The 140,344-nt window shown below is 47.2% G+C and overlaps 3 protein-coding genes and 2 long non-coding RNA genes across 10 annotated transcripts; all 5 read left to right on the forward strand.

The window, feature by feature from the left end:
• Positions 1-1,460: 1,460 nt before the first annotated feature.
• Positions 1,461-58,834, forward strand: POC1A (POC1 centriolar protein A). 6 transcript variants are annotated; one of them, XM_032698786.1, is made up of 12 exons: positions 10,290-10,344; positions 11,153-11,267; positions 11,570-11,654; positions 12,342-12,513; positions 15,143-15,322; positions 16,391-16,498; positions 17,804-17,919; positions 22,246-22,379; positions 30,905-30,973; positions 33,933-34,028; positions 47,002-47,142; positions 58,550-58,834. In XM_032698786.1, exons 4-12 carry the CDS (start codon positions 12,353-12,355, stop codon positions 58,646-58,648), a joined length of 1,104 nt encoding a protein of 367 aa, XP_032554677.1. In that variant the 5' UTR covers positions 10,290-10,344; positions 11,153-11,267; positions 11,570-11,654; positions 12,342-12,352; the 3' UTR covers positions 58,649-58,834. The 6 variants fall into 6 exon arrangements, with proteins under 6 accessions (XP_032554680.1, XP_032554674.1, XP_032554676.1 ...); XM_032698787.1 differs by having other exon boundaries at positions 11,153-11,264; XM_032698789.1 differs by lacking the exons at positions 10,290-10,344; positions 11,153-11,267 and adding an exon at positions 1,461-1,894 and having other exon boundaries at positions 47,005-47,142.
• LOC116792120 (heat shock transcription factor, Y-linked-like) lies at positions 7,667-9,774 on the forward strand. The gene is made up of 2 exons (XM_032698790.1): positions 7,667-8,339; positions 9,351-9,774. The coding sequence occupies exons 1-2, from the start codon at positions 8,031-8,033 to the stop codon at positions 9,501-9,503; spliced, it is 462 nt and encodes a 153-aa protein (XP_032554681.1). The 5' UTR covers positions 7,667-8,030; the 3' UTR covers positions 9,504-9,774.
• A 24,676-nt stretch (positions 58,835-83,510) lies between the features above and the next one.
• On the forward strand, positions 83,511-88,933 carry LOC116792369. The gene is made up of 3 exons (XR_004359101.1): positions 83,511-83,567; positions 84,646-84,786; positions 88,712-88,933. It is a non-coding gene; the product is annotated as an uncharacterized LOC116792369 (long non-coding RNA).
• Positions 88,934-92,927: 3,994 nt separating this feature from the next.
• On the forward strand, positions 92,928-96,778 carry LOC116792298. The gene is made up of 3 exons (XR_004359061.1): positions 92,928-93,401; positions 95,108-95,201; positions 96,109-96,778. It is a non-coding gene; the product is annotated as an uncharacterized LOC116792298 (long non-coding RNA).
• A 7,877-nt stretch (positions 96,779-104,655) lies between these two features.
• On the forward strand, positions 104,656-113,030 carry DUSP7 (dual specificity phosphatase 7). The gene is made up of 3 exons (XM_032698831.1): positions 104,656-105,278; positions 107,613-108,041; positions 110,584-113,030. The coding sequence occupies exons 1-3, from the start codon at positions 104,867-104,869 to the stop codon at positions 110,889-110,891; spliced, it is 1,149 nt and encodes a 382-aa protein (XP_032554722.1). The 5' UTR covers positions 104,656-104,866; the 3' UTR covers positions 110,892-113,030.
• Positions 113,031-140,344: the final 27,314 nt, after the last annotated feature.

A 140,344-nucleotide genomic window follows, 5' to 3' on the forward strand; every position in this document is an offset into this window, starting at 1 on the left:
AGTGGCTAAACTGAAGATCTCTCCTTTCTGAAGCAGCTCTGGGAAATTTCTCACAGAGATGAGTTTCGTTCCATTTGGTGGGTTGGTGATGGATTCTTTGTTACCATCAATAAAGAAATGTTCAAGGATGAGGTGCTGGTGAGAAGAGGACTTGGCAGAGCTTTTGGAATGGAGACCATGAGCAGTTTTCCTCATCAACTTGACCTGTATGGGCTGTGCAAACTGCCATGTCCAGTTTGTCTAACTCCAGGGATGAATTCCAGCAGAAGAAGAAGTAGCTGCTTCAGCTCCTACAAAGGTACATCAGTTCCTTTACACATAAACTGCTGGGAGAGACTGACATTCATACCAAATAAGCCTCAGACATAAATGTCTTCACTTTCATTGCTTCTCAGGGCATTTCTCAGGTGAAAATCCCAGGGCTGGTTATCACTTAACAGAACCATATTGTAACACTTGGGAGAGCCTAAACTTGAGGTTTCATATGCCCCTAAAAGTCCTTTTCAATACCCAAGTTTGGCTTTTGTCTAAAACTAACAGTCTTTGTTCTCATGTACTTGTGTTTTTCAGGCTTGAACTAACTCTCCTCCTTTGCACTTTTTAGCTTCTATGAATCTGTTACAGCCCCAGCTTTAAGATGGAGCATCCCCAGGTGCTGGAAAGGTACAAGCCAAGAGTGGGCCACAAAAGGAGAGCCCCAGCTGCATTATGTCTGGATGAGGAGCTGGAGGAAAGCTGCCAAGATCTTCTGCTGCTGGTGTGGAGAAGGAGGTGTTCACACCAGTTCCAGCACAGGACATGCAGGTGTCTGCTCACAGGGAGTCCATACTCGCCAAGGTAAAGCAACTAATGGCTAATGCATGTCCCTGCATACACAGACCCTGTACACCCTGAGATGCTGCTCCCCCACTTCCCAACCCTGCTGGAGAACTTCTGGGCTGCCCCATCTCTGTCACCACCACTCAGCAGCCAGGCCCCAGCTGGCCTCCAGTGTGCTGCTCCAGCTGCACCAGGCTGCACCTCCCACACCACAGCTGCCACTTTTGGCACCAGGGTGGGCTGTCCCACCTTCCTCATGTGCAATCCAGCACAGTTCCCTGGGCTGGTTCCTCTCCCTGATATCCCCAAGGACATTTCTGCAGGTGTCAGAGGGGCCCAACTGGAAAGCTTCCCAAAGGGGCACTGGGATGCCCAAGGCTGCAGCCATCCCTGCTCCTCCCTGAGGAGCATGGGCACCACAGTGACATGTCAGAACACTCCGTGGGAACCTACAGTCAGGGGCATCAGCTGGCCTTTGCCTGCTGACTGGCAGAACGAGGTATGGCTGTGCAGGGCCATGGCCAATGAGGGAAGCTTCAGTCCACCTGTAGCAAAAGAAAAGGAGCTGATTCCCACAGAAACAACACCCCTTTCTACTCCAGATGCACTGGGGCAGCGGGCTGGCACAGCTTCCCCTGGCCTGCCAGGAGAGGGGGAAATTGTGCCCTGTGACACTGCCATACAAGTGATGGAGAAGGAACAGGACATCCAGCCTAGCAGGGACAGACACAAGACCAAACGAGGCCCTTCTGTTTCCAGTGAGAGCACAGGCAAGGACAGTCAATTCTCACCCCTCTGCTTTCCACAGAAACTTTGGGAAATGCTGGAAAGTGACCAGTTTCAGTCCATTTGGTGGAGCAATGGTGGAAAATGTGTTGCAATCAATGAAGAGCTCTTCAAAGAGGAGGTGCTGGGCAGGGCAGGACCTCAACGGGTTTTTAACACGCAGAGAATCAAGAGTATTATTCGCCAGCTGAACAGCTATGGATTCACCAAAATGCAGCAGGATGACCAGAGATCTGCCTCCCTGCCTGAATTCCTGGCAGAGGAAGCAGCAGTTTCTGCTCACAGCCAGGTACAGCAGCTGCTCTGCACATCAACTAATGCTTGTGGTAGTCTGGGGGGAGAGAGGGACCTTCACTGCAAATAGGGCCTCACCACAGAAGAGATGTAGGTGGGAACGAGAGGTCTGGTTTTCATTTTGTTCTCAGGCCGTGCTCAGGCAGGTTTCAGTTAGTCTTTCTGACTACTAGAAATGCAGATAGGACACAGTTTGGTGAGATCTGCTGAGTCTGAGCCATTAAAGGGAAAGACAGACTCAGCATAACCTGATTTCTCCAAATGTCTTTGCTCTGTGTCTTGTTGTACCAAACCTGAAACCTTCCTGCAGCACCTGCCGAATGCCGAGCAGGTACATCTAAGGAGCACAGGGTTACCTGACTGTTCAGGTTACCTGACTGTTCTACACTGAAGCTGCTGAAAAATAGTGGTATTTGGCTTTTGAAAGCAGTTGTTCTCCTTTTGAAAATCCTACACTGGCAATTAACTCTTCTCCTTTGCCTGTTTTAGATCCTCTACTACTATAACCCCTGCTTCAACAGAGCACATCCCTGGCTGGTAGAAATGTGCATGAGGAGAGCTGCCCTCAAACGGAGAGCCCCGGGTGCAGCAGAGTTGGGTGAAAGGCCCCTTCAGAAGCCCAGAGGGTCAGTCTGTGGAAATATGCAGGTGTCTCCTAAAGCCCACCCATGCCCTCTGGCAGCTGCTCCCTTTCTTCCAGAGCCTGATGGAGCACAGTACAGATATAAAGTCTAATATAATTAATTATAGATAAAGCCTAATATAGTCAGTAATAAACTGTTTGAACAATAAGCCTTTTCCAGTTGTCCTGCCCTATTTGAACAGAGGAAAACACTGCTCTTATGTAGTTCTGTGGCTTTATTGTTCCCACTTGTCCTTTAGTGGCCTTAGCAAGACAGATGTCCCAGCACAAGCATGTGGAAATGCTATGGTAGCACCAAGAGGTGCAGCAAAGGCTGAGCTCCTGTTGGCACTGGACAGAAGGGCAGCCAGATGCCTCTTCTCCCTGAGGATGAAATGCTGGAAGAGCAAATGACCTGTGCAAGGAAGCGACTGGTTTGGGTGATGGGCAGTGGGCTAAACTCACTCTCTGGTTCTGCCTGCCTCAAACTGGCTTGGAAATACTTCACTGCAGAAGCGACTGGCTTTGCTAACTACAGTCTGTTCACAGAAGGGAAAGTGCTGTGGGGGAAAAGGTCAGGGGTGTGCCACAGATTTAATGCTGGTTGGAACCACAGATGCTCTGATGTTTTGCAAACAAAGGCATCTTTCCCTTCAGCATGTAAAGGTAGCAAATGTAACAGATATTTAGGGTTGTTCTGCGGTCTGCCCTGGTCACACTGATTTACCATTCCTCTCCACAGCATGCAGGAATGGTATGTGGGAAGGAGAGCAGGCAGCCACCCTGGGTGGTGCAAGGAGGTGCAAGGCCCCTGGGATTGTAGAGCTTTAGAAGAAGGACCGGGCAGTTTTGTGCTTGCCTGTGCTGACCAAACTCAGTGCTGTCAGCAGGAGTTTCTCTAGTAAGGTTGATGTCCCCCTCCCCACTCTGCTCTCAACATGCCTGACTGTTCATCCTTTTAGCTCTTCCCATGTAACACCTTGCATGGAAATTCGATACCTTTCAGCAGGGGCAGACTGATACACTCCTCTGAGTGAGGACCCGGACTTGAGATATTTTGGAACAAAGACTTTTTCCATAAGATTATAGGCTTAAAAGTCAAGGCCAAACATGACCCAGCCCAGTGATAAACATTGATTGGAAAGCAGCCTAATGGAGAGAGATGGAAACTGAGGCAACTGGCACTGGTAATACTGATCTGGTTTGGTAGGTGGGTGGTGCTGGACTGTGCAGCATTACCTGCCCCAGAGCCAGGGTCTGTGTGGCAATGCCCCTTCTGGGTGTGGATGCCTCACACGTGGCCCACACGTGGGGAATTCCGTGTCCCAAAGGTCTCAGCTTCACTCCTGTGAACTCAGCTAGCATTTTCCTAGTACCACTCTCTTTGCACTTTGGGTTCTGGGTTGATGCAATCGTGAGTTCAGCAAAGCCTGAACTCCTCTCACCCCTGCAGGCACCAGCAGGGAAAGTTCAGGGACTGAAAGCAGCTGCCTGCCCTTGATCAGCAAGATCAGCAGAGCTGGTGCCACTGGTACCAAAGAATTTAAAGGAGGGTTTGAGCTACATTCCTGTAACAGATTTTAGGATTTTATAATGGTTTAAGACACTAGAACCAATGTAAGTGGTCAGAGAAACTTTGTAGATTCCAAGAAAGCTAATGATGGGATTCCGGCTGGATCCAGCTTGCCAGGTTTTCTCACTCCTGAATTCTTCTCCTTTAGGCTTGTTCTAGGAATTGTAGGCATGTGTGAGCTCCCTTCCCTCCTCCTCTCCTGGATGGCTGAAGAACTGTGTAGCTTCACACAGGGAGTAGCAGTGTATTCCTCTGGCACTCCAGCAATATGTCCTGGTGTCACTGTGTCTCTGTCCCCTTGTCACCCTTCCCCTCAGCACTTCAACCACATGGCTGAGCAGTGAAAGTGGTACGAATCACCTGCAAAGACAAGGCAACAAATAGAGCATGGTATTGCAATTAACAGGGTGCTTTCTGGCTCTGTGTCCAGCAGTTGCTTCAGATCCGAGACAGAAATATTTTGTCTTGATGGTCTGAGCAGCTCCAGAGCCCAGGCTTTGCAGACCCTTTGCTTTACAACAGCAGAGACCCTCAGCATGCTGAGGGCTGGGGGAGCTGCCAACCCTCCCCAGCCCTGTCAGCTGGTTCCTGTTGTTGCTGTGATCAGCTCCTGTCACTTTCCTTCCCTGTTTTCAAGGCTCTGATAACAAGCACTGGGGCACCCAGGTAACCTTTGGCTGAGCTTCCTATTTAAACTCCCGTGGCTTTTGCTTCATAGCCTGGTTGTTACGCAGCAGTAAAGATGTGTTCTGATAGCAGCAGAGGCTGCTCCCCTCCCCTTTCCCCTCTCATGCAGGATCAAAGCTCTCTGAATTTGCTTGAACAAATTTGCATTTAGGTCAGTGAGAGACTTACTTGAGGGAAAGATTTTTCTTTCTCCTGTCTCTTTCTTAACTCTGTAAGAAAGGATAATAAGCACAAAGGCAGGTGAGAGCAAAAAACTGTGGTCTATAAATAATTGGGTTTGGCACACATGGGAGGACAAAGTCATTAGTAAGAGAGAAAATAGCTGATGTGGTAGCAAGCTACATCTTCAGCTGAAGTAAAGCAGCCTCTCCCCATGGAAGCAATGGGACCATGTCACTGCCATCAGCTGAGCTGCTTGGTGGACCTGTTCCCCTCTGCAGTGCCCAACCTGTCTGCAGCTGCCTCCTTATGCAGCAGCAGCGAGGGAGGTTGAACAGCAAGTCTCTGGACTACCAATCTTCATTTTTTGGCTCCTTGTAGCTGTGTGCTTAGGCTGCCCAAGTCCCTGCTGTGCTCTCAGGATGCAAAGTGGCAATAACAGGGTGGCTGTCACACCCCAGACGGTCATTTTGACATATGCCAAAGCATTGCAGGGTTGGTTGCTCAAGGCTCCTGCCTCCATCTCTAGTGTGCATTGGGATGGGACACAAAACAGCTGTGGAAGACCCTGCTGGGATCGTGGTGGTCATGGAGATAGGATGACCTTGTTCTGGGAGTGCTGCTAGCAGCTGGGAGACCTGGGTACAGTTGCTGGTTCCATCTTAGCATGTGCACATTACCTTGACCAATTCCACATCTCTTGGGGCTTTCTCTGTAGATGTTAAAAACTTCTTCCCTCTGCTGATCGTCTTGAGCCCCTCAGCTTTTTCAAATCTCATACACTGCCCCTCAGTTGGAATAGTCTCAAAACTGCACAGGTATGTGTAGAGACTGACGTGCCCAGCAGTTTAAGTATTAACAGGACACGTGAGAACTGGGGTTTGCAATATAGAAGTGGTAAACATTCAGTTTGGTTGCTAAACTTAGACCCACTCACTCTAGCGAGAAGTTCAGAGCTTTCTGAATTGGGCTCAAAGTCAAAGGTTAATTGTAATTTCATGGAAGAATGACTCACCTGAATTCTGGGTGGGTCTGATGCTCTGCAAGAGCTTTGCTGCTTTGCAGCCTGCAGGGACCACAGCCCTGGCAGGGCTGGCAATGCAAGGTTCTGTCGATCTGACAGAGGTGGCAGATCCTGGGCTTCTGGTCTCTTCCTGATTCGCGGTGATACAAATAAGGCCAGGGAAAATACCAGATAAAACCCGCTGGGAAATACCAGATAATGTCTAGGTCGCAAGCTGTGAAGTGGCATTTTAAAGAGGCGAGCTCAGCGCTTTTTCCACCCAGAATTATGATAGTCCTCACAGAGAAGCTGACTGGTTTGGCCTGATTCATCTTTAATGAAATCATGTTGCATTTTATCCCGTTTTCCTGCTCATTTCTCCCTCTTTAGCAAGCGGACGCTGTCGGAAGCCCCCGCCTGCCCCCCGGTGGCCACCTGAGGGACGGCAGGAGTCCCTCCAGTCGGGGTGACAGCACAGGGCCCGAGGTCCTTCTCCCTGCCCAAACCCAGGGCAGATAATGCCACAAAGATGTTTAAATGGCTGAATTGGGCTATCCAAGACCCCACCGCCTCCACCACTGGACCCGATGTGTGCCCGTTGTTCCTGAGGGCCCTTTTTTCCCCCAAGACCTTGGCACAAATAGTCTTTAATTGTTTTTCTTTTGACGTGTGTTCTGGACTGCCTCAGGTGGGAATGACTTGCCAATGGGCTGTTGTCACCTTTGGCTGTTGGTATTGAGCAGTGGCACCCCAGGGCTGATGACTTGGTAAGAAAAGTGGCCATCCATGGCTACCAGTGTGTTATCTAGAAGGTGGGTTGAGGGTTTATGGGCTGGTGGAATCCTTCAATTGAAGGAAATGTTCCCACTTCATGCTTTTATCAGTGGGAGTGCAATCACATGTTTCTGGTTTTCTGTTGCTCTAAATTGGATTGTAAAAGGCTTCCTTAGTGCCTCAGGCATATTTAGAATCATTTATGTGTTCTTTTTTATTTCCTTGCAGAGAAAGAAAAGGTGATACTCAAATGCCAAAGCATTTAATGGGGAACAGCTCAGGCAATGCTGGAAACTGCTTCAAATTTCTAGATCCAAAACCCATAGCTATGTGGGCAGAAAGGCCATGTCTGAGGGAGGAATGTTTTTTTTCAGACACAGTAACTCAAAGGGCAGGGGGAATGCAGAGCTTTTCAGGCACATGAACACCCTTGAAACAGCCAACTGACTATGGTAGGAGGGTAGTGCAGCAGGGAGGAGGATGGATGGCTTCCCTGCAAAGAGCAGTTCATGGGATTGTGTTCATGGCTTTATGAACAATGCAGGAGTGATCCAGAAAAAGGGAACCAGAACAGCTCCTGACCCAAGGATGCCTTGAGTGAGGGCTTGGGCTTTGCTCCCCCAGCCCCTGATTGCTGGGCCATTCATGGCTGGAGAAGACACTGCTTTTGGGTCTCCTTCCAGAAACACAGTGTGTCCCCTGCTCCATCTCTCCCAGGTGGTTTTAAATCCACTAGTTAAAAATAGAAAAGGGCAATCCCTTTTGAGCAGTTTGCAAGGACAGTGGGTTGACATCAGGGAATACCTGCTGCTTTGGGGCAGGGGATGTCAGGAAAAGGATTGTCCCTACTGGAGCTGCTGCTTCTGCATTGCAGTGCCCGAGGGAGAAGGATTAAGGACAAACCTGCAGGTGTCAGAGAGGTCCAGCTGGAAAGCTTCCCAAAAGGGGCACTGGGATGCCCAAGGCTGCAGCCACCCCTGCTCCTCCCTGGGGACCCACTGCTGGGTGCAGCCTCTCCTTGCCCACAACTCTTCAGCACAGCTCTGTGGACTGCTGGGCTCTGCAGTCCCACCACCACCGGTGCCTCTGGGAGGGAGAAGGAACAAGTGCCCTCCAGCAGCTTCTCCTCAGGCTGCTTCCCTCTGCCAGGGCACCACTGCCAACCATCACTGAGATGTCACCTGCGATGTCCCCATTCCACAGCACGGACACCGCAGTGACATGTCAGAACATTCCATAGGAACCCGCAGTCCACTGGTGCCAGTTGGCCTTTGCCTCCTGACTGGCAGGACACGGGCGAGCTGTCCAGGGAGATGGCCATGGAGGGAGAGTTCTCCTCCCTTCGCTTTCCACAGAAACTTTGGAAAATGCTGGAAAGTAGCAGGTTTCTGTCAGTTTGGTGGAGCGAGGGTGGAAAATGCGTGGCCATCAACAAAGATCTTTTCGAAGAGGAGGTGCTGGGCAGGGCAGGGCCTCAGCGGCTTTTTGACACACAGAAAATGAAAAGTTTCATGAGACAGCTGAATGCGTACGGATTCACCAAAACAAAACGGGATGACCAGAGATCTGCCTCCCTGCCTGAATTCCTGGCAGAGGAAGCAGCAGTTTCTGCTCACAGCCAGGTACAGCAGCTGCTCTGCACATCAACTAATGCTTGGAATAGTCTTGGGGGAGAGAGGGACCCAGAGGGTCCCAGAAGGACCTTATTAGGTCTCATCATAGAGAGCTGTTTGTGGGTAGAGAAGCCACTTCTTACAAGGGGTCTGATAAAAATGAGGGCAAAGAGTGACAGGACAAGGGACAACGGTTTTATACTGAATGAGAACAGGTTTAGATTGGATGTTAGGAAGAAATGCTTTACTGGGACGGTGGTGAGGCACTGGAACTTGTTGCTGAGAGAGATTGTAGATGCCCCATTCCTGGAAGTGTTCAAGGCCTGGCTGGCTGGGTCCCTGAGCAACCCAATCTATTGAATGGCATCCCTGCCCAAGGCAGGAGAGTTGGAACAAGATGATCTTGGAGGTCCCTTCCAACACAAACCATTCTGTAATTCTGTGATGGAGGAGACGGAGGTGGTAATGAGAGGTCTGGTTTTCATTTTGTTCTCAGGCCGTGCTCAGGCAGGTTTCAGTTAGTCTTTCTGACTACTAGAAATGCAGATAAGACACAGTTTGGTGAGATCTGCTGAGTCTGAGCCCATTAAAGGGAAAGACAGACTCAGCATAACCTGATTTCTCCAAATGTCTTTGCTCTGTGTCTTGCTGTACTAAACCTGAAACCTTCCTGCAGCACCTGACGGATGCCGAGCAGATGCATTTAAGGAGTACAGGGTTACCTGACTGTTCATGTCTACACTGAAGCTGCTGAAAAATAGTGGTATTTGGCTTTTGAAAGCAGTTGTTCTCCTTTTGAAAATCCTACACTGCTCTGTCCCCAGAGGGCAAAACCCCAGGGGTGGCAATGACTGAACACAATTTTCACATGAGCCTGAGCTTTAGGTCCCATACAGCCCTCAGAGCCCTTTTCTGTGTCCATGCTCCTCCTCTTTTGCAATTCAGAGTCCTAGTTCTTGTAGCTTGGGGTTTTCCATCTTGGGATGATGGTAACTAACTCTTCCCCCTTGCCTGTTTTAGATCCTCTACTACTATAACCCCTGCTTCAACAGAGCACATCCCTGGCTGGTGGAAAGGTGCATGAGGAGAGCTGCCGTTAAACAGAGAGCCCCGGGTGCAGCAGAGATGGATGAAAGCCCCTTCAGAGGCCCAGACAGTCAGCCTGGACAGTGAGGCTAAGCAGGGCTGGGCTTCACACAGGAGTCTTTCACCCGTGAGGACTGCACTGACCAAGGGATGGGCTGAAGCACCTCCCAGCATCTGCAGCCCCAACCCTGCACGTGGGCCCCAGAGGTGGCACATCCCAGAGATCACAGAGAGCCGGCAGACAGCTGATTTCTAATTAATTTCTAATTAAAAGCGTTGTTACTAAATAGAACCAAATAGAGTTGGAATAAAAATATTTTAGTTGAGTTGGTATTAAACCGTTGGAAGAACAACCCTTCCCAGTTGTCCTCTGCTCTTTGCAGGACCCGGGGGGTGAGACCCCATTTGAACACCCACAGACCCCAGCAGAGGCAGCTCATCTGCCACCAGCTGAGCCATTTATTGGAAGAGCCCAGCCCGGAATCATAGCCTTAGAGAGCACAAATGTGTGTTACTCCACTGGCCGAGACCCAGGGTTCTCCTCCACCAGGCTCTGGACCCACCCGACCCCGAGAGCAGGAGCGGGGCAGAGGAGTCCGGCGGTTGGGCACTGCAACAACAGGCACCAAGCACCAAGCCTGCCCAGAGTAACCGATGTAACAGAGCGGGAAGGAGCTGAGCTTCCCTAACACCGCGAGCACCCTGACGGGGCCGGCCGTGCTCAGAGGGAGCGGCTTTCACGGCAAGGGCTTGTTTTACCGCCGTGAGGAGCTCAGCGACGCCCACCCGGACCCCGCCATGGCGGCCTCCGCCATGGCGACCCCTCACGGCCGGGCCCGCCCCCCGCAGGGCGGGGCCGTTGCTACGGGGCGCGCGCGGCGCGGGAAGCGAACGGCGGCCGCGGGGCGTCATGGCCGCCGTGTGCCTGGTGAGGGGCGGCCGGGCCGCCGGAGCGGGGCCTCCGGGGCGCAGCGGGGTGTTGGGGGCGCTGGCGCTGAGCGGGGGTGGTGCGAGGGGTCCCCGGGTGTGTCGGTGCGGGACGGCCCTTGGGCCGTTATGTCGCCGCTGGGGGGGTTGGAAGGCAGGGGTGGTGCCGGCCCAGGGGTGTTTGGTGCTGTGCGGGGCTGTGGGGCCGCGGTGGCGGTGGGAGGCAGTGCTGGGGCTGGGGGGGGTTAGTGCTGGGGGGGTGGGCTGTGGGGTGGCGGGTCGCAGGTGGGGCTGGGGGCAGAGGGGTTTGCTGGAGCTCAGTGCTGCCCAGGGGGCCCGGGGTGTCGGGGGGCTGTGGCAGCTGGGGCTGAGCTGTACCTGTGTGTAGGGGCACCTCTAGGCTGTTGGGGGGGCTCTGGATCGGGGGAGCGCTGGTGCTGGGTGTTGTGGGGGGAAGTCAGCCCTGTTCTGGGGCTGGGCTCTGGTTTGAGCAGGGTGGGGTTGTGGTCAAGTCCTGAAGGGCAGAAGGCTGTGGTGGGCACTGCCAGGGGGTCAGAGGTTGTGTGTGTGTGACAGCAGGGGTTCAAACCTGATCAGCCTGTCCTGATGTCTGGGCGATTTTCAGGTGTTAAAAGCTCTTGTAATGGTTCTCTCGGGTTTTTGTTTGTTTTTCTGCCTGGCCTCAGGCTTTGTTTGGCCTTTGCAGCAAGGTGCTGTGTAGGGGCATGCTGTGTTCCCCAGGTGTAGGGGATGGGTAGTGGGTCAGTCTGTTTTGCTGCAGTTCTGATCCCTCCTGCCTGTTTCAACAGGTGTGGTAAATCTTGCAAATTTGCCTCTTCTGTGCAAATAGTGGCCTCTTTGCTACACCTGAGCTGGGATGAGCAGCTATCAGAGCAAAGATGAGCTTGACTGCCTGCTCAGGTGGTATGGACATGGCTTGTCTGTCTATAGTCAGCTTTGGGGTCTCTATACCAGCATCATAAAAATGCATGAGGGATTCGTGCAAAGTCACGTAAGATCCAAGCTAATAACTGCTTGGATAATTTGCCTCTTTTAAAGTTTGTGATACATGTGAAATTTGTGTTTTGTGTTGTGCAGTGTTCTTGTCTCTGCCTGGCTTTTGTGGGGTGAATATGTGGTTTTGCTCACCTGTTGTAGAAATAAAATAGTTTTATTGTGCCAAGATGGTTCTTAATCTATGGTGTCTGAACATTGTTGTCTTCTAGGAAGATCCAACCCTGGAGAGACACTTCAAAGGCCACAGAGATGCTGTCACTAGCGTGGACTTCAGTCTCAATAAGAAACAATTGGGTAAATAGTCTGTGTTTTGGTGGCCAGATGGTAAAGAAAGAGCTTCTCTGCTCTATTTAGATGGAGAGAGAAGTGGAGGTACTGAGCTCTGCAACAACAAAAAGTCTTGCTGGCCCTTCCTGCTAACAGCAAACTGAGCACTGCTCTAGTCACCTTGCAAGCTTGTGTTTCTCATATGTTGCTAAGAACTGCTGAGCTGACTTTGATCAGTGTTTTCAGAAGGGAGAGATGCTGGAGGGAGATGTAGCCAGGTTGCCTTTACATCACCAACTCACTGCTCTCTGTAATCTGTGGTGTTACTTGATATTTAACCTGCTGTAGCTGACACCTGCCTCTGCTTCCCAATAAGAGTGATGAGATAACCTTCATTCACAGGCCTTCTGTGTATCCCATGAGTGTGTATTTACCTGGAAAAAGCTTTACAAACCTGTGTGGCTTTTGCCTCTGCAGCTGTTGCATGTCCAGGCTCTTGGAAGTGAATTGTCAGTGGGAGGCAATGCATGGCTGGCCTTGTTTTGTTGGAATTGCTAATGAAATACACCATGTGCAATACACTGGTGAAGCTTCAAGGACAGTGTACCTGAGACTGCTGGAAGCAGGGTAGTGAACTGAGTGTGAAATGTAGGTTTAGTGTAATTGGAGGAGAACTAAGGCAAGTTTGGTTTTGTTTTTCCTTTTTTATTTCAGCAAGTGGCTCGATGGATTCGTGCCTGATGATCTGGAGCATGAAACCTCAGATGAGAGCCTATCGCTTCGTGGGCCACAAAGATGCAGTGATGTGTGTCCAGTTCTCACCTTCTGGTCACCTGGTGGCTTCAGGCTCCAGAGACAAAACAGTCCGGTTATGGATCCCTAGTCTGTGAGCACCTGTTCCCTTCTGTCTCTCGTGTTTTAACCGTGGCTTGGGATTTCTCCTTGCTTCTTGGTAGCAGTTCTCCAGCTGTGGGACTGGGATCTGTTTGAGGGAAAGTAGAACCACTTAATGTGAGGCCTCTGACAGAGGAGAGGTAATTTGGTCTTGAAATTGTGTGGGAAACAAAACCAAAATCCTTTGCAAAGATTAAAATCCATTGTAACTTTTTATGCTAATGTAACAAGCCGCTGATGTAACCCATCAGTGGTGAGCTGTTGGATTTTTCTTACTTAACACCTCCTGAAATAAACATAAACAGGAGAGTGCTGAAGGACTTGTGCTTGAAGACCTAATCTTGCTGCAAGGAATGAGAAGCATTTTGTGGCCAAGATGCAGAAAAGCACCTGCCAATGTTTCCTCTGGTCTCTTGTTTCCCACAGTAACAGTGGGGTTGTTTCTCTGAATGGACAGGGATGTGAATAGGGGTTGGAGATTCTTTTGCTTGTGAGCTTGTAAATTGCAACTGTCAGAAGACTAAAGGAAAAAAGCAGACCTGATGATTGTGGTGGCAGATAAAAGGCGTTTAAAAAACAAACAAACAAAAAGCCCTCAACAAAACTCAAACCTAACAAAGCCACACAAAATATATACCCAAACTTTTGCTTCAGGAACCTGGTAAAGCATTGTTTGTTCTTGATGGGTTCTTATGTTATGATTGCACATTGGAAACTTTATTTGGTCTATTAAACCTAAGTAATCTCTGTCATGGAACTGATGTGTTCTGATAAAAATTCATGATAAAAATTAAAATTCATGATAAAAGTGCTTTTAAATATCTTAATTATAATGGAAATTACAATCTGCAAATTTTAGTTCTACTTGACTATAAATTATTTTTTAAATTTATTTATTTTAGTTCAGCTTTCTTATAGGGAATGATCACAAGGACATATTGGCATGTATGTTATTAAAAGCCACAAGGTGGATTAGGATTAAAATTTAACCTTGCTGCTCATCAATCCCCTACAAAGACGGAGACTGACACTGTCGTTTTGCTGTCTCCAGAGCTGATAACACAGAATACTTAAAATAAATTACAGCACAAACTTGTCAGAGTTCTCAGAAGCTAATGTATATACTTTTAGAAAGGACTGAGATGTGATGGGAAAACTGAATGTGTGATTCTGGGTGATTCTGTCCTGGCTGCTTCACCACGTGAACTCTGAGGTCAAAACTGTACCTTTGGCTCTCAAGTCATATCAGAAAAGGGAGTTCTTGTTATGCCAGTTGCTGATACCTTGGTGCATGGCACCTGGAATCTGTGTTTATTTAATATTATTTGTCAGTTTACCTTCTCCAAATATAACAACAGAGTGGTGATGTTGAATCAGGTTTGAGGCCTTCAAATTGACACTTCTGCACTGTCGTTAAAAGGGGAGAGAGAACCTGCCCCATGGTCTGTGGGGTAGGACTTGATTTCCAAATAATCTCAAAATTTACAGTCCCTTATTACAAGGACAGTATGTTACTGAAGGAGCTAATGCTGCTGTGGATTTCTGTCTTTGGGATCTCTTTTTTATGGGCCATGATGACAGAATTTTATAGTTTCATGTTTCTGCATGAGATTTCTTCAGAGTTGTGGATATTCTGTAGTTTTGCACAGGAAGAAAACTTTCCTGAGAAGTAACCTTTACACTTGCTTGCCTTGTGGCAGACAAAGGATTAAATAAAACTAGGCAGCTCTGACCTTTTCTGAAGAGGGAGGGAATATTGCTGGAAGGTGGGTAGTATTTTGATTTTTTGGCCTTTGTGGTTTTGGTAGTCCTCAGCCTCAGTATAAAGTTAAATCCTAACAGAGAAGGGAGTGAACCATCATGTTCTTCTCTTCAACCTGTGAATATGGAGCTCCTGATGGACTAAGAGTTCCATAAACCTGTTGGATCTCTAAATATGTTGCACTTTGTGTCTCTAAATATGCCTTGCATTTATTTGCCAGAAGAATGCCTCTTGCATTTGTTTGCATTTATGTGTAAAGAAGAATAACAGTGCCTTGACTCTGTTCTTGCCTGGCTGAGTTAATAGTGGTTTGCTCACAGCTGTACAGCATCAACTGTGCTGAATTTAGTTCTGTTATTTCTTGTATGATGCTGCATTGGAATTGTCCACGTGGAGCTTGGGCCTTTACAGGAACAGTTGTGAGGTCATTGCTTGCTTGACTATGTCCAGATGAACTGTGAAAAACCTCCTTCCTCACCTGCCTTGCAGCAAAGGGCCAGGCAACAGCACCTCAACATCTTCTTTTATATTGATATTTCCATAAATGTTGTTTAAAACGGTTGCACAAATTGGCAGTAGCATTTCTGCCCTCTTATAGGAAATGTGGGTGGTTTCCTGTTGGATTGGGCTCCAGTTTTGAACTGGAACAACTAGTTTTAGCTATCCATTCTGTATAGCTTGGGAAGCAGGAGAAAGTTTGGGGTTGATCAATGTTTTTTCCCTGGTGTAATCATGTGCAGCTCCCATAGAAACTGTGGTTAATAGCACTGCTCAGTGTACAGCAGCTGTGTGTTTTCAGGAACATAATGCCTTTGCTGCCCTGTTGTGCAGTTTTAAAGGGCTCTTTCCTTCTGTGCAGCAAAGGAGAATCGACTGTGTTCAAGGCTCACACGGCAACCGTAAGAAGTGTTAGTTTCTCCAGTGATGGCCAGTCCATAGTTACAGCTTCTGATGACAAAACAGTCAAAGTGTGGACGGTTCACAGGCAGAAGTTTCTGTTCTCACTGAGTCAGCACATCAACTGGGTTCGCTGTGCCAGGTGAGTACGGCCCTGTGACGAATGGAGATGGGGATTTATCCCTCAAAGCAGGGACTGAGTGTCATGGGCTGGTGTAACACGATTCAAGTGTGTGTGGTGACTGCAATATATTGCTGACCTGCAGAGAGATCCCTTTAGATGACAGTCTGCACCCACTGTGTGTTTCTCTGTGATCTTTGTGAAGCAGAGACTTTCCTGCTTTGTGATTTCTTCTGTGCTTTGCTTTTACCTGGTAAAGCTTTTGTTCCTGTTGCTAACAGGAACAAAAGGAGAGATTTCTACTTTTATTTCACCTTAGTTACTTTAGACTTATGCCTCTAGTTAAGATGATCACCCGTGCTCCTTCCAAAAGGCTGTAAGTGCTGCCCTAATAATAACATTACTTCCTGGTAACTGTCTCAGGTTTGGTTTTGAGGAGTTTTTTATGTATATATGTATCTAGGATAAAGCCACAGTTTCTCTGAAGGTGAAAAGTTCATTACAGTTTGGAGTGTGGTGGTGGCAGTGGCTGATAGCTCTGTAGATGCCCACAGAAGAGCAGAAAGGATGTTTTTCCAGTGTGTCTGATAATGTTCTCTAGTTAGGGACTCAAGTCTTGATCCTATAACGTGTGTGCCTTTGAAGAGAGATCTTGATTTGTCATGTATATAAGATTTTGAGATGGGAGCTTAATACGTTCCCCTAAGGCACTGGAACGGGGAAGGTTCTGCTGCAACTGTTGCCTTGTGAGTAATTGTGTTGCTCTGAACTCTTGTGGCAAAGGCAGGAATTGTTTTGGGTCAGGGTAGAGAAACAACCTGAGACACACTTAAATTGAAACAAGTAGGACAGGAGATCTTAAGTCATACTCAAGACTATCCTGAGAGTTATTTTATGTGCTTGAGGAATTAGGGATAGTTTGGGGACTTACAGCTTGTTTTCTTTTCCATTTACTTACTAATTGGGTTTTTAGTCTCACTGGTGACAGTGTGACTTCTTGAAGAACAAGGTGTGTTTACCAGCATACCTTGACAGCTGGCCAATTCTGGTTGACCCTGTACACCTTAATTTCTGTAACTCTTGGTTTAGGTTCTCTCCTGATGGGCGATTGATAGTGTCATCTAGTGATGATAAAACTGTCAAGCTGTGGGATAAGACCAGCAGAGAATGTATCCACTCCTTCTGCGAGCACGCGGGGTAAGTACCTGGGGGTGAAGTCTGAAACGGGGTGCTTGGTAACATACACCTGGTTTGTGAAGTTCAGAGGTGTCCTCCTCCTGGCAATCCTAGAACTGCTTAAAAAATCCTTAGCACTTGTTACAAAAGCAACCAGTGTGGGGTGAGATGCAAAAGAAGCTTCCAGAATTTGTTGACACCTTATGACTGCTCCAAGTTGCAGCTGGGAGGGTTGTATTTCAATAACTGTTCAACACATCAAGCCTCAGTTTCTTTGTGCTTATTTATTTTTGGAGATGCTTAACTTCTTTATTTCCTCTTCTAGCTATGTTAAGATCTTTTATTTTGCTCTGAGTTCACATAAATTAAAAGTGGAAAAGTCTACTGTCTTGGATGCTTTGTTTCACCCTCAAAATTTTAAGTTACAAGGTTATTAAAAAAACCCCCACTTTGTATTCAGAAAAACAGCTATTGAATTTGGAATGTTTAGCCACAGCAAAAAGTTCATTTGTCCAGAAACATAAAACAAGTCCTTAGAGAACTGACAAACTTCCTAATTCCTTGCTGCATTGAATTTTTAAGTACAAAGTTCATTCCAGGTAATATCTAATGATTTTAAGACAAATTCAGACAGCATTATTTTTTCCAGTGCTCTTAAGAATGTGGTTTGTCTGAACAACCTATTAAAATATCTCAACTCCTCCAACATTTATTACAAGAATACTCAAAGGATAATTAATTTTATCCAATTTGTTGTGTGTATTGAGTGAGGAGTTACAGGATGCCCTTAACCGAAGATTCTGAAGGTTTTATTGTACTTATGTGTTCAGAATAAAAATTGATTTCATTCAGGTCCAGAAAGAAATTTGGCCTCAGCCTCACTACCTTCCAAGTGGCAATATATGATTTCAGGCACAAATTCACTAAGTTCCATCTTAAAATTAGTTAATAGAAGAAAAAATATCTGTTCAGTCTTGTACACAGCGCTCTGGAAATAATGTTCATTTAATAGAGAATTATGGAAACATTAAATGAGCACTTGAAAATGTTGTTGTGACAGTTGGATCCATCAGATTTCAGGAGACTTGTGTCTACAGCTCCTACACCTGCAGTGCAGACTGTTGAGATGGTGTGTTTAGGTAGGATCCTGCATTCTGCTTGGGGTTAGGAGCAAGGCCTTAAAAGAAATTCAGCAAAATAAATTTTCAGATCATCTCCTCCTTAATCTTCAATGAGTCACAATGTAGCTTCCCTTCTGGAAAAGGCTTTTTTTTGATCTTCAGCAAGAGTTGAGTGTTAACAGTGGGATTGAATTGCCCTTTGCAGGTTTGTGAATCACGTGGATTTCCATCCCAGCGGAACGTGCATCGCCGCGGCCGGTACGGACAGCACGGTGAAGCTCTGGGACGTCAGGATGAACAGGCTGCTGCAACATTACCAAGGCAAGTTAAGACCTTACACAAGTTGAACCTTTCCATGTGTTAATATGAATTGCTCTGAAGTCCAAGGAATGTTTCTCCATCACCTGCTGCCTGTCCAGAAAGGCACTGGGTGAGGCCTGCCAGCGGAAGCCTTTTTTCACCAGACATCGTGCCTTGCTTTGTGTTAGCTCCAAGGCTGATTCTGAAGCTGTCCCATGTTGCAGGTTGGAATGGATGTTTGGCTCATGCTCACTGTTCTTGAGGAGATGGTGTGCAGTAAAAAAGATGTGGGTTTTTTTTCCTCTGAATAAGCCTATAGGAGGAGTCAGAGGTATTCCAGCGAAACAAAAGTTAGAGTTCTTTATGAGAAAATTAGGAAAAGTTAAAAAAGGAAATTCAAATCAATCAACTGCAATTTTGTACCATGTTTACAGTTCCTTCTCCAGAATCTGTTTTGTTTTCAGCTTCCAGAATTAGCTTTCACCAAGTTACAAGTCGTCCAGGTTGGCGTGTCCATGGAGTAGCTAACTTTTATATCTAGGAGTCTAAATGTTTGGGGTTTATTTTTTTTTCACCTTACCTTCCAAATGGCATTTCCTCCCATTACCTGTCCTTGTCCAACTGATTAGTGCTGCTGTATGGTAGAAATGGATAGGAGAAGGCTGCTTTCCCATCCCTGTAAGCTTCTTCGAGATTGATTGACCTGTTCTGTGCATATTAATTTCTTGAGCCTAAATGTGGCTTTTCTTTCCTTTACTAATAACAGTTGTTAAGGCTGCTCTGGTATTTTTAAACTGATACATTCTCAAGCACTGTATCCAGTGTTGAATCTAATTTTGCTAACTTTTCCTGAGGACTGTTTCTGGTGTGCTCGTAAAGATCAGAAATCAGAGACACAAGGCTGGAGCTTGGTGTGTTCTTTCTGCCATCCACATCAGCTGCAGTGGGTTCCTGCTGTGACAGCCTCACAGCTTCAGTTATTCTTATGGATCACAGTCACTCCCAGCTCTCTGATAGTTAACAAAATCTAATAGAAATCAAACTTTTTGATGACTGTTGTTCCAGTTCACCAGTATTGAGCTTACAATCACAGCAATGAATTCTGAGCTGTGATTCTTTGTGTAATAGGTATTGTTAACTTGTGACCCATATCAAAACTTGGAAATGCCTTCCTGAAGTCTTGTTGCTAAAATCAGTAGTGTGTTTAAATACTTGGGCAGTGTCAGGTTGTCCTTTTAACCTGCTTTATCAGCTTTTCAATGGTGGCAAGATCTGCAGTGCATGTTTCCAGCCACAGTATAACTTGGCTCAAAAATCATCTCTTCCTGCTTTCCACTTAACTGCTGTTAAATTGTCCAAATCTAATGTGGTTTAGGTTTGGCTGCCAGGTCTATTTTTTGTCTTGGAATTACACATTTCCCCAGTATCCCACCCTTACTGAATGACATTTTAGTGTGACACCCTTGCTACTGAAGCAATCATTTCCTCACTCATTGTGAGTGTTATTTTTACAGCTACTGTGTAAATCCTATTTGTGTAATAAACTTTGAACTAAAAATAGTCATAGAAGCTGAAGAAACCTAAAATTGCAGTGGTGGCTGTTTTGAGGCACTTCATGCACCTGTGGCCACAAACTAATGTGTTTGTAACGTGTTCTGGAGGTGTGTTTACAAATCCCCCTGTTCCGAGGGTTTACACCTGTCCTTTTGGGTAAATCTGATGTAGTTTTGTGGCTCCCACGTGAGGCTGCCAGCCCAGTCCCACTAGATGGCACCTCTGCCTTCAGAACTTGCTGGTGCTGCCTGATTTCCAGGGAATCCATTTTAAAGATGGAGCTCCACGGAGGAGTTAACAGATAAGTAGCCCTGCCACAGGCTCTTGCGTCTTAAATTTGGGCTGTTTTCCAACACTGATTAGTCTTTTAGCAGTGTTGCTCTCGTTGCCAGGACTTGTTCCAACTGTGACATTTGTAAATGAAAATTGGAAGTAGAGAGCAAGCTGCAAAACCTTTTGTATGGTGTGTTTTTCTTTTAGCCAAGTGAAGTATGCTCTGGTCACGTTTGCTGTACAGTAGAACAGACATTAAACTCTTTTGTACAGCAGATTTTGTACAGCCCTTACAAAAATGGCCAGTGTTTTTTGCCTGACATTTTTTTTCCCTGCCCAAAGTTGTGTGTGGGACACATCTGTAGCAGGTCTGTGGAAACAGCTCTAGCTTGTTTTTTTATTGCTATTTAAAAAGAATAATTGGCACTTTTATCCCATTTGGATGGGGCTGATGGTAGTTACCTGTTCAGTAGGGACTGTGGCTATGTCAGGTCCATCCTAATTTATCTTCTCACTGGTGGTTACTAAGGGTTGCATTCCCTTATTACATAAAAGTAGTATTTTGAGGCTTGGGACAGTGATGTGCAGTCACTACAGTCTGGCAGGGCTCAGTTTTAGTTGTTAACCCCAGTTTAAGTCTCCTAAAAGGCTGTTATGTTGCTCGGGCTTGGCTGCCAGAAGGGTGGCCTTGTGGCAACAAGTCACTGGGAGATCCCACCTCATGCTGCACTGGATTTATTGTTGACAACATGAAATCATCAAGTGAGGTTGCAGAATGTGTTGGCAAGTTTTTGGAGGGATGTTGTGAATGGTCTTGTGGGAGGTCTGAGCTCGTTTGGTAGAAGGGAGATGAAGTTTTCTCTGGGCTTGCAACAGCCAAGAACTCCTTGGGCACAGAAGCTCCCACAGAAGCCTCAGTCTGTGTGACTCTTTTCCATTATGGAAAGGGTTTTTCGTGAAGCTGGAAATTATTCACTGTCTGGAACTTGGAAGATATGATATATCATCAACTTCATCTATTTCTGGTGTGATTCCTTTCAGGACTTACCTTAATTGACAAGATATGTTTGCCTCTATCTGAATGTAGACACTGATGGGGTGGGGAATATTACAAATCAGAATAAAATTTTCAAGGGAGAAAGGCATTTAGCACTCTTTCATGAGAAAAAACTCCACACAGACCTTTTTCTCCTTTAATACATAGTGTAATACAGGACTGGGGCAGTAGAGGAAGATCTAGCTGTGTGATAGAGACAGTATTCACCAGGAAGTTACCTGTGTTAAGGTTTTCTTCCATGTTTTTCAATAGTTCAGGTCAAGATCAGCACTTAAGCTGAGATATTTAGTGTTCCTGAGAGTTTCAAAAGCAGAGGCATTCTGTTTTACAATTGAGATTTCAGATATCTGCTTCAAATCCCCATCTGCAAAAAATGGTTATAGTGTTTTAAAATTGAATTTTGAGGGTGTTTTTAACATGCACTATGGATTTAAAATGCACAGTAGACTCTCAACGAACTATAAATTTAGTTGGGTGTGATGTATTAGGAGCAGTAGATTTGAGATACCAGAACATTTGGAGGGCACAGAGTATAATTAAGAGTAATTGGATGGTTAAATCCTTCCTCAAGCCTCATCTTAATATCCTGTAATGTCACATACGCTCGGAAAGCTGTGCATATGTAAAGTACTGCGTGTTCTCATAAATAAATATGTTCAATAGCCTGTTTTGTGAAAGTTTGGGGAAGGAAAAAAAGCCATAAATCAGATGTTTAGTGTCAAACTTAAGTGAAGTTCGCTGTAACTTTTTTCCTAGAACATTTCCTCTAGTTCTTTTCAAAATAGCTCTGGGGCTTCATCTTCATGCAGGGAGGATTGCTTTATTGGAAGTTTACACTCTTGATAGTTTGTCTCTTCATACTTGTTTTAAATATTTGGTGAGACAAATTGGATGTCTGAAGAAATAATGCTTATACTGGACCATTTTCAAGTTGCTGATTCTTATTATTTCTCTTAAACCCAGTCTTGGCTGGAGTGGGGTAGTAAACCAAAAGAACCTGTGTAATGTCAGCTCTGAGTGTTTTTCATTGTAATTTTGGTCCTCTCAGTGCATTAGCATATAGATTTTAATCTAGAATGATTTGGGAGCGAGAACAGCAGCTTCACAGTAGTAAAATATGTCAATGTCCAGCACTCTCACAGAATCCTATTGCTGACTTGCACATAAAGTAAATTTTGGAACCACGCTGGAAACTTTCGTAGCATTAAATCTCCCAGAATAATTGGCAAAGCTTCCTTTTTCCTTTCAGTAAAGTAGTGCCTATTTTTACAAGAATTCAGTACTGTTCTTGTTCTCCAGTGCTTTGAAGAGCTTTTGTGGAATGTTTTCCCCCGTGATAATTTTCCTGTTAAACTTTATAACAGAAAATTGGAATGTGCTTGTGCTTTATTTTATTCTTTTTGCCTTGGGCTTATGTAAACTGGTTTTGGTGAATGTTATATATGGTTTTTTTCCACCCTTAGTGCACAGCTCTGTGGTCAACAGTCTTTCCTTTCACCCCTCTGGAAACTATCTGGTTACTGCTTCCAATGATTCAACTCTTAAAATTCTGGACTTGCTAGAAGGAAGACTTCTGTATACTCTGCATGGTCACCAGGTGAGGCAAAGCCTTTTATACAGTAATGTGCAAACTGGTAACAAACTGGGCAAATCTGTGCTTGAGGCTTTAGCTTTTCATGGCCAAAAATTGTTTGAAAACCTCCTTGTGTAAAATTACCATTATAACACTGCTAATAGTCTTTGAGATCATCACTGTTTTGAAGGGAAGGCCTATGGGGAGGGAAAAAGGTAAGGCAGGAATGGAGAGAATGAGAAAGCAGGAACCAAAAGTGAACTCCAATATTGAGGATTCAGGTCGAAGAGAGAAGGAGCTCAGTCAGGGCAGAGCCCCAGACTCTGACCCTGGGTCTGTCTCACACTCTAGTGCAGCTCTGTCTCTCTCCCTCTCTAGAGTCCTGCAAATAACACTTGGCCCCCTGACATAGGTGTTGAGAAGATAAAGGCTGTTCACTTGGCAGGACACTTGAGGACAGTAATGATAAAATAAAGGAAATCTATTTTGGGACGTGATTTGGAAACGTGTTTTCATTTTGTTAATGGAGTGAATTAAATAATTGAAGGTGATAAATGCTGCTGGTGGGTTAAGTTTAACTGATTGGCCTATTAGTATTATGCTTCTGGATGTGTTGCTTGTAAGGTTAATTGTATGAATGCTCGGAGCTCTCTTTCTAAATCTTAAATGAGAATAAATAGACTAATTTCATTGTCAGTTCTGAGTGGGGTGTGAAAAAGCAGGCTTGCCTTAAAGGTTCCCTTTCCAAAGGACAAAGAGAACAGAAATTCTTAACCCACTTGTGTCTCTTTTCAAGTGGGGGCTGAGTTGTAAAGCATAAAAACTCTCTGGGGAAAATCACAGCCTGAAGTTTTTGGGGTGATGGGGATGCTCCTGGACAATAGTGGTAACTGTGTAAGCTGTAAAATGGATAATTCTGGCTTCTTGTGCCTTTGTTTAGTGACTGCTTTGTCTGATGTCTAAAAAGGTCAATTTTGTTCTGTAAGTTCTCTTTTGTTATATGTAAGTAAAGTTTTCTCCATTTTTGTAATATTAATGGAAAGTAGGACAACCTCATACTTAAACCTTTCCATGAAGCAGAGCTTTGATTAAGACTGACCAGAGGGCTCAAATGCTAAAAGAATGGGGCAAGATAAAAAATGCTGGTTATCCTAACATGTAAACCTTGACTGTATAAAAACTTTTCTTGCTTTGAAAACTGGACCAGGTGGATCCTCCTGTCAGGGGCTGCATCCCTTCTGTTGTCTTAATCTTGTTTTCATATTTGTCCATTGTGTTAATCTGCTGAGTTCTTGGAAAGTAGCTTCCTGGAAAAGGGTAAGTGTAGAAGGACAGTGGATCTTTACACCTTTTGTCCTTCCCTTGGGGAGGGGATGTGCCTGGTTAGTGTTCAGCAGGAGGCTGAACCTGCTTTCCATTTTTCTCCCATCCGAGCTGTTCGCTGCTCCTCACTGACTGCAGCAGCACAAAAAATGAGTTTAGCTTTGAATGAGTGTCCAAAACTGATTATGGTGATGGAGGTCTTCAGAATCAGACACTAGGAAGTCCCTCTAGGCTAATGCTGTACTTAACTCAAGGCTTCTGCTGAACAGTTGGTTTGAGGGTCATTTGTTCAAAAGTAGAGTTAAAGCTCTGTATTTTTCCTCCCTGTTGCTTCAGATCAGTAGGACAATGTCTGCCACTCTCTCCTGGGCACCTGACTGGCATTGGAAAAGCTTTGCCCCTGGCACAGCTGAAGGGTAGCTGCCATTGTGCAATCACAGATCCTTCAGTTTGGAAACCAGTACAAGTATCAAAGAGGCTGGTAGAGCCTTCTGGTTGTCTCTAAGGGTATTGCAGTGAGATGGCTGTGGAGCCAGTCCTGGCATAGCCCTGGCTGGCATTCCCTCTCTGGTACGTGCTGTACTGTTGTGGACTGGTTCTTTTACTGCCTGATTTAACAGATACCTTTTCCACTAAAGGCATATGTCAACCTATGCTTCATTCTCAGTAAGCAATGGCAGTGACTACAGGCCCTGCTTTCACCAGAAGCTGCTGAGGTTGATTCCTGCACTGGCTGCTTCTCCAGCCTGTTCTGTTCATAGATAAATCCAGGCTACTTAATACTGAGGGAGTTTTTCCCCCACTCCCTGTTATCACTGTGATTTGTGCCAGTATCCCCAAGTGGCTAAAAATGAAGTGGGATGTGGATATTTTTGGTCATTAGGTAGATTTGCCTTTTTAAGTGAGGGCTACCACATGAACAGCCTGTTCTGAAGATGTTCTTGAGTTGTGACTTTGTGTGGTTGAACATGCTTGTTTGACACTTTGTTCCTCCTCTGACAGCTGGCTGCTGTTACATTGTTCTGGGAAGGCTGCATGCAAGTGGACACTTGAAGGAAAAAAACCCTAAGGTCCTTTAGACATACTTTGACGCAACTGCTGGAGTGCCAGGAATTTGTTAGCAGCTGATTAGCTGTAGTTTACATGGGGAGGTTGGCCAAGTTTACATTGCTGTCTTTAATTGAAATGTAGCTGGCCCCTTGTAGCAGGAGGATCATTAGAGACAGGAGTTTGCAGCTTGGAGCTGACATCTTGCAGCTGCAAAATATCATTCTGTATTGTGCTGCATATTTTGGTTCTGGAGGGCTTCAAGCTGTGAAGTGCTCTTGTCCAATTCCATACAGATGAGACACTGGGTTGGTATGTAAGTCCATCACTGGTACTGTGGTGGGATCACTGGTGAGGAACAGAACGTTTTGGGGCCCCTAAGTCACCCCCGGAGAGTTGCTAGAGGGGAGCAGGTATGTACATGGTGCTTGTCTGGCCTTTGGAGTGGTTTGATTAGAGCATTTCCAGACTGACTTCCTCGGTGGAATGGAAGTTCAGAGTAAATATTTAGAAAACATCTTGTGGTTATGTTTTTAAATAGGAAGACAGAAAATACAAAGTTACAATTCTTCAAGCAACCTTGACTTGAACTATGAAGTAGCTGCATTTTACCTACCTGGGTGACATAAGTGCTCTCTGCTTTGCTGGCTGACTAATGAGCAAGAGTTCCTGAGCAGGTGCACAGGAAACAAATGTGCTCCTTTACTGTCTACTGCTAGCTCTGCCTAGGTGGCATTAAACATCTGTGCAGGCCTGGTCCTCTTTGAAGGGTTCGAGGACATCTCAGGGCTGCACAGAAGCCAAACAACAAAGGGAGAGAAAGGTGTATCATAAACAACAGGCACTTGACTTCAGGTTAGCATTTCTGGGTCTTGAAAGGAAATATGAGTGCTCTGTTCTTGCTTTGTGTTTCTTTAAACTGAAGCTCTCAGGAGTTAAAGCTACTGAAGATTCAGTTATAAGATGCCAGTATAATTTTTCCCTATGTTAGCTGTAGCCCTTACTCCCTGGTGAAGGAGGGTGAAGGGGGCATGACAGTCTTGCTCTGTGTATTAATACAGGAACTTTCCAAAGCCCAGTGGGCTGAGAGTCCTTGTGACTGCGTGTCAGAAGTGTTCTGCAAGGAAACATCCCTTGTTGCCCTTGCTGTCTTTGTTCCCCGTGCTTTTCCCCTTGGTTCCCTTTCCCTCTCCCTTTTTCTCCTTTGTGTTATCACCCTCGTTGTGCAGTTTCTAGGAGTCTGCCCTTTTTATCTAAACATTGTTATTGTCCTTATTGTTGGAGATGTGGATTCTTTCCACAGTCTGTATAGCTTTCCATTCCATCCCTACTTGAGGACTACCTGTCCTGCACCTCTTGATTTTCCAATGTGCCAATAGAAGAAATAGGTGAAAGTCATGACAACCAGCATCCTGTCTCAGGCCCTCTCTGTTCTTTGGCACTTGGATGTGTTTATCAAGTTTTTTACTTGCTCTTGGTGTTTCCTTAATTGTCTTGATCACTTATTCTTTGCATCATTTGCTCTTCTACCCTCTGTCATCTCAATGTCCATCTGTCCAAATGTGACTTGCCTTCTCCTGTGCATGAAGCAGCTGAAAGCACTGCTAACAGTCAGCAGTGACTGCTCTGTTCAGTATTATTTCTTTTATGCCTAGAACTGATGATGCCATGCCTGGGATCCCAGTGTGTTGGTTGCTGCTGGATTTGCTTCTCAGACCTTGTTTCCTCTCGTATCTCCTTTTTCTCTTTTGTTCCAGGACAGTTTGACTGAATGCACTGGCTTATATCTTCTCACTTCTACATCTCCTTTTTTGGCAGTGAAAGAGGAAGCTCTTGTTTAAGTCAACTATTTGCATCCTCTAGATATACCTTGTTCCAGCTCTTGGCACCTCCCTTGCTCTCTTACCTGGCTCTTCTCTACTATGCTTTAGTTTCTCCCAGGATTAAAAAACAAATTAAAAATCTACTGGCATCTTTGACCCCACTTGTCTCTCCAGCTTCCTTCCTCACTGCCTGTCCTTTCATAGTGCAGACAGTACTTCGTTAAACTACTCTCCTCTGGTTTATTCCTGGACTCTCTCCAGCCTGGCTCTTGTTTCTTCTGTTATGCTGAAGCCAAAATGTTGGCTCTGTTCCTAGCTGAAGCCTGGAAGTCTGGCCTCTCTTGACTTGACTGTTGGTGTTGGCCCTGCTGTTGTTAGAGTGATGTGCCTTCTGTGCCCAGCAACTCTGTGGGGAGAAGAGGGTGTTCAGGAGGGATTTCTCCATGATTGTCCAGTCATTATTTTTGGATGGTACACATTCATCTGCTGCCTGCATGCAGGTATGACTGTGTGCTCCAGGCGTGTTTCCATTTCTCCAAACTAAACTCTTGGCCTTTCTCTTACATATTTATTTCAGAGATATCTATTTTTAGCTCTACCCTTGAAAGCTTTGTGTTCGGGGATGCTATTCCTGTTGTCTTATGTCATCCCTGTGTCAGTTGTTCCTGGTGCTCTCAGCATCCCTCCAGTCACTCACTCGGTGTTGTAATCTGTGCCCTGGCTTCGGATCCCATCTCTTGGTGATTAATGCATTCAAGTCATTCAGAATAGTTCTGAACATCTGTTTTGAAGGCCAAACTTAATGTTTTATTTAAGCTGATCAACCTGTGTGTTGCTAGGGCAATAAAGGCCTTGTCATCACTAGCTTCCTTCTGTAGGAAGTGGGAAAACAGGGAGAAGGTGTAATCTCCATCTCTGGGGGTTTCAGTCTGCACTTAAATTGTGTAACATGCTGGACCTCACCTTTCTTACCTATGGAAGTGGGCTCTCACCTGGTGTTTCAGCTGCCATGGCATACATATCTGCCATTGGGAATGCTGCAAAGGACCAGGTTTGATGCAGTTATCCCCTCTGTGTGGCTTCCTTTTTCTTTTCAACTTCTTTGCTGCATCCAGTGTTTGAGTGAATTTTCCTTTTCAAAGCTCTATGGGACTTCATTCCCAGCCTGCCTGTTGCTCTTTCACTAGAGGAGTTGAGATGAATATTAATTAGAGGCAATGTTCTTCTCACTCAACAATTCCAGTGGATGACTTCTTGCTTTCTTCTGTACTTTCCCACAAACTTTCTGCAGCCCTCTCCCAGTACCACGAAAACTGTCGTTATAATCTCAAACTCTACTCAACATACACAAAAGCTTGGTGGTACTCATGTTGCTGACCTGCTGAGGCTAAATAGAAATATTCCTTACTTCTGATTCAGTGTTTCTTGTTGTCCAACCCTTTCTTTTTGCAGCTTGCTGTTTAGTGTAAGGCAAGAACCTGTAGGAATTTGGGGGTTGGTGCTAGCAGCTCGTGTGGAGCACCTGGCACAATGGGGATGCAGACTGGAAATTCTGAACCTCCAGGAGATACTAATAGAAGGCCACTGTATCCTGCTGCAGAGAGAGGAAAGTGATCCTTTAGAGGGTTGCTTCATCCCACAAATTCTAGTTGTGTGGGAAATAAGCTTAAAATATGCAGCTGGTACTTTTTGACACTTTTGATGCAAGCCGTAAGTTAAAAGGAGGGAAAAAGAAGGAAGATTTGAATTCTTCAAATCTTGGACAACTTGCCTGTTGTCCAGGACTTCATTAGAAATCTGTTGGACCTCTGCAGTGCTTACCTGGGAGAAATGGAAGTTAGGCTGTGTCTAATAACTGGCAAGTGTAGCTTTTTATTTTTGTGTGGTGTGTTTATATTAAATTGCAAGAGTATTTGGCAAGCTATGTTGCTACAGCAAACCTGTTATATCTGGGAAGAGTTCTGTGAGTGTATGTAGCGGGAATACTTTTCACTTAATTCATGTCAACAAATCTGTGGAGGATGTTGTGTCTATGGACTTGTTTGTTCCCTTTCTTTCAATTTATAAAGGCACATTCAGTCTTTGATATAATTTTCTATTTTGGGAGGAATATGTTCTGTTGAACTTTTTTTCCCTTAAGAATGCCATGACTTTGGAGTCAGTTCATTGCCTGTTTTGATGTGATTTGTTCTGTGCCAGATTTTGTCTAAATACACTGAAATATTTAGACTGATAAAAATATTTTTGGGAAACGTTGCTCCTCTCCAGTGTTCCTCACTTGTGCTCGTTCCTGAACACTTTGTCTTGGATTTTTTTCTGCCCTCCTAACTTTGGTTTATTATAGTCAGAGTGCAGCTTCTCTTTGCTCAGCTCTGCTGCCTTGGAGCAATATTCACCACTGCAGTTTTCTGGCTATGTAGTTGTTTCTGCCCTTTCTTACTAGTTGTTTGTCTTTTGCTTTTGCAATTTTAGAGCTTCCATTCCTGACAGTGGTGTCGGGAGAGAGCTGAACTGCTGGGAAGGGTGGGTGGGAATAAAGGCAGAGGCTCAGCTGATTGATGGCAGTGTCTTTGATTTGAAATATCTAACCCAGTCACTGCTGTGTCACTTGAACAAGCTTAGTCACAGTAATGAGTTCATTTTGAAATTGCTGCTACTAGATCATTTCTGGCAAGTTCTCTTGTGTGAGGTGTTGCTATTAGAAGACCTCAAAACATTTTGAAATTTCCCTGCAGGTGAAATGATAACATGGAAATACCTTAATGTGTTTTAAGGAAACTAAAACTCTTCACACTGGGAGTTACCACATCAAGGTCTAGTTTTGCTGGCATAACCTTGTGCCAGCATGTTTGGAAACCCACAGGACTGTGGGACACAGGTTGCAGTGAGAGCTGGCTGCTTGATGCAATCTTTGGGTATTTGTTTACTTCCAGGATTTATAACAGTAAGTTCTCTGTAACGAAGGAGAGAAAGAAGGGAAACCAGAAACAAACTGGACCTGACGTTTCCATGTGATGCCCATTGGGAAGATATGGACTCCTAATTGAATAGTCTCTCCTCGCAACTTGATACAGAGTGGGGAGAAGCTTCTTACTTGTATTCTGAGATACATGATCTTACTTGAAAGAGGATACCTCTTATTCTGAGGAGGTGTATGATGGTGTGGCGGAGTTTTCTGGGGGTTGTTGTGACTTTTTTGTTTGTGTTTTGGTGTTTGGTTTTGGTGTTTCCCCCATCAGTCCCCCCGGCTTATCGATGCCATAGGAAGTTCTCATTCCTACCTCTGCCCATTTCAGCCTGGAAAAAGCTCTTGCCTTAGGATGTTGTGCAAGGGAATGTGCTGAGCAGCTGACACAGAACTCCACGATCTGGGTTCTCGGCTGTTTATTCCGAGCGGAACAATTTGTCTGTTGTGCCTGTGCTTGAACACATGTAACCATTTCCCAGCTCTGTTTAACCTGCCTCATCCTTCCCACGTGCACCTCCTGTGTGCTTGCTGGGAGGTTGAAACACATTGAACCAGGTGTGTGGTGTGACGTGTGTGCTGCTGCTCAGGCAGTGCTGTAGCACTCGGCAGCATTTGAAGCCTCTCAGAACTGACTGTTTCATGCACGAGGCTTCTTCAGAATGTGAGTGCTTGTGCTGTGGGAAGATGATCCTGGATGCATCAACTCTGGCATCTCTTCTGTAAAACTGGTAGGAGAAAAGCAGTTTAATCCAGCCTTCTATTCTTCAGTGAAAAACCTTGCAACTAACACAAACCTGCATGGATCATTAGGCTGCAGCTTAAAAATGACAAATGATGGTATTGTAAGGAGTGCCTGTCTGCTGCAGGTGCCTGCTTGGTTTGAAACCTCTGTCCTTCCTTGGACTTGACTTAAATTTCTTGACTTAAAATGCTTGTAACCTTGGCCTAATTAATTGGTGCAAGTTGATTGCTGTGGTTGATAACTGGTCAAGCATGTTTTGAAGTTAATGTGATGGTGCAGAAAGCAAGAGCTTTAAGCATTGGGTCTTCTGCAATGAGGAGTTTGTATGGAATGTTTGAGGGGAACAAGGAAAAGCCTGACTCTGTAAAAATGATTTTGTTCCTGTGTCTGTTTTAATGTCATGGATATTGAAAAGTGGCTATCTTAAATTGGGGGCAAAAGTGTGGGAAATGCTAAGTTGCCAGCAAGCTTAGCATCTTAATTGTGGCCCATTTACCCGACAGGTAAGAAAGAGCTTTCCAAATTTTGCCTTTAGTTTGCTGAATGTCAAATGAGAAATACCCTGTAAAGCTGCAATGAATGGAACTTTATAACACTTTGTTTTCTTTTATGTTTTTTTAAACCTATCTTTTAAATGTGTTTGCAGGGCCCAGCCACCTGTGTAGCATTTTCAAGATCTGGAGACTTATTTGCTTCTGGAGGGTCTGATGAACAGGTATCTGATTCATTTAGTTTGATTGTTTTGTGCCTTGTAGCTACTGTTTCTTGGCATCTTACTACTTTCAAAGAGAGAACAATTATTAAAAAGAGTGAGAGATATTAAACACAGTCTCTTCTCACTGAGGAAGCGTTTCAGCTGGATTCTGTGGGAGTGAGTATGTACAACAGAGGAAATATTGCCCTATATATGGCCCTTGTTACATGCCTTTCTGAGGCACCTGCTGCTGGGGAATAGGTCAGGTGGGTGTACAAATGGCTGTGATGAGGTACTTTGAATATAAGGCTGTGCTGATGGATTGGCTCCTGATCTGCCACTGGCTAGATCTGAGACACAGGCATAAGGACAAGGCAGGCAGGGATGCTTCCCCCTGAACACTCTTCCAGGCTCCACTGATCTACAGTGCTCTGTATTTGACATTCCTAATGCTCTCCTTCTCCCACAGGTTTGTCCTCAGTCTTATTGGAGATGCTGTGGCTGAGCCATCTCCAGTGACTGAGACCAAGTGGGTTTGAGTCTGATCAGACATGAATATCTCCTGCAGGCCTCTTTCTTAATGGGAGCCTGGTGCAGAGCTGTGCTAGTGCTGCAGTTGCACAGCTTTTTAGGTCAGAATTGGGCTTTTCTCTGCTTGATATGTGCACAGTGATGAAAGCCTGGGTGTCTTGTACTGCCAGTAAAGAGTTTTGTGGATGGAGCAGGAGGGGAGATCCCTTCCTTTTACTTCTGGTTCTGAGTTATGATCCAGACGCACATTTCTTTAAAAGCTGCTGGGGTTTGTTTTCCATTGTCAGTGGGGAAAGACAAAAATATATCCTGTGTGTCTGGACCATGTTTTCAGTTGTATGCTCTTAAGAAGGAAACCAATAATCCCAGGGTTGTTGCTCATGCCAGTTCCGTGAGTCACTGCATTTTAACTCTGTTTTCTAAATTTGCTGGGATAGGTGGCATAGGTTGTCATCCTGTCTCTTTAAGACCACTTTTTATTAAAGGCTTTAAACAGACTGTTTTGAAGAGATTCATCCTGGTTTTTGTCTTACAGAATTATATTGAGGTCACTAGATAAAGGTTTGCTCTTGAAGTGCTTATCTAACACAAGAAATAAATAATGCCTGTTTGCTGTTGTTTCTTTCTTCCTTAATAAAAGCCTTGATATAGCTGGAAGCTGCACTTCATTATTACTTATTTTCAATAGAAAACTTAAGAAATTTTATTTATCTTCGATTTCTAGGCATAGCCAAGAAGCTGACTCATTATTTGTTTCATTTTGAGCTTAAAAGGATGTATTAGCCTACATTTCTTTGTTGTGTAAAGCAGATTCTTTTGAAAGGCTTGTGTTTTGTCAGCTCCTTTGTCTCTTCTGTGGTTGGCATTTCTTTAAGCCAAAGTAATGCTCATTGCAAAGTATCACTTGGTGGTGTTAAACTGAAACTTTGACTGGCAGTGCCTCCCTGGCAGGGTGCTTTATACAGGTATGTTCATGGCAAGGGGTCCTAACAAACTTCTTTGGCAGCCCTTGCCACTGGAGCTCGAGTTTGTGGTTTTGTATGCATGTATTGGGAAGGGTGGCTCTTGGCTCTCCTATTCTAGGCTTCCATGAAGGAACTGCCTCTCTCCTTTTGGATTTGTATCTGAAAATGCAGGCAGTGCTTCCTTTTGTGCATGGAGAAAAAACTTTACCTTAAAATATATATATATATGTACTAAAAACAGAATTAGCCCTAAATTGGCAGTTGTGTACATGCAAGAAGCTTTTTCAGTGGAATGGACCTTGTTGAATGCTGGCTTTCTGAATCAAAGAGAACCACAACAAATAATTATCAGGAGCATCTCTGCAGGTCAAAAAGGATTTTTTTGTGTGGTGGTTTAGACAGGTGGCCTCTCCAAAAGAGCATACTTAATTACTGAGCTGCAAACAGGACTGTTACATGGGCCTGTGCTGCAAATATGTGCTGGTTTTAACAGTGTTTGAAGACATGGACTGACTTCAACCCAAAGTAGTGGTCTGAGCAAGGATCCATTTTTCTGTCACCAGTCTTTACTGAGCTGTGTTGCATTGGTCTTAATCCCCAGGTCAGACTAAGTGGCAGTGCCCATCTTTGTTGTAATAGCATCTTTGGTAGCTGTGAAGAGGCAATGTATACAATTAATATACATTGTATAATCTACACAATAAAAGAGCATCACTTTTTGTCCTGTTACACAATGGAATGGCCTCATTGGTTAACCATGCAACTGCAAAAGAAAAATACTTTCATGTGAAGCAGGGATGAAAATTTGCAAATGAAGAATAAACACTGATGTTTCTGATAACCAAGATGAGCTGCCTGGGTTCTTGGGTGTCTTTTAGACCTCTGAAATAGCTGATTGATTGCTCTTCAACTTCTTTAGACTGGTAGGGACACTGCTAAGGGTTTTACTCCATGAATTTGCTCATGATGTGCTGAAGTGATTTATGTGTTAGAGGCCTCTCTTCTGAAACCAGTACTGTGTTACAGAGAGCAGGGGCCTGTAAGTGGGATCTAAATTTGGTATTGAGTTGACAAACTAGCTCAAGATCTCTAATGCTAGTCTCAGTACTAACTCTTCCTCCAAATGAGTCTCATGATAAATGAGTGACTAGTTGTTTGTGGTGTGGCTGATAAGTGTTATAATGCCAAGCATGGTATTTTAAAATATTTGTGGTTTAATGCTGTATTCTGCATGTTGCTTTGAAGTTTTCTAGGTCATTCTAGTTTCATGATGTTCTTAACCCAAAGAATGTTGGAAGAGGTCACTTACCCATTGAGAACTCAGTTAAGCTAAGTCTGTATTCAGTAGCATATTTACAAACAACATCCTTAATTTAATCCATGGCAGAGCTTTCCTAGGTAAACTCTTCTCTGATGTGTTAGCAAAATTGTCCCTTAAGCAAACTTTGATAGAAAATTTTAATGGAGTCAATTTTCTTCTGCAGGTGATGGTGTGGAAGACCAACTTTGATGCAGATTATGGTGATGCACTGAAAACACAGAAGTCTTGCAGTACTGTGGATGGGTCCCATCACACTGGGGTAGGTCAGCGTGCAGTAATTGTGTAGAGTTCCTTCTCAGAACACTTTCTGCAGCTTGGAAGTGTCTGACTCAGGTGATTGAACTGTAGAACCATCTTTACTTGGTATTTGTTTGAGCTGGAGGATATCTCTTTTTAACTCACATTGTTTGCTTTGTTTAACTGTACTTCATAGGAAAGTTATCTATAATGATTTTAAAAGGGACATAAGCTTAGTGCATGGATGGATGTGTTTTTTTATTAACAGCCTCTATTTAAGAATCCGTGGTAGGCTTGAATGATAGTTCACAAAAAAGCAGATGTGAGGAACAGCTGAAGCTGGTAAAGAAAGCAAACAAAACCAGAGGTTGCTTAGTGCAAGGTGAGTGGGAGAGGATGAGAGAAAGCAGTCACAGGAGGAAGGAGGACATGAAAGTATTTATTGATCCTTGGCTGGTTTTGGCTAAATCTGACTTCTTCCTTTTCCTCCCCTCCACTGTTCTAACTCTAAAGCTATGCAGGCTATGAAACCATCAGTCCAATGACCTCTTTGTTTATTAGCCTATTGAACTGGTGTAACTTTGAACTCTATCTGCTTTAATTTAAAATATGGTGTAGTGTAATTCTGGGCTGAAATACAGCAGAGACAAAGAAAACCTTTCTGGGAAAAAACCCGCTGATTTCGGTTTGTAACATTCCAGTGAGTGGGTTAAATAATGTAGACAAGGTGTTGGCTAATGGCAGATGATAGGTTTACCCTTCTCTGTGCCAGAGCATATTATCCAGTAGTAATTTAAGGAAAGGAAGAAAATGTCTGATCTCTTCTAAAACTTAGTTCTTCATTGTAAAACCTCCTAGGATGTCCATTTAAGGGAGCTACTGAGCAGATCCCTTGAACAGTGACTAACCACCCTGAACATCTGTCCCTCTAACAAAACTGTTCCCTTGTGGAAGAGGGTTTACCTGGCAAAACATCCAATAAGTGCTGCTGGGACCAGCTGTTTGTGTGCTACTGACAGGCAAATCCATGTCATGTGGTGGTGGCTGATAAGGGTTTGCTCTGAGCTGTGGGAAAGAGGGCACAGGGTATTCTGTGGGGTGTAATATGTTGGTTTGGGCCAGGTGCTGTGTTTTTGCAGAGGGCAAAATGAATCCATTTTGAGTCATGTGGCAGAGACACACTTTGGTTTGGGGACCTAAATTACTTCAAAGGAGTATTTTGAACTGCCACCCAAATGCAATCTTTGGCTTGGGCATGCAGCATGGGAGCTGCAAAATATAACTACTACTTAATATCCTTGTATTAAGGGCAGTTACAATTGCTAAAGTTAGAAGGGGAAGAATAAACAATGCCCTCTGAGAGCTTGTTTTGAATACCCCAGGTTAAGATTAAATTTAGAATTGATCTGAAATGTTCTTTGCTGTTAAAAAGAAGCTGATATCTCTGAAAACGTCTTGGTTTGCTATTTAGATATAACCTGAGCATGAAAGTCTTGGCTCTGTAATAACTTGTCCATTCATGGCAGTCTACTCTTTTCTTCCAAGTGAATGCTATGACTTGTATCTTTTAGAAACACATCATGCTGGGCTCGTTAAGAGTACCCTCAATGCAAGACTTAAACTTCACTGTATATTAATTTCTTTCTTGTTTTGAGCCAAATGCTTGCTTTTTTTAATAATGAATTACTTATTTTGGTGGGTTTTGTGTAGTTGAGATGGTTATTTTTCCCATCAAATTCAGACTTTGACACTGCCACCTGCAGATCTTGATTTCATGCCAAGGTCACCTTTTCCTTCAATCAAAAGTGAAGTTGCTCCTTCTTTCTCTACTCCTGTGTTAGTGTGCCAGGATTCTGCCAATTGAATAATCCTGAGATTTTGCAAACATTTCAGGATGTAACTATATTTAAAATAGGCATATAGGTTATTATTTAGTTTTTACGTCCCTAAAATATATGAACACAGTATTCTCAATGCATCTTGGACCTGTGTTCACCTTTAAGTCCAAAAGAATATTTTTCCCAGGAGAGCTTATGCTTTTGTGTAGCTGTATAATTTTTGTTAGACCTTGTTAAAGAACAGATACAAATGAAAACAGTGGCTGTATAAAACCACTCAGTGCAGTAACTGGTTTCTCCTTGGGAGAGTCTGACTTAGATCCAAGAAGAAATAACTGAACACAGACATCAAAATGAGTTTGTCATCAAGATGAATAGGAAGAAAAAACAATCCTAAATAACCTGTGGGATAAGAGTCATGAAATACTGTTGGGGTTGGTGAGCTTGAAAACAAACTTGCTCAAAATCAATTTTCACTTCCATAGCAAGAAGGAGACTGGAGCCTTTAGAAGATGCTGGTTTTTGAGGCAGTTGGTTCAAGTTCAGTGTAAATCAGGGTATTGGACGTGTTTGTAACAACAGATGTAAACTTCAAAGTTGCTTTGCCCACCTGCTTCTGTTTGCTGTAAATATATGAGGCTTGGAGATGCAGCTTCCTTTGAAAGTAAAACTGATCCATGCAAGGAATAATGGAAATGAAAGAGAAGGTCACAGTGAGCAGGATTTGCAGTCATGACTGTGGTGTAAAAGCAAAGACATGAGAGTGTGATAGAACACTAAAGCTGTCAGAAGTGAATTATAAACATGTTAGCATAGATGTGAGACTGTAAATGTTAGATCAGAAGTAGTGCCTCTGCAATGAATGCTTACTCTTAAATGATAAGTTAACAATTGTTGCTATTAAGTATTGCATAATCACCTTGAAAGCCAAGGTTCAGGGCAAGCTCTCCTGATGTGTGTGGTGTGAAGCTGATGGGAAGAAATCACATCTTGCAATCCCGTGTCTTGATCCCGTGAGCGTGCTTGCTTTGATCTAGAATCTAAAGGGTAAGAGTAAATTCATACTTAATGCTGCAATATTGAGTGGTGAGGAAAGTCAGAATGAGAGGTGTGGATTTTGCATGTATTCTGAAAAATATGGGATCTTATGCCTGTCTGTGGTGAGTAAACTGTGAGCATTTGGGTCTGTCTGTGTGAGGAGTTGTGTAGGATCAGATCAAAGGACGTGTTCACTGTTCTGAAATGTTTTGAAAACATTCATCATACAATTTATTTTTTCCAGGGAGGGCAGATAATGTGTTGTATTTTGGGGGTTTGGTGGTGGATTTTTTTTTTTTTTTTTTTTTTACAAATACAAGGAAAGCTTTGTATGTGCAGTTACAGCTGATGTGAGTGTGCAAGAACACTTATTTCATTACACCACAGATTTGCTGCTATTGTTGACCAGTTCCAGGAAGGCTGTGTATGGTCAAGTGTCATGAGCAAATGCTGAAAGTTTGATGTCACATGGACAGTTAGAAAGTGCTTGTGTGTTCATCTAAACTTGTACTCTGAAACTTATGAATAAAACCAGCGTATAAGTTAAGTGGGCAAACAGTTTTTCCATGCAATATTATGGAAAATAGGAAATATTCATTGATGTAGAGATTCTTTGCTCAAGTTTAAACACAAACTTGTGTTTGTTTGTGTAGGCATGTTGTAACTCTATGCAAAATATTGTTTTGCAAAGGAGGAGGCTGATGAGGAGACTTTGGCCTCAGCCTCTGCATATAGCTTTCTAAAAAAAAAATACCTTAAAGCTTGTTTGTGTTGGAGTACCTCAGAAGCAAAGCTGTCTTGAACAGGAGCAGTAGGGGCTTCACATGTCCAAAAGGATTGAAATGTACAGGCTGCAAGGATTGTGGGTGGTCTGTTATCTCAACTAACAGTATCCTGTCGAGAGAGGTACCTGGTACAGCAGAACGTAAGCTTACAGGTGATGGGGAAGTGTTTCTCCTTCCACTGCAGTTGTACATTCTGCAACCAGAGAACTTATGTAGCTTAGTTTACAGTTCCTGATAGGACTCTGAGACCTGCTCACATGAGTGGATGTGCAGGCAGACTCAAAAACAGGCAATCCCTTGGTAGGGCTGTGTGGGAGACATGGGCAGAATTGCAGAGCTGTTCTTTGACACTCTCTTGCCAAGAAGTCTTTCTGCTCTTCTGAAATTCAGGAGCACGAATGTTTTCAATATCTGTAGCTGCTATGAAGTTCAGTGGCACTCACCTGTGGAGATACCAGGTTTGTAAGCATAGCAGACCTTCCCAAAGGGAAGCTTGGGAAGAGCAGCACTTCAGCAGAAAGGACTTTGAAACGAGTAAGTAGCCTGTGACTCTTCAAATGTGTCTTTCAGTTAAGACAGACATTTAGGCCTCTTTTTTCTCTGCTGGGTTTAGAACTTTCTCCAGGCATTGGACTGTACTTATTTCTTCAGTGATATTTTAGTCCTGTTGAATAGTGTTGGAGACTAATTCTGAAAAACGTGATCTGATTATAAAGTTGTCTGAGTCCTATAACTGAGTGTCCAGAGCTGACTCCACCTCTCTCCTCTGCTGGTTCCTTTTGTTTGGTGACCTCGGGTGCCTGCTGTGCTCAGCCCGTGGTCTCCGTGCTGACTGCAGCAGTTCACTCTGTCAGCCACTGTCCTTATGTAAACAAATTCCTCCTGAATTACTCACAGGCCAGATGTGCCTCTTTTTTTTTGACCTTTTGGCTTCCAAATTGGTAACTATGTCTAATTTTGGCATCCGTTAATACTTATGAATCCTTTTGTACTTTTTTTTTTGCTTTTTTAATTGCTGTGAAATTCCCTCCTGGGAATCAGTTTCATTCCATAGAGCTGCAGCTCTTTGCAATTGGATGTGAATGTGTGTTGTCATTTGCACCTCCTCCACCCCTTTCTATTTATTTATTTTTAAGCATTGTAAGGGAGGAATCCTGTATTCAACAGCATGGCTCCAACCTTTCAGCATACATGTGGTCTGCAAATTACTATTTTTCCTGATCTGCTGTCACCTTACTTTCCTGAGCATTCCCACTCCAGGAAGCTTTAGTCTGGTGCATGGTTGTCTTCCTCCTGGAATAGGTAGGTAGAGTATTTGCTTATCAGAACAGCAGTGTAATGAGTGCTCAAGATGTTTCCACTGCTCTTGCTATGATTGATCACAGGATGCTCAGGAGCTTTCCCCATGTCCTCTCAAGCAGGGTGGTTGTGGATGGTTACCCATCCTTTCACTGAAGGAATCCCACTTACTGTTGCAAGATGTGATCTTGTAATGGTTTTGCAAGAAGACAGAGATTAAACAGGAGCAGAGATTCTGGTTGACATGGCCTGGCATGTGCACTTGCAGCCCAGAAAGCCCAACATGTCTGGGCTGCATCAAAAGCAGAGTGAGGAGCAGGGCAAGGGAGGGGATTCTGCCCTTCTACTCTGCTCAGGTGAGACCCCACCTGTAGTGCTGCATCCAACTCTGGGGAAGAAGGACAGTGGACCTGTTGGAGCAAGTCCAGAGGAGGCCACAATGATGGATCAGAGGGCTGGAGCACCTCTCCTTTGGGATTGTTCAGCCTGGAGAACAGAAGGATCTGGGGAGATCTTGGAGCAGCCTTCCAGTACCTAAAGGGTCTATAAGAAAGCCGGAGAGGAACTTTTTACAAGGGTCTGTAGTGACAGGACAAGTGGCTTGATGAAGAACATGAGAGAGAGGAAAAGGCAGGGCATAGGCACCCTCAGCTTGGCTTTCCAAGGAGCTCTGAATGGCCTCAACAACTTGCAGCAGCTTTGCCTGGTAGTGGATGGGAGCAACTGTGCTGCTACAACTGTTTTCCCTTGTGTTCTGGTTTGACAAGATTTCTCGCAGAAATAAGAGGATCAGCTTTTAATTTCTGTCATCTTACAGTGAATAGATTTGTTCTTAGACTCTGGAACAATAAAGGCGAGTCCTGACAAGTCATTATTGGTCAGAATAAAAATTGCCTTTTAAGTTCAGCATCTCAGGCTAATTAATGTAAATTCTCCCACTTAGGTTGCTGCTGTTTGTGACTTGTTTTAATGCTTGAGTCATAATTCAAAGAGAAGAGACAGAGGCAAGATTTATATTTTTTTCTAGGCTGCTATTCTGTGTCAGCTTTGAGATGGATGAAGATAGCTCAAGCTGTACAGAAAAGTTTCTAAGATCTCAAACTTTTCTGCTAAAATCCAAACTCAAGCAAGAGTAATAACAAATGGGTGTTATAGTATATGTCTGCACATGATTACATGTGTATATGTACATAGCATGCATTTTTATACATAAGTAACAAATGTGCACATGATAGGTATGTTACACAGTATATTCATTCCTATTTCACTGGAAAGAGGCAAATTATTCTGATTAAGGGAATCAGCTGGAAGTTGTTTTCCTTGTTTCAGGAGATCACTGTGTGTGTTTTGCTTCTTGCCTTGGAAACTGATGCTTTTGGTATAAGAGAACCTGTAGCTGGATAAACACTTTATTTTGGTGTTTGGCTGCTTTTTCTTGGGAGTTTTTCCCCAAGAAAACAGGATGGGGGAGTTCAATTCTTGGTGAAATTTCTTACTAATAGTTTTCATATTTATCTTTTTGTTCCTCTAGTGCCTTGTTTCCACACAAAACTGTTCATTTGAGATTTTTGGTGCTGTTATTTTCCAGGAGCAGTGTTAGAATAGATGAGCATCACCTGTACAACAAAGCTTAATTATTCCATATTGAGTTCTGGAAAACCTCTTCTTATCTCCTAAGAAAACACTAGGACTGAGGGGAGGGGAAAATTGGTTAAGGGAGGTAAAATGCCTAAGCAGAGTGGGAAAATACAAATCTAAAATGTTGAAGGCTGTCCTTAGCTTTTTCTTCTTGAGAAATACAAACCTGCTTCATTTTTCAATTTTTTTTTTAACAGTTGGAAGTCCTCAAGTTTTACCTGTCCATGCTCTCTTTCACTGGGCTTGCCATGATTGGCATCACTGTTCCCTGTTTTCACTCATCACAGCAATGCCATTTGTGCTTTTGGAAATGTAATACATGCAAAACTTTCCTGTGTTTCCTCAATGTTTGTAGAGGACTTTTTAGCCGTTTAAAACGTAACTCAAATTGGAAAGGAGCTGACTATTGAAGATTAGTTCCTGTTATCACTTTCTTCTTTTAGTAAGACTGTTAATTACTGTAGTATTGCATTATTACTAATCATTTGGAAGCCCAAGCTTTGTTAAGAGTTACGTTCCTTACAGTTTTTGGGTTGTGGTGATCCTCTCTGCCAGAGCTTATCAGGAACTGCAGCTCCTGTTCCTTCCAGTGCTACTTCTCCTTGGAAATCCTTCTACTTTTTGTATAAAACAGAGATCACAGCACGAAAAACAATGAACCTGCTCTTGGCTGGCTCACAGCCAGTTGGTGCCATGGTACATGCAGTGACATTCAGTGTAAACTGACTGGGAAGCATGGACAGCACAGCTCAGATGTGTTTGGCAGCCTGCAGAGATGCTTGTTACCTGAAGTTACCTCCAAAACCACGGTACTAATGTCTGTCCTGATTTAAAGGTGACACTTTCAGACTGTGGAGGTAAGTTAACTGGGCTGACAGCGGACCACAGAGTGAGGTCACTGAAACGTGGGAGGGGAACAGCTTTCCCCTGCTGGCAGGCAGGAGCAGGGTGAGGGCTGGAGGCTGCCCAGCAGTATCACTTGTGGAGATGGGATGCTGGTATTTCTGCAGTGCAAGTTTCGCCTTCTCTGTATGGACACGCAGGTTTTGTGCGTGTTTGAGTACCTTAGCTTGCCATTAGCTGTTTCCCCTGATTCTTCTGGGTGTTTTGGTCAGCAGAGATCAATGCTGTGATGCTGCTTCCCTTAAAATACACAAACCTGCTTCATCCAGCTGCCTCTGCCAGTGGATCACTTAGCCGTTGGCACAAGAGTGCCTTGGAATTTAAAGAGATTTGAGATGTACCTATTACCTCTAGTTCTTCTTGAGGTTATCAGAAGCTTTGTATTTATGGGTTTATGGCAAAACATGGCTGTTATGGTAGAGGTGTCAAATTTTAGTGGCTTAACTTGGTAGCATCAATAGCGAGGAGGGTTCTGTGTAAATAATTTCTGGCCTCTGGCATATCAAACCCAACATTCCTTTTGTCTGAAGCAAAAATAAAAGGGAAGTGATGTTCTTTTCACATCCCTTCTCTTTTTTTCTCTCTCTCTCCCTCCCCAGTTCCCTTTGTTATTGCAACTTGAATCCTGAAATAAGATGTGAATGGTCCCATAAATTGTTTCACAGAGCTAATTTAACTTGTATCCTATTTCTGGTTGTTACCTTCTGCTGGTTTGGACAGTAGATGTGGAGTAATGTGCAAGTCTTGAAGAATGTGATCTCTCCAGAAATATCAGTGCTGCCTTGAGGAGGGGATGCTTTTCCAGGCTAGGGGAATGAGCTTGTGCTCAGAGAGCTGTGTTCAGTCCATGATATTCTGTAGGTAGCAGGGAGGACTGAGGCTGCCTCTCAGCTTTTCAGGAGCCCTCCAGTCTAGCACGGTGTGTGTACTCCATCTGACCTTCCTGTGGAGCTTACCTTGAAGCTAAAATGCTTCCACTGGATGTCACTGTTGCTCTTGGAGAACACATTTAAAATATCACTTTACCTGTGGTGAAAATGACTCCTTGAAATAGAAGACTCTTAATGGTATTTCTGTCTTCTTTTGGATTAGTAGGATTGGAGTCCAAATGAACAGTGTACACCACCTTTGGGATTTTTCTGCTTTTAGGAGAATTTTTTTCAGCTAAGATAGTGAATTTAATTGCACTTAGTGAGTTTTAATACACTGAATGTCCGTATTGAATTGAATACATTGGATGTATGTGTTGGTTAAAGGGAATGCTGTCTTTCTAAATACTTGAAAATTAAGTCTAGACTACATCATATTCCCTTAAAAAGCACAAAGACAAAACCCCCAAAGCAATGTGAAAATTGATTTAAAGAGACTTAAAGGTAGAGCTGAACCTACCCCCCTTGCATCACTTGGTTCTTCCCTTCCAGTGGAAAAAGGTGAGGAGAATGGAAAAGTATTTCCTCTGGATTGAATTGTAAGAATCCTACACTTTATTAGTAGGTGTAAAATTCAGGGAGGAGGTTATTGTATCAATATATCTTCTAACTATCACAATTTAAAAAGCAAAATGGCATTTTTTTAATTGTCCCAGCCAGTTCACTACAGATGCACATGTGTTGTGTAGTTAAAACTTTCCCCCTGCCCCCCCATTAGCACTGTAATTCCTGGCCAGAATGCTGTTTAGCCAGAACAATTTTTGTAAGAGGCTCAGTAAGAGACCTCTGGAATGAAGGCTGATTAATTTTCCCCTTCCCCCAAGTAGTTGCACTGTGCTGTCTTTAAGTGGTTGCTATAAATAAATCACTTCTGTTTTCCCTTTGTCACTGAGAGCTGTATTGTATTCAGAAACTGCTCATCTATTCTTCCTTTAATGTTCAGCTGCTCCTTGCTCTACTCCCAGGGCTTAATATGCAGATGTTGTAATAAGATATTTAATGGCAAATACATTTGTTTGGTTGTGCCAAATGAATTGCGCACTTGAACTCTGACTAAAATAAATTTAAACCTCTGCAGCAGTGTCATTGTTTCTGGTGCCTGTCCCCAGCATTCAGCTGGCACTTTACCTTGCAGGTGAGTCAGATGAGAGCACAGGCATCTCTCCCTGTAGTCATGATGTTCCTTGGTACTGAGACTGACACAATTCTCTATTTTTGCAATGTTTTTCTAAATCTGTTAGAATTTAAATCACCGATGGCTGGCTCAGCACATGATACAGATTGCCTTTAGGAGAAGGGTGGCAGTAGTTTGGTCTGTAAGGGTTTTCTTTTTCATTCTTAGGGACAGGAGCTGATTTAATCTGCTTTTACAAAATTTGAAAATGTTTTTATCTGGGGGCAATTTGATTCTTCCTCAGCTGGGTGCACACTTCCTTTCGAGTGCCTTTAGGTACTAGTAGGTACAGGTTGTATTCTGGCTGTTAAAGGAAAGTTTCCAAACTTTCCCCTCTTTTGTTAAACTGTGAAGTTTAACACTTCAGTTTCTCTGCCTGTTTGTGGGCAGTGACTCAAAGTACTTCTGTAGGTGTGGGTGTTGGATACTTGGCCTTTGTACCTGCTGTGGCAAGGGGGGGGGGTGGGTTAGGCAGGGTGTGCTTGTTCCTAGAGCTGAATATTCAAAGCCCTTGGTCAGTTGAAAGCCTCCCCTGTGGAAGTCACTGCAGTGACACACTGACACAGTTTATTTACTGGCTGGCTGTGTCCCTCTCTGAGACAGATGCACTAACTCAGAACCTCAGTGCTGAAGGCTGTAGCTACATTTATCTGGATGATGATGATGATGGGCAGTAAGGAACCTTTCAAGAAGTGATGTTTGAAATGGGACAGCCATATTTTCATGCCTCTGGTTTTAATTGTAGATACACTTCTGTTCTTGGGGGTGCTGCCACCAGTGAGTACCTTCAGGAGCCCACATGGCCTTGCTGGAGGTGGCTTGCTTGGCTTTTTGTGGAGGTGGCACAAAGCCTGTGAGCTGAGCAGTGTGGCATCTGACAGCTCTGCCCCTGGCTGCAACTTGACATGGAGGGACCACCTGACCCCTAAAACATCAGTGTAGGAACATCTCTGCAGCACTGCCCTTGCAAATATGCCAGACTCTTAAACTCTGTGGAGTGTAGCAAAGAGAATATCAACTCTTGAGTTCAACCCAGAAGCTTTTTATGAAAAGCTATCTGACGTGCTATAAAGATGGAGGGAGATCTGTCGGTACAGTCATTCTTCTGCTTCTGTGAGTCAGCTTGTTCTAATGGGTTTTGAAGTGGATAGCTCATCATCATTTAGGTTTTTTAAGTGCAGGTTGTATGCAGTGTTAGCTCACTCAAATTTCTGCTGTGCCGTGATTGACTGGCCTGAAGTTACATCATCAAAATAGGCTAGTCAGCCTTAAAATAGCAAGAAAATAGGTTTTTTGATGCTAGTTACCCATTGAAAAGCAGGGGTTTGTGGGGTTTGCTTGTTTTTACTTTTAAATATAAGCAGCAAGTAGCAGGTTTGTAAGGCTGGCTTTATCTCATCTCTGCAAGAACATATTTTAGTTGATTGAATCAATGCACAGGTGAGCAACATGTGGCTCTTGGGCTACCTGCAGCACAGGAGTGGTTGGAGTGTGGCTCCCATGCCGAGGCTGTTCAGCGTGACCTGGAGTGTGGGCTGTGTTGGCCAAGAGCCTGTAGATAATCCAAATTATTCAAGCAAGTGGGAGGAAGCAAATTAGCAGAGGCCGGTGTGGCTGGTACCACCTGATACCCAGCTGCATCCCAAGCCTGTGGTGGAGCAACAGGGATCCCTGAGGAGCAGTTGTTAAATGTATCCATTAAAGCTTTCCCTTCCTTTCCTGCTCCTTATGCAAAACTGGCCTTGTGATGCTTGGCTGTTTGAGGATGGTTTGGTTGCAGGGTCTGGAAGAGCAGTCAGCCCTTACCAGCAGCAAGGCATCCTCCTGGCAAAGCTACTCCTGCTGTGGCCTCTTTTCCTTTTCTCTTCCTTGCCCCCTCCAGTCTCCAGCTTCCCTAGGTAGTCACGTTTCTACTCTTTGCACTACTTTCTACATATTTTGCCTGAATGTTGGGCTGAACCTCAGCCTTGAGGTTCTGTGCCCTAAATCCGTGGCTCCCAGCAGCACAACTCTTTTATGTATATTTTTTAAAAAATATATATATATATAATTTTTAGGTCTGCACGTATATATATACGTATATAGATATTCATAATGTACTGAACAGTTTGGGGTTTAAAGTTATGTGAGCTGGTCTAAGGTCTTGTTGCAGTTTAGTTGCCCACCTGCACATACCTGTGTCAAATACAGAGGTGAGCAGGTAGATCAGTACAGCACTGATGAGAAATGCATTCCTGGTATTGCATGTGAGAGGAGAGATGGAAGCAACTCTTCATTTCTTGCTTTGGAAATGTACATGTGGGAGAACTTTTAGAGACCATCTTCCGATCTGTCAGAATTCCTTGCTGTCTTTGCTGATTTGTGAACTTCTTGTAAGTAATAAGTGCATGGGATGGAGCTGCACCAGGCATCAGGCCATGGAGAACTGCATTTCGAGTGCTGTGATCTTGGCTTTAGATTCAAATCTTGTCTGTTAGTGTAAATTGAGAAACTGAAGTCTGCAGTTGCTTAACCAGTTGGCTGCCTCCTTTAGTTAAACTTCTCTGAACTACTTCTGGTGGTAATGCAGATAAACAATGCAAATAGTGTTTGTTGTAGAAGAAAGGTACCATTCTGAAAGAAAAGGAAAGAAGAATAAGTTCTTTAGTAGCGATCTATTTGTGTTTTTCAAACTTAATTTATTCTGAATGAAATATTCAAGCTTGCATAACTAAAGCAGTTGAAATTGAAACTTCAAAGTAAACTTGTTCTTATTCTCATTGAGAAGGAAAACCAGTTCAAGATATAAACAAAATTAAAATTACTAAATCAAAACTGTTCCAATGCATATCTGATACATCTTGCTTCTACTGAACTTAACTGCTGTACAGTGTCTTTGCAAGCACCAAACATGGAGAGAGGCTTTAACTTTACTATTGGAGTGAAAATAATTGGACTTGTCTCGGGGTATCTTACTTAATTCTTGTAATTTGGATGTAGTGCTTCCATGTGCCTCCAATAAGTCTTCATTTACCTGTGGTCTGTGCCTGTGGACCACATGAGCATGCCAGAGCTCTTTGCACACATAAAGCTTGAACCTTGCAGGAGTGCTTCAGGATTGTTATCTAAGGTTTACCTTTCCTCATCAAGGTTTGAAAACAAACACAAGCACACTCAAAAAAATGCCCCGAAAACAATAAAACCTCCCTCCACCTGGGACAGGCAGACAAGTCAGCAGAAGCTTTTCCTTTTCCAGCTGTGGCAAGAACAATTCCTTTTCTCCTTTGCCTATTTTTAATAGCATAGACTGTCCTAGCATAAACTGTCCTTTACTGTTTGCCCTCCATGAAACAGAAATCCTTCTCCAGTTGTTTGCATCGCAATAGCAGATTATGTCTGTTTATTTTTCTAGCAGTCAGAAATGGATACTGGTATTCATCATAAGAAAACAAAAACTCAGGATTCTGGTAGGAGCCACGAGCAGCAAGAGGTGGAGGCCAGTCTTGCGAATACCCTGGAGCATATTATGGGACAGCTGGATGTTCTGACTCAGGTATGGTTTGCTCTATAATTTTGTAATGACAAAGGTACCTCTGACTGGAAGACTTGGGAATGTTTTGCAAGAGTTTCGTAGAATAAAAATGTGACTAGTTCAAACCCTCTGCTTTTTAGTAGTATTTTGGTAAATCTTCCATCATCTGTTTCTCAGCTTCTCTCTATCAGTTCCCTCACATTGACTTCCAGCTTAGGCTGGAACTCTTCCTTTATGTTCCTTTATGCTGCAGTGTCTTGGAGTGCTGCGTGAGCCAGCTCTGAGAGACTGTGCTATTAGCCAGGGTTTATCTAAGGTGATGCCTAAAGGAGTGCTTGGCACAACAACTCTGTTTTGGTGAATAATCTGTCTCTCTTCCCTCCCCCATTATACTGCAGTCTATAGGTAAACTCCGTTCAGATCCTGCTCCTTTTCCCCCACCCAACATTCACCTACACAGTCCAATTTCTGCAGTATTCTCCTCCCATCAACAAGTCTGGGCCCTTCTGTGCCTCGTTGCTAGAACATGCTTTTCACCCACAGTTACAAACAACTAATCCCAACATTAACAAACAGTTCTTTCTTGGAGTCACTGAGCGATGCTTGAACAGTACCAGCCGTCAATGGTGATCATCACAGCATGTGTTTACTTAGTAAGAATTTGGGGATAGAGCTGTTTTTTGATTAACTAAATAACTGCTCATTGCTCCTGTGAAGAAATACTGTTTCTGATTATTGTCTGGCCCTGAATTTCATTGTGTGTTTTTGAGGTATGTGACAAGCATGGGATAGTAAACATTGGTGATCTCCTGTGGCTGAGACCGTGGTGGTAGGATGGAAAAATCTGTGTGGGAGGGTTTGTCTGTGGGTTTAAATGTTATTTCTGAGAAAGAACAAGCAGGTCTTGAACACTTGGTATTGAACATACTGATTACTAGTTAAAGATAGCTCTTTGCTCTTGAGAGAGTTAACTTGTCAAAGTACTTGTCAAAAAGTGCAAGATGATGGGTTAGAGGGCCCATCAGGGGATTGAAGGCTGATTTAGGGATTAAAAAACATGCCAGGACTACAGGCAGTCTAAAATAGTGTAGGATGAAACCCAAAAGGTATTTAAGTTCACTTGGCAGAAATGCAAGAAAGCACTTTTCCTGTGATCTTTAAAACGCTGAACACTGGAGGAGGGGAGGGAAATCTCTGACACTGGGCCCTCATACTTGTGAGTAAAAAGCAGCCCAGTGTATACACAAAATATTTTATTACTGTTTTTACGTCTCCCTAGTAAGTTTGGAATGTGATTGTTATCTTTCATTACATAAATCAGATCCACATTTCTGATGATGGATGTGTAATGGCTCCTTTTCAACTTCATAGGTGTTTAGAGGAGGCAAATATTGCAGTAAACAGTACATGTGGGATTTAACCTAAATATAAGCAATGCAAATATCTGTCAAAGATATTGTGTAACCGTAGAAAATTCCAAATGTTGTTTAAACCCAGCAGAAAGAGAAACTGAGATCAGTGGGGGAGGAATAAATTAGTAAGTTTAGGATAAAATTGGAAATACCCCGAAATAGTAAAAAACCAAAAAGCTGCCTCGAGTAACTCTGCATTCTGCAACCTTTTACCTTTTTTGTAGCTTTTTTGCCATCTTTGAAGTCCTTAATTTCTCATTGGTTCTAATCTGTGTATGTTGTGTTTTGTGTTAATGCATTTGTACAGGTAGATGTTCGTGACACACTGTTGAAGTGGCTTCCTAATTTTTCATTTTCATGCCAAGGTTTTGATATTTAGCAGCAAAACAAACCAACACCAAACAAGCTTAAGCAAATGAGCCCGGAAGAAATCCTTGTTCCTGGACTAAGGGAGGAGGTTCCTCAAAGAGCAGGGATTGTCTTTGTTCTTGTCATAGTTTTCAACACTGTGTTACCATGATATAATGTCCCAGTGGGGGAAGGTTAAAGTTGTGAAAAACTACTTTGGGAAATTATGCAAATATAGGCCTAATTTATTTTCCTAATATTTTTTTCTGTAGTTGTCATTTCAAGGCTTAAACATGGTATCATGTAAGAGTGGGAAGGAGAGAAAATACTTTCAATTTCTGCTGAAAGGGGTGATAGTAAGACATCAGGCTGTCATCTCTTGCCAGCACACAGCTTTGTTCTCAGCTGCACACTTGAAGATGCATCATCTGCCACTCACAATTATTAGTACCTTCCCTCTGCTGATTTCCAGATGAAATGAGGTGTTAAGTACTTGGATCCAGTGGGATTTTTGTTTTTTTTTTTTATTCAATTAAAAGGTCTCTTTCAGCCAGTCACCAATAACTGAGGCTGTAGAGGAGTTGTGCCACACACAGCAGACTTGCTCCATCAGTTTGGCACCTCAGTTCTTACCAGAGGGAGATGAACCAGGAGAATCTGGTGGCTGTTGTATATCACAACTAGCAATAACCACTATAGTGAATAGATTTACAAAGCTTCATTCTTACATTGTTGATTTTGTGCTAGGATTTAATTCTTTAAGGTTTTGGCAACTTTCAACTGGTCTTTGATTCAATGAAGCCTTTTTCTCTTCCTCCTTCCCAAAACCCTGTCAGGGCATCTTACTTGTAAGAAAGTGGTTTAATGTGACCTGACAGGGTCTTTGTATTTTTTCCTAAAAGTGGTTTGTGTTTGGCCATACTTCACATGCAAATAATGTTTTACTGCCTTTTTTCAGAAGAGTAGTACGTGCTTAATGATTCTGTTGCCTTGAAAAGAGGAGTGAAGCTGAGGCCTTGACATAAGTTAGTTGTTTTTGGATTGCTTAGATACTCTGGTTCCCCTTTGTAGGGAAGCAAGCAATTCACATCTGGCAAAGGAATGAGGAAGATGACAGTAATAAATGTATGATACAGATGATTTGCTCCTCCCTTTCCTGCAGCTTAGTATCTTGTCAGTGTCTCAGTGTTTAAAAATCCTTTACTGGCATTTCAGAGACACGAAAAGTAGGAAAACGCAGGCTGTTTATCAATTAATTTTTTTAGTGAAGGATGGATCTGGGTATCTCAGTGCCTGTATGAAGAGATGTGGTGAATATTAAAGTTTAAGGGGAAAAAAAGGTTATTTTCTCTCTTGGATAACTTCCTGGAACAGAATGGTGTGTTTTGGCTGAAAAAAAATGAAGCAGATCCTAAAGGTTTACTTGGTTCCAATGCATTTTCTGCACTTAGAGCTGAACTGCCCTTCTGAAAAGATCATCTGTGAGTAACCATGTTGGCTGCAGTGGAAAACTTGCATTTGCAACGATCATCTTCAAAGAGTTTATATATTCTTGTCCTCATTTCAAACACCTCCAGCTGCTGTGTTCACTCTGTTGATCTGGTGGGCAGCAGGCACTGAGGCAAAAGCTGCTGGTTTTATGTGGGAAGGGAGATATCTTCTGCAAATGGAGAGTTCAGAACCAGGTTAGCATAAAAATTCATAAATAGCTGCGATAATCCACCCACAGGAAATGGCTTTATATGCTTCCCCTAACTAATCTTGCGTTGAAGCTGGGAGAAAACAACACAGTGAAATGGAGAAGACTTGATAAATCTGTAAAATAATCCACAGCCTGAACTGAAGGACAGTCTAGCTCATGTGAGATTAAAGGATTATTGCACTCCAGAAAAGACTGCAGGCGGAGGGGGGGGAGAAAAATTGTTTTAAATGAGGTGTTTTTAGCATAAAAAAGACTGGGACATAAGTGAGTTGCTTTTTAATTAAAACTGAAAATGTTTGTGTGTGCAGCGCTTATAATGAAAGTGAGTAAAATCAAATTTTTATTCCTTTTTTTTGAGATGTGGCCTCCAAAGCTTGTGTTGGTGAGGAATGAATGTGGCCCCTCTCTTCTGAGAGGCATTGACTGTAAATTAAGCAGCTGCTTTAGTTAAATATATGCTTTTGTGACTTCAAGTACTTACAAGTCAAGAAGAAAGATTTTGGGGGGAGCGTTTCATAAGTGCTTCTACTTTTGCTTTGCATAAATGTCTTGGTTTATGTGTTGCTCTCAAGACCTGAACACCCATGGATTATAGGTGAACCCAATGCACAGGAGAAAAACTGCAGGGAGTTTGTATTCCAAAAGAAAAGGTTTGAAACATTAATAAAAAAAGTTCCCATCTGAAAAACCTGTGAAATGTTAGATGAGCTTGCTTTTTAAATCTTAATTTAGAGGACAGAGAGGCTATTTCTTATGAGTCAGACCCACCTCTTGGATATTCAGTAGCTTTGATCTCTCACTCAAAAGAAATGAAGTGCCCTGCTTGTTGCCAGTCCTCTGTGTAATTCAGCAGAGCTCCTTTTATTTTTGTGAAATATACTTCCTAAATATACTTGTTATAAAATCTTGATGCAAATACATTTTTCTTATTCCTAAGACTGCCTAAATTAAGTGCACTCCTAGGGATATTTCTGTATTAGCAGAACAGTGTCTGAAGGCTGGCTTTTCAGGAGTGCTGATCATCTCCCTGGATGTTCACAGGACCTTCACCTTCCATTTTCCTTCAATGGGAAGGAACACTAAACACCTCCCACAATTTGTTTTCACAAGCAGACTTTGAAGATTAATATAAATTGTTATTCAGCCATTGGATACCAGCAGCTGGGTTCATTTAGGTGAGTGATTTGCATTCTTTCAGAGGCAAGGGACGGATATGGGAAGGCTTTGAAGTCTTTGTGGTTGGGGAAGACCTTTAGTCATTTGGGGTTCTAACCTCTGTATTGAGCAGTTGCTGTCATGGTATGTGCCTGGATGTTTTGATGTAGCTCATCATAACTTGCTGTGTTTTATGCTGTGGTGAAGCTGGAAGTCTCCTGACTCCTTTTGCTGTGCTGGTCTAGCCCCAGAGGTCTGGGAGCTCTGCACCAAGGAAGCTGCCCAGAAGCCATCAGCCATTCCCTTCCAGAAAGTTGCAGGCTCTGATGCAAGTGCCACTAGTTCAGCTTTGGCTGACTGTCAAGACTAAAGCAACAGCAGTGGGTGATGAAACAGTGTCAGTAAGAGGACAGTAAATTGAAAGGCTCAGGTGCAGAGGGCTTGTGTGCCTTGTGTCCCCACCCTGTGTGGGAGACACTGGCAAACCTGTGGCTCACTGTCTTCGTGGCTGGGGTTGATTTAATATAAAGGACATCCTTTTCTGTCCCCTGGGGTCCCTGAGGTCACTGTGATGCTGGTGCTGACCATGCTGCTTGGTCTGGCAAATACTTGATGGAACTAGAATTTTCGGGTTCGCTTGTATGATTTTCTTACTGTAAAAAGCAGAGTGAGCACCACAAGTGATCACTTGTTGCTGTACTGAGTCTCCCACAGGAGTAGATTTGTGCATTACACCAAAGTTACTCCTATAATTTAGTGAAAGGGTTGGTAAACTGAATTCAAGTAGCTTCAGAAAGTGTACTGGGAGGTGGAAGAAGAGACGGCAGCTGAGGTTGATAGAATGGTTTGAGTTGGAAGGGACCCTAAAAATCACGTAGTTCCAATCCTGCTGCCAGGTCGGCTTGTTCAGAGCCTCATCCTACCAGGCACTGAACACTTCCAGGGATGGGGCAGCCACAGCTTCTCTGGACAGCCTGTTCCAGTGCCTCACCAGTCTCATTGTAATAATCAGAAAAGGAAGTTAGCTGAGCAATACTGATTTTGAATTTTATGACTGTTTCCTTCTTGTAGCTTTAGGTTGCTAAATGTAAAAAATTCTTTACTTTTCAAGTATCCTGAGTAGCACGTGTCTGACTGCTGGCTCAGGAGAGCTGGTGGGACTACAGCCTTCAATAAATGTGCAAAACCTGTGTTGAGGGGTCTGTGGGACCTCCTTAGCCACAGCTATACAGCAGCACTGACTGAGATGTTCCTGTCCAGCCACACTGGAGCTACATGTGTTGTAGGAACAATCATACAAGTTTGGGGAATTTGAAGCATGTCCATAACTCAGCCCGGTGTGAAATATTCTATGCAAATAGGCTTTGTGAGAATTCACCTTAGCTTTGCATTCAAAGCTGTTGAGATGGTGAGGAGCCAGAGACCTTATTTAAAATGTCTGGGGTAGCAGTTCTTGTTTTACTCTGAGCTCATGAGGAGCTGTCATTTCTGTTAGGAATCATCCCACTTTTTTATTTTAAACCAAAACCTACTTTAAGTGTATATTTGATCTCTGAGATTAAGGCTTTGACCACTGGAGTAAGGCAGGTCCTGGTGTGTGAAGAGCCTTTTGCTACATTAGGTGTTAGTAGCTATGAAGGCCTCATACCTTGTTATACTGAGATGGGGCTTATTTCCTCTGCTGGTCTAAACTGCCAGCTCTTGCTGAGAGTGCTTCAGAATGTGTTGGACATCAGTATCTGGTTTGGGTCCCATCTGAAATCTGTTAAGATACGAATTTCCCACGAGGAGGGCAGCCCAACTCTCTTTAGGTGTATGTAGTACCAGGAGGGGTCTGCTGGGGGTCACGAGTGCAGTGGCTGAGATGGAAAGGACACTGACAGCATGTCAGGGCAAAACTTAGTAGAAAGTAGAGAAGCTGCTACTTGCCAGACAGGTTCATGCTTGAACTTTTGCTGCACAAGTTCTCCCACGAGCCTTTCATCTTGCAGCTGGAGTTTAAAACACCAAACCATGGTTAGTGGAAGGAGTTAACTTTTTTATTTTTGGTAAAAGGCGGGTTTAGGACTAACCCTTCCTGCGGTGGTTTATTTGACTCATTGCATTAGTTTAGAGAAGGGTTCCAAAGCTGGAGCTTACCTGGATATTTGCTAATTCCTGACTCTGCACAGGACTGGATATATGCTGAGGGTTGTATTTAGCAGATGTTGGGGGAACATTTTAGTGATTCACGTGCAATAATGGGGGCCTCTTCTTGTTGATATTCCTCAGTTTAACTGGTGTATTGGCAGGTTGGCATCTGTTCTCCTTTTTTGTAAGACTGTTTTTACTTTCCAGTACAGAACCAAGGGGCCTCCTCAGTGCTGTGCAGGAGCCTGGCCCCAGGTGTCAGGAGTTTGTGCCCTGCAGGTACCTCTGAACCCACTCATTAGCACTGGCCAAGGAGGCACCCTTGGATGCTAAAGCAGAATTTTCATGGTCCAGTTTACTTGTACTTCCTGGCCATGTTTGGGAATGAAGTGGGTCTGAAATGGCCATTTTTAGGGAGAACCATAAGAAGTTACAGCAGGGTGTGTAAGTCTTTGAAAACAAACCAGCGTTGGTTGTGCTGGTACAGAGGACAGAGCTCTTAAGCCTCTGACTCCAGGTCAAACTTGGCAAGTCTCACTCTGTAAATCCATGGGCCATCTGTGGTCCTCATTGTACCTCTTGCAAGGCATCCATCCCTAAGTTTTTCCTTGTACCCGTAGAGTGGAGTGGGGAAACTGTGGCCACAGAAACTTGGAAACTTCTGCATTTGTGGCGTGTTCTTCTGCAGGTGCATTTTTTTATAAACTGAAAAGAAAATGCTGTCTTCATAAATTAACATGTCAGATGGGAAAGAAAAATCCAAAGAGGCAGAAGTAATGCTTTTCTTGGGTTGTTTGATATGTTAGTGCTCTGCAAAATCTTTTTAGCATATGCTTAGAAAAACTGGTGGAGCAAACTTTTGAGGATCTTTTTATGTAAGTAAAGCTAGAAAACTACTTCTGCCTCCCTTGAGATCAATGGAGAGAGGGATTTTCTGTTATGAATAAACAGGAATAGAAGTGCAAGTGTCATATTGTGCCTGCGCAGAGCCAAGAGCACAAATACTGTTCAGCATCGTGTCCCTTGTAGGTTCAGCCAAGCTGTTGTTACCTGATCTGAGTAACTGTTGTATGGATACTTTTTGGGGGGAGGTCTCCAATTCCTGGTGATCAGTCAGAGCAGTGTTCTGTCCCTAAGCTATTAAGTGGCTAATTAGAGCCGGTGCGAGTGGCGCTTTGAAAAGCTCCTGAGCTGCTTGCGGGGCAGGAGCTGCACCTTTGAGCTTGCAGAGCTCGTCCCTTAGTGTGATGAGCTGAGCCTTCGTTATTCCACCCTTCTGTACCCTTGCCCGCCTGCCCCCAGCTTCAGGTTAAGTCCTGCTTTAGCTAATAGCAGCCATCTGTCTAGGTGGGTCTCTCCCGGCAGGGACTCCCACCGCTGCTCCAGAGGGTTGCTGTCGACCTCTGCTCCCTTAACTCTGTTTCCAAGTTTTCTTTGGCGCTGGTAGAACTGGTTTCTTTTGGCATTCAATTAGCACCTGCTTCCCCTTATCTGTCCTCCTCAAGAGCCCCTGAGGGGCCGCTGCAAAAGCTTCAACCCTGAGGCTGCTGGTTCTCAAAGTGTCTCTGCTGCTTCATCAGAGAGGGGCATGTTTAAGAGGGGCTAAGGAATAGATACTGATGAAAGCATCTTGAGACTGCATCACAGGTCACTGTTATTTGGGTTGAGGGAGTAAAAATAACATGGAGGAAGAGCATAAGGGGCTTGTCATCAGGTAGGCAAGAGTGACTGCTGGGTGCCTCAGATTAGGTGTCCTGGGGGAGGGTGGAGCTGAATATTGCTCAGAATTTAAAAAGTAAATAGAAGGCAACTTTTTTTTGTCTACATACTTTCCCATTAATGTTCCGAAGAGAAGAGCAGGTTTTTTCTATGCGAAGTCTGTGAAGATAAATGAAGACAAATGTTGCAGGAAGTGTTGGTAGAAGTGATTTAAATTTTCTTTTCTGTGAAAAATTCCATATTCTGTCCTGGTGCCTGTAGTAATGCTCAGTACATTACTGTAATGTCAGAAATACTCCTTAAAAAAAATAAATAGGTTGATCTTTTTTTCTCGTTTAAGCCTGAGCTGTTAGTCTTCTGCCAAGTTGAGGCAGGACTTCAATAAATTATCCAGCATTTACTCCCTGGTGCGTAATGGAGACACGTACTGTGCTCCTGACACAACAGGAAGCCCAGATCCTGCCACAGAGTGTGAACCTGGCTCCAGTGGCTCCTCACTGAATCTGGCTGACAGTGCTTTCCTCCGTGGCTTAATTGTTGGTTCGTTATCTTTGGAAAGCCATCGCAAAAGCGGGCAGGAGTTGAATGGGTACAGTTTCATTTGCCTCCCAAGAAGGACTTGCTTTATAAATAGCAACATGGAAATATTGTAAAACTCTCAACGTCTAATAAAGGAGCTTTTCTTTTCTGTGCAAGTTACAATGTAGCACTAATAGCAGCTGGGCAGTATATATTTGTGCTTTCCCTTACCTTCCTAGGATGTCAGATGCCCTGTCTGTTTTGGGCATCATATATCCAACTCTAAATGGACTGTAGTCATCGATTCCTACTTTGGACTTCCTGGATTTCATTTCTGACTGCTGCTTTTCCACATTTAGTTTCCAAAAAATACTTACTGCAAGTCTTCTGCTTATACTTACATGCAGTTTCCATTCTAATAAACATTTTCCTTACAGCTTTCTCACAAATCCAACACTTTCTGAGGTCTGCCTCACTTGTGCTCAGTCTCACGGTGCTGCCTGTAACAGCTCTTAACTCGTATTGACGGGATCATGGTGGCAGTAAATCATGGAACAGAGGAACCACGAGTAATCTGGGCATTGCTTCTAGCAGGGCAGTGTGGCCAGGATGTTAATTCAGGTGATTATCTTTCAAAAGGAAATTTGATGCAATGTTTCATTCCCCCTCTTTTTAACAGAGTGTTGAGTTACTAGTTCATTTTTTTAAATGGAAAAGCCAGGATCCCTACTGCTTTTCATTCTCTCTCTGGTTGCTTGAAGGATAAAATCTTTGCTGTAAGCCCCTCATAGACGTTCAGCCTGCTGTGTTCTGCCATCAGTAGCTTTGTTCCTGATCTCTAAGACAGTCACTAGGCAATGGCATGGGTGGATGCAAAAAAGGTTAAGTCCTCTCTCCTTGAATAGGTGGGAGGGCACCTGAGATGTTACCTGCTGGCTCCACAACGTTTCTTCTGGTTCTCTGTGTACTGCAGTTCTTGTGCCTCAGAGGGGTGGCAATAGAGGAAGAAAAAAACAAATGCAGCTTGTGCTGTAGCCCATGGAATATTTGGGCAATGCTGGGTTCATTCTTTCAGGTGACATTTTCTACAGCTACAGCAGTGCTCTTCTGCCTTGCCACAGGTCAGAAATGAGAAATATGTTAGAAATAAGCTTTGAACTATGCCTGGGGAGGAAAAAAAGGTGCATTATGGTAAATGCTGTGATGCACAGCCCTTCCTGACTTTGTTGATCAAGATGGCTTTGCCTTAGTGCCTGCTGTTGTTTTCATTATGTCTGTTTTCTCCCCCACTATTTGTCTCATTCCCCAAATCATTTTACAGGAGACTTTTCATAGTCTCAAGTGGCCTTAGCCAAGCTATTTCCTCTCTTTGTGCTTTCGCTTCCCCAGCTGTAAAATGGGGATAATGAGACCTGCTTGCTTTTGTCAGGCACTTAGAGATGTGCTTACGAAATGCGCTATTAAAAGGCTTTCTATGTATAACTGCTATACAAACAGCGGTTGTCCAAGTTTATTTGAATTACTTTATTAAAGCCCAAGGTTCTGAACATCCTTTGTTTTTAACAGAGGATGTTATTTATGCAGTAAAAATGCCCAAAATGTGAAGCTATTGATTGTTGCTGATAAGTTTATGGATATTAAAGCATTAAATCATCACCGCCCATTATCAGCCATTCTGGTGTCTTTGGAAGCTGAAAGCGGTTGTGCATTGCTGGGGCCCCTGATTATCTCAGAGTGATCAATAAAAGGTTTTCAGCAGAAGCTTTTATTGCCACGTGGTTAAAATGTTCTTCCTTTGCATCCTGTACACGATGACTTCAGCTCGAGGAGAGAGATAGAACAATCCTTTGTGGGGTAACTGGATTACACAAAGAAATGTGGGCATTATGTTGAAGTAGATACTGCTACTTGGAGTTTCAGTTCCCTTCCACCACCTGCTGCACTCCCTTATGCTGGGAGAGTATTCTCGCCTCTCATTGTGTTTGTCCAGCAAGTTTTGAGTGTTTTCATTACAGCAAACCCCACAGTATTCAGGGAAGGGAGGAAAGAGTTGGAAGCCGAGAGGTAAGTAAAATCAGAACTAAAACTGGGCTAGGCTGTTGAAAATCTGTGTGTCTCGTTAGCAGAGGAGTGTCTGGTGTCTCATGAATGTGGAAGGACAGAACCTGTCCATGAAAGGAAATGCAGAGCCCCATCTGAAAGCACCGAGTGCTGAAATGGGTGCTCAGTGGTGTCTGCAGGACAACTTTGTGCCCAACATCTTCTGTTGCTCCTCTCTGAAGTCCTGTGGTCCTCTGCCCTGTTAAAATGCTGACACTGGAGTTCCAGCCCTGAAGTACCTCTAAATGCTCCTGTGAATTTAGCATTTCATTGCTCACTCAGAGTACAGTGTGTAACGTGGCTTTGTGAGCAGCTCAACAGCAACTTTCTCTTTGTTTTGCAGACAGTTTCCATCCTGGAGCAGAGGCTGACGCTCACTGAAGACAAGCTGAAGGAGTGTCTTGAGAATCAGCAGAAAATCATTCAGAACAAAACGAACTGATTTCCCGAGAGAAGTCGGGAGCTGAAGGCATTGGGAGGTTTGAGGTTGGTTGTGTTCCCAACAGACTGCGTGTGACTTGCTTTAACAATTTTGAGCACAATCTATTTTTCAATTGAAATGTATAGTTATTGTATCTGTAAATAGCTTTGTTACTTTACTAAAATAAAAGGAATATTTTATTCATAAGCGTGGATAACAGTTGTGATCTCTTGTGCTTTCCAGAGGTACAGCAGCTGGAATGTGGACTGAGTACTAACCAGGAAGGTCACCCCTCTCCCACCTCTGGTGCTGCTAAGTTGGTTTTGAAGTGTTCAAGCACCTTGGAGTTGCCAAATGCCTGGCACAGGCTGTATTAGGCTTGTTGCTGAGGTTTGTGCTCACTGTAGGTGACAAGCAAAGTGCTCTCAGGATATTTTGGGCGGTGGTAGCTCACCTCTGTTCTAGGACCATAAAAAACAGATGAGGGGGACTCGACTGGCACCTGTCTCAGCCAAGTCCCAGGTGGTACCTGGCAAATCTGACAAAGAGCAGTTGAGCCCCTGGATGGTGTTTGTGCAGAGGTGATTAAACCCAGTGGTGGGGTTTAGCCTGCTCCCTTGTGCAGTGTATGAAAAACAATTGCTTGAGGCTGGAAGAGAGGCCCTGGTGTGTCAGATGCAGGGGGGGTTCCAAGTGGATTTTACTTCCTCTTTATCTGCTTCTTAAATTAAAGGCAGGGTAAGGGGAGAGGAAGGCAACCAAATAGTGGAATGTTTTCTCCATCGTGGAACTCCCCTCTTCTCATACTGGACTGCCTTTAATTTTTGGTCATTTTGCAGATGTTTTCACAGTTGAGTAGCTCATCACTGGCGCCCTCCTCCCCTCATTGCTCCTGACTTTTTTGGGGCTTTAGCAGGTGTTCAGTATGTAGCTGCACAAGAATTTGGACTTCTGGGAGATCCTGTTCTCCAACACCTCTTCTGTTAATACACACTGGAAGTCTGCTTTCTTGCAATAAACTGTGACCCACATTCCTGGAGAAATGAGCCACAGGAACCCTCCTCACACTGTCAGATCAGGCTCCTCAGCCTGGTCTGCCTCAGTCCCTGCCCTTGGTGGTCCCTCATGCCACCACTGCTCACCAGCCTCGCACAGCACCAGAACCAATCTCCAGATGTGCTGTGGGCACTCTGGACTCTTGCCTGAGGACTGGCTGCCATCCTTACTTCACATGGGGCTTAGCTGATTTTTAAGGCCAGCCTGTGTGGTTTTGCTTTTGGGTTTTTCACCTGTTTCTGTTGCGGGCTGTGTTGGCTGGTACAGTGTCTCAACAGTGTTAATGCTCCTCGTCCCACCTGGGTGAAGCTGCTCGTGTTTCCCTGCTGGCACTAAGAAGCTTCTGGTCTCCTTCCCTCACAGTATTTTGTACATCTCTAAGAACCCCTTGCTGGCTTTATCACAATATTTCACTCCTCCATTTGCAGGAGGCTGAGAGCTTTCTCATTTCCATGCTTGGTTGATGATGAGTTTCTCTCTGCTCTGCCACAGACTTTGTTTTCTGTTTCCAAGCTCTTAGTCTGATAAATCATTTTTTTCCCTTAGATTGCTCTAATGGAATCAATTCACTGGTGATATTCTGTGCTCTGGCTCTAAGCTTTCAGTGGCTTTCTGCTGAGACTGACATAATTTTCATTGAAATGAGTTTATATGGTGATAGGGATGGGTGGGGAGGGGGGGGCTCAAAGGTACATGTGGCCAATTTGTTGCTGGGAAAAGGCAGTTTCTGCCCTGATCTGCTGCTACTGAAACGATGACAGAGGTCAGATGCAAGAGCCTAAACTTTCAACTTGATCCTCAGTGTTGTGGACTGGCCTTTGGGATGGAGGTAAGAACAGGATAGGAAAGTTTAATCATTCCAGCATCAGTTTTTAAGCTTAGCTTTAAAAATAGCCTTTGCATCCTTTTAATGTATAGTTTCTAATGTCTTAGAGACCACAGAAGCAGTTTGTATCTGGTATTTTAGAGGGAATGGCAACACAAATGACACACTCGACGTGTGCCCAGAGGTGCCACTTCTGGGTGCAGTTGGTACAGATGCCTTTTTCTTTTCAGATGTTCTGAGTGAATCCATTTGAAAGACTTCATTGGCCTTCTAAAACAGATGAAATGCTTGGGTGCTTAGGGCAAGCCAGAGGGATGTAGGGTGTTGTGGCTTAACCCCAGCCAGCAACTAATCCCCACACAGCCCCTCACTCACTCCCTCATAGGATGGAGGAGAGAAGCAGAAGGGTAAAAGTGAGAACTTGTGGGTTAGGATAAAGACAGCTGAACAGGTCAAGCAAATTCCACATGCACAAGCAAAGCAGAACAAGGAATTAATTCACCACTCCCCATGGGCAGGCAGGTGTTCAGCCATCCCCAAGACAGCAGAGCTCCATCATCCATAGCGGTGACTTGGGAAGACAAATGCTGTCACTCTGAATGTCCCCCCTTTTCTCCTTCTTTCCCTAGTTTTGTTTGCTGACCCCCTTGGGTCAGTTGGGGTCAGCTGTCCTGGCTGTGTCCCCTCCCAGCTCCTTGTGCCTCATCCCTGGTGCAGTGAGAAGCACTCTGTGTAGGCACTGCTCAGCAACAACTAAAGCATCCCTGAGTCACCAGTGCTGTTTCCAGCTCAATTCCAGAACAGGCCCCTACTAGCTACTGGGAAAAAGAATTAACCTTACCCCTGCCAAAACCAGCACTTTGGGAAAGTTGCTTTTCTGGGCTCAACTTCTTGTTCAATATTGTTGTACAGGTAATTGGGATTCCCTCTCCTTCTGACTTCCCATACCCACCCTAACAACCTCTGTACAATTCAGGCAGCAAGAAAGGTAATCTGAAAGGAATTACTTCTGACTACTATCTACCTCAAGCATTTCCTTGTTCTGAATCTCAGGACTTGTACCCTCTCAACTTGCACCCTCTTCATTCCCTCCCCTTACAGCCTCTTTCTTACCTGGAGTAGGATATCAGGACTTAAAATGTACCAGCACTTCTATGGGGTGGTTATTGTTTGAGAGGCAGGCAATGTTTGGAAAATAGAGGGGTTACATTTTAATCCTTGTGCTTAAACACTGAGCAATAATCTCAAAAAAAAAAAAAAAAAAAAAAGAAAATATCTGAGGAGCCCAAATCCTATTGCCTGTCTTGTCCTGAGGCTCCATGCTTTATCCACTAAGCACCATGGTTTTTGAGCACTGGGGAGGGAATAGCCTCCGGAGTGGGTTAAATCCACTTTTATTTTTTATAATCATTATCTTTTTGTTGTTGTTGTTGACTTGGGCACATCTGCAGTGTCCAATTTGTGAAGCTCTTAGCTCAGGGAGCAGTAAAACAGCCAAGTGAGGAGGAGCACTTGTTTGTATTCGGGCTGCCATGGCCTCTGCACTGCATGAGGACATACCCTGCCTTGAAAACCACTTGTGGGGAGCTTTGTGCAGGGGGAGGCTACGAAGAGTTAAGGATTTTGTTTTGGATCTCCAAGGCACGATGGAAGCCAAGTTCTTAAAAAAGTAGTTTAATTTGTTGCCATTACATTTGCCAGACGTATGACCTCACTAAACTTTCAGCAAGGGTTCTTTGTGCCGAGATTGGCCCCTGGGGAGCCCGGTGCTGCTGCAAATGGCTTTTTGGCTGCTATGAGCGCGGAGCATGTTAAACATAACCACGATCTGTGAAAAAGTAAGAATCTTCAAGCACTGCCCACTTTCCTTCCTGTCTGGGAGCTGGAATTGGACAGATACAACAGCAGAGCTCATTACTGAATAGGCAAAACCAGCAGAGCACTGTGGTACTGACGGTCCTGGCCGGGAAGTGCGATGGCCGGAGCATCCTCTGCCCGCAGGACTGTCACTGGATGTGAGTCTGCCAGCCAACTAGAAAATAAAATCCAACTATGATCTAAGTAGCTGGGCTAAAACTAGCCAGCCTCGTGGTACAAATCACTTATTATATAACCTCTTTAAAGAGCTGCTTTTGAACGAAATGTTTTTTGAAAGTCTTGAGTAGGAGGGGAGGGAAGCGAGTCGTTTTGCAAAGGTTTGTCACTCTGACGTGAGAGCAGGGCTGTGGTTCTTCTCTTGCTTTTAGAAATGGTTGGTCTGCAAGTGCTTCTCAAGTGGCATGACCTGATCACCTGTAGTTTTGGGAAGGAACTACGATGGGAAAGAAGATTCTCTTATTGATACTCATCTGTGTATTTGACCTGGATTTCTTGTGCTGTAGGAAGTTTTATGTGTGTCTCAGGGAAAGCTGGGATCTATTTGTAGCTCTGCAACAGAACTGTCATTGCAGGCAGACATGTCTCTTCAGTCCCCTGTTCTCCTTGTCAGGGGAGACATCTATAAATTACTTTCTCTATCGAGGTACAGGTTCTGTGGAAGAAGAGCTTGTCAGAGATTCGAATGTGGTGTGTCAAGGAAGAGGGAGATGGGCTTCCAGGACACAGGTCCCTGGCATCCCTTACTTTCTCCCTGTCTCCTTGTAGCACAGCAGACAGTGCTGCTGGTGAAGGTGTACTGCACAGCACAAGTGGTGGCTGTCACCTCGGACTTCAGATGGGGTTGGAAGCTACCTGGTACCACTTCTGAGCAAAGGTGGGGGGACATCTTATAGCAGCCTGTTGGGAGAGGGTGCTGTGGGCTGGTTTCTGGTGAGGGATGAGCCTTGTGGACACCTGGGGATGTTCTGGCATAGGGTGACTCATTGTCTGCTGAGCTGCAGCTGAGACGGGCCAGGTGACCACTGCTCGGGGCCATGGATTTGCCATCTGCAAGGAAGTCTTTCCCCAGTGACCACCTTTAGATTCCTTTATACTCACTCCAGCCCTCCAGCCCTTCCTCCCTGATAATGCAGTACAGCTGGAAACGCACCATTTTGTTGTCACAAAAATGTTAGGCTTGAATCAGTGCCGTGACCCAGCGCCAAAAACCTGTCACCTCTGTTCTCCTTCGCTGTTTCTGCTCCCTGCAGGCATCTTCCATGCAGTTAATAACTCACTGCTGCCTTCCAGACACCGGGCAGGCTGAGGATATGGTGGTGCTCTGTGCAGCACAAGGATTTTTCTGTACATCTCCAGTGAGAAGTGCTGCAAAGGCTGGTCCTGCTCCCTCCAAGCGCTTGAGGCCGTGTGGAGTGTGTGCTGCTGTGTAGCTGTTCTTTCAGCTGGTGACTGAAAGGGTTAAGCTAAGTAGCTGCCTGGATGGAGCTCCTGCATGGCCTCACTTCCCTCTGGGGCCGCTGCTCTTGGCAATGATTCCCCCCCTCACGTTTTCACAGCCCTGCTGAAGTCCAGAGCTGAGCTTTGGTGTGCAGATCTCCCAGCTGGAGGGAGGGCTTCACTGCTCAGCTGAAATGGGCAGATCTTACGTGCCTTCCCAGCTTGGGAGTGTGCTGGGCACTGCTCCCAGGAGGAGAACCCCCTCACAGCATGGTCTGGGCATGGAGATGAGGGTGTCATTGCTCTTCCCCTTGTGTGAATCTACTCTGCCACGTGTAGATGCCATAACAAAAAGGCTCTGCCTGCCTGCTGCTACCCTTGGTCTGTGTGGTGTGGCAGGAGCCTTGTGCTAACCAGGGTTAACCAAGATGGTTTTCATCCTGTGAAAGCCTAGGAATATCCTTTTTGTTTTGTTCTTCCAGGTTGTGGTTGCTCCAGAAGATGTTGTTCTTTTCATCCTGGGGGCAGGAGGTGTTGATTTCTGTGTCAGAGTCCTGTGATACAGGCCTGTGGCTGAAGAAGCTTCTGATTGTGTAGGGTTCACTAGACAAGAGCTTTCTGCAGGAGCTAGGGATGAAGATTTTGGCTTTTTGCACTTGTCCCTGATGAACACCGGGCAGTAGAACCGAGACAGAAGTTCTGAGTTGTTGCAGAAGCTGCTGAGCGCTCCCAGAATGAGAAAGGCAGGCTTCAAACCTGCAGGCTTGTGGAACAAGACCCCCCAAGGTGACCTGTTTGAATATGGCCCTGTCTATGTGCTCTTAAGTTAATTAACAAATAACTCCTAATGCCACTTGATCTCCTTAAAGATGCATGCCTGCTGGGTTATTTTTTACTTTGTAGCTCCTGTTTGTTTCCTAACGGGGAGATTATTTGACCTGTGTATGATGTGTTTCTTTCCTTTGCTCTATTATTTATGAAATCAATAGGTCTTAAAAAGGAACATTTACCACAAAGTGTCTGGAGCAAGGTGTGCTGGAGGAGAAAGAGAAAACCTACCCACTAGCACAGCCTTTCACATCAACCCAGTGTCAGACAGCAGCAGAAGAGCTTAGCTGAGCACAAAGGGCTGGATTGTCCATGAAAATGCCTTAACTGCAGCCCAGGTGATGGAGCCAGAAGCAGAAATTCTTGCCTGAGTGCCTGCTGGTCACACAGTGAAGCAGGAGCGGGAATAAGGGTGGGCCATGGGATCGGTGCTCTAAATTTGGCAGCCCAGGTGGGTGAGGGGAGGTGTGGTCCAGGCTCTGTGCTGTAGAGGATGGTGAAAATTCTTCAGATACCTTTTAGATGGGTCTGTGTTGGTGATGTTGAGCAGGCTCAGATGGCTCCAGAGACATTGCAGCTGTGGTGGGGGCATGGCCACGGCCACCAGCTCTGCTGTGGCCCCAGCTTGCAGCATGCCTGGGGTGATATTGCCACCTCTGGCAATTTGCTGCCTCAGGCTACTGCCTGCTTTGCCGGTGCTGAGAGCCAGCCTTGCTGCCCACTTCCAAAGGGACATTCGAACACAGCGGAATTTGCTTGAGTGGGGTCTGGAGCTTGGGATCGGTGCTGAGCCGCTCCCTGCACCGGGAATCAGTTGCTTTGCTTCAAGAAATGAAGCTGAGCGATTCTTTCTCTCTGCTCCCTTTCCCTTTTCCCACCCTCTGGTAGCAATGGGCCTGTTGTTCTCCCTGTGGCCAGTGCATTTCCCTGCACTCCCTGCCCCGTGGCTCAGCAGTGTGTTTGGAGGTCACGTTCTTTGCTGCAATTACCCTGCTCTCCTACCTCTCCTCACTCTGGGCCACCTTTGTTGCCAGCACTTGGAGGAGAAGCAAAGATGAAAGGGAGCAGAGATGATTATATTTAATAGCAATGAAAATTGGTGTGATGATTGGGAGCTGTTTTCCTTCCTGTTCTCCCCCCTATTGAAGCTGTGGAGGCAGCTTTGAAATCACACGTGGTCATCTTGCCAGGCCTGTGCCGGGCTCTGCTGTGGCACTGGAGGGGAGGGGAAAGCCAGGTCACATCTGTGTTATCTGGGTTTTCCATCCTGGCCCCGGGTAGGCAGAAAAGTAGGTGAGTTTTTTTTTCTTCCTCCCCTCTTTTAAATGAAAAGCTCCTTTGCCCCCTTCTGCAAGTGCCTCTGCCCTGGCCCCAGCGGGTTTACTCCTCTGCCTTTTAGATGCAAATACTTTGCTAATTTGCAAGATGGGAAAGGAGCAGCAGAAAGCTAATGAAGGTCAGCTAAAGTCCTCTTTCCTTAATCCACCCCAGCAGTTCACAGGCTGGATCAAAGAGCTGCAGGGTCAGCTGCCCCTCCTCCTGTAACGAGCTACTCTGGCCCTGTCATGAGGTCCCAGGCTTTGGGAGAGGTGCTGCACCCCAGCAGTGCTGCTGCCATTGGATTACACTGGGAGAAGTACCAGAATGCCAAGTGAGTGACAAAGGGACTGTGGCCCCGTGGTTGGAGCCAGCATGTCTGTCTGTCTGTCTGCAGTGCAGCGAGTAGCAAGGCAGTGTGACCACTGAGACCAGGGGCGAGTGCATTCTGTGGCCTTGGCAGGAACCTCTGTAAAAGCATGAATGTGGTTCTTAGCCCAGTATTTATTTAATGTCCTGGGTCCCTTTCTTATCCTTCATCAGCTTCCCGCCCCCCTGGACCGAATTCTGGTCACTGCAAGTGGCTCCCCCCAGCCTCTGCAGCCAGAGCACACATTTGGCAGTGAACCAGCTTTAGTCCTGGAGTCCAGCACACTTACCTCTGCTGTGGCAACCTGTAACCTGCCTCCATCCTCCTGAAACCCTCCTGCCTGCACAGACCAGTGAGACTTTCCTTTCCTGCTGGCCAGGGAGATGCTGGATCCAGATCCAGCTCCTCCCCTGATATTTCTGCTTTCCCCAAGGCATGAATCACCCCAGGGCTTTTGGTGAGCTGTGGCTTTTGGAATGTGGAGAGCTGCAACCTGTGTTAGCCACTCCTCCCCTTAGGATCCCTTTGCCTTTTCCTGCTTTTCATCCGGTGAGAAGTTTTATGTGATTTAACTATTCAAGTAAGGCTGTTTTTTAACTTCTTGCTCGTGCTCAGGCTGCGTGGAAATTGTTCTTGAGAACATTTGCATCAGTTCATCTGAAGTCAATTCCTTGGCAAACTAAGCAAGGTAGCTATAATCCATCCACATCTATCTGCACCAGTTTAACTAGTGACACCACTGAAATCCCTGATGTTAGTTAAAACAAGCCCCCGTGTGTAAATGAAAGGGGTTTTGCAAGGGATTTAACCCTTTGCCTTCCCTTCTCAGTTGTGCAGATGGAGCAGTGAATTCCCAGCTGGCAGCCTGGGAACTTTCCCTCATCACAGGGAGATCAGGTATGTGGAGAGTGCTCAGAGCTGGGGCTGGGGCCAGATGGGTTGTGAGGCCCCTTCCAAGGTTATCAGCTCTGATGAGGTGTCCAAATGCAAAACACGTGTGTACAGAGAGAGAGCAGTGAAATAGTTCTTGACTCAACACAGCATCTTTAAAATCATTTTCAGGACTGTTGTGCTGGAGAGGCTTTAAGGCCTCTTTTCCTCTGAGTCACAACACTGATTTTCCTTTTTCCTGAGTCTTTTCTTTCCTCGAGTTTTCATCCTTGATGAATACAAAGCTGCTTTGTGGCCTCGCAGAATGCTGCATTGGCTGCATTCCTGCAGCTGGTGGTGTTCAAATGGGTCCTGTTGCATCTAAAAAACAGATGGGCTGGTGGTGGACCTGTACAAAGTGTGGGAGAGGGTGTTTCCAGGAGCTTTTGTGGGGGGCCGTGTTTAATTTTGTGGTCTTTGTTCTCATGCAGGGATGAAGTCCATCAGCTGGTATAGCCCATGATGGGACACTGTCTCAGAGTGATGGCATGGCCTTGGAAACCTCTCATCGCCCTCTAATGTGGCAGCCAGGTAGAGCCAGAAAAACAGTGTCAGGAATGCTAAGGAAGGTAAAAGACGTGAAAATTTAAGAGAAAAAGCGTGGTCACAGCCCACAGAACAGCTCAGCAGGGTCCATGGGCCAACTGTGGCTTTTGCTTGCTCCTGCTTTCCTGTGGCCTCTCAAGAAGCCTGGCCTGGCTGAGAACTCTGTGCACCGTGTTTCTCATCACAGCCATCCTTGTCTCATCTGCAGACATGGTGGGTAAATCTCTCTTCCTTTACTTTCCCATGCTAATAGATGAGGACTTCTTATCTCTTCCAGGTGGGCTTTGTCTGCTTAGAGTTCCTCAGTGGAGGAAGGGGCTATTCATGGGCTGGGAATTGAGAGAGACCTTTGGCAAGCCCCTTTCAAAAAAGGCTTTCAAGGCCAGTCCTGTGAGCTGGACCTGACAATGCAGGGCTGGTGGGAAGAACATGCAGCATTTCTGTGTGCCAGTGTTTGTGTGAGTCAAGCTACCCCAAGGGTCTCGGATAGTGCTGGAAACTTCCCCAGTGGGTAAATCCTTCACAGAGCCCCACTGCATCCCTGCTGGTAGGTTTCCCAGCTCTCCTGTCTGTCTCATAATTGCAGCATTGCACAAACATCCTTGGGATCTTTACTGGAGACCTGTGAGATAGGGGAGGTCATACTCCAGCCAGCCTTCCTGGACAGGGATCCTGACTCACTGGAAGGTGGAGTGCCTTGCTTCAGACCATGTAACTTGTCCACACGTGGTCCTGCTGTGATCTCCAGCTCGGACGTGGCGAGGCAGGTTTGGTTGAGGCTGTCTGCGTGCCGCTGGCAGTGGGAGTACAGCGTGGCTGGAGCATCCATCTGTTCTTCCACTGTCTCAGCTGACTCCTGCAGCCTGTGTGGAGCTCAGCTTCTGTAGCTGCAGCGGCTGAGCCAAGATCAGCACCTGTGTTCTTGTTTCTTTTGGCTGGGCCATCCCGTGGGACACTTGTGGCTTTGCCTCCTGGAAGGCACCCCAGTGTTTGGGCGCCGGATGGAGATGTGGTGTTTTAGGGAAAGTTTGGTTTGGCTCTGGACTCCCTGTCCTGAGTTGGAGCTGGTGAGCTGAGCCCTGGAGACCTTGGTCTTTCCCTCCCATAGATATAGGGATAATATCTGTATGATTGGGGTGGTGTGTCAAAGTGAGTCAAAGCCACGGGAGCAGAGGTACTGCCGAGAGACCTGCAGGTGTGGAAAGCTACAAGAAATCCACGCTGTGGTGATGTTCTTCTCTCTGCTGTTGTAGTCCAGGAGGCAGAAATGTCAGTCAAAACAGGTTGCTGAAGGTAAACCAGTGTCTTTGGAGACTGCAGAACAACATCCTAAAGACAGGTCATCACAGTTGCCTGCATCCCTCAGCAGTGTCCATGCTTGGCTGAGGAAATGGTTTGTGGCAGTGTTGAAATGCTTTGGGTTGGGTGACAGCCCAGGTGCAGAGCTGCAGGTGCTGTTTCATTTCCTGTACATCTTATGGCTCATCTCTCAAGCTCTTTCTCAAGAGGCTTTCTTGTCTCCCACACCAAACCTCCTCCCTTGTTGACTCTTCACAGGCTGGTTTCTACACTTGGATGTTGGGTCTTATTCCCTTTCTCTTTGTTACCTGAGGGTTTGGTGCTGCCTGGTGGGTTCACTGAAGACCTCTGAGAAGGGAGGGTATCCATCTTTCCTTTTCCTTCCCTGCTTCCCTTGGTACAAGGCCTTTCTCCCTGTTGTGTTGTGCTGAGTGACTGGGAGTATGTCCCTGCTTCAAATCCATTTTTCAAGAGGCTCAGAATTTGCTGACAGGGTTAGTAGTTCCTGACAACCACCTCTTTCCTTAAGCATCAGGTGTGGACACAAGTTTCTGCTACTGCTTTGAGACCCATTTCTTTGGTGGCAGGTTTCAGGCACAAATCCCAAACTTAAATTTCCCTTCCCAGCCTCTCACCACTCTCCCATCACTATGATCAGCCAAGGCAGTGGGGCTCTGCCATTCCAAGCAGGAGTTTGGCACAGGAGGAGGCAGCAAGGTCTTCTGCCATCAGTGCTGTGTGACTCAGTGGCCTGGCTTGTGCAGTGGAAGAGAATGCCTCTCCCATTGTCCAACAAGAGCTGTACATGGTACGTTACTGATAATGTGCAGTGGGAAATCACCTCTCCAGTCTGACCCACAGATCTGATGAGATGAGCACGTGCTGGGTGAGATTTGCCCTGGTTGGTCATGTTCCACCTGCCTTGCACAAAGTGGATTGCTCAGGTAGTGTTACATCCTTCTCTAAAGCATTTGGAGTGACACCTGCACTTTCACCATGTCTTGGGATGGCTCGGGGCACGAGGAGAAGCCGGTGCAATAGGCAGGAGAAGGAGCCAGGAGGGGAGGCTCCCACTGCTTAGGCTGGCTGCTGTGGAGCAGAAGGATTTCAGACATGCTTTTAATGGGGAGTCCTTAAAAACTGGATGTGCTCAACACTTGCTCTGAGCTTCTGAGCTTGACCTGCCCACAGGCAAACTGGGAGCTCCCTCCCGGCACAGCCGAAGGAAGCCTGGAAGGTCGGAGTGTCCTCTCCCCAGCCATGGGGAAGGATTAGCTCACTAAACCATCCCAAAACAATAAGCTGCAAATCAAAGGCAGATGATGCTGGCCAAGCCCTGTGCACGTGTATCTACCCCTCATCACCCAGAGCTCCTTTAGATCCTGCCTGGAGCACGGCCTGGGGGTCTGTAGGGTATCCAGCGGTGTGGGAACAGTGCTTTGGTGGTCTCTGTGGCCAGATCCCTGTGCAGATTGTGGGGACAGATTAGGCTGCATGGGAGACATAATCAGGTGATTATAATACCTTTTCTTATCTTTAATGCCATCTCTTATATAAATGCCCTCAGTTGTGTCTTCTGCAACAAAAGCTTACAGGTTTGAGTAGAAAGAGTTTATCAGGTGGTTGCTGTGGTGTGGCTGGGTGAGCAGCAGCTGCCTGGCTGTGAAGAGGAGCTTGCAGTAACTTGTCTTTGGTGCATGATACTTGTGGAAAGCCTCTGGGTTGGCTGACTTCAACTGTTTGCTTCCCCCGGACCCTGCACTTCAGGCCTTTGTACTGCCCTGGAGAGTGGGATTTAAAGTTGAGGAGCAGAAAATGGCAGCAAGAATATGGTGAATGAAAGGAAGGGAGCACAGATCTTCAGCTTCACCCAGTTTTCTGGAAGAGAACCTCTGCATTGTAAGGAAACACTTACTCAGCTGGTGTAAGCTCTTGTTGAAGGAGCTGGGTTTCACTGCTGCAAGGATGTCCTCAGCCCGGGGCAGATATCTGCACTTCTCAAAGCCCATCTGACATTTCTACATAAGTTCATTCTGTGTGGGATGTTTTAGAGCTCCAGCAGTTTCTGTTATTAAATATTATGACCCAGGTCAGTAACACTGTTTCTCAGCTCCCAGGTTGAGGGAGCTGGTGTCCCTGCAGGCAGTGCTGAGTGTGCCATGGCCATGTACACTCCACCAGGAACTGGGTTGGGTCTAGGGGAAATGGTGACTGACAGGTGCTTGAGAGCTGAGGTAGAGCTGACAGCTCTTGGAAATGTGTCACACCTGTTGCAGGTGTTAAGGAAGTGTTCAAAGTGCAGGTTGCACACAAAACTTTCCCCCTGCCCAGGACCCAGGTGGGTTGTGAGCAGTGCCAGGGCACACAGCCACTGGGCAAGGACGGACAAGTACCTTGGTGGAAACAGTTACACTACAGCATTCCCTGATTAGTTGTCTTTTCTAATTTCCCCCAAGTTGTGACATGTGTGGATAGAAGAGCACTGTGAATAATTTACCATAAAAAGTACCTTTGTTTTCCAGCAGACTTGAGATCTGGTTGAAATTATTTGGGGTGGGGGTTATCAGTCGCCCTTAGCACAAACTCATTTTGAAATGCAAGTGTAAGGTACAATACACACAATCAGTTGTCAGGAGCTTTGAGCCTCATTGTTCTTTTAGAGGCAATTCTGATCTCCCTTCTCTATGTTATCCAGATGCTCTAGCTACTTTCATGTACTCAGAGAGTCGTATAGTAGGGAAGACACCAAGCAGAAATTTTCTGGTTTTCATTCACTGTTTAGAGACCCCTGGGCTCTTTGAGAGAAAAAATGACAAATTTTTTTATGTCAGAGAGAAAATTTATTGTCTTTTTTTTGAAATTGTTTGTCTCTTATTGCTTAGTTGTTCTCTTGAATGATCAAGCCATTAGACATCAGAGTTAATTTCTAAAAGCTCAGGAAGCAAAAGGATCTCTAAATCATGCACTCTGGCTTGGCAAAGCTGTTGCTGTGATGTTACCTGCTTGGGTAGAACATATCTTCCCCTCTGGCCTTGAATGGCAAAACAACTCATCCCCTTCCAGGTATCCCTTTTCAGATGATGTGACCCTTCACCTCAAGCCCTGGAAGGCTGCTGTGACCCTTGGGTTGGCAAGGAAATTAAAGGGAATTCAGGGGGTTTTGTGCTCCTGGAAAATCGTTTCAAATTCTTGCCCTGAACTGAACAGAAAGGAAAATGTGACCAAAGGAATTGGAGACCCCCAGAGCAGAGATGTCTTGGGCACAGCAGCTGTTCAGAGCAACAGAGCACTTGAACTAGACTCCCTTCCCTCACACACATGCCTTCTGTTTAGACTCTCCAGGGAATAGACCTGGAGTCTCATTCCAGAGATCTGGGCTGGAGGACCTGGCACTGGGGACAAGTGCAGCGAGGATGTTTTCTCCCCTTCTGGGTGTCGAGATGTGATGATGCAGCCTTGTGTAGGTGTGAAATGTCAGCAGTGAATGTTTACCCACGGTGTCTGACGTGACATGCAAGGACCTGCCTGTCATTTTGGACCATCTGTTTCTTGCTGTGGAGGTGTCTCTTGCCTTTCCTGGTGTCTTCCTCAGCCTGGTTCTTCTCTTTCCACTCATGGTCCCTACTGCAGGTGCTGCTCTCTGCCTCTCCCTGGTTTTCCATCCTAAGCCTGCTCTGTAGCCTTCTTCCTACCAACATCCCAGTATCGGGTTTGGCTTTGGATTTTTGTGGGATTTGGTTCCATGAAGCAGTACCCCTCTTGTGAACTTGTTTTTCCTCATTTAAGTGGTTCTTAAGTCTCTTCCCCTTTGCATGGAAGAGACACACTCAGGCTATGCCTGTCTGACTTGCACTTGCTTATCCCCTGGGGACTGGAGAGCTTGTCCTGACGTGATCCTGCAGCAGTGGAGAATACCTCTAACACAGGAAGGGAAGTATTCATGGCTGAAGGAACCAGGGATATGGGAAATGCCTGCCTGATAGGTTAGAGCCCTTGTGGTGTCTCTCCCAAAGGACCCTGCTCAGGGAAGAAACTCCCCTGGTCTTTTTCCCCCTCCCTATTCAAGGCTGGACAGCACTGCAGGAGTGTGCCCTTGTGCATCTGTGGGTAATTCTTACCCTGACCCCACAGCATTGGGTCCCTGGTGCAGGGAGAAGGGACCATGTGCCCATTGAGGCCTCATGTCAAGTGAGAAGTAATTGCAGTCGGTTCTGCCTTGCTTTTGGTGCTGCAGAGGGGATCCACCTCTGAGACAGGTGTTCTGTTCTGCTTTGGGGCCACCTTCCTCTGAGGGAAAGGCTAAAGACCCAGGAAGAGCAATACCAGAAAGAGCTGATCCTGTTGCTTTGCTCCCAGCCCTGTGTGGTGCTGGGCACTGTCTGCCCCAACCACCACCACAGTGTTTGGGTGGGCACAGGGTGTCTCATGCCTTGGCACCTCTTCTCTGGCCATGCCTGGTTCTTGCTTTGTGCTTTCTCCTCCCTGACCAGATGATAAAAGAATGAGAGCATTTCCCAGGACACCTCTCCTGGATAACCCTCCACGCTGCTGTATTTATTCTGCAGGATTGATGCGCTGTGCACTTTTCTCTCTGGCTGATTCAAGCCAACACAACACAAATAACGCTGCTTTTATCTGCCCAGGTCCAGACCCTGCTCAAAGCCTCCTCTTGACGTGACTCACTCCTGGGCAAGCCCTGGAGAAAGCAGATGTGGTAATTCAGTTGCAGATCCCGTCCTTTTCTCACGGCCCTGTGGTCAGCTGGCTTTGGCAGGCGTGCTCGGGGTGGCTGGCAGAGGAGTGAGGTCTCCGAGCAGGAGCCTTGCATCAGCCGTGCCCACTCCTTCACCTCCTGCCTGCCCCAGCCCTTCCAGAGGGATACTCTTGGTTTGCAGGGCGCTCAGTCCCACAGCTGATTTGGGACATTGTTTTCTGTCAGCTGTGTCGGTTCGGGCAGAGGTGTTGGTGTAAAATGGGTTCTTGATCCATTGAGTTAATTCATGAGAAGTAATTCATAAAAAATGTGCATCATCACTTTTGTTGATGTCCTTGCCTTTGGCAGCTTCTGTGAGGGTAAATTTTGTTCACTGAATATTTTATTGTTTTTAGAGGATGCTTTTTTTAATTATCCTGCTTTCCTTTCTCCTGTTTTCCCTTTCTGTGTCCTCCTTTTTAATCCCTAAGTAAAACCTCAACATAAACTAAAATCCATATTTTAGGAAAAATAACACATGAAATTGAAGGGGGAAGCTGGAATCCAATTTGATGAATAATAAATAATCCTGGGCTCAGAAAAGCCTCAGCTATTTTTCTCAAAGCAGCTGGTGCACTACTAGCTTGATTTGCTGCTATAAATATTGGCCAGGTTCTTTCAACTCTTGGGAAGGTAAATGAGAGGCAGTTGCCAGGTTTGGTTGGTATTGCATGTCTGGGATGATGAAAGGGCCAAGGAAAGCGGCAGATCTGTAATTGTGAGCGGGGTGCTCAGTCATGCGGGCTGGGAGCCCCAGTGCCAGGGTGCAGCACAGAGGCATGTGCTTGATGTGGGATCTCCCTCTGCCTCGGCTCCTGCCTGCCAAACACCAGCCTGGTAGATAACTCACACTGGCTCCAGGATGGGAGGGTGCTGAGAGCGTTCCTGCCCAGACGAAGAGATGAACCTCGGTGACCTGGCACCGGGTGCCCCTCCGGGCGTTTCCATGGCTGCTCCAGGGTGAGGGGTTTGGAGCGCTGAGACTCCCTACCATGGTGGAACAGTTGGACATCAGTGGGCAGGTTGGTGCTGTGATGCCTTTCCTTCCTTCCATGGGCCTTAGAGGAACAGTTTTGCTTCCTCAAGTCCTACATGTGAGAGCTGAAGCTTTGTCCTCTCTCTGTTTTCATTGAATCAAATTTTTACTTTGCTTTCCTTCACAGTCTGCATCATCACAGAATCATAGAACCATAGAATGGTTTGGATTGGAAGGGACCTTAAAGATCATTGTGTTCCAACCCCCCCGCCGTGGGCAGGGACACCAGCCTGGCTTTGAATATAGAGCCTTTTCTGCTGGTAACTAACTTAACTTAAACTCACAGGACTTGTCTGCCTCTCATCTGTCCATGCTCACAAATCCCTTGCTGCTGTTCAGCTCAGGGCAGCCGTCCTCCATCCTGCCCCTTGGTGCGGGACTGTGCGTGGTCCCTTTTGGCACAGCCCGAGCCTTGGATTTGGGTTTCTCCCCAGCCCTGTCCAGCACAGGGCTTGAGCACAGAGCTGAAGGAGTAGAAAAGTACAGCCTTTGTGGGACCAACTGGAAACGTCTCCTGTTTCCAACAGCAACCATGAGGGATGCCATAAGGTTAAAAGAAAATCAGGGCCATGTGTAGATCCATCCTTCCCTGGCAGGCAGCCCTTGTCAAGCTGTGGTTAAAGCTCTGCTTCCCCAGAAAAGATGGTTTCCAATCCACCATGCTTAACAGAAGATGGCATCCTCTCCAGGAATTTATATCCTCCTTTTTTATCACAACTTAAGCTTGTCCTCCAGGCTCTGGGGAAATACCCCCAGGCCCAAGGCTGCTCTTACTTTCCCGAGGAGTAGCTCTACCCAGGCAGTGCCCACTCCACAGGGAGGAAGAGGATGGCAGTGAGACCTTCCCCTTTCTTCCTCCTCTTGCATCTTGCATGTTCTGAGTGTGAAGACTGAGTGTGTATCAGGCTGGAAGATGTCCTGCTCTTCACTGACAAGGATTTTTCTCTGTCTTCTTGTGGTGGCTGATATCACCCCCTCATGAGGCCAGCTTGACTGGCTGAACCACTGAATAAAGCAGGTCCTTGAGAATAGTTACCTGAAGAAAAAGAAACATTTGGGGATGTTTGTCCCTTAGCTTAACTGAGTGACTTTATGTCTTAATGACTTTTCACTGTAGCTAATTGAGCTGATGTGCTAATAATGACATAATGAGAGCTGCATCATTACAGGAATAACATCTGGTGGTCTCCAGTGGTCTCCAGTGTATGTGCCTTTGGTGCTACCCTGAGCTCCCTGGTCTGAGGGCATCTTACTGCTGTTGGTTGTGGAGACTTTTTAGCAACTTGGCCAAGAGGGTGCTCTCCAGCAGCGCTGCCTCAAGGATCATGGCTGTGGTCCCTGCCTGTGCCCGGCCGTGCTGTGGTTGGACCCGGTAGCATCGTGTCCGTTTCCACAGCAACAGCACGTGCGAGGCCGTAATAAAGTCAGATTACAGCTCCTTCCCTGTTTGTGCAGGCAGGAAAAGGAGTTTTCTGAGGTAAGGGCTCAAATGACTTGCAGAGGAGCATTTTGGCTGGGTATAAGCAGACTCCAGTGGCTAGGGAGGCTGTTGGTGCAGTGCTGGAAATGCTAATGAAGATTGAGTGAGTTTTCTAGGAGGTTTTTTTCCTCTGCCAAGTAAATTCCATGCAGACTTGAAGTAGGAGCTAAATTTGAGGGGTGGTTGTCCAGAAAGGGCTACAGAGCAGGTCTCTGAAGTCTCTACCTCTCCCACAGGGCAATAACATGGGCTGTGTATTTTCCCAGAAGTGGCTTTAAAGGATGCTGTGGGATCCAGTCTCAGCTTGGAGTCTGCTGCTGGGATGGCTGTTTGTCATGGGCTGAATGCCAACAGCCAGATTGTGGGGAGAGCTCTCACACAGCCCTTGAATTTGATCTCTGAAGAGCAAGAGCTGGGCAGGACTGTCTTGGCTTGGCCAGTGATGAAGATCTCCTCTGGAGATGTGGTATGGTCCAAGGGGGTCCATTTGGTATCTCTGGAAGCTTCTTCCAAATGAGGCCATGATAAGACTATTGGTTGGTTAGTGGTGGCTGGTGTTGATAGGACTGTTGCTTCATTGCTCTTCAGCACTATCAGCACAGTGGCTGAGTTTGCAAACATCCAAAATAATGACTCCTTTGACCCCAGCATGGCAGTTCCAGCACTTTGGTTAAAAAGCAGGAACCATTTTAATGTGGTCAGACCTGGCTTTCCCTGTCCAGTTCGATTACTACTAGCAAAGTGAGATTCCTGGAGGGCTTTAGGAGAGCAATTTCTGCTTAAATATCTAACCATACACAAGACCAACAGGATTTAGGCATCACACAGGTTTTGGAAGAGCAGGCATCTGAGCTGTGCTGGAGTGGGGATGCTGGTGTGGGGAGGACACTGAGGAAACTTGCTGCATTCTGAGAATGCCAGATGTATCTCAGTGAGGTTTCTGTGGTGTCTCCTTGCTCAGTCTCATGAGGAAACATCAAAGGAGGCTGCCAGGGGAAACAAATAGAGACCGAGATAATTCCTCATCATGGGAAAGCCTTGAGAGCCCTGGCCAAGGGAAACCCAGCTCCAGCCAGGCTGGCAAAGCCAGCTCTTCCCAGTGCAGAGTGCGGGGCTGTGCTGGCCCTTCCCTGGGCTGTATAACTCCTGTGGGTGGATGGGACTGTTGGACACTGCCCAGAGGGCTGCTTGTGGCAGAAATTATGGCAGTGCTGGTGGGGTATTGCAGCCCAAGGAAGCTCCCAGAAGGTTTTAGGCAAGGGTTTGGATGTGGGTTAAAAAAGGTCAGGCCCCAGATACTGTCAAATGTCACAGAGGTTCAGGATCACAGACATCCTATAGTTTTGCATTTCCCCCTCCTCGTCCCTGCCACCGCCTCTCCTGTGTCCCCTGTAGTGTGGCTGTGAGCTGCCTGTGTGTTTTTGGAGGTGGCACCCAGGTAGCACCCGCTGACTCACCTGGTGGGTGTGAAAACCAGGGGCTGGCTTTAGCACCAGCCCTGCCAGAGCCATCTCAGCAGTTTCGAAGCATCCTCGCTGCTCAGCCCAGCTTGGCTCTCTTTCAGCAGTCTTTTGCTTGAGCACCAAATTCCTTCTCGAGAAGTGCAATATTCATGAAGGAGACACGTTAATTAGCAAGCCGTCTGCTCCCTGCTTTGGCATGTGAGTAGGTGGTGTTACCTCTGGAATTAGGTTGAAATCCGTTTGGTATTTAGGTGCATTTGATTTGCAAGAGCTTGGAGGCCCCTTAAAGAGCACCTTTAAAGCACACTGACCTACATGCAACCTTCACGTTATGTGTTTTCTCTCTGTAGGTCTGGGATGTGCAAGGAGACCTCATTCCCAGGCTGGGATCCCCTGGCCATCTGAAAAAACTGTGGACAGCCAACCACCAGCAGTCAGAACAGATCCTGTCGTTCCTGAGTGCATCCTCTCTTGCTGGCAGAGCAGCCATCGACAGATCCATGATTATCTCAGCCATGGAAGTTGCTCAGGGGAAGCTTATTCTCAAATTGCATTTTGGAAGCCAAACAAGCAAACCCCAGGTTATGCAGCTTCGCAGTGGCCACGTGTGGCTTTGCTGCTATCCCCAGCCTGGAGGAACCTTACTGCCTCTGGCAGAGAGTTTTGAGCCCAAGGGCTACATTTCAGCCTGTTATTGAACCCCAGGGGCGTGGAAGTGAACACAAAAAACAGAACAAACACCATGAAACCCACTTAATTTCAAATAATTTCTTGGCTATTTCCACCACCATCACAGTTCTAGCGCTAGTACATAATCTTCAAGTAGCAGCACATTTTGGCAACTTCTCTTGGTCATGAGCAGCCAGAATCAAGCTTTTTTTTCCCCTGAATCTTTTTAAGAAGTTTCCCTGTTCTGCTGAATTCTAGGAGTAAGAAGGTAGAAAGTCAAGATGCTAAAAAAGACTATGAATCTTGCTTGTGCTGTAGTTGAGAAATGAAAGTTTCTTCCCTTTTGTAAATGATTTCCAATAGTTTCAACATTCTCTTCCTTTTTTTTTCTTTTTGTCATAGCAAAAAAATGAGGAAAAAAGGGGGAGAATTAATGGAAAGGCCAAATGGTTCATTTTCCGGTTAATCCCTTAAGAACTTTAAAGAGTAAAGAAGTGGCTCATACTGATTTCTGGAAAAAGGCAGAGAAACTCTTAATTTTTGCCTGTCTGTCATTTCTTCTCCCCCCACTTGAAATAATTCATCCTGCCTTAAATTTAAACGTTTGATTTGGAAACTGGGGCAGAAGGTGAGTGTTTGTGGGTGTGTTGGCAGGGGCATCCTGAGCGGAGAAAAGCTTTTGGGAGGGCAGGATGCAGCCCCAGCACTGCAGGGTGAGCTATACTGGGACTCTCCTTGGGCAAAACCATGGTGGGTGCTGCTGGGGTGGACGAGGAGGTGAAGATGCCAGCCCAGAAAATCTTTAAATACTTCCAACACAGGAGCTCAGCTCCCACTCCTGTTAATTTGGGAGCTTCTCCCAGCTGCTCTCCCTGGCTCTGAGGAATGCCCTGCTCCTAGGGTCAGCAGCCTGGGCATCCAGCACCCCTCAGGACAGCTCTTGCTCTCTGTGCCTGGATGTTGTGCTGGGCACCAAAGGACCAAAGAGACTGGAGGAAAATTCCCAGCTGCAGTGAGTGATGCGTGCCCTCCTTTCCCATCGGAACCCCTCTGGAAGATGTTCAGCACTAATGCCTTGTTTCTCTCATTTACATGAAGGTTTCTGCATCCACATGCATCCCTACTCTGAACCACATGGGTCTCTGCTGCAGGAGCTTGTCCTCGGGGTAGACCAAGGCTTTGCTGAGCCAGTGGACTCCTGGTTGTGTGCAGCATGAGGGTGCTCCCGAGCCAGGTTCAATGCTGGGTGAGTCATTTCCTTCTTGCTTCCTCTGAGCCTTTTCCCACCAGTGCCACCAGCTCACTGAACACGACTCCTCTGGGGCCGCTGCTCCATGGCCGTTCACTCAGGTGCCCCCAGCTGTGGTCCCAGGGGGCTGGACAACTCCCCATGAGCAGCAAGGCATCTTTTGCTGGCACCTCTGGAAGCAAATCCCGCAGCAGGGGACTGCTGTTGTGCCTGCTTTCCCCAGCTGATGATGTCAGGGAGGAGAAGGCATGTCGGGAGAGAATGACTTCACGGAGCTGCTCCGGGAATTGGTCCCCCCTCCTCGCAGAGAGGGCTGCTGGAAGGGAGCCCAGTGATGTCTTCATCCTCATGCCCCACTACAGGCAGTGTTTGCAAACACTGAGGTGGTGCCATTCAGAAAGGGGCCAGCCAGCCTGGAGGATAATGTGGCTTTTGGTGACTTTCTGCTCAAGAGAGCCTCAAGGTGTGTTGTGGCTTGTGAGTCCCAGCGGTGGGTTTGTGCGGCTCTTGGAGGAGGTGGAAGGAAGAAGGTGGCTATTTGGCTGCTTTTCTCAAAGTAAATGAGCTCTGCCTGAATGGTGAACCCATTATGGCTGTCACTGGACCCCACAGCCCTGTGACGTGAGGATTTCCCCATTTACGGGTGTAGTGATGTTTTCCAGCTTCACCTGAAGCACAAGGGGGGATCTCCTAATGCAGCACAACTTTCATGGGCTGAATCAGTCGCTGGTGGAAGAACCCAGGCCCCAGAACACTGTGAGTTATCCCTGCAACCCACCATCACCACAGGAGAGCAGTGCAGAAACACTCCACTCCTGGTGCAAAGGCTGCACGTGGCCAGAGCCCATCCACTGTTTATTGTGCAGGGAGGACCCTGGTCCTGTCCCCTCTCTCATGCAGAAGTGAGAGGCAGGTTCGTTGTAAACATCTCCACTGGAGTACCAAAAAAATACTTTAAAATTCTCTGTTTTGCATTGGGAAGGGGGAGAAATGCAGAATGGATGGTTCTTGTAAGCTGTCTCACATGAAACACCAAAGGATGGGAGCAATTAATGAATTAATTTCACTAGCCCCATTGGAAGGGTGCTGGCCACAGCCCTGGGGAGCAGTTGATGGGGCTGTGGAAGGAGGCTGCCTCCCTTGCTTTGATCCAGTGTGAGCACCCATCCAGAAATGTGGGGTCTCGCTGGCATTCTGCAGAGCCCGAGATGAGAGATGGCTGTTCTTCGAAAGTCAGGACCAATAATCTCTGAAAATAATGTTAATGAAAAAAAACCCCAAACCAAAAAGCAGGACCTCCTCCTCCCTGCTCCCCCAGTGGGAAGATGTGGCAAAGCCTTTCCTGTGTTCTTGCTCTAAGGAAGATTTCTAGCAGGCTATCTCCTAGGAAATGGACCCATTTCAATCCTGTGGTTAATTATATTAAATAATTATGGGGCTTAGCTCATTTATCCTGTGCCTTTTCACACCCTGGGTGACCAAGTGAGGGCAAGTGCAAGGCGAAGCAATGAGGGGAGGTGGAGCCCGTGTGCAGCCTCACCACTGCTCTGGGACGTGGCTGTGCCTCGGGTCTGTGCTGGCCCCTCCACCCAGGGACAGGGAGCTCAGAGGTGTCCAGGGAGCATCTGGAGCAGGAGGTGATGCAGTGGCAGCATCCAGAGTGCTCTGGAAGCTCCGGGAAGCTCTGGGAAGCTCTGGCGCGCGCGGCCGGGAGCTGTTCCTGTTCCGTCTTGCCGTGTGATGAAACACTGCCACACCTGTGCAAATTTCCCCGTAGCCCGAGGCTTGGGTGGAAGCTTGTGGGGATCATTAAATCAAGCTACTTAAGAGCTACTTGAAGATGGAAGATGTGAAATGGGGCGTATGGAATGGGTCATGTCTAGACGATCCCCCGAGCACCTGACTGCCTCCACCAGAGCTGCTGCTTGCAGCGACTCTGGCTCTTGGCTGGTGCCCCTGAGGGACAGGCAGAGCTGGCTGGTGCAGAAAGCCCAGCTGAGCTCCTGCTCCATCTTGCAGAGCAGTTGGGGCTTGCCTGGAAAGGCCAGGATGTCAACTCGCATCGAGGAGCCAGCCAGCGAGCTCGGGCTGGTGGTGCCTGTGAGGACAGGACCTAAGGGAGATCTAGGAAGGGGCGTGTGGATCTGGGATGCAGACTCCAGGTGTGCTGGGCTTGTGGCAGAGCTGGTCCTGCTCTGTGGGAACATTCATGCTGTTTTTAGAAAGGCTCTGCTTAACTCCTCTGTGCTTGTCCTTTCTCCTGGCCTCGTCCTTCACCTGGACTGAGATCCCAAGCAATTGTGAAGGAAGCTGGGTGGGAGAAAAAGGCTTTTAGTTTGAGAGGAGCCACAGGGTGAGTTACCACTTGTCTCAGCCTTGTGCATTCGGGAGCTTCCTTAGTGCATTCCTACATGCATCCCAGAAGACTGCTCCAAGCAGCTCCCTTCCTCTGTGCATCCCCAGGGGATTCTGTGTTGCTCCCTCACCTTCCCTTTCCAGGGTGTTGAGGTAACTCGTGAGAGCCAAGACGGTGCACTGGGGTCTGGTAATGCAATGTTTTTTCCTTTGGTAGTCAAGAGTGCAGGGTAGCAAGCTGGCTGTACCCCCCTCCCCAGAGCAACCTCAGGCAGCTCCCATTAGATCACTTCAAATCCAGCCCTGCTTGGCCTCTGTGTCCAATTTTAACAGCATGACCGAATAGTTGCTGATGGGGAAGCCTTGTTTGATTGTGGAGGTAATAAGATGATTCGAACACAAGAGCTGATAGTTTCAAGTAACTGCAACTTAACCTCGCCGCATAAAGCGTTATTGTCCTACCACAGAAATCCTCTGTCCGGGAGAGCACAGCTGCAGGGAAAATAAATGCTCTTCTTTTTTTCTTTTTCTTTCTCTTTTTGCTGTTTGTTTGTTTAAAGCCCAGGGACCTCGGTTTGCTCTCGTTGGCCGCAATGGAGCAGTGGTGGGATGTGGGTGTTGAGCTCTGGCTGTGGGGCAAATTCCCTTTAATCCAAAGAATTAAACCCCAAGCAAAGCCACTGATGGTCATGGGTTTAGTTAAGATCCAGGCCAAATCCTGGCTCCATTGAAGTTAAACGGGACTTTTAGCTGCTGGTTGTAGAGGGATCAGGGCTGGTCCCTACTGCCAGTTGTTGAGCACATTTGCCCTGCCGACCTCAGCAGGATGGGCTGCCCTCCCGGGGGGGTACACACCTGGGATCTGGCTCCCTGGGTACTGCAATAATCTTGGAGCACTTAGGATGGCAGTGGGTGCCCCATTTGTGCTTTGCCTCCCCTGTACAGGTCCTGACTCCAGACCAAGCCCACTTTGCTCCATTTGAACCGCCTGCAAAACCTCACCGAGCAGCAGCTGCTAATTCGTCATTTGCCTTCTTAAAACCATCTCCAGATACAGAAACAGCTCGTCGCTGCCTGTAACCAGCAGGAATACCAGATCCTGCCAGCATCTGTTTTGGACATTGAGGCAAGTGGGTCTGGGACAGCTTTATCTGGGGTAGAAAACCACTACTGGTGTCATACCAGGACCACTGGTTGCCTGCTGCCGTGCTGTCAGGCCAGGAAAAGTACTCCCAGACAGGCCAACCCTTCTGTGTTATAAATGGGGTAATAGAGATATTTGAATATATGTTTATGAGTGGTTGTTTTGGATAGAAGCTGCTGGTCTCTGGGTGCTGGGAGCTGCAGGAGCAACCATGTCCATCAGTGCTGCATGTCCAGCTCAGGGCTGGAGACACCTGCCCTGGGGCCGTGTTGCTCTTCTGACAGTTCAGACTCAGTGTGCAAAGGTAAGGGGGGGCTATTTTGTTCACTTAGTTTTATTTTTTAAAAACTTCCTATTTTTCTTAATTCCTCACCCACGCAGATCCGTGGGGTGAACAGGAAAGGTCTTAGTCCAGCTGGTTTTGGGAGCACTTAGAAATCCCTGTGGGGATTTTTTTATCTGGCAGAGCTGGGATCCTCTCTTCCCAGTCACGGCTAACATAAAAACATTTCTATTGATTAGTTGCACTTATTTGTTTGTCCAAACACACAGCAGCCCAAGCCTGTATTTGTGTGTGTACTCAAATGTCTTCCAAAAGCCACTCCTACCACCCCTGCAAAATAGTTGGAGGGTGACACAAGAGTGATAAACATCTGGCCATGGGAATGCTCTGGAGTGAATGAACGGGAGTTGTGAATGGGGACAGCTCCCTGTGAGTGGCTCTGTGGTGGCAGTGACTTCACTCCCTGTGAGACCCAAACACTGAGGCAGTGCCTCTGTGTCCCAGAGGAGAGGGCAGTGACCCTGAGCACCCAGCTCAGGAAAGTCCCTTGCTCAGGGAAGACACTTCAGTAGATGCTTCCTTCAAGCTTTTCTTCTGGCACGGGTCGAGGTCTGGATTTGCCCTTAATGGTTCTCACTGAAATCCGTGCTTAACATCGTCTGGTGAGGGGAATCAGTGATTTGTAATCCGTGTGAGGAATCAGCTGTCCTGTTCATCAGAGCTTCTAGCCTGATGATGGGATGTTTGTTGGAGATGTTTTATGAAATTCTACTGCTTGGGACTGAAATAATGTCACTTTGTAGTTAATACACCAGGAAAACCTCAGAGACTGAGTCAGTACCAACTGCTGGTTCACATACTAATAAAAGCCTGCTGGTGTAAGTATGTTTCTAGACAAGCATGATTTTTGTTCTTCACTCCTGGGAGCTAGCAAAGCTTTATTATTTTTTATTATTTTTCAAACATTGCCTCTACAAGCTTCTCAAACTTCTCTAAGGAAATATCTTTGCCATTACTACTAAGTAGGTACTTTTTAAAGAGATTAGAAAAATGAAGGCTGAAATGAAATCCGAAAGCAATCAAATCAACCTTTTTGCAGAGATTTCTGTTTGAAAGACTATGAGGGATCTGCATCAACTCTACTGACTTGAGTCCAGCCACAAATTATTTGTGACATGGGTGAGAAACACGTGTAGCTTTGGTGGGAGCTGACTTTCCATCAGCAGAGACATCCCGGCAGGTGGGAAGATTTGCCTTTTTCAGCCTAAAACTGGGGTCTGGGGCAGGGATCATCCCTGCTTGGGATTCCTGCTGCCTTTGCCACTCCACACTGGTGATGCTCTAAGCTTCCCCTTCTCTAAAAATTATTTTGCTTGGGCACCTTGGCTTTGCTGACACATCCCCAGCTCTTTCTGACAGTGAGAGGTGTTAGGTGACAGGGTGGGTGAGGTCCTGCAGTTGAAGCAGGAGGGGATGCCAAGTCCTGAGACCAGGGCTCCCTCCCCTCCTCCATGGGTGATTCCGGGGCAGAGGCTGCCACTCCTCCCTGAGCACATGACACCCGAACCCATGAGCTGCCTTGCATCCCCTAAGTTGTTTTCTCTGGTTTATGGGTGGCTTCCTCAGTCTCTTTTGGAATGCTCTGGGTTTTGCTTAAAAACACTGCAACAGTGGCAAATGGTTTTGACAGAAGATCCGTCTCTTTTTGCTCACATGTCCTCAGCACAGAGGCAGCAACTACTGGAAGAAAATCTCAAATATTTTCCAGGTGATGTGTTTCTCATCTGCCACTGTTGTGGGCACGGGGGAAATGCAGGAATGCTCTCCCAGCTGCTTGTAGTACCCTGAATCTGCCATTTGCTCTTCTTTACTAGGGCAGCAGAAACTGAGTCTCCAAGCTCAACAGAAGTCTCATGGTTCAGCATTTTAGGCCCACATGACAAAGAGCCCAGACTGGCTCTGTGCCCTGAGAGGTGCTGATGGCGAGGCTTTCATGGACCACTGAGTCCTGCACCTTACACCTCTCCTAACCCTCAGCTGCAGCACATTTGCAGCTCCCTCAGGGATTGCTGGCGTCCCAGAACCCCACCACTCCTCAGCCTGAATCTCTAGCTTTCCGTGCTTCCTTTCTTCTCTCTCATAATTAGAGGCAGGTCTTGGACAACAGGCATATGTAGGAGTGGCTCAGGTGAGTAAGGAGGACCTCAGTGATGAGCTTGGACAAAAAGGACCAGGGTGGCTGTGCTCTGGGATGGCTGAGATCTCCCCAAAGGCCTCCCTGAGTCCTTACCTTCTCAGCTCGGGGTCCTTCAGCGTGTACCACACTCAGTTCCCAAGAAGCTCCAAGTCATGTGTCACTTCTGAAAGCCTTGGCCTGCCTCTCTCAAGCCTGAGGTGCCTTGTGAAGCTTCTGTTATCTTCTACAGTGGCCCAGGACAAGGACCCTGGCTTTGCTTGCACCTCACTGGGTAGAGGTAGTTCTGACTGCCAGTGTAACATCACTCCTGTCCTCCACCACAGATGCACAGGCAGGGAAACTAGGTCACATTGTGGGGGTGTATCTGCCTTGTCCCTTGAGAAATCCTTTTTTCTTCATTTGTTTGGTGACCTGTGCCTTATCCCAGCTGGTGAAGGGCTGGTTTATGATACATGGCTGGAAAAGAGAGGTTGAAACAGAGAGTTTTGGCAGAGGCCAGGTTGAAGGTGGGGTTTGAGCATGGTACCGGCTGCAGGAGCTGTGAGGGCTCAACCAGCCCCCCAGGAGCCTCCCCAGATGCTCCCAAGCCACCTGCACCTCTCCTAGAGGCAACTTCTTGCTGGCTTTGGGATTTCTCTGCATGTGCCTTAATCCTAGTAGGGCTTTTTTTCTCGTAGTGGGGGTTGCGTGGAAATAACCTTATGTGGGAATGTGCTCTTTGCACCAAAGGGGTTAAAGTCTGCTCCCTCCTTCTGGGCTGACCATGGAAAATACTGCTCATGCCAGGGACTATGCAGGACAGAAACTAGGGCTCCTAGGATACAATTATACAAATAATACAACTTGTTCCACGAGCAGCGGAAACCAGCAAAGCCTGGTTTCCGATGGGTTTATGTTGTGGAGTAAAGGGTGCTCATGGGCTCTCACTGGCCAGTAAAAGCTAAACATGTGCCCATCACCATCTCATTAGCCACCAAACTTCACAAAATTTACATAACCAGCTTCCTTTGACCGCGTAAAGAAACCAGCAGCTTAATTCTCTATTTTTTCTGCTGGGATCAAGTCACCCTTGATTTCTGGGGTAGAATACATGTGTGATGGAGATGTTCAGCAGATGCATGCTGGAGCCTCACAGGAACCAGACCTTCATCTGTTTGTCACAAGCCCCTTCTTGGCACAGCAGCAGCCCATGTCACCCTTCAAGAGACAGAGGAACGGCAGGGATGTGGTAGGGGTTTCTATCTAAACCCAACCAAGATGTGCTTGCTGGTCTGTTGATCAGGATGTGATGAAGGCTTCTTAGTGACGCACTAGCGGGGAGGAGTGGGAGCTGCTTTGTCATCTTCATGAGGGTGGCAGTGGGGCCACTGATGTCCCCTCACTCTGAGGTGGGGAGAAGCACGGGCAGAAACTGGTGTCCGGTGAGTGAGTGGGGGCTTGGGAGAGCTCCGTTCTTGTCCATATCTGGCAGCGTGGTCCATCTTCACCCTACCCCATCTCCTGAGCCAACTGTGGGAGTCGTGGCTCTGCTGTGCTCCTTGACAGTTTGGTTTTGAGGGATGAGCATAAATGCTGTCCCCAGCCGGGCGGGATGGCAGGAGGCTGCTTTGCCTTGCTGGGAGCAGGACTGGAGCTGTGTGGTTTGCAGGAGGATGACACAGGCTGGGATGACTTGTCACTGCTAATGCACAAGATGCTACTGGGGTGCTCATTAATGGGAAGGGAGGAGAGGGTCTAGAGGTAAACAGAGCAGGGCTGGCAGATGACTGTGCCATCTCTGCGCAACCTCGTCTAAGCCTATTTATATAAATCATGTGAAACCCAAATTAGAATTTTATCCATCTGCTGTGCTGTAAGTTGCTCTTCCACCAGCACAGCAAGCCAAGAAAATGCTCTTAACTCCGTAATATCTGCCTCGAGTGTGAGAAAGGTTTGTATACAAGGCCCAGTGCTGGTGTGGGGGCTGTGAGGATTCACACTGCAGCCTCCTGCAAGGCTACAGGACAGGCTGTCGCCACATCCTCCAGGAGACAGCAGTGGCTTGACATCAAGGGCAAGCCAGGAAGAGATGTGGACGTTCAGTGAGAAGCCTCCAAGGCTTCACTGTGTGCAGGAGGACAAGGGCTCACCCCTGCCTCGTGTGTGGCATAACCATGGCTGAAAGTGTTGAGCAAGACCATCAGTGCCTGACTCCTGGTCCCAAGCACTGTGGTGAGCTTGTCACGGTTTGGCACAATGAGGAAGGTAGGGAAAAGCCCTTCTGTACTTTCCCATGTTTCCTACTTGTAACAAAGCTGGACTTTTCAGCCATTCCTCAAGGAGGCTGTTACCCCTTTGCTTTGCAGATGCTCAGCACCCTGCGTGGGGTGGCTCCTCCCAGGAGTTACACCGGGGCAAACCAAATGTGACCACAGGTCTGTGCCTGCCCTCCCGTGTGGCTGAACTCACCTCTCCTCTGGGAGCACACACTCGCAGGAGGATCCCGAGGGCCGATGACTCGACTGGCTGGACACTGCCCTGGCAGAGAGCACAGGGCTGGCCCCGCCACCACAGCACAGCAATTTCTAGGAAACACATCTGCCTCCCCACACGGGAGGTCCCTGGTGAAGATGATGACTCATCAAGGGATCTCTTGACCTCTCTACCCAGCACTGTTGCGATCTGGCTTTCTTGGCGTTTAGTGCTTTTCCCGTCATTAAAAGTAAAACCTGCTTTTTTTTTATTATTTTCCCCTCATCGAATTGAAGATTCCAGTGAACAGTTTGGGGGTAAACAAGTGAAGATGACACTGTGGAGGAACAGTTGGTCAAGTTTGCGAGAGATGGAGCCAGATCTAAATATGGCACAGCCTCACTGGTACAGAGCAGAAGGAAGGTGGCATATGTGTCTGAGCAGTTGGATTGCTGCATGCTCTGTTAGATTTCCTTAACATCAAGTGTGTTCTCTTCCTTTTTTCTTTCCTTTTTAGCATAAAAAAAGGAGTAGAAGCTCACCAAAAACGTCCTAGGGTGGAAATAGGGAGGGGCTACGAGGAGATGACAGCCCCTTTGGCTCAGCTGACAGGTGGAGGCAGAGGTGTCTGGATGAGATGCTCCTCTGCAAGGACCAAACCAGGAGGCCATGGCCACCCCCAGCCAATCTCCTTGCTGCTGATGCACACACCAAAATTTGGCCTGGCAAAGGCCTTTTCCCAGGTGACCTCCATGCTGTTTGGTACCAATGGAGTGATTGCTCTGGGTCATGTATCCCTCAGAGTCCAAGAGGGAGGAGATCCCTGGTGCTCATCTGGGGATGCTGCACACTGTCAGCCTTCCAGCCGGGCCTCTGCACACCAGGAACAAGATGGACCAGGTGCTCTGGGCCATGTCCTCAAAATGAGTGTCTCCTCCAAAGTCCCAGGCCACTTTGTTAACACAGAAAAGCTGATTCCCTCTAGCATTAGTTCCTCCTGGGAAGTGCATCCTTACACCCCACTGATTGCATCAACTTTTTGGGCCTCTATGTCTACAGACAAAACCAGCAGAGAAATCAATGTCCTTGGATTTTCTTCACCGCTGGAAAGAACTGCACAAGGATTTCACTCTCCCTCTGCAGCTGACTGTGGAGGCAACCAGAGGCCAGGCTACATTGGGGAAACAGTGTGCTACTGGATGTACACTGCCAGTTCTCACATGGCTCCTGCCCATCGTGGTGGGTAACCACAACCTCTGTGCTGGGGGGATGGAAGATTTCTTGCCTGTGGAATTCTCTTGCTGGGTTTTCACACACCCGGGGAAAGGCAGGGAGCTGGGGAGGGGCAGCCAAAGGTGAGACTGTTGCAAGCAGCTTCGGTCAGGGCTTTTTTCCTAAACCACCCAGTTACAGGTTGGTCATGGAGCCTTCACCACCCCTGCCAAAGATCCATTGATTTTCCTGTGAAGCCACGTGTCTGTGTCATGTCACTACATTTGGCCACTTAAACCAAATCTTTCTCCAAGTGTTCCAGCGGGAAGGGCTGGTGTGGCTGAGCAGGGAAGAGTTTTGTACGGATACAGTGGACAGGTGACTTATCCAACCATTCCCAGGAAGGGTAGAGCCGTGCACACAAAGAACAGGAAGGAGCAGGCGCTGTGTCCTGGACCTGGAAAAGGCAGGAGCTGAGGTGAAACACCGTGGGGTGGGGACCTGATCAGTGGGTGTTGATGTTGAGCATCTCTCTCTGCAAATGCAGGGAGCAACCAGCACTACCACAGGCAAAATCTAGCCTGGACCTTTTTGTCACTGTTTAAGCTTTGGCTGGCCCAGGAACTGGAGAGGGTCTCCCCAGCCAGCTGCAGGCACTGCAGCACCCTTCCTGCTCTCCCTGGCAGGGTGGATGTGCAGGCAGAGCAGTGTGCTATACAGAACATAGCCTCCACTAAAAAGTCAGTATTTGCCAGCAAATAACATACGGTTTTGTTTTGGTTTAATTGCCTCAGAGTCAAGTCTCCTAGTCTGCATTTTAGATCAGAGAGCCGAAAATCCTCAGCATAGAAGAAAGTGCTACAGAGAAAGAGTGAAACAAAGACAGGTCCTGGAGCACTGTCTGTGCTGCCTGGTGTGTTGCAGCAGTGTTGCCTTGGAGCTACTTCTTCTACCCTCTGAAGACTTGTGTGAAAATGACCAAGAAACAAAGGGCCCAGCCTGCTTCTGGAAGGGTAAAAAGCTGTTAATGGAGCGTTGCTTGATTGAAGAGGCTGAGGATGGTGCCTGACTTCCTGCACCCACATCCTGGGAAAGCAGCTGGAAATTGATACTGCTTCGGTCATCCACTGATGAGCTAATTTTTAACACCAAGCATGTGAGTATAAAAGGGATTAAAAGTAAGTTTAAGAGCTTTAATCACATCAAAAGGAGGTGGTCAAAGTGTTTTTGTAAGGAGCTGTTTCAAATGCCCTTTGTGAGTGCTGAGGTTCATCTTATTTTGAGGGGTAGAAACAGAGGAGTATAGAAACAGACTCTTCTGTGTTGCAAAACTGCTGCTTGTTTCACAGTTTTGCGTAGTTCATTTTGATGAACAGACTCTTAATTCAGTTTAACTCAGGCTCATTTCTCCCCCTGCTCTCCCTATGCAATGTAATCCCATTTTGTGTCTAGGTTACTGGCAACCAGTATATCAAGCTCTAGCCAAGCATGTATTAAAATAAAGCTGCAATCTGCTGAAAAACAGGTTTTAAGATGGAAACAAATAATTAGAAACACACAAATTAGTGTCTGTCTGACAACAGGTTGAGCTCTGCACAGATTTAAACAAAGCTGTAATGGCAGGATGTGAGCGATTCAAACCGGAGGCAGTGGCTGAGCGTTGACTTTAATGGGTCAAGTGGAAGAGATGTGGGGAGGGAGCAAACCCTGGTGGGTTTGGCTGGGGCTGAGCACCCAGAACTGAGAGATAAAATAGCAACACATGGGGCCTTTGAGTAACTCGTGGCCTTTCAAGGACCAAGGCCTCGGATGAAGCAGGAGCCTTGGCTGATTGTTAGAGTTGCAGCTGCTGCTGCTGCCTCTGGCACTGGTCCTTCCCCTCTGCTGACTGCCTGCACTGGTGTTCAGTGGGCAGTGGTGAAGGTGTGGAAGCACTTTCTGTGGTTTTGTACCTTTGCTGTGGGTGGTTTCTCTGCCCGCAGGCTCCTATGGTCTGGCAGTGCCCCAGGGCCAGGCTGGGGGAGCCCTGCCCATGCCCCCTCAGCTGGGTGAGGGACAGCAGGGCCCCTGCGGAGCTTTCCAGCAGCTGTTGGGAGCAATTCAGTTAAATACTCTTTTCCTCTCATTCACGGAGACATCTCACCGCTGGAGTTGCAGTGCTCCAGTTCCTCGGGGAGCCTGTGAGCAGCAAGTCAGCCAGCAGCATGGATCGTTCTCCTGCACCCATTGTTATGGAAATTGCCTTAGAGACAGTTGCTCCAGCAAAGATTTTTAGAAGCTTGAGTGAGATGTGCAACAGGAAAACTAAGCTGGAGGTGAGGAAAACCCCCCTCCAGGTTCCCAGCACTGCCCCTTCCTCCAGTGGCATAGTGGAGCCTTGCTGGCTCTCTTGGATGAGATGGCATTTAGGGTGTTTCTTTGCCTGGTAAGGCAGGGAGAAAGAACCTCTGGAGGAGAAGCCCCTTCTGCGTCAGTCTCCAAGGAAACCCTTGGTGTTGCGTGGCTCAGCCTTCTTTGCACGCCTAGAGTTTTGGCAGTGGCTCACACATCCCAGACTTGTGCGTGAATCATATATCCATGCTTTCATCTGCCAGTGGTATTTCATAAGTGCAAAATTTAGGCAAATTGTGGGGTTTTCCTGCCCCTTTGAGATGCCACTTTATCTTGAAGATACTCACAGTTGGACTGGTGTGCAGGAGAAGAGATGTCCTCCCACAAGCTCGAGAGAAACTAGCCCTATCTCTGTTTTGAATGCATATTCTTCACCACTGAGTCTGAAAGAAGCCTCCTAATGCTCCCACACCTCCCAGATTCTCGAGAGTAAGCCTAGGAGCTGTGGTGGTTATGGGGAAGCTTGGGCAGCAGGTGCTTCCAGGTCTGCTGCCACCAGCCTAGTTGCAGTGCCTGAACCAGAGCAGGTCACACTGAGCTGCTGGGGAAGAGGAGCTGTCTCTGCCCACTGCCTGGTGACAAGTGGGAGGAGGAGAAGAGAGCAAGTCATTACCTCACAAGTGTCCAACCCCCCTTCAGGTTAGGGCTGGACACCCACCTGGGCAGTTTCACTGCTCACCCCCCATTTGTGCTGAAATACCCAGCCCTCTCATCTCAGTTTCGATCCAAAGAAATCATCTCATCTCAGTTAACTAAAAGCAATTACAATTAAGGCTTGCTTCTCTCAGATTTGCTCACGCTCATCACCACTGCCTGCCATGGAGCTGGACCAGATCTCCAGCCCGTGCCCAGGAGCTTTGAGCAGCCTCAGCTGATGGAAGGGAAAAGCACGGATCCAGTGACCTTTGCTTGCATAACTGCTGCCCACAGTCCCTGCCTGACATTTGAGGAGTGGCCGTGAGTGCTGGAGGGGGTGCATGGTGATGGGGTGCTGGGCAAGGCAGATGAACCTCATCCTTGCTGGCAGAGTGTCAGGCTGAGCCCTGACCCTTCCTTTCTCTTTCTGGAAGTCACAGTGGACTCTCACGGCAGTGTCTCACCAGGAACCAAGGACAAGAAACATTCCCCCAGCTCCTTGCTGGCCAGGCAGAGGGATTGACCACAGTTTGTCTATTCCCAGGGCTGTTTTGCTGCCCACAGCAATGGAGCCAGAGCAGAGTGGAGTGTGTTTGGCTCTGTGGAATGTTGTGTCACTCACTGCAGGTGCCATGGGACTAAGCAAGAGGGAACTCACAGGCTGGAGCTGGGAGGGGACCCTGTCATCCCAACAGAGATACCGGCAGTCATGAGGTGGTGGCAAGATGCCACCAAACAGCCCAGGCCACACTGGCCTGCCAGGTCCCCAGTTTCAGCCTGGCTGCTCCTCAGCATCCCCCTGACAGTGCCTGGGGTGGGGAAGGATGACTCCATCCCATCCCAGGGCTGCCTCCTCTGGCTTTTCCAAGCTGGCTGGTATTGATGCCTCCAGGCACCTTCCTGCAGGACCACAGTGCCAGGGGCTGCAGATGCTGTTGAAGCCGCTGAGCATCCTGACCTTCACGCTGGTGAGTTGTCCAGCTTTGCAGCCAGTAGAGCTGAAGGGGTATCTTTCTCCCTGAAGCTTAGAAACTCTTTATGCCAAGGATCCTTGGCATTGCCAACCCACAAAGCTCAACAGCCAGAAGCACAAGCTCAGCATAAGCCTCCAAGTTTCCTTTAATAAAGGAAATTTCAGGAGAGGATGAGGAAGGGTAATTCTTTGTATTTTGCGTTCTGAGCCGTTTGTGCTTATTTTACCTCCCGTGGTACTTTATCTGCTGCACTTGTGCTGGCTGGAAGCTCCCTTTTACTTTGTTTTGTTTGCATTTAATGTGAAAACTGAGCTTTTTGGGGCAAGAAGCTGAAGCTTGGCCACAGGAACTGAGCCCTGGGCTGTGCTTGACTATGAAAGTCAGATGCCTTTGCTGGACATCTGGCTGCTTTAGCTACAGATAGCAGGGAAGAGCACTTTAATATTTATCCTGAGCTAAAAAAACAAGTAGAATGGAGAAAAATATACAAAGTAGGCCATGAAAACAGGGTTTGTGAACATCTGAGATCCGCTCCTAATTAATAGCAGTTCCCATCCCAGAAATCATACCATTCAGCAAAAGTTAATCATCTTTGCTCATACATACAATACACTTCAAGAGAGGATGAGTCACCCTCATTGAAATGTCTAATGTTATGAAATCCAGTGTGACTGATGTAACAGACCCGGCTGAGCTCTCCAAATTGGCCGGCAGCACCACGGCAGAGCGGGCTGTGTGTGAGCTGACTTCATTGAGTTCTGCTTGTTTGCACCCAGGATAGATTTTCCCTTTACTTACTAGAACAGACTCATGGCAAAGGACCCAAGAAGGATGTGGCAGGGCAGGTGAGTGGGGCAGGAGGGGCTGGCACTGCCAAGCCCCTGTAGTCCTCACTTCCTACCATGGAGCTGCCTGTCCCCACTCTTGGGAGCCCATGAAGCACAGAGGCCCTGGTCCTGCAAATATCTGGGCACCCACGTAATTCACAGCTCATTGGGGTGCCTGAGACCAGCGCTTTAATAACATCACTCTGCATGCTTAACCATTCGTGGGCCTGGGGATTTATTCTTCCCTGCTTGGTTCAGAGAGGAATGTAGGTTGAATTCAGCATTAAGATTCTGCATTGATATCAGCTGTTCCCTCTTAAATTAAATATTATTACCTGCAAACATTTCCTTTTAGCACTGGGAGCCGTTTGCTTGGTGTACTTTGTTTAAATGTCACCATATGAATTACTGAAAGTAATTTAAATATTTAAAGACATATACTGCAAGTCTAATTTTATTTTGAAATCCTGAGCCAGGCTTGCAGCTGATGCAGCAGATAACAGCTCAGCCTGGCACCCCTGGTTCCTGGCCCAGTTCTTTAAATTAATAATTTACATTTTCCAACACCTTTCACCCGACGAGTCTGGGCTCTGAGATTCTTTTTCTCCAGCCAGATTTTCTTCTCTCTTTGAGGCCCTGCAGCCCCTCTAGGAGGGGTGTGAGTCCCTTGGTAGATTCTCTCCTATCCACCCGTCCACCTTGGCCGCCCTTCAGGGGCATCTGCTCCATAGGGCAAACTCTGGGAGAGATAACATCAGAAATGCCAGGGCCCCAGCAGAAGAGACAGAATTGCTCTTGTATTTCGTGTTTTCCAACTAGAGAAGATCTCCCTCCCGACACAACCTTTTCATCTCTCATTATCTTTATGAACAGCTTAAAAAAAAGTACCATTTCTGGCACACTGGCCCCACTGCTGAAGAGCTGTTCCTCTTCCACCTCCTTCACCTGCTGGGATGAAAAGCTGCAGGTAATGCTGGGGAGTAAATGAAAGGCTTTCCATGAGGAAATAAGCTAAAGCAGTAAACAAAATTCTGATTCTGAAAAGCAAAACAGCTGAAGTTGTCACCAGGAAAACATGGTGATGAAACACTCTGGTCCTCGGAAATTACCCTACATGCTGTTGGAAAATACCTTCTGACTCAACCAGCTCAGTGTGTCTGGTGCCACTGTGCTAATAGCTTTTACCTGACCTGAATAGCCCAGGTTTTCAAGGAAATAATCTTCTCCATGAGAAATGTCACCACCAGACCCAAGCCTTCCTGAGAAAAGCCTGGCTTAGGTGGATGCTGGGATTTCTCCCACTCCTGGGAGCAGCCTACCCTGAGGAGCTGTGTTCCCACCACTGGGCAGCTGATCTGTGGGGCTGGGGCTGGCTCGGCTCTGATCTCTCACCTCTGCTGCCACCACAGGTGGGTCTCCTAATGCAAGGTCCAAGTTGCCTTTAATCATGCTGCAGGCATCTCCCTGGAACATTCCTCTTGCCTGCTGCCCCGCCTGCCCTTCTCCCTCCAGAGAGGAGTCTGGCTTCTTACGCAAAGCCGGTGACTCATTCCCCAGGATGTCTTTGCTTAAAAGTTGCCTGGTCACCTCTTTCTCTGGTCGCTGCTTCCTTGCTTGTCAAATCCTGAGTGAATGAACGGTGACACGCAGGCACAATGCACACAGGGGCTGAGATGGCACAAGCTGCTGGCAGGATCCCCCTTTCCTTGTGCCCTGTGTGTACCCAGGACAGTGTCCCCCCTCTGTTGTGGGCAGTGGTCAAAAGGGAAGCAACATATATCTCCGAGCCTGTCCTTTTCTCCAGGCTCCACCACTTGAGCTATTAAACGCCCTGAGCTCTCCCTGCTCCCCTGGCTTTGTGCATTTTTTTTTAGGGTTGTGCTGCCATGAAGAGGGACCCTGATGGGCAAAGAGGAGCTTCATGGAGTGCAACAAGGGGAAGTATGAACTCCTGCCACTGGGAGGAATAACCCCACTCATCAGTACATACTGGGGGCCAATCAGCTGGAAAAGAACTTTGCAGGTAAAGACCTGAGGGGTCCTGGTGGACAACAAGCTGACCTTGAGCCAGAGGTGCATTCTCAAAGCCGGCAATATCATGGCCTGGATTAGGAAGAGTGTTGCCAACGGGCCAAGGGAGAAGGAGGAAGAAGGTTTTGATTCATCCTTTGTGACCAAGAACTGCTGCCACTGGTGGAAACAGGACTGGCACCTGTGAGTGTTTCAGATATTTCTTGCCAACTCTTAGGTCCAGCAAAGTGTTGCATGAAGGAACTTTAACCCCATTTCAAGGACTGGGAAGCAGGACAGAGACAGAGGGAAGGGATCTGCCCAGTGTCACATCATTAAGCCAGGGATAGGTTGGGAAGGCACCAGACCCTTCTGTGAGACCTGGTTCAGTTCCCTCTGTACTGGGTCATGTTCTAGCAGGTCATATATGTGTATCCAAGAGTTGTGAGTGTATCCAAGAGTGTCAAACTGTCTGGACCAGTGATCAGCAGGGATTGCTGAACGAGTTCACAGAAAATTTTAACATTGTTAAATACGTTAAACAAACAAACAAAAAAAGGCAAATCAAAAAGAGATTGACCCAAGAGATGCTTTGTGTTCAAAATAAAGCCCTGTTTCCTGGAAACTATACTTTTTTGGGAAAAAGAGTGGGGTTCAGCTGAACATTACTAACACTGGGAGGAAATCAGAAGTTGTTTTCCAGTGCTGAAAGAGGAACCAACCCATTGCTCCCGAAATGCTTCACGGAAATGGATTCTTGGGGTTTGTTCAGTTTTATTTTAATTGCAGTGAGGGCTTGCAAAACCACAGGATTTAGTGCAAGGAAAAAAACCTACGAACTAGAGCATCTTCACAGATGACCAGGAGAACTCCATGAAAGAGCAGTGCTGCCACAGCACAGGTGGTGAGACCTCAAAGCGGGGCAGGAGCCTGTCCATTCCTAGCCACCAAATACACCCAAACCAGAAGAACTACACGAACGAAAAGCAACATTCTGGGGGGACACACACGGGCTGGGAGACCTGCCCTGCTCATTGGAATAGAAGGATACGAGCAATAATTGACTTTAAAGCTGCCCGTGGTAAGAAGCAGCAGCACAGTGCAACCTGCTGCCCCAGGACCTGTGTTGGCTGAGGGTTTAACTGGTGCACTATGGAGTTTTGCTGATAGACAGGGATGTGGGGCACTGTCACGGTGCTGAGGCTGCCTCTCATCTGCCATGGGGTAAATCCCAGGCAGTGCTGCCAAAGCCACCGGGACTGCCCCGGCTCCACCACAGCAGGGCTGAGCTGGGATGCCTCACCCCTTCAGCGGTGGGGAGAAGGCCTGGCAGGGTTTGCATTTCTGAGGAGCACCCAGAAACCCAAGTGCCTCCCAGAACCAGGCTGAGGAGCAGTGACCACCCAGCTCCATGTGGGGAGAAACCTGTATTGGCCCTGCTTGAAATCAGACCCAGCAACACAGTGAAGGGGGAGCCAAAGCGTGGTAAAGTCATCATGTCTCGTCTCATCTTCTTTCACCTTCTCCCACCAGAGGGACAGGCTGGGCGCTAGAGAGGCCAAGCAGCACCTTTCCTGGGAGACTCTGCACTCCCTGCACCCAGCCCAGGTCTTCATCATCCAGCTGCTTCCCCTGCCCCAAGCCAGCATCCCAGCAGGTAGAGATGGGCAAGGGACACAAAGCTCATCCCCCGGGCACGTAAAGGAGAAGCTGGGTTGGGGACACAGAGCGGGGTGCAGCCTGCACCCTCCCTGCTCCTTGACAGCCCTTCCTGGTGGGTGGCGAAGCTGCTTTCACAATGGTTTCCTGTGAAAAGCCTGCACCAGGAAGCTCCCCACTTAGGCTTCTTGAAAAAAAAAAAAATATATGTCTCTGCAGGAAATTGCTTCTTGAAAAACAGCCTGGCCGCCGGGGAGAAGCTGCTGAGGAACTGACGTGCGCAGGGGGAGGGAGGGCGAGGATCCTCAATCTACAGAGCTCAGAAAGCACCAACAGGGCCTGCACTCCATGTCTTGGGCCATCCTGCTCTTGTCCGACTCTTTGCTGAGAAGGAAGGGCTTTTTTGGCCTACAAAAGCAGGAATGATTATAAATAAGGTATGTAGGTATGTATTCAACTCCATGCTGTGCAGTCTGCATCCAGTACATGCCTGAGAAGGACTTGAGAGGAGATGTTATTAGTTTTTAAGTCACATAAATATCCTGTCCTGCTCCATCATTGCAGTGACAGATTTTGGAGGGTCCAATGCCAAAGGGAGGATCAGAGCTGCCAACTCCTCTGGTCCTCTGCGGGGGAGGATTTTGTAAGGGTGGTGACACACGGCTTCCAGACCTGCTCATTTAAACCTCATTGCTAAAAGGATAAATAATCTTAAATATTCTCTAGAGTTCTTCCTCTGGAAAGAGCCTGGAGCCCAGGAAGCAGAGGCAGGGAATGGAAGTGGTTGTTGCTCAAGGATGTTTTCCCAGTTTAATTAGGTTGGAGCTGCCCTCCCTTGATGTCAGAGCCCTTGGAGGCTCTTGGCTTCTGCTGAAACATGAGCCCCCTTTCTGGGTTTCATAGAAAGCATGGAGACCTCATGAGTTTTCATGTAACCAGCTATTCCTTACAAAGCATTGTGAAAAAAGCTGGGCCAATATTACCCAGAAAAATCACTTTTGGCTTTACGGACTGGATTTTTTGCACGAAGATGGAAGCACAGCCCTTTCTGTAAAAATTCAGGGGTTTCCTCAAACCCTGAAGATGGAGCCAGACTTTTCTTGTGTGCCCAGGGAAGGCAATGGGAACAAATTGAAGCATGGGAAATGACAGTTCACTTTTTCTCTGTGAGGGTGGTCAAACGCTGCATCAGGTTGCCCAGAGAAGCTGTGGGGTGTCCATTATTTGGAGATACTGGGATACCCAACTGGGATAAGGTACCTGCTCTAACAGGCACTGCTATGAGATACAAGCTGGACTGGACACTCCTCAGAGGGACTCCCCGCCTCAGCCCCTCTGAGCTGCTGTGACCACTATGAGATGACAACAGCCCCCAGCTGCCCAGACACTGCACGTGCCCTCTGGCTTTTGCACAGGAGGGGTTGCTTACTTCTTCTGCAGGAACATGACAGAGAACAATTTAGCAGTCTTTGGAGCAGAATTCAGTGACACATTGACTTGAAAGGCTCCAGCTGTGCAGCAAAAGTGCATCTCAGACTGGCAAATGTTGTCCATTTAATAGAGAAAAAATGGCACCACCCCAGGACCTGAGATGCCGGTTCCATGCGCTTGTGGCTGCCTTGTGCTTCACAAGATGCTCCCTGAAGGTTTCTCCTCGTGGGGGTTCTTGCCCAGCCTTCATCCATCTGCTGTACTGGGGCAGTAGGGCAGAAGGTCTTTGCCAGGGCTCAGCACCCTCACAGGATGGAGCCCAAGGGAGACTTTTCCCTGAAGTGGGGCTGCGTTGGGAAGGGTGAATCTGTTCCCATGGCCGAGTTGGATGCCTGCAGTGTCAGAGCTGGTGCTCCACAGGGCTGGGTTGCCGCAGACAGGACACTTGGACCCTCCTGCTGAGCATTTGTGGGTGAAGGGCTTCGCCAGGCCAAAGTCATCTGACACTTTTCCCGGGGGTGGGTGAAGTTAATGAGTCCGGATTAGGCACTGCGGAGGCTGGGGAGCTGGATTTCTGCTGAATATATATGAAGGCAAATGTAAATTCTAAACTTTCTAGGGAGTATTTTTACCCTGGCTCAGTGTTAACATTGATAAAAATAGTCACAAATTAGTGCAGGAGTAGAAAGTAAAATTGGGGCTTTTTTTTTTTCCACTGTTAAAACCATGCATCTGTTCTCTACCAAGAGTTAACCTCTTACATGCATTAATGAAACATGGGGTAAACCATCAACAAGTGCCCTCTCCTGACAAAATAACTCCTACTTCAATTCAGTAATTAGGAAGAAAAACTGAAGTTAAACAAAAAGTCTTTTTTTTTTTTTTTTTTAAGATAGAAAAATGTGATTCAGTCCTAGAAATTCAGCACTGCAAGAGGATGTTAACATCACTCCAGCCCACCTGCCTGTTTCCCTAGCACCCAAACGCTTGCAAAGGTGATGGGAGGTGCCAGCCCCATTCTGCAGATGGGAAGAGTGCAGTACAGAAAATTGTGATTTCACTCAACGTCACAGAGTGATGGAGAAGCTGCCCTGCCCTGGCAGCCCACGCTACCTGAGCAAATTCCCAGCTGAAATTCTGCTCACACAACACTGCTTTGAGCTGCTAGTCCAACATTAAACTTCCAGGGAGGAGCTTCCTCTCTTAGTACTGATTGATATTTGGCCACAGGCATCTGAGACAGGTGAAGACTCCTGTTAGAAGGAGCTTAGTAGCTTTATGGATTGATATCTGGGCCACAAATCATACCTGATACCTCTTATTAGATGTAGCAAACAGCTGAGTGAGCAGTGAGAAGGTAAGTCCTGGGAAGGTTTAGCTGCTACAGCCCAGATTTGTTGTGGGAGAGGCTGCTTTCACAGCTGAGACTGGAAGGAAAATCCTTTTGGGGTGCAATGTTGTGGAGAAAGTGCATGTTAAAAAGAAAGAAAAGCTTTCCAGACATTCATTTTTAAGAAGAAGATGTGTGTTAACTTCTGACCAGCTTCTAATTAGCTTTACTCTTCAAATCCTTGGGAACCCCAGCCCTCACCTAAGCTGTAGGTACCCCACTGGGGGGTGTGTGTTCCCTTGGGGTGTGACACTTTCTGCCCTTTACTCATATTTTGGCTCCTCCCTTGGCTCAAAGTAGCGTCCATCACATCCTTGGGAGCGATGCCACCGCAGGGGGTGTCAGGGCCTGGCTTTGGGCAGACATCTGCTGACAATGCACTTCCCTTGTGTTCTGCCATGACTCATGGTCTTTGTTTCTAGAACATAAAAACATGGCCTGTGGGCTCTGCAGTCAGAGAACCTGGGAAAGGAGAGGTGGTGGTGATGGAAACGGGGAACCTGAGATGGCACCTGTGTTGGCATCACGGGAGATGGGGACAGATGGAGACAAAAGCAGTGTGAAGCCGAGCCAGCAAAATGTGGCCGTGGGCATGAGGAAGTTGCCTGGTCACTGTACTGGGCATCAAGTAGAAAGTCTGTTGGAGGAGAGAGTCTTTCCACAGCAGAAAAGCAACCAGAGGGATGCACACAACCTGCATTAGAAACCCAGGGCCAGTTGTGGTGGCACAGAACAGAGATGATGGCATCCCCAGGCTCCCCAGAGAAGCGGTCATGGCACCAAGCCTGCCAGAGCTCAAAAAGCATTTGACCAGTGCTCTCAGGAACATGGTGGGATTCTTGGGGTGCTCCTGTGCTCCTAGGAGTTGGACTTGATGATCCTTGTGGGTCTCTTCTGGCTCAGGATATACTATGATTCTAGGCATCCACGTGTAGAGGGGTTATTGCTTTGGGCTGTCCTTGTCACAAGCACTTGGGACTCTGGAGCTGAGCAGAAAGCTGCCCATTCATTTCTGGACATGTGCTGATCTTCTGCCTGTGAGCAAAGCCTCCTACAGAGTGAGACAAACACCACCAAGATCCCTGAGGCCCTGCCAGCCCAGCTGGGCTGAAGGAGGTGCTGATGCACCTGACCCCAGCCTGCATGCTATGTTTTGGGAAACCTCGCGGGATCGAGGTCCCTTCTTCTTGGGAGGGGACTCGAGGGAATGCCCAGGACTCTCTGTAGAGGAGAGATCTCTTCTCTGACGGGAGAACACCCCCGCTGGATGTCAGCCCCTGGAGGATGCAGAGCCTGGCAGGATGGTCCCTTTGGCTTTGGCTGAGGCGCACTTTGAGCGGCTGACTCCAGAGGGCAGCACGGCGACGGGCTGGCACCGACCGCTGCCCGTGCCCGCCGCCCGCCGCGCTGCCCGTGCCTGACGCGGGCTTGCAGGGGGGACCCACCAGCATGACCCCTACCCCTGAGGGCCCGGAGAAGGGAGAGGCGAGGGGAAGCTCTTCCTATGTCCCTCAGCTCCTGGCTGGGCAGGTAGAAGATGTCACACAGGCGTTAAGTGACGGTTTTTACTTTCGCCCTCGTCAGGGCGAAATCTGGTCTTGCCTCTGCAGGTGATGTGCCTGGAGCCTGTCCCGAAACTTGTGTGGTTGCTGATGCGACCGCAGAGTGGAGGTGAAACGTTTCTCCTTTGGTTTCACAGGACCGCACGCCGGCGGTTACACCTGCCTCCCTCGCACCACCAAAAACGAGTCCCCGTAAGATTTCTGGGCTGTTTTCAGCACAACAAAGACTTTAGACCCAGATTTAAGTTCTTTGCACAACCCGCTGCTGTTCCCCTTGTGAATTGAAGGTGCTTTGATAAACATTCTGAAAGGTCAGCTATTTTCACTGTGCCTGTGGCTTGCATAAGAACCTCAACATCCTCTGCTGCAAGAGCAGCGTTAGGAACTTCCTACTGCCACACTGAATCACAATAGCTTCCCACAGCAACCAGTGGTAAAAATAAACCAGGCAAAGGGGAAGTGGACAGCTTCTGCTGTTCCGCTTTCTCGGGCACACTTGAGTCACACAAAAAAGGCGATGTAGAACAAGGCGTTTATTTTGCTGATGCCAATGAAATCCATGAGCGGTTCAGAGCGTGGCCCCCCTGAAATCGCAGAGTGTTTTGCAATGAGATGCTCGTTGTGCTCAAAGTTAAGCATGTGCTCAAGTCTTGAGTCGGTATTTTCACTAGAATCCAGACTTAGGAATTAGACTAAAAGGAGGCAGGGACCTCAGCGCAGCTGAGTGCTGCCTTTGTGCTAAAGGCACGAGAATACAGCCTTCTTGGGATATTTGATGTCTTGAGGGTATATAACAGACCACTGAGGAGACAGTGGCTCCGTAATGGTTTCAGTTCTAGATTTTGGCTTTAAGAAGAGCAGATTTTGACTGGATAAAAAGCATCTTCAAATACAATTCAATTTGAAATTTTGCCTTGAGACAATGTCATTTGGACAGCACCGTTTTAAATGATACTACAACTAAGATTCTGTGTGTGTGCACGTGTTTGTTTGTGTGAGGGGGAGTGTTTTAAGAGCAATATCTCTCCTCTTACACAAGTTACAGCCCAGATCTTGACATTCAGCCAACTGAGAAAAAAACCCTTTTGAGACCTAGTCAGGTTGCTGAGCCTGAGAATCTGCTGGTGAGACAGACTCTGACTCTTCCCTTTGTAACAGTGTTGGCTAAGAAAGTTTACAGTAAGTCGCTAAAGACATGAAAACTTCGAGGGGAAAGAAGGAATGGCTCATCTGTCCCAGACCAGGGAGAAGGAACAGTTCCCCCTCCCACTCATGCCCACGAGAGTTTGGAAAGCAAGGGATTGTAGGATAACCCAGGCGACAAGGGACCACAGGAGGGCTCCAGTCAAACCTCCTGCTGAAAGCTGGGTCAGCCCTGAGGTCAGCCCAGGTTACTTGGGGATTTGCCGAGCTGGAACTCGGCATGGATGGAGATTGCGCAACCTCTCTGAGCAACCCACCCGTGTTTGACTGTCTGCATGGTGAAAATAGATTGCAGTAGAAGTGGCTCATACAGAACCACGTTTTTAATGTCATCCTGCTCATTAAAAAGAGAAAGATCAAATCTATTTTGTAACAGGAACAGTTTGTGTGGGGCACAGAAAACTTCTGGTACCAGAGGACTGATTCACACGAAAAGGCACGTAAAAAGATGGAAGGAAACCAAAGGATGCCTCCAGTTACATTCCTGTCCTGAAATTTCAGTCTTGCAGCACAAAACGTTTGTATTTATAGCAGTGGATACCAGCAGGGAAGATACTCTAAAAATAAACAGGGATGAACGGATAAAATAATATATTTTCGGATAAAATTATTTGTTTTGAAGCTCATCCTGAGAACGAAAGGGAATGCGGAAGCTTAATGAGTCCCAGTGGGTTTTATTTTGGAACTGTGCGCCGCTGTCAAAGACCGAGGGAGGGCTCGGCACGACCCACTCAAAACCCAGGAGGGCCTCCACGCCCGCCGGCCCGTGGACCGGGTCACCTCACCCCCCGAAGTTTTTGTTAAACTCCAGCCCGCAATCCAGCGGAGGTGAGCGCGGGCAGCCCCGGCGGGACCCGCTGTGTCCGTCGGCGGCACCGCCGCCCCCTTCCCGCGCTCGGCCCCCGCCGCCGCCCCGCCCCTGCCCCTGTGTGGCCACGCCCATGCCCAAATATGGCTGCCCCGCTGCCCAAGGCCGCGTCTCATTGGCTCTGGGGGCGTGTCGGGGGCGGGGCCTCGCGGGCGGGGGCGGGGCCGCCCCGCCCTGTGCGTGTGCGCGGTGCCGCCCGCGCCGCTCCGGCCGCTGCGGGCGGGGCTGAGCCGCCCGGCCCCGCCGCCGCCCCGCCTCCCGAGGCATGACACGCCGAGCCGCCGGCGAAGCCCCGCTTTAATTGAGGCCGCCGGGATGGGGCGCAGCGCGTAGGGCAGAGCGGGGGCCGCCGCGCTCCGGGCCGCAGCAGCGCGCACCCCACGGCCGTGCCGAGCGGAGCCGCGTCCGGCGCAGCGCAAGGACCGACCGGCGGGAGCGGGGGCCGCGTCCGGACGCCGCGTGGGTGGCCGGTGGGGCCGGGCGCTTGGCGGCCGCCGCTGCCGAGCCCCATGAAAACGCAGGTCTGGGGGAGCTCCCCGCGGGCGCCCATGGCTGCGGCGATGCCGTGCAAGAGCGCGGAGTGGCTGCAGGAGGAGCTGGAGTCGGGCGGCGGCCGCTCGCTGCTGCTGCTCGACTGCCGCCCCCACGAGCTCTTCGAGAGCTCGCACATCGAGACGGCCATCAACCTGGCCATCCCCGGGCTCATGCTGCGCCGCCTCAAGAAGGGCAACCTGCCCATCCGCTCCATCATCCCCAACCACGAGGACAAGGAGCGCTTCGTCAAGCGCTGCAAGGCCGACACCGTGCTGCTCTACGACGAGGCCACCGCCGACTGGCAGGACAGCGGCGCCGCCACCTCCGTCCTGGGGCTCTTGCTCCAGAAGCTGCGCGATGACGGCTGCAAAGCCTATTACCTGAAAGGTGAGGTGCCCCCCGCCCTTCCTCCCGCCGCGTCCCGCTCCCGCAGCCCTTGTCCGCGTCCCGCTCCTGCAGCCCCTGACCGGCCGCTGTATCCCCGGCGCCCATCCCCTAGCCGGCCGGAGGCGGCTGGATTGTTTTGCTTCCTCCCCTCACCCCCTGTGCCTGATTTATTTTTATTTTTCTGTATGTATTTTTTTTCCCCTCTCCTATGCATCCCGCTTTAATCCCCCGCACAAAATGGTCGCAGGTTGGAAGCAGTCGGGAGCGCCCCGTTTCTTCCTGCGTCGCCTCCCCGGCAGTGGCGGGAGAAACCCCCCAGCCCCGCCGCCAGGACGGCCCCTCCGGCGCTACCCCGTCCCAAGCCGACCCCGGCCGGGCAGCGCCGGGGAGCCCCTCGCCTGCGCTCCCCCGAGAGAGCCTTTCGGGGGCTCTCCTGCGGAAGGGATGGCCGGATTTGCGGGGGGGCAGGAGAGCCCTCTCATATTATTTACCTCTCCCCCGTCTCCGAAAAGCCAGCGCTTGGGTTTTCCTCCCCCTTTCCTAGGCAGCGCCGGCGGGTTTGGGAAGGGGCAGCCCGGCTGCTCCCCCGGGGCAGGGCGATGGGGAGCGCGGAGCTGCGCTGCGGGGGAGCCGAGCCCCGCACCGCGCACATGCCCCTTCCTGAGGGACTGACGGTGGTTTGGGGACTTCGTGCTTGGGGGTTTTTTTTGGTTTGTGGTTTTTGTTTGGGTTTTGGTTTTTTCTTTTTTTTTTTTTTTTGGCGATTTTGAAAAATCTCAGCGGGCTGAGCAGAGCCCACAGCTGGGCTGCTGGGACCCTTCTCGCATCCTCCCAGTGCTCCCAGTCCGGTCGCTGGGTGGCGGGTTTGAGGCAGGAATAACAGGAGAGCGGAGGAGTGTGTGTGTGTGTGTGGGAGAGCGGTCAAGAAAGTTGCCACTTGCGGCTCTTTAAAAAACACTGCTGCTCCGTGATAGACCCTTTTTGGGGAGCCAGGGGAGTCCCTGGTAACGGGTTGGGGTGGCAGTGGAACAGGCAGGTATTTGGGGACCAGCTCATAGGGCTGCACTGCCCACACAGTCCTGCTTTAAAAACATGGAGAGGGGGCAAGCACAGGGATTGATCCCGTTCCCCCCTCGATCCTCCCATCCCTGCCCGTGCCGGTGGGCGAGTCCCCCATCCCATCATCCCATCCCGTTTTGGGGTTTCCCATGGGCTCCGTTGATCCCTCGCTTTGTATTCCTGTTTCTCTCCCCGTCGTTCCTCATCCCTAGGCAGGAAGGAGCGGCTTTGAAGTTACTCCTAAGCTCTCCCTGATGGGCAGGGGAGGAGCTGAGCCCCTTTCTCTGCCTTTTTCCGGGAGCCTCGGTGGGAAATGTTTCCAATTAAAATTCCAAAATGGCTCCTCGGCGCTGTCTGGCGGCGCGGGGGGAGGAAGAGGGCGAGGACGAGCCTTTTTCATGAATGGATGTGGCAGGAGCTGTCTGTCCTGCTCAGTGACCCCGCCACAACCGCCGAACCCGCTAACGAAGTTTCCAGGAGCCTTTTCTAATTAAACCATTTGTCAGTGTCAGATCCCGATGGCTGAGCTCCGGTTTAATATTGCCTGGAAAGGAGGTAGATCGGCGGTGGGGTTTTTGCTTCCCTACCTCTGCCTTCCTTCCCAAGCCGCTGAGCCGAGGAGCCAGAGAAAAGGACTTAAGGGAAGATATGTAGAGTCCCATCCCTCCGCACTCCTGATGTGGTTTGGGTGAAGAACAAACCTGTGACACTGCCCTGTCACAAAACGTGTTTGTTGTGATAAAATAGCTGTGAGGATCACTCTTTGGCAAAACTTTAGGGTCTTTTTTTCTGTGTGAAGATGTATTCTTTCATTGGGGCTTGGTGGTTGTTCTTGATTTATCTTTTCAGACACAGATACTTTTGTGCTTTCCTATCTAGGTGGCACAGTAGCTCTTGCCTAAACTGCCCCAGACCCGTATTTTGAGAAACTAAACAAGGCAAGATTGTCTCTTGACACTGATTTTATTTTTGGATGTTTGTTTCTTTCGTGGTTGAGATTTGGCCCGTATTTATCACCAGCAATATCAAACTTTGTAAGAAACACTCTTTGGTTTCTTGAGACCAGTTTGCTCAGTAGCAGTTTGCCCAGGGAAGATGAGGGAGCAGGGGAATGCCTTTCTTGGTGTGAAGTTGAAGGGATACCAACTTTTTGCTGGCAGAGACTTTCAAAGTGACATGCACATGTGTACAGGTAGAAGAATTTCCCATTCTGAAGAATAAAACATCTTTTTCTCTCTGTCTCTCCCCTTCCCTCTCTCCTTTCCCTCTTCCCAGGTGGCTTTAACAAGTTTCAGACCGAATATTCTGAGCACTGCGAGACGAACCTCGACAGCTCCTCGCCCAGCAACTCTCCCCCAGCGTCGGTCCTTGGCTTGGGAGGGCTGCGGATAAGTTCCGACTGCTCGGATGGCGAATCCGACAGGGAACCCAGCAGTGCCACAGAGTCAGACGGGAGTCCCATCCCTAACAATCAGCCTGCCTTTCCGGTCCAGATCCTACCTTACCTGTACCTGGGCTGTGCCAAAGATTCGACCAACTTGGACGTCCTGGGCAAATACGGCATTAAATACATCCTGAATGTGACTCCTAACCTGCCAAACATGTTTGAGCATGACGGGGAGTTCAAGTACAAGCAGATCCCCATCTCAGATCACTGGAGCCAGAACCTCTCGCAGTTCTTTCCCGAGGCCATTGCTTTCATTGGTAGGTAGTTGGCAAAACATCTCTTTTCACACTCACCGCTTGGGAATGTGGTGTGCCGCTTCCCAGGGCTGTTGCTCATCCCCAGCCTCACCTCTCCAGGGCACGGCATCGGCACCAGCAGCAGCTTAGCAGCTGAGTGTCGTGCTGCCAAGGTGGCACTTCTGATGTGTGTCACCCTGGCTGGGTTCAGGGAGGCCTCCCCTTCCCAAATTCAGCCCTCTTGCAGCACCTCAGCTGAGTTACCTGCAAGTGGTCGGACCGGCCCCGCTGCCTCTTGCCCTTGTATGGGGATTTCCACTTGAGAGAAGTGGCTGAACCCAGGCACTGGGGAGCTCCTTTGCCTGCTTTGCTTCGAGGAATGAGTGTTGATGGGAGTTGCATTAATGTGACTGGTGCCAGCGATTCCTTAGCCCCAAGTGTGGTTAAAAGTGTGTGTGTGTTTTCCCAAGGGGATTTGCTAGTCTAGTTGGGATCCTGCTGTAAGTCACCCTAGCATAACTAACTCCTTGTATGGATACTTCTCCTAAGGTAAGTGTCAACACAATGAGTTAGTGATTATAATTGTACTGCAGAGCTCAGATAGAAAAGCTGCTCTGCAGACAGCCCCCGAGACAGCTTTGGCTGGTGAGGGGGGGTGGTGCAGGGAGGCAGATCTCTTCTCTCAGGCTGGTCTTGACTTTGAAAATTGCTTCTTATTCTCTGGGAAGTGTGTGTCAGGCTGATACACCTCCAGCCTGACCTGTGCTGTTTGCTTGTGACAGTCATTGGTCTAATCAGTTCTGTTTTAGGGGTGTGAATGGCACAGGTAGTAATACCCCCATTAACTATTAAAAGCCCCATGGATTCGTATCTGATTGAAAGCACTGATATAGATAAAGGAGAAGGGGGACCTTTACCTTCAGACTGAAACCTGTGCAGCCCATTTCAGTGCTGCTTTGTTGCCCTGGTTTCAGACCCGAGTGCTTGTGCTTGCTGTACCATAAGGCCTGAAATGGGGCAGAGCATTAGTAGATCCTTGGCTGCTCTTCAGCCTTCGGAAGCCCGGTTCCCACATGCTCTCCTTTGCCCCCAGCTTCTGACCTCTGGTAATATGGTTGTGGTCAGAAGCAGCTGCTTCAGTGTGGCAACAGGGACCCGTCTGATGTCCCGTCCGCACTTCCTGCGCTGAGCGTGGTGTGAAACGTCAGGGGTGAGGTACCGGGTTCCTGCTGACATGTGGCATTTGGGATCCCTCTGAGCCAGTCAGTCCCTGTCTCTGTGCACACCGAGCTTGTGCTTTCCAGTTAATGACAGGAAATGGAGGATTACCTCACTCTAAAATCAAACACCAAGAAATGCTGTGCAGGTGAGATGAAAGCCGAAAATGTCTGGAAAAATGTTGAATGAGAGAGCCTGTGAGGAGGGCTGGGTACACTGGGGGGTGACTGCCCACCATCCTGGAAATTCTTGCCCAGTTTTGGAGGCTGGGCAGAAATTCTGTTGTGGCTTGAGTCTGGATTTTGTTTTGCCTACATCTTCCTTGCCCTTCCCTGCACTTGTGGTGCCAGAGTGTCTCTTACCTCTGGCTTCTCCCGAGGATCCTTTTTCTCCTGCCACCTTCTGCATCCCCGCCAAGCTCTCAGTGAAATGACTGACTTCAAATAGGGCTGCCCAGAAGTAAGCAGTGCTGGGTACTTGCGTGCATTCAGTGCTCTCAGTGGCGTGTCCCTCTTTCAGCACTAAGATGTCAATTCATAAAGGGATCACGCTGTTCCGGCTGTGCGAGAGACAATGAGTGTGTGTGTGCTTTTCAGTCGGTGGCAAGGGAGGGGAAATTTCGCCGCTGTTCTCTCGCCATTTTTTGGTCCAGCCTGCATTCCTGCTTCCCGCTACCATTCATCCTGAGAGTCTCCTCCAACACAAGCGTTTGTTTGTAGTGAAGTGCATTTCTGTCGATCCTAAAGAACAGTTTCACAATAAGGGAAGTTCCTGCACTTCAGACTCTTGCTTAAATTGGCATCAACTACGTTCATGTAACTTTCTAGTGGAAGGAGGACAAGAACAGCAGAAGAGAATAATAGCTCATGTCCTGCTGGGCTGCAGCCTTGCACTGAGTGCACAGCCTTCCCCAGTTAGTTGGTGCTGAGGTGGGTGTGCTGTGCCCAACCACCAGCATCTCCCTGGAGCTGTTGTCTCCAGCTCCATCTGCCTCCTGTGGGTTACTCCAGCTCTCTGAATAGAGGACACCGATGCTCTCTAGGCGAGGGATGTGTTGCTAGACTTGATTCATACTTCTCAAGCATGTGAGATGCTTGGCCTTGTTGGGGATGTGCAGCTTTGCCATGCTAAACAATAGATATTCCTGAGTGGGAATATCTTAGGAGCCCTGTGGGAAGAGATGTGGGTGTCAAAGGGACATGAGATGGTGTCAGTAGGAGCAGGGGATCCAGTTCTGGCAGTCATCCTGGTCCTAGGAGCTTGCAGCTGCCACCTGGCCCTGCTCCAAAGCTGTGCATTTTTGGTGCAGAATAATAGACTCCCCCTTCCCCTTGTCTTGTTTCAGATGAGGCCCGTTCCAAGAAGTGTGGGATCCTTGTTCACTGCCTCGCTGGCATCAGCCGGTCCGTAACAGTCACTGTTGCCTACTTGATGCAAAAACTCAACTTGTCCCTGAACGATGCCTATGACTTTGTGAAAAGGAAAAAATCCAACATTTCCCCAAACTTTAACTTCATGGGCCAACTCCTGGACTTTGAGAGGACTCTGGGACTCAACAGCCCTTGTGACAACCGCTCGCCCAGTGAACAGCTCTACTTCACCACCCCCACCAACCACAACCTGTTTCAGCTGAACACCCTGGAGTCCACATGAAGAGGACGCTGCCTGGTCGGGAACTCGAGCATCGAATCGCTTCTCTTGAGCATTTCAACTCTTACGAAAATATCTGTCTTGCCAGGCAGCTCTGGAAGGAGTAGCTTCTCTGGGCAGAGGTGCCTGATCGCTGCTTTAGGAAGGCTAATGCCGTTCACTAGTATCCTGATCCAAGTGGTTCCAAGAGGTAGTGTTTTTACAGGGGGTTATTTAATACGGGCGATGTTACAGCATTTTGAACGCAGCTGTCACCGGCAATAACCGCTTTCCTGGGTGCATTGGGACTGTCAGAACACGCACACGTGTGAAGAGCTACCAGGGGTTAGCTTGCTGTGGAAAATAAGGAGATTTATGCACTTGGAAACCGTGAACAAAAGGTGTTGGGCCAAGACTGTTTTAAAACCCAAGTTTACTTTTTTTTGGTTTAAAAAAAACAAACAAAAAAAAGGTAGATCTTACTTGAGCTTTGGGTTCAAACTCTTTTAAAATATGTAAGTTCCTGACTGTTTGTACAGACGAGGTTGCAAAACCAGTATTTTATTCTGTCTCTTGTTTGATCATTTATTTTTTTTTTTTAATCAAATGTTTATATTGACCAAATGCATTTTGCACACTTTGTGAAGCCTTGGTATGTCCTGGCATATTACTGGGTACTCCAGAGAGAGATACATGCTGCTGCTGTCGTTGTTAGCATCTAGTAGGAAGCTTTGTTATGTGTGAAGGCCAGTTGGGCTTAAACGCAACCCCTTCACCACTCCTGCACTCACAATCACAAACTCTGCACTGATTCAGCCAAGGTGACTAAGCCGCAAGCTTTCTCTTTTTTTTTTTTTTTTTTTTTTTTTTTTAAATGCCACCCCTGCCAAAAAAAAACACTGTTTGCTATTGCCAGAGGTAAAACTCTTGTAGCCTCCAGAGTTGGTAGAAGCATGTCTGAGCCCGGCTTCATTCTCTGCTGCCTGTTGACTGACTTAACGTCATCCAGCTGGCCCGAAACCATCCCAGCTTCCCGAGCACTGAAGGTAGTTGCGATGCTGGCGTTTCTTGTGCACACTCAATTCTTTCCCATGTGTGCGGGGTGGAGGGGGAACGCAGCGAGCGCCCGGAGCAGAGCCAGGATCGCGTAGCGGGACGGGACTGAATCGTCACGCACGGAGCGTGCGAGGGGCGCGAAGAGATGTGCAAGTGAGGAGGAGAGCGTTGTAACAGAGAATTTTTATATATATATATATATATATGAATATATATATTAACTGGCAAATTCTGAGATGATTGGAGCTTTCAACAGAGGTTCTGATTATTATTTTTTTTTTTTTTTCCTTCTTCCTCTTTTGAATAACTTTATGCCGTGCCTTCTATTCTGAGAAGACTTGTATGTATTTCTGGCTAGTGTTTGGCAAACTCCTTATACCAAGCTGGGAGGGGAGGAAGTGGTAATAATTTCTGGGAGGAGGGCAGAATGGATTTGGAGATTTCTTTATTGGCTGCAATGTAGTCCCTCCTTTCTCCCCCCCTCCCTGTCCACTTTAACTCTCATATAACTGAAAGAAAACAAAAAAAGCCACGGATTTTTTCTAAATATCCAGTTTTTTGTACTTTTTTCAAGAAAATGAAAAAAATAATTAAAAAAATCTCCATCTGGAGGAATGTTTGACGCTGTCACATCCTGAAACTGTTCTTTTTGTTACAAGATGTTATCAGAATGTTGGAATGAGCTTCTGTTTCTTGTTTTCTGGTTGTTTTTTGTTTGTTTGTTGGGTTTTGTTTGCCACAATGTTGGGATCGTGGGTCATTGGAAGGGAGAATGGGCGTACGGTTGCGAGTGAGAAAATTGGGAATATCCTAATTGCATCTTACCTCATGGAGGAATTTATTTTTTCAGGGATTTTTTGACAGTGCATCTGTATTGTGTTACAGCTAAGCTGGTTTGTAAAGGCTTCCTGTGCTGTTAGTGGTCTTTCTTTCTTTAAAGGAAAAAAATAAGATGCATCTTTCTGATTAGTACAAATGAGAGCTTGTTAGTGAGGAATGGTTCTGATTTCTGAGTTATGAAGGAAAATTAGTGACCCTATATATACTGATCCAATATTGGGACTTTGTTTATATTGCAAATAAATATTATTTTTTCTTTAAAAATGATGTTTGTGTCAGATGCTTGTCTAGCCTCTGCCCATATAAGGGCATGCTGCTCTTATTCGTTTTTATGGTCAATTAGTATTCTTCTGTGACCATGAAGAGCATTTGCTGGGCAGTGTTCAAGTGTGGTGTTTGGTTTCATGCACAGCTTAATTTTTAAGACCTGTGGTAAAATGGAGAGGGGGAGGTGGGAGGGCGAGGAGAGGGATAAGGGGGTATTGGATAAACCAGAGAACAAAGAACAGCTTGAGAATGGGACTGGCTTTGACCCCAGCCATTCCTCTGCGCCAAAAATAAATAGATAAACTAAAGACACTTTTGTTTGCCGTTTAAGCGTGGCCTACAAAGGCATGGCAAAGCCTTGCCCACAACTGTTGTGTTAGCAGACTGTGTTTTGGTAGGAAAGCAAGAAGTTGTGGCCTTGTGGGCAGCCACCTGATGACTTATCCTGGGTCTCTCGGAGAGCAGGAGCCCCCTCCTGCATCCTTGGGGGAAAGGGGGTGCAGTGTGGGTTGCACATGGGCTGTGCTGTCCCCCTGTGCTCCCCAGGTGCAGTTTGTGGGAAATCTGGAGTGGCTGATGAGGGTGTTTTAGGGTGAAACGTGGCTCTGAGTGCAGCCCAGCTAAGGGAGCTGTGGCTCCCCACGACTCTGCTTGTAGCTGGGTAGGGCTGGGTTCCCCCCTACCCCTTGTTTTAACCTAAATGACAAGAAATTAAATGGCTATCTATTCAGTTGTTCAGTTCCTCAAAGTGAGTATATGTGTCACCTTGTTCTTCTAATCCTAGGGCCTGAGCACCAGAGACCAGGTAGCTTAATTCCCGAAACAGCTCAGGCTGGTGAGTGCAGAGGGGAGATAGAGGCTGAAGCAGGAGCCCAGGGAGTGTGTGTGTGTCTGTGTGTGTGTGTGCATGAGTTTGTTTACTCCTTAACTGCATGATGGGGAATCTATTTATTGATTTAGAGGTCTGTTTGTGGCTAAACAAATGAAAATCTACCTGGTATGAAGGGAAAAAAAGACTTCTAGGTTTTACCTTGTAATTACGTGGTAGAATACCTCTTGAGGAAGATAGGAAACCATGCTGGAGGCTGTGCACTGGTGTGCAGAATAGCTTGTCAGGTGTATGGCTATATTTGCTTCCATCTAATTTCCTCTTAGGATTTTCTGCTAAGGTGTGGAGTAGGATATTAGCAGTTAGCATTAGCTCTGTAAGCTCATTTGTGTGGTAGCTGAGTTGTGGCTGGCTGGAACAGCACAGCTGCTGTTTTGCCATGGCTTTGGAGGAAGGGCTGGTGTGCAGGCAGCTGCCAGGCTGCTCCTCTGGCAGCTCCCTGGGGTACCTGATCCTGGGAGATGCAAACCTACCTTGAGTGTCCCAGCACTGCGGCACTCAAAAGCCCTGTTGCCAAAGGAAGGAGATGACTTGTCTGAAAATCATCCTGCCACCTGCAAGTGCTCTTTCCTCCAAGACCCAAAGGAGCCTTTTCCGAGCTTCCTGGCCTCAACAGCAGGGAGCAGCCAGCCTGGCTGGTCTTCAGGCATCAGTGTTTTACAAATGTCTTGCACCGTGCTTCTTGGCTCAGAGGGGTTTCCTTGGAGACCTGATGTCCTGTTATTTAGTGAGGGGAAGAGAACTGACACCAGGCAAGGGGCAATGCTGGAAAAATAGTTACAGAGGGAAAAGAGAACGTGGGGTCTGTCTACACTCCCTTGCAGAGGCAGGCACGAGCATGGCTGAGCGTAGGAGCACGGGCTGAGTGAGAAAGCTGGTTATGTTCAGAGCAGTGGAATTTGGCAAGGAGATACAGCTTCCCACACGCAGCAGGGAGAAGCTCCTCGGTTAACCCATTGATTCCAGATGAGCTGCTTGTAAGATGCTCTGTGGTGTTCTACTCTACAAAACCAGGTAATCTCCTGTTTGGGCACAGAGATCTGCTGTGCCTGGGTTTTCACTTGTGATGCCACAAGTCCTCAGGCAATACAAATGTGAAGTTATCTTTTTTTCCCAATTAATGACTTTGTCTTAACTCCTCATTTGAACAGTTAGAGAGACCACAGGGCCTAGATGCTTTAAAAAAGTTTCTCCGTCCTTTTCAAGTCATGGCAAAAGCCCAAAGCTCTAAGCACAGAGCTCAACTTCTGCAATTCCCCATCGGGAAGCCCAGCATCAAGAGCTCTGTGAGCTTGGGGAAGGGACTTTGTGATTACTTGTAGCTTTTTTTCCCTTGCTTACGTCCCCTTCCCTTGGTGTGGCAGCAAACACGTTCTGACCATGATGCAAGTCAACCTCTGCAGCTCTGAACTTGTCTGCTGTTGCATCACCTGGAGACGCATGTGGAAAAAGAGACTCTTCCTGCTACCCTCTGAATTTGGGTGCTCACATTTCCAAGGTAACCAGGTTATTTGTGGGCTGTTATAGTCTTGTTTTATCCTTTGTGTGAGCAAATCAGGCTATTTGCAGTGTTGCAAAGGCACTCAAATAGTTCAGCTAATGAACACATCCCTGTATTTACAGCCAACTGGCACAGGCTGTGATAGTCATGTTCTGAGGTGCTTGTAAGGAGTGTGAAAGCAGGCTTTCTTCCTGATTTTGTGCCATTTGCTCCCGTCCCTCCTCAAATCTGTCTCTTAATTGTGTAGTGCTGGGCTGGCTAAATGTCATCTGGGATGAGAGGATGGGTGAGGGAATGTTCAGCAGGGAGAGCAGCTCCTGGAAGTCCCATTCAGCTTCCACGTCCTGTTCCCGCAAGTGTCTTTATTCGAACTGCGCGGTTGCCCTTTCTCCTGGGTTTGTCCCCCGACCTCCTTGCTGTGTCTCCCAGCAGCACGGGCACAAAGGATGGGCCATAATGAGGCCTCCTGGAGCTCCCCTGTCTGATCTGGCACTGTGGGGTCCAGGCTGCAAATGTGGCTCGGCAGCAAACGCGCCTGTTTGCTGGGGGCCGTGCTCACGTTTGAACAGGTGTCTGTGTGGCATCCATGTGGGAACCGCCTTAAATTGGCGGGAAAAGGTGAGGCATCGGACCTCAGGACAGCTGTCCCCGGGGTCCTGCCTCACCACACGCTGCTGGGGGGCACCTGAGGGGACCCCGCCTGGTGGCCTGAAAGGCTCGTGGCCGTCACAGTGGCACAGAACTGCGGCTGGGTCCTGTGGAGGAGCTGGAGGATGAACAGCCCCGGCAGGAAGGCCCCGAGCCGGCCGAACGCCTCAGCCCGCGATGGCGGCACAGCCCTCGGCAGCCGCGATGGCGGCACAGCCCTCGGCAGCCGGGATGGCGACGGCGCCTGTGGTCAGAGTCTGAGCTGCTTGCCGTGGAACTGTGAGTTTCTGGAGCCTGCGGGCTCCTCCCTGACACCTCTTGGCTTCCCTGCTCTGCCGTGTTGTGATCCTGTGTTTGGGCTGGGAGCTGGGTCAGGGCGGAAGCTGCGGTTTCAGCTCTGGTGGCTCTGTCAAGGGCTGGGGTTTAATTACGGGTTGGGAACAAATCCTGTGGCAGGTGCAGCCACCTGGGCCAGCTGGATGGCCATGGGTGCCGGGACCCTGTCTCTGAGGGCCGCGTGGGTCCCTCGGTGCTGGGGCAGTGTGGAACCCCCTCCCCTGCCTGGGGCAAGGCAAGACCACCAGTGCTTTGCAGGCCTTTCTTCCTCCCTTCCAGTCGTGCTCATTGCTGAAATTGCTCTTGTTCTGCATTATCCTTATGTGCTTTCCCTGGTTTCTCCACTGCCTTCTGTTTCTTCAGATAGCTGGGAGTTGAGGTACTCCCACCTGGCAGTGGTTCTTGCAAAGCTGTGGTCCTGTAGGGGAACAGAGCCCTGGCCCCGTTTCTTCTTGGAGACATTGAGATGTTGGAAATGGAGATCAGCTGTTCTGTGGGGAGATTTGGAGGGGATGCTATGTGTGTTACTTATGTGCTGCCCAGTGGTACAAGCGATCCAAGAGCACGTAGGGCCTTAAGAAGTATTTGGTGGGGGACCCAAATTTGGGGAGAAAAGGGAATCCAGACAGATTTATTTATTTCCCTACTTTCTTTCCCTGGAGAAACATCTGGCTTATGTAAAGCCATTTGCTGGGTTTCTCACTGCTTTATTTTGAAAGTCTCTGCATTCGGGCACTCTGCTCTTCTCATCTCCCATCACAGCCTCAGGGGCAGATTCTTCATGATTTGGGGTTTTGCTTTTATGGAGTTTACTCTGTTTCTGGCCCGTGTTGTCTTTTTCTTTTATTTTCTTTCCTTTTCTTGTAAAGGAGTGCTCTAGTTTGACTTGTGGTTTTGCCTTGTTTTCTTCTGAGAGGTGAATTGTTGTGATAAGTCTGGAAAAAGTGGGAGGGAGCAGACTGGTGTGTTGGCGAGACCCTGGTCGCTGATATGGCATTAGTGAAAGCCCTGTGCCAGCAAGAAGCTGAGCTCTGAGGTTTGATTGCGGATATAACATCCTAAAAGCACAGCATTTTTCAGTATGGGAGATTTTGAGCTGAATTATGCATAAGGGGGTGCAGTTAGAGGGATATAAGCACTTTACTTCCTTTTGCCAATGCAGCTCTGGATTGGACCCATCATTTTCTTGTGCATTTATCCTGGCAGTAAAGTGCTCAGTACCTGGTGAAAGATTTACAGCTCTGCTCCAGTGGTGCAGTTTGTTTGGGTCTTATTCTAAATTTGCCACTTCCTCTCCCTGGGTAGCTGATTCCCTGTTGCTTGGACCAGGCAGTGGTCCAGGCAGGATCATACCCCTCAGAGCCAAGCAGGATCCTCTCAGAGCTGTGCAAAACAGGATGCTGGATGTTAGCTTGAGGGGATTCAGGGTGCTGAGACTGCAGAAAGCTGCCCTCTCCTCTGACAGAACAACAGCTCTGCTGTCAGCTCTGTCTCCGTGTCCTCTCTATCATTCTTCACCTTCCCTCTGCCCCTATTCTGACAGTTGCCTTTGAGTGATCCTATGCTGGAGGTTGAGGCAGGCTCCTACATGTCTTGGCCTTGCATCCTGTTGGCAGAAAGCTGAGAGTGAGAGATGTCTGGGAAAAAGAAAAACCAACCAAAAACCAAGAAGCTTTGCTATTCATTCATTCCCCAAATAGCTTTCCCTTTCATTGGACAACATCCTCCTGCTAGGACAGTCCAAGCCTGTTCTGACAGACAGCTTATCTGCTTTACAGCTCTGACTGCTTCCTCTGTCTCTCCTTTGTGTGGGAGGTGTTTTGTCTTCCCAAACTTCTGCTGACTTCAGTGGGCGCTCGCCTGTGCCCAAACACGCACTGATAGTGCAGCTCAGTGCCGAAGTTCGCCGCTGGTTTTTATTTATGTCCCTGCAGCGTGTTTTTCTTTGCAAAGGGAAGGACTCGAGTGGCCTGGGGAGGGCAGGAAAGTTGTTATTGAAAGTTAGTGAAGCTGAGGTTCTCTGTTCACCCTGTCTGGGTCCATCCTGCAAGTCCTGCTGCAGGACGTGGTGAAGGCGCTGGTGTCGAGGGGTGGCACGCTGGTGGGGGTCCAAATTTGGGCCTGATCTGCACAAGAACTGTACCTGAAAAAGCCTAGAGCAGCCAGCTTGCTACTTTGCTGTGTTGCCAGCTGCTAAGGCAGTTTAGAGAAATTCCCAGCTTAGTTTTAAATCTGGTAAAAGGGGAGAGGTGTGTGTGGGGGTGTGTGTGTGTGTGTGCATAAAGCAAGGGTTACAATGTTAGTATTTTTAGCAAAACAAAGTCAGTCAGGTTCGAAGCTGTGGTTTACCAGTGTGCATTCCTGATACAGGATCAACACCTTCCCTGAGATACAGTTTCCAGTCTACAAAACCATGGATGATGGTTAGTTTTCTTGAATCTCCAACACTTCTGTGAGTCTGTTCCTTCTGGAGGTACATTGGGGGGTGTTTACTGTGGTTTTAACTTTTCTCCCTGAGCTGTGGGATCCTTCCTGCTGGCCATGCGATGCCACCACATGTCCAGTGCTCCTGCATGTGCAGCAGTGGCCCAGGGATGTTTGTAGGTCAGGGATGACAGATACTGAGCAGGACTCATCAGTGCTATTAATTAATTGCATTCCAACGGCAGCGAAAGCAGTAGCAAGAGTAATAAACAAATTATAATCTACATTATGAAGCTGACAGGTGCCACCCACTCATTACCTGTCTTTAACCACTCTCATTACTACCCAGTCTTTGTGGGAACTAATCTTGCTGCTCAGTGTCCGACTTGTTCATTTAATGCCACTATCTGAAGCAATCGGCCTCTCCCTGTGAAAGAAGAGGAAGGTGCTTTTCCTGAGGCTTGTTCTCTGGGAGCTCTGAGGAGGAGGCTGAGGGAGCACTTTGCAAAAGCACGGTGTGGCTGGGAACTGAAATCCACAGGGACAATCTGGGGAGGAGCTGGGGATGGGTGGCAGGATGGAAGATTGTAACTAGGAGGAAAAATCTACACTCTGTTCATCTCCATGGGATTGAGGACTAATATCCAGTGAAAGGGATATTAGGAAGAGCCGCATTTTTTTTCTCTCCGGATGTTTTCCAGGGTTCGGAAGCAAACTGGGTTGCTGAGTAATGACAGTTCTCTTTGTGGCTGCCCCAGGGCATTGCAGGAGGAAGTCCTGATAGTGTTTCTGTGGGGATCTGCTCAAGCTCCCCCTGGGAAAAAGAAGCTGTGCTCCAGGAGTGGTCTGGCATAGGTAGAGTTCAGCAGGGTCAGGGATGCTCAGCCAGAGGAGCCTCCTCGGTGCCTGGCTGCTGCCATTACCTTGTCTCTGTCCATACTCAGTGTTAATGACTCTGCTGTGCCTGAGCTGCAGCTCTTCTCCTTTCCTCACTGACACAACTGGGAGCCTTCCTGGGGAAGATTTTTGAATCCTGGAAGCTGATGAGTTGGGCTGAGAGACCAGATAGGAAAATAGGTCTTTTTCCAGATACTTCATGGATGGTTGGACCCTGGCCAGCCAGAGGTCCTGTTGTGCTCTCAGAGTTTTGGGATATGTCATGGGGGTCTCTAATGAGTAAACAATAAGCTGAAAGCTGAGAAATTAAGGCTGAGAGGTGAAGGGTCAGCTTTCCCAATGGAGGATTGGCATCAGTCAGATGCAACAAGGGCCTGTCAAAAGCCAAAGCTGTTGAATGTGTCTGTTAATGATAAAGAGGAGTAAGTGGCAGATGAAGAAGTTTGCTGCTGACTATTCAGAGTAGCAAAACCCAAAAGCTGCACTGAACAGCTGTAGGAAGTCCTTGCAATGTGGAGTTGTGGGGTTATAGCATATGATGGTGAGAAAAGCAAAGCGATCCAGTGGGAGGAGGGAGCCATCCTAACCTAAAATGCAGTGCAACAAGCTCAGAAAGGGATAATGCCACAAGGGAGAAAGATCTCAGAAGTGCAATGAACTGTGCTATGGGAGCAAGGCTTGATTCTGAGGATGGTCAAAAAACCCAAAGCCAGTCACCTTCTACAAGAAGAGCTGAGAACAAACAGTATAAATGCACTGTATGAATCTGTGGTGAATAAAGGCTTTTGTAGGCTTGGGGGATGTTGGAGTAAGTAATGCCATGAAAATCCATTGAGTGGACTTTTAAATATCAATACACAGTATCTTGCTGAGAAAATCCCACAACTGCAAATAGCTGGAGCCTGGGAAAGTGTTTGTAATGTAACATAGCTACATCCTTGGCCTGTTCTTATACTCTTCTCCAGGTGCTGCTGTCAAGTCCCATTGAAAACAGGACACAGGACAGGATAAAGCTTGATCCAACAACAATTAGTGGCTCTGATTCCTCCACTTTTCCAAGAAGATACTGTCCTGGAATGAGCTGTGTGTGGCACACTGTGGTCGTGTGTGTCTGAGGAGCTTTTATGGAGGCTGGAGACACTGAGGTCTCTCTCTGTTCAATAAAGAGAGCTGCTGAGGTGCATGGCTTGAGGAGAAAACTCCTGAGGTTATTGTACATCTGTTATCAAATGGACATTGCAAACAGACAGCCAAAGCATTGAGAAGGTCTTTGTACCAACAGGAACATCTTGTTCTTCACCAGCACCAGGCACTCTGAAATGAACAGATTCCTTAGGCAATGGAAAGCTATTGCCTGGGTCAACAAACCCGCCTCTTGTCTCCTCTGAGGAATGTTTGGGCAAGAAAACATTTCCAAAAGGATTTGCTTTCTTTGACCTGTCCTCTCTCATCTCTTCTTAAGTACTCTGCTTCTGGTTAAGAAGGACTGGACAATGTAGAACTATCTGGATGGGTCAGGCCGACTCATCCTGCCCTCAAAGCCCTCGTGTGCTACTTAAACCCACACCACAGTGGGGCGAGACACCGTGTGGGAGTGTGAGACAGTTCCTAATGTTCCTGTTGATCAAATGGCCCACTGAGTCTCCTGATCTGCTGTGGTGATAAGTCATAACAAGGACTCTCTCTTAATCCTCATTATCCTCTGCTGGCGCTTCCTGCCCACATACACTAGATATTTCCTATCAACAGGGAGTAACCTCTGTGGAAGATAGGATCAGATTCCCAGGAACCAGGCTGTAGTAAGAGTGAAGAAAGAATGAGGAAACAGTCCTAATTTGAGGCTAATCTTATAAATACAGGGCTGGATACAGACAATAGGAAGAGATATGTCAGGAGAGCTTTAGCATTTATTTAGGAAAGGAACATCTTTTTCCAGGAGTAGCCTTAATTGTAACTTATGATGTGATGAAGTTGCTGTTTGATCTCAGCTTCGGCAGAGGGAAAGAGACAGATTCTGCTTTGTGTCACCAGAGGAGGAGTAGCCTGAGAAAAATACAGGGAAAAGTGTTTTTAAAAGTACTTTTTTGTCACTTGTGTACTGATTCAAGCTGCATGGATGGAATGTTTAATTTTCCCAGTTTTTATTCAAATAAAACACTAAATAAGAAGGAAAAGGCTGTGTGGTTTTTCCCAAGGCAGACATGCTAATGTGTGTACCCATTAGGTATTTAAAGTTGCATGGCATTGCTGAAAATGCAGAAACCCACAAATCTTTTCTTCTAGCGTAAGGGGATTATTGGGGTGGGGTGTTTCTTTCCCCTACCTAGACCCATAGCTGGAGCCTGTACCAGTCAGAGACTTGGCCTGTCCTTCATGCTCACCTTTTATCTGGGCAGGGTGGAGTGTGCTGGAGCTGTTTGTGATGAGGAGTTCTCTACAGACAGTCGCTTTTAGGAACCTTTTTTAGACAACCTGTTAAAATGAAGAGCAGCCTCCTGCCTACCCCTGTCCTGTCCACATCCCAGCACCGTGCAGGGAGCCTGTGATGCCTCTCTGTGTTTCATTGCAAGCAGGGTGAGAGCAGGTGTGTGTTTGTGAGAAATGAGCCACCTTTATGGCAGATGTGAGGGTCCCTCACCACATATTCATGTACAGCAGGTGTTGTAGCACAATCCCATAACTCTATGAATGGCTACAGTGCAACAAGGTGTGGACACTGGTTGCTCATCCCCACCCTGAAGGAGGTGTTGCAAGTTCCTGAAAAATGCCGTCATGCCCTCGCGGGTTTGGACTCGTTTGGTTTTTCACTATCTGTCCTGCTCCCCGGTGTGTGCTGGGGTTGGTGTTTTGTTTGTTGCCCAGCTCTGGGCTGGTCACTGCTTCTTCCTTCAGAAGGTTTACAGGCCTTGCCTTGGATCAAGTTTATGAAGCTGCAGTGATGTACAAACCCCTGTTGCTTCCTGGAAACTTCCTGTTCCTTTTAGACAGGCCCACTTGGACAGGAGATTTCACAAGGCCTGTCCCAGGCTTCCTGTATGAGTTAGGACAAGGCTTTTCAGCCATCCACATGCCATCTGTATCTTAGTTTCCCACTTCCTATTGTTTCTGGCCCTCCCAGCACAGATTTTTTTTTTCTGAAAGTCCTCAGAACAATGTGGACTTCCATTCCTTCCCCACGTGGCTGGCTCTGCTGTTTTCTCTTCACCATAGCAGGTTATGTGATCTAAGGGTTCTACTTTAACCCGAGACAGGGCACATTTTGACTCTGATGGCAGGTTTGGTTTTCTTCTCTGTTTAAGATAAACTCTGTCAGGGAGCAGGGCTGGCTCAGAGGACATATACAGTGGTGTGGGCACAGCAGATCCTCTCTGTGCTAAGTTTACTTCCGTGAAGGGTTGCTAAGTAGTGCCTACGGGTGGTTGATGCAGCTGGATAGTGAACAGAGTGTAATTGCTTCTGCTATCTTCTGGGATGTGCTTCCAGCAAGTCACGACACCTGGTAACGTGCTTGTAACATCTATTAACCTTGTAATTTTATAAGTGGTGCTTTAATCCTGCCTGGTTGCCAGTCAGGTCTGGAAACATCGACTGTGGCTCTCCATGGTCACTGCTAAAATGCTGTGCCTGGTCACTGAGCTTGCTGCATTTTGCTGTCACCATTGTCACCTCCTCCTTGTCAGATGCTCCTCTCCTTTGCATAGGTCAAAGCATGCCCTTGTTTATTAATTTTCTCCCTGAGTTCTGCAGGGTGGATGTTGGAAGGTTGATCCTTTGCTGGCCAGGTAGTGCTGTGTGATACTTCCCCCTTACAGATGACAGATACTCTGCAGTGAAGAGCTGTGGGGCTGAAGGGGTCAGCATTTCTGCAAAGCACTAAGTCACCTGGTGTGGCACTGGAGCTTGGGAAGGTGGAAGAACTGGAGCAAGAGTTTGGGCTTGCTGCAGAAAGAAGATTCCAGAACTCTTGTGTGTGCTGTTGGGATCTGGTCTGCTGCAGCAAGGGGAGTCCCTGCTGCTGTAGAAGGGACGTACCAACCTCAGGGTACTCAGAGAGGCAGGGGATGGATGGAAAGGGATGTCCTGCGCTGGCTGTGAGCAGACCCTGGACTAAGCCACCAGTAGAAAGTTGGTGGCAGAGCAGGGATTGATCCCCGAGCTTTTAACAAACCAGCTTTCACCAAACCTCATGGCTCAGCCTTCTTCTTCCAGGCTTGCTGTGAGCATAGGTGTGTCAGGCCAGAGTACCCAACTGCTGGAATCCTGACCTATACCCATTCTCACCTGGGAAGGTGTCCCCTGGAGAACTGCAGGCAGCAGTATCCTACCATGGGGGAAGCCCTGAAGAGGAGAAGGCTTGGCCAGGAGAAGGTGGGGAGCACACAGAGGATCTTGGGGTGGGTTTTCAGGACAGGCTGACTTCCAGGTCCAGCTCTCGGTCTTTACCAGGACTTGGCAGTCCTGGTAAATGCTCTTCACAGCACTGGGAGGGACTGGTGTTCAGTGAGCAGGGCGGGGTGGACGCTCTGTGCCAAACTCTCGCTTGTCTCCTTTCTCTTTAGGGCATTCTTCATTCATTAAACTTGCTACCAAGGCAGCTTTGGTGGAAGCAATCAGTCTCCTGAAAGTGGAGGCCTTTTCTGGGTGAGCACCCAGTGCTGAGGTTTGGGTGAACTGCTGTGTTTTTGGAAGATCAGAGTGGGAAAAGTGGGGAATTTTGTTGTGTGCTCCATTACCAGTGACTGTGGACAAGAACACAAAGCAACAAACAACACCAAAGAGCAGAGAGCCAGTTTTAATTGCCTGCAGTCAGATGGTGAATGGAGCAGAGCTTTGAACAGGGAGCACAGCTTGCCTCTAAGTTTGTATGTCTTCCTCCTTCCTGGCTCTAAACACGACTTCAGCTGTGGCTCCAGAATAAGCAGCGGGAGCCAGTTTAGGGTGGGCACCAACTCTGCCTTCACTTTCCTTAGTGCCCCAGTCAGCAAGGCCGTGATCCCTGGGCAGCACCCCTGTGGCACAGCTGTCATGCAAAATAACGAGCTCACAAGTCCTGACTCCTTATTTATATTTTGGTGAAGGTTTTTATCATGTTTCCTGCAGACACAGACAGAGAGGAACGGGCGGTTCTGCTGTTGGCAGCCCTTTCTGATAAAGGCCAGTGGCTTTTCACAAGTCTCACAGCTCTTGAGTTGCTGTTGGGTCTCAGTATATCCCCTTTTGCTGCTTCATGTTGCTGCTTCTCCGTGTCTTCTATGCAAGGGATTTTTAAGAAGCTGCTTAGTCTGTTTACTTTTCATCTTTATAACCCTTATTCTGTTTGTGTGTTTTTTATTCTTCCTCTGCCCCGGAAACCTCTCGTTTACCCTACCCAGGTAGACAAAATTTACAGGAATCTTTAATTTGTTAATTGAAACTGCTTCTTGCTGTGCATGGAAACAAAAAAAAAAAAGCAAACTACAACTGCAACACAATGGAAGTGTAAACAGGAAAACATGCAAAAACCCCTTCATTTTGGAGACATAGTCCCTTAAGATGTAAAACCTTCTAGGCCTGGAAGGTCTGTGAGTCAAGTATCAATTGGTCTGATGTACCAGAAGAGGAAATGTTTAACTCTTTTATTTATGTCCAGGAGAGCTCAATGAAGCCTTCAGGTTAAAAAACAGCTCAGGAGGATTCAAAGGAAAACAGCTCATAGGGCTTCCGGCTGCATATGCAGCACTTTAAATTTAGAGCTTCATGGGAATGTTAATAGTTTATTCTCAGCAGTGTCAGTGGAATGAGTCTGTAATTTGGAAACTTTTGCATGACTTTCAATTTTAAAATAAAAGAGAATTCTGGCCTAGATTTTAAAAAGTGACTATGGAAGGTTCCCCCAAACCAGTGGTTAGATAGCCCATAAACAGTGTCTAGAAAAGCAGATCCCTTAAGGCTGTTTCCACTTGGAATCCAAATTTATTAAGTGATCTTATGTTGGAAAGTCACCATGTGATTTGGGCAACCAATAACTGGTGAATTATCTATTAGCTGAAATATATTCAGATAAACTGAATATTTGAACATAATGAGTAAAGTCATCAAAACTGAAGTCTGTTCATGGCTAATTTGTGAACTGTCAAAGGAACTCAGTCATTTAATGAGCATTTGGTTCCAAGCTGTGCACCTAGGTCTAATGTCCAGCTGCAAAGGAGCAAAATGTTCAGTTAAGTATTGATTGTTTATGAAGATCAGATATTATTATTATTATTATTATTATTGCTTTACTTGGAAAGGACTTTGGAAGACTTTGGAGTGTCTTTTTTGTTTTAATCCCTTCTGGCAGGGTGCCAGCAGGTCAGATCCAGGCAGTTATCCCCTCTGCACTTGGTCAGACAGTTAACCTGGAGTTTCTTTGGTCTGGAAGTTCAAAGGGGGTCCTTGTCTCTGCTGCACTGGGACCCTGCCAGGCAGTACAGCACTTTTCAGCTCTGCAGCTTGAATTAGGGCAAAGGAAGAACAAACTGTCACTATGAGCTGTTCCAACCAACTCCCTTCTTCTGTCAACTGCCAACCATGATTTTATGTTTAATTATTTGCATTACATCATTAGTCCTGTGCTAGGTGTTGTACATGGCCAATGATGCAAAGCCTACCCCAGGTCTGGGCACTGTACAGGCTTCCCTGTAGGGCGGATGTGCCAAAGTGTTTGAAGTGCTCAAGGAGGGGAAGCTGGCAAAATCTCCCCTACCTCCTCCCCTTGGAATAGTAGGATATTTAACATGCTAATTTAGCTTACTTATTAAAATAGAATATTTTTCTTCAGAAGTAAACCCTGCAGTGGTTAGAATCTCCTTTATGCTTTCTGTGCCGTGTGTCTGAGCAGGACAATTTTGAGGGAGACCCTGCCAGATGTCCACTGGGCTCTTCTCACCTCCACAACCCCAGCATCAGACTCTCCAGAGGATAAAAGTCAAAGTATTTCTTCTGAAGGTGCCTGGTTTACAAGCAGATCTCCTCCCTCCCAGAGCCTGTGGTGAGGGCTGGCTGCTTGTCATTGCCCCCATGTTGTTTCCGTGTCCTCACAGCCTGTGTGTACACACAGATTTCCACTTGTTTTTTTATCACGTTCTCCTTTCTGAGCTTCCCTTTAGACTGTTGATAAACTGCATTGCTTAACATGGGCGAGGGTGTTGGTTTTGGAGGGTCTGGCAGGGTTCCTGGCAGAGCACCCGGATGCACAGGAACTGTGACAGTGTGGTCCCATGATCTGTGTGGTCTATCAGCCAGTTCCCTCCTGGAGGAGTGTGCTTGCTGCAGAGGCCAGCTGGGATGGTAGGGGGAAGCTGAGAAAGGGTGTTCTGTGTGCTGGTAGTGAACCTCTGAGCAAAGGGGGCTAGGAAAGGGCAGTGCTGGTGGTAGAGGAGGGCCAGCCTGACTCACAGACCCCCTGTCCTACACTCACCATGTCTGGTCTTAGAGGGTGGAGGGGAAAACTGTTCCTTCCCTGGCCTATGTTGGTGTCCCTGTGCTCCTGCTCCCATCCAGGGCTGTGTGTGTAGTGTCTGAGGCAGAGCAAGGCAAGGCAGCAGGGCTCAGATGCCTCATTCTTTCTCAATCCTGTGGCCAGACTTGTTGAGCCCAGTTCCCTGTCACCTGAATCAAGCCTGCCTTAACCTTGTGGAAGTAAGGTCAGGGACTGGAGCTGGGCTGCATCCTGCTGTTCCCATGGCTAGCTATATACTAGGAAACCCAGGAGCTGATCATGCTCCACTGCTCTAATAGGAGATGCTTGTCCTTGACCCCTGTCCGGAGTGGTTGGGTCTGTCTGCATGGAAAAATGCTCTGCCTCCGGAAGAGGAAATATGGGCCCTGCTTCTATGAGATGCTGCAGGGTGGCCAAACATCCTCAGCAGATAGAGATCATGTAATTCAGGTGGACCACTAAACTTTTAGGCAGCAATTAAGACTAATGCAGCAACTCTGAGTCAACTAATGCATCTGGGTGTTGCCTTGGCATACTTCCGATGGCAAATCCTTCCTGTGTAGACTTGATGTTCTTACATTCTCCTCTGGCCTCCCGAATGCTTCACTTCAAAACTTGATCAAAAACCTGTGGTGATGCCAAAGGGAGATGTCCCATTAAATCCCTTGTCTTTCCTTTGGTTCTCTAAACCTGCAGGTGATCCCAGGCAGTTTCTTTGATGCCTTCTTCCCCAGTGGATGAAGTAATTATGACTTCTGTGCAGCAGGCTAATAGCTCTGAAGGCTTTAGTCAGGCTGATTAACAACAACTGTGTTTTAATAAAAAATGTTCTGGTAAATCCTTCTGAATTGCAGCCCTAATTACTCTGCAGCCTGATGTGCAGCAATTGCAAAGCTAATAGGATCACCTGAATCCAGTTAATGAATCTTCTGTCATGGCTTGCTGTGACTCACAAGATGTGTAGTGTTTCTTCTGGTCTCCCCTGCCTTGCTCCATTCCCTGGTGAATATTTATGCTCTGTATTGCTGAAGGTAAGGGGGTGTGTGCTTAGACTTTGAATGAATTAACTTAAATATATGTGCATCCTTCCTCTCATTTCAAGGGACTTACAAGGATCAAGGGCCTGGGCTTTTTGCTTTGGTCTCAAGGTGAGTTCATTCAAGAAGTCACCAGTAGCTGCTCTTGCCTGATAGTTCTTTTCAAGATTATAGGTTTTGATGAGAAATCTGTTCAACCCTGCTCTCTGTTTCCCCAGTAATAGTCTGCATCCGTGTTAGAGAACAAAGTTAGGAGGAACACCCTTCCTCCTTGCTGCTAGCACGTTAAGGTGGTTTGTGCTGCATCAGGAAAGGGAAAAAAACCCATTAAACTGAAAGTAATTTGTTTTGTTGGAACCCTTTTCCTTTAGGTTTCAACTCTTGGCATGTAAACTTGCTTGTGCTCCCTGGCTGTCTCCCCTTCCCCTTCAAAAGGAAAAAGGTATTAATCCCGAATCAAAGGTTTTCCATCTTTTACAAGGTTGTAAGCTGGTGATCTGGAAGGCTCTGCACTGCTCAGGAGTGGGACTCTGGGCCAGCAACAGGGACCTAATGGTGCTTTTGGTTTTAAGGTACCTTTATTTTTTTACAGGTGGAGGATCTACAGGTGGTTTGGGGATTGTTGACAGACTTGTGTTAAAGGTTCAGCCTAAGGGATAAACAAGGATTGTTTGAAAGTGGCCTTTCAAAACTTCCCTCCTTGCTCACTTCTTGTTCTAAATGTAATGTGTTTCTTATATAGATTTATAGGTTTAACTCCTTGTTGAGGCACACTATAAAATGTGCCTCTAACCATGTACCTCGTAACTACCATAATAGCAAGGAAGCCTGTCTGACGAATTCAGTGGCAGGAAGCAAAGTAAACATCTAAAGGATGTAATAAAGAGATTCAGGTGGGTAGGACCTGGCAACATACCAGAGGAAAGACTTGACACCAGCTGCATTTCTGGTCCTGTAGCTCCAGTGCTGTCCTTTACTGGACATAATGCAATGAACCATTTATGTGACCTTTCATGGAGCTGGGGTTTGTGTAAAAGCCCAGATGTAAGACCTGGGACTTGTTGTTCCCCAGCTATGGGATATTCCTGTAGAGAGGAGGATTTACAGAGCAAATCTTTCTCTTTTCTGGTGCTCACACCACAGCTGATTTCATACATGGGCCAAGCTGAAAAACTCCAGCTCACTACAAGGGTGTTAGTAGAGGATACTGTACTGGGGATTTTCAGAGGCTTCATTAAATCTCTGTCTAGGAACTTGAAGACCTTGGGTAAGAGGGGGAAAATGCTAAATGATTCAGGTTCTGCAGTATGGAGACATGAATGAAGTTACAAAGGAACTGTACAAATATTTATGGCCTGCTGGCAACAAATTTCGGGTGGGCCCTTTACAGCTGGGGGCAGGGAATGACAATATTTTTTTTCTTTTAAGCAGAGCTTAGAGGAAAGAAAAATTAAAAGGCTTGTGTGATGTTTAGAAAGAGGACCAAAACCAAGCCCAGCAAATCTGCTTATAAATGATAAGACAGGGAGGGCAATGGAGCAGAGTTGGTGCTGGAGGGTTTTGTGTTGCTTTCCTGGGCACTGGAAGTGCACCATCATCCCTGTGGCTGCTCCTGCCTGGCTGGGACATGCAAAAAAACCTGTCGTGAATGATGGGCTGAATGTGAGAGGAAAAGAGTGCAGTTTATCTTGGCTTTTTCAATATTACAGTGTCAGACTTCTGTGTGTCTGGCTCTCCCCTGGAAGTTCAGAGCCTTTGAAGGGTCCTTTCATTTCTGGTGTTCACAGGCATTTATCCTCTGTGCTGGGCTTGGTAACTGGGAATGGATCAGGAATGTAGGAGCTGTAGCATGGGTAGATACCAGTTTTCATTGCCTGTGGTGGGTTATTTTGTTGCTGTTTTTGTTTGGTTTTCCTCTTTATGGAAGAAACGGGTAATGTGTGGCTGGAACCATCTTGACTCCAAGGTACTGGATGGTTTGGCAGTGACATTGGCTCGGTGGCTTTGGGAGAGGGGGAATGCTTGCACTCCTTGCCTCCCAGAGGGTCAGATGGGTTTTTTCGTGGTGGGTGGGAGGAAGTCACTTCTCACCTCCTCCTCAGACAGAGCAGAGGTCTGCTGTCTCGCTTACATTTCCCTTAGTCTCACTGATAAATATTTGTAATTTTGATGTTTTGGAAGCTGAGTGCAGCAAGATCAAAAGTCACACTTGTCGGCTTTGGGGAGAGTGAGAACTAGCTGCTTCCCACATGGTGTCTGTGGGATAGCTTCACATGGCTGCTCTATGCTTGGGCAGTGCCTTGCCCTTCCTTACAAGATGCTTCAGGCCCTTGGGAGCTCTCCATGAAGGAACGTGGCTGTGCACTGGGCAGAAGCAGGACCTGGGGACCAGGAGGGATGGAGTTTGTTCCTGGCTTCATTGTCTCAGCGTGATGACCAGGCATGACAGAGCATGGCAGAGCAGTGTGCTGGTCAGCAGCAGGCTCTGTCCTCACTTCACATTCCAGAGGCAGACCAGATCCTGCCCAACACCCGACTGCCAGTCCTAGTGCTGAGCCTGTACCACTTGATTCTGGCTTGCAACAAGACTGGAGAGGGAGCTGTGCAGCGGAGCTCCAATCTCCCTCTCTCTGAACTTAATGTGGGAGTTTTTGGCACACCCCTGAGTGGGACAAAGATTTAAAATCCTTACCCTAACCTATGGAGAAAGCATTCAAGAGGCTTTCATCTTTGGAAAATGCACTGGGTTCTCTTGGATGAAAGAGCTATTATTTACCTATCAACAACATAATCCCCCTCCCTCCTACAGATTGCAGGCAAGCTCCCGGGGCAAACGGCACTGTAATTAAGAACAAATATTTACTATGAAGGACTAGCTGAGGCCTGGCTGGGCAAGCAGCCATGAGCCTTGTCTGAACTTGCCTTCTGTTTGTTCCCCTTTGAAAGCAAGGAGTCAAAGTCTTTTGTCAGAGGAGTGTTTGTGAGGCACAAGATGGTGGGTTGGGCCTCCGAAGCAGCCAGGAGCTATCAGGCTGTTTGTTCCAAGCCTAGGAAATCCCCCACAAGCAGAGTTCCTTGCATCTAGAGTCACTTCGTTTTCTGCTGTGGATGGCTCTTAGATCTGCAAGTGAGGGTTGGTGTGGGGACTGCAGCTGGTGCCACGCTACAAGCATGTCTGTGGAAATACCTGTCTGCTCTAAAATCACAAATTAATTCAGTCTTCATTTACATCTACTTTCCCTTTTGATTTCTGTTGCAATTCAAGCATTTACTTCCCAGGACTCAAGCCCTGGTGTGTAGATGCAAGGGAAGTTGGCTGCTGGAGAAAGCGTGTCCTTACAAAATTGCCGGGACTGTTTCACAGCTCAGACTCGCAGCCTACTCACCTGCCTTCTTCCACTCTGATGAACAGCAAGGAGGGGTGACAGGGTTCTTGCTCATCTCCTGGCAAGGCTTGGCAAGCTGAAATTTAATAAATAAGTCAATTGTGAGTAATAGAAACAATTGCAAGGATGTGGTGTGTGGTTCAACCAGCTATCACTGCTGTGGTAGTGCAACAAGGCATGTGATTAGACTGGGAAATTGCTGTAGCAATACCAAGATTTACAGCATGAGTCCCACAGAAGGAGCAGACGTGGGAGACACACGCAGACACTCAGAGCTTGAAAAAGGACTGACCAAAGTGTCTGAAGAAGGCCAGCACCAGCTTCCAGAGTGCTAAGCAAGCCATGGAAGTAACTGGAGAGGTGCCCTGCACTGTGCTGGTGTATGTATGTGCTATAAAACCCACAGTTACAACTTGTCAGAGTTTTTGAGGAATATGTCAACAACTGATTTGATTAAAAAGGTCTTTTTTTGGTTTGTTCCTCTTTCTTATAAGGATGATCATGTATTGTCAGCAGTTTAACAGCTGAAAACAGAGTTCACGGTTGCCTGGCTCTTGGGCTGAGCCAAAGCTGCCCGGAGCTCTGATCTGAGACCTGCTTTATATATTAGATACCTGGTTTGGGTTTTTTAAATAAAATCCTTTGCTTGCAGAGAGAAAAGCCTATTTGAAGCTTTACTCTGAATGACCTGTCTCCTTTTGTTTGGGAGCTTAGATGCAACAACAGAGAGAAGGCAGAGGTTATCTAGTACACAGGGTCTGGGAGGGCTGGGAAGAGAAAGGGCTCTCAGCCATGAGCCAGAAAGTCACAGAAGAGCAAAGAAATGAGCTAGAGAGGCTCTTGCCCCTTAAGAGGGCAAGAAAGCTTCAACAGTGCCACTTGCTGTGGCTTTGTCAGTGCCCACCTCCTGCCCTGGCCCACGTGTGTGCAGGGGGGAACAGGCTGCACAGCCACTCCAGCTCGTGCACTGTGACCAGTGTGTTAATACTGCAACCCCCAACTAAACCCATAGCTTGAGTGGAACAAAACTTGCTTGTTGTGTTTTTGCATTAAACCCCACACCATCCTGGTTCACACACCATCCTGATTGTGTGCAGTTTTTGGCTTCAGTGTTGAAAAGAAATGTCAGAAAAGCTGTTGGGTCTCTGGTTTGGCTTCGACAAAGGTGTTATCCATTCCAGTGTGTCTCGTGCATATGGGCTGTGGGAGGGGAGCCCTGCTTTTGTCATCTTTGCCAGTGAGACAGACATCTAGTGTCCCTCTGCCAAGCCTGTGAGAGTTTTGCTTGATTTCTAAAGGGAGTTTGTTTTTTAAAGCTGCCTGGAGTACGTGCTGTGCTGTCTGAAAGAGAAGTAGGCATTGAAGTTCTGGTCAAGGAAGAAACAGGTTGGTTCTTTGGGGGAATGATTCCTGCCTTGTTTTGTTGATTCCTGCTACTGCTGTTCTTTCATGGTCACATTTGCTCATTGGCAGGTTGAAGAACACATGTATTTGGAGTACTGTGTCCTGGAAAGGTGAGTGCCTGCAAGAATTCCTTGGATAAGGCCTAGTTTGCCTTGGCCAATAAAAGATCTTGAAGCCAGATAGTCTACTAGACAGAGGTTGTGCAGGGACCTGCAGCACCCTAGTGCAGCAAGCAGTAATCAGGATTAGGGAGACTATCTTTTAAAGTTTTGCTTGGAGTTTTGTGTCAAGGTGAGTCTGTGCCTGGGACTGTGTATACACTGGAGAACTTCCTCATTTCCTTAAATTTACTATGTGAAAGAGGAGGCTGCTGAAATACTTCCTCCTTCTACTCTTCCCTAATAGTTTAGAGACAGATTTAATAGTTTTCATTTGAAAAGGACCTAAGGAAAGAACTCAAGATATGCTTTTCTGTCTGACATTACAAAGAGACTTTCACACCTCATCTCCAGGCACTGCCAATTGTGTTGTGTCTTTTGTGACAGTTATCAAACAAATACCCCAGGTATTTCCTAGCACTGCAGGTACCCACGGGAGGTTCTGAGATGAAGCACATGAAAGGAGTCTGAGACTGTGAGGATCCCCAGAGAGGTGAGTGGGAGGAGCAGGTTGCTGTGGCCCACATGTTCCTGCATTGAGCTGGTGAGGAAGAGTTAACTCATTTCTGTCTGAGCTGAGCCTCTGAGCAGAGGTTGATTGACTGAACACTGGAAATCTTCTCTTCATGCCAGGTGTAACAAGGATCATCTGGTAGAAATGTGTGTCTGCCCAAGACACAGATCTGCCTTAGACATGCATTAGCACGAATGGAGTTTGCTGTCTGCTGGAGGAGCCAGGTCCCCAGTTGAGCAAAGCCTAACGGAAATTGGATCCAGTCCAGAATGTCTGGATGGCATATGATATTTACTGAAATATGGCATTGCTTGTGTAAGCAGCACACCCTTCTCCCTCACTCTGGAAACCATCTGGGCTTCATCTGGGCGAGCGGTTAAAAGCCAGAGCAGGAGAGCATCTGATGCTCTCTGGCTCTTGTGATGTTTCCCTCTCCGGCCCCCCTCCATGGGTGTCCCTGCATTTGCAGGCATGGGAGTCTCAGCCATGCCCCAATGTCTTCTTAACAACCCACTGAGGGTTTTCTTCCCTTGTTCTGCCGTGGTTGTAAACAGGGTATGGTTGTATGAGGAATTTGTGTAGGGCTTTACTGACAGGGTAGGTGGCAAACTCTTGCCTAGGCCAGGATACAGTCATTTTGCTGGCCGAATCTTCTTTCATTTCTAGCTGGGTCCACAGCCAGTAACTTTATTAACTCTACTGATTTTCATACAAGCTGGAGTCAGAGCTCTTGGGAACAAGGAAGGATTATTTGGCATGTCTGTGCACTTGCATAGCAAGTGTTTTCTCCAAAGGGAGCTGAGCACCCTTGGGAGAGGCTTGGGACTGAGCAGAGACCCCTGTTCTTCACATGGCCAGGATGAGAAAGGATTTGTCCAGTTGCTGCATAGTAAGGGCAGCAAGAGGACAGGGGAGTACAGGGGAGCACAGGAAATTGTCCACTGCTTTCCTGGAATAATGCAAGTTTGGCTGTGCTTTTTATTAGATTCTGGGAGGGGGTTTAGTTAAAGGTAGGACCTCTGGGGTGGGGTTAGGGCTTCCTCCCCTGTTTTCAAGGCTTTCCTTGTAGCTTCCTCTCTGACTGTGTATGCACACTCTGTGGGTTTTGTTTCTTAGAGGGAGCATCATATGACAGCTCCAGCATCTCTGATCTTTCTGGCAGACTGATCCCTCTTCCTTCCTGAGCTTGATAAACAGTCCAAGAAACTGCGCCTGTGTGTGAGTGCATGTACGTCTTTGAGACCACAGCTTGCTTCTCCAGTTCTTGGTGTGGTTTTCTATCCTTCCGTTGTAGTTTCTGGTGTTTCTCTGCTTTGCCTTCCCATCTCCCCTCCTGCTGTGGTTTACCTGCTGCTGCTTCGCATGAAGATGTGTCTGAACAACCTGTTTCTGAGAACTGTGACTTGTGCTCCCCAGCCTCTCACCCTGGCTTGGGTCTGAGGTGGTGGCTTGGATTTCAGGCCCTCTTGACAAGATTTTGCAGCACTTTCTAATTCAGCCAGCTCTTTGAGTGTTGGCAGTTTCTCCCTGCAACATGGATGCTGTGGCTTGCAGGTTACCCAGATGCCCAGTGCAGGCAGATGCACTGTTGGAAGAGGAAAGCCTTCTCTGTATGTCTGTGCAAAGCACTGTAGCCCAGCAGAGCTCTGGTTCAGAGCAGGACTCTGATGTGGTAGCATAATGTGAATTGTTCCCAGACTCCAGCTGTCTTTGGCCTAACGTGGCTAAAATACAGAGAGGCACTAAAGCAACCTTTCTTGCTTCCAACCCCAGCAGCTTGTGTTTTGTGGCCAAAGAATCTGGCTCCAGCAACATTACTGCTGCTGGAAAGTGGAAATGCCCTGTGTGGAGACACCCGTCAAGGCCTGGGAGGATCTGGAGGCTTAATCTTTGCACCTCTGCTCTGAGAGGGTCTTGTGGGCTCGTACTTCCCAGAGCCCCTTGAAGTTGTGTAATCTCTTGGGCTGAGAGGGGTGCATTTTACTGAAACAGTGCATGTGTTTGAATCTCATTCTCCTCTCTAGATCATTGCCAGATCTGAGTTTCCAGCATCAGGCTGGATTAGCCTTGTCCTGTCTCTTCAGCTCTCCCAGTTGTCTGCCCACTTCCACAAGTGTAGCTGATGATTGAGAACTGATGTGGGCTCATCCCCATCCTCCAGGGTAGGAGGAAGGTTCCCACTTCTGTGTTCTCTTCCTGTCTCTTGGAGCCTTGGAGAGATCCGGCAGCTCAGCATTCAACACCAGCATTTAAACAGGTCACTGCAGTACCGAGGTACCTTCTCTGCCCCCTCCCTTCCTTTTTCCTGCTTTGGCAGATTGCCTGGCCTGATTGACTGCATTTTGATTCATCTCTGATATTTAATCTCCTCCCTGGAGAAAGATGGGCAGGAGAGATGCTGTTGCTGCCCTGAGGTAGGAATCAAGAGCTGTAGAGTGTTATTTCATTCAGCCCAAGAAAGCCCTCTAGCAGCACAGAGGACATGTTGTGCTGCAGTGAAAGGCGGCTTTGAGAGATCATGTAATCTGCCCTCGCCTGGCCTTGTGCTGTCTCTTGCTGTAGGACTGGAATCAAAATACCATCTCAGATACTGAGCCCAATTGATTGGAGCTGTTTCAACCAATTCCATCTCTGTGTTCTGGAGGAAGACCTTTTTCCCCCTCCTTCCCCATCCTGGTCAGATAACATCCAGGAAACTCGGTGTCCAGACAAGAGGTTTGTCTTTTGCACGGAGGTGACCCTGTGAAGGAGGCAATCAGCTTCAGAGCAAGTGGGGGCGGGTGGGCTGAGGGTGTTGGAACAGGAGAGTGATGGGAGGGAGCAGGTGAAATGATGTCCCCCATCTCTCTCAGCCAGAAGGGTTGTTGGGGTCAAAGGCTTGGAATACAGATGAGCAGCTGCGAGGCAGAGGCTGGAAAGAGCTTTTTTTGTTCGTGCTGAATAATACTTGGTGCATTGGCTGCCTGTGTCTAGCTGTATGCTGTCCTACAGGGATGAGAGCTGTGCTCTGTTGTCCTTCCTCTTCCTCTGTCCCTGGGATTTTCCACTGGGTTGATGCCTCTTAAGGCTGTGCTGCCTCTGGGGCTCTTCTTAAGGGACACTGACTGATGATGGGCTTTAAGGCAGTGAGGTTTAGCCTCTTCTCTCACATATAGAAAGGTGTTTTTCTTTCTGGTTTGCCACTGCAAGAGAAGGATGGGGGTTCCAAGACTTACTTGGGCCAGTCTTGAGTGAAACAGTAGGGATTGGAGCTCTGATACAGGTTGAGTTCTGCCAAACAAGAATTTCTGTGCTCTTCCCTGTTGCCTGTGTCCTTTGGCAGAAAGGAAATAGGATGAGAGCTCCCACTGAATGTGCTAATTTCTCCTGGGCCATATCTCTCCAAGGTCACTCGCTTGCAATTGCATCCATATGGGTGGTGCCTCTGCCTAGCTGAGCTCTTGGAAGCCCACCAGCACACAGATTTCATGTGACTGTGAAATACAGAGAGTTTATATGGCCATGTAAAATGCTACTCTTTACCAGGATACAGCCTCCTGGGGCAGGTCTGTGAAGGGAGCCAAGTCCTATGTCCTACTTAATTTCTTCTGACCACTGCTGTCCTAGGCCAGCTAACATATCAAAGGCCTGTTGAGAGCAGGGTCCTGTGATCTTTTTTTGCTTTAAGTGCTTGTTTCTGTTTGTTGGGAGTGCCTGCTGTCTTCAGGGAATGGTGGAAGGAGGTAGCGCCCTTGGCTGTGGCTGGGCTCCCTCCTGATGCTCTGTACAATCTTCACTGCCCCAGTACTCTGGAGGAAGCTGACTGCAGCTTTATTTACATGCCATGGGTGGGGATATAATAAAAGGAAATGAAGAAGCCCACACTGACAGCAATGGCTTTTCTTTGTCACCAGCAACACTGTGAGTCTGGCCTCACTAAAAAGCAAATACTGAATGGCCAGCTGCCATCCCGCCTTGGGCTGTGGCTGGATGTTCTTGTCTGGATAGAGGAGCAGAATTAGGCCCATTTTCTCACTGCAGGTCCTGCTGCATAAGGCAGTGGGAATGATGTGATGCTCTTCCCCAGGAATTAGCTTTGGATGAGACACGTATTTAATCGCAGTAGGTCGGGCTCTCCAAGCATTCTCAGGGTAAGACCCCCTCCTCTTTCCAGATGGTGAAATGTCTCTGAAGAGTTCTCACTCTGGATAGACTTTTTTATTTAACTGCTTGGCCTCTGCCCAAGGGAGTCTGTGTGGCTTTATGGGAAAGGATTTTTAGTTGAGCAGAGCAGTGTTGTGCACGTTTGAACATGTGTACCCAGTGGATCATTCAGCTGGGGATGGAATTGCTCTGTTGACCACAAATGTTTGTGCATATGCATTGATTGCACTTATCTGTACAGTTATAATCCTTACTCAGTTGAAGCTTCTGGTTTTATACATCCGCTTGTTATTCTGTTAAACCCGTTACCACCTCCTGTCCTGCTGCATCCTCATCTTTATCATCTTGTGCCACGCACCCAGTTGGAAAGCGGCTGTGCCACTGGGCCCTGCTGCCCAGCTGCACTTGTGGGAAAAAAGTGATTTCCTTGGGATGGCTGAGTGGTGGAACAGCAGGGATGAGGACCCAGACCCTCCCCTTGGGGCCCAGAAAGGATCATGATTTTTATATGGCTCCCTGAAAGGATGTTTATACTTGAATCTGCAGGGAGATAAACTAGATCTGACTTCGAGGAGAACAACTTTTTTACTCCTTTTTTCTTCTAAATGGATGGGAGGAAGACTGGATGAGGAGAGAAGGAAGTACTCCGAGGTGAGCTGAGGGTGGTATGGGAGTGGTGAGGGCCTGTTGTAAATCTAAGGAAACACAGGGAAGGAAGCATGCAGAAATAGTCTGGATCCACTTGATGGGTTGTGCATGGCCCCTGCTCTGAGAAAGGTGGTGTAAGTGCAACGTTTAGTGTTCTGGAAAAGCATCCTTGTACTGTAGCATTTATCAAGGCTTCGGGTCATTTTTCAGTCATACCCTAAATCCTGCTTTGTGACCTTCAGGAAACTCACTGTTACCTCTATGTGCCTCAGGTCTTCCCCTGTCTCTCCTTGGATGGATCAGTTCTCTCCATGGCAGAATCTTGCTCTTGTGGCCTGAGCACAGCCCGGGCTTTGGGGTGGTAAAACTCACAGCCTTTGTGGCTAAAAGCTAAAGCTTCCAAAGGGTCTGAGCTTCATTCCGTGTGTTCCAGGGAGGTACATCTGGGAGCGAAGGGGAAGATGTAAGGAAAACTTTTGGCTGTAAAATGTAGCAACGTTTTTTGGTTTTTTTGGTTTGGTTTTTTTGTTCAGCGCTTTTTTGGGCTCAGCAAGGCCCTGACTGCTGCTGTTGCTTCTCTCTGTCAGCTTCTTCCATTGGAAACTCCAGTTCCCTTCTCTCCTCTACCTTGGATATATAACTGCTGTCTCAAGACCTGCAGGAATGCCAGATGGAAAGTGTCCTCTTCCTTTCAGCCTGACTGGGCACACAGGGCTCATTTACAGCTTGCTGGCAAGTGTTAGTTGTTCAAGAGGACTGGGCACTGCCTCCTCCACAGGAGTGGAGAGAAGCCAGGCTCCAGGACACAAAAGAAGTAAAGGAGAAGGGATTTGTGTGGCAGATGAATGCAGTTGATGTGTCAGTGCTGGCAGTGCAAAGGTGTTCTGTAGATCCTAAGGTGCAGAAGACAGTCTGCTCGGCCTCCCAACTATGCTGGTTTTGTCTAGGCTTCTTCAAACACTCCTCAGACATCTCTGTTTCAGAGCAGCTCTCACAAGCAAACACCTCAGGGAGGAAAATTTAACTTGCCACAAGTTTGAGGCTACAAAGCAAATTAGTGGCATGGTTTGTGATATGACCAGAAGATGTAATTTCTCTATCTGTGCTTGGGCACTGGTGGGTACCACTAATTTTCCAGGGACAGATATACCTTAAAGGGAAAAACAACTCTGTTCTTGTAACCCATTCAGCAGCAGCCTTCTCTTCTTGATATAACCACTTAGGGTGCTTTTAGAAGGAATGGGGAACTGGCAGTGGTGGGAATGCCTACAGGAAAAAAGAGTGTGGAAATACACTGGTACACAGGAGGAGTAATATGGATGGCAGCAAGATGCCCAGGAGGCCACCTGTGTGCTAAAACCTCTCACTGGGACACCAGCAGCCTTTGGTAGAACTTTGGTAGAAGTAGAGACGCAAAGTGCAGAGTGATCCTAATCTACAACCCTTGTGGAAGCAGCAGAAAGAGAACTTGTCCATCATCACGCTATTTGCAAACAGCACAGCTCTTAGGTAAGTGTTTGTGATAACATGATGGGTTTTCCTCTCTCTTTACAGGATCCTCTCACTTGGATGATGTAAATGAGGTAAGTGCTAAATGGCATCACAGTCAGCTTGGCTTCCTACAGGACCTTCAACGTGACAGAGAGGCACCTTGGGACATGGAGTGGCTTTGCAATAAGACCTGAGCTTTTGCTCAGCAGTCCTTTACCTGCTGAGTTTGAGAGGTTTATGCAGGGGCTGTGGTAGTGATCGAGGCCAGATGGATGCTCAGACCTGGTTCTCCCTTGCTTGTCCTGCCATCAGGTGTTGAGGTGCAGGCTTGGACCAGTCTCTGTGGATTGGTGAGTTTAGCTCAGGCTCAGACACGAGG

This window comes from Chiroxiphia lanceolata, chromosome 11 (genome assembly GCF_009829145.1).
Source record: "Chiroxiphia lanceolata isolate bChiLan1 chromosome 11, bChiLan1.pri, whole genome shotgun sequence".
Lineage (NCBI taxonomy): Eukaryota > Metazoa > Chordata > Aves > Passeriformes > Pipridae > Chiroxiphia > Chiroxiphia lanceolata.

Coding starts and splice junctions, on each gene's coding strand:
- DUSP7 (XM_032698831.1), top strand. CDS start 104,867: ATGAAAACGCAGGTCTGGGGGAGCTCCCCGCGGGCGCCCATGGCTGCG. Junction 105,279..107,612: donor CAAAGCCTATTACCTGAAAG/GTGAGGTGCCCC, acceptor CCCTCTTCCCAG/GTGGCTTTAACAAGTTTCAG. Junction 108,042..110,583: donor CGAGGCCATTGCTTTCATTG/GTAGGTAGTTGG, acceptor GTCTTGTTTCAG/ATGAGGCCCGTTCCAAGAAG.
- POC1A (XM_032698789.1), top strand. CDS start 1,508: ATGGAGAAGGAACAGGACATCCAGCCTAGCAGGGACAGACACAAGACC. Junction 1,895..11,569: donor CAGTTTCTGCTCACAGCCAG/GTACAGCAGCTG, acceptor GTTGTCTTCTAG/GAAGATCCAACCCTGGAGAG. Junction 30,974..33,932: donor CTGGAGGGTCTGATGAACAG/GTATCTGATTCA, acceptor TTTCTTCTGCAG/GTGATGGTGTGGAAGACCAA.
- LOC116792120 (XM_032698790.1), top strand. CDS start 8,031: ATGGCCATGGAGGGAGAGTTCTCCTCCCTTCGCTTTCCACAGAAACTT. Junction 8,340..9,350: donor CAGTTTCTGCTCACAGCCAG/GTACAGCAGCTG, acceptor TGCCTGTTTTAG/ATCCTCTACTACTATAACCC.